Source organism: Gambusia affinis, linkage group LG11 (genome assembly GCF_019740435.1).
Source record: "Gambusia affinis linkage group LG11, SWU_Gaff_1.0, whole genome shotgun sequence".
Lineage (NCBI taxonomy): Eukaryota > Metazoa > Chordata > Actinopteri > Cyprinodontiformes > Poeciliidae > Gambusia > Gambusia affinis.
Genome location: NC_057878.1, coordinates 19171783 through 19291840, shown reverse-complemented (window position 1 = coordinate 19291840; position 120058 = coordinate 19171783). Strand labels below are relative to the sequence as shown.

Sequence of the window (120058 nt, the reverse complement as noted above, 5' to 3'; positions counted from 1 at the left end):
TCCCTGTTGTCCCTGATTCCATTCTTCCTCAGTGCCCCAATTCATGCTCCATCTGCCCTTGTAGCACATTCAGTAATTGCATGGTTGTTTTAGCTTTCTGCTTTCAACCATTTTCTCTGGATTTTCCCGGTTGTTTTTTCAGTGTCTGTGTTGTTTGAGATGATTTTGGCAGTTTATTTTCTGCCTATGGAGAATGGTGCTGAAATAAATAAGTTCAGTTTCTACCTTAAAGTTTCCTAAAGACACTTAATACAAGCAAAACGATCAGATCTTTGCCACAGTGTCATATACTTTTGTACCCATTGCTTTGGCTAGAAGACAGCGAACACATCTCACTACACTAAATCTGGGAAAGCATCAAAATAGTTTTACCTTTCTTTTTAGCTACTTTTTGTCTATGTGTGCAAGTTAATTTGATGAGCAAGCATCTTGAACATCGGCAGCAGTGTATAATCATTAGCGTGACAACCTCTTATTATGAGTTGATGCGATTATTTTCAACTGAGTAAACACAATCACGTGCAGTCTAAGAGGCACACAGTGGCTCACTTGCTCAAATCAGCAGTTCAGCTTTACACTTTTCTTGATCATTTTCTCTTGTGAGCTCCCTGACAGAGTCTTGCCTACTTATCCATGAACAACTTCAGTTTCTATAAATTTCTAAAGCTTCATAAGCTTCTTGTAAAATTGTGTTTATTGCTGCACTCATAGGTGTTCCCATTACAAAAAAAGTATCTTTAAATGAGGCTTTAGTTTATTCATACCAAAACATACAAATTACAGTTGTTTGGTAAATTTAAAAAAAAAGAAAAAAAAATCTTAATTGAGTCAGTGTAAAAATAATATAGAGGAAAACACTTCTGAGCATGGTTTTAAAGTTAAACTGCCTTGTGGCTGAACGCTTTGACTCCCGAAGTAACTAATGAATAGCTGCATTGCAAAAAATGCTTAGTTGTGTTTTCTGTGTGCTTGTAATTTTTGTAATTTGCATAGCAGCACCCTAAAGAGTGTTGCCACAAACAAAGCAGCATTCCAGTAAGAATGAAACTTCCTTCATGAGCTTTACCCCGACTGCGTGTTTCAATAGAGCGTTTTACTAAGGAACTGGTAGTAATACACCACACCCGTGGTTTTCTTTATTCAGCATGACTCCTGAACTGCTTGAAGCTTGCAAAAGCAGAACCTAAAGGCAATGACTGAACAATTCAAATCAACATATGGGAGCTTTAACAAATACATCAGTTTTTAATTTAGTATAAATTCAGATAACTTGATCTTTAAATAAGGTTGACAGAAAGCACAAGGGTGAAGACCAAAGCAGACTACCATCTTCAATAGCTTAACTCTCAATTTTTTTAAAGTTGATATAAAAACTATTTTATTAATCTTAAGCTATTATTAATTTGTATATAGGGGTTATTTTTGCAGAGGTCTCTTGTTATTTGATAAGAGACCTCCATTGATCTTTCAGTGAAATACACATGCTTAGAGCAAATCAAGGAAAGCAGGGGTGGGGAATCATTTTTCCAAAAGGACCACATAAGCAACCCTGACTGCTGCTAAGAGCCAAATCATTAGCTGAACACACATTTAGTATATAGGGCTGTCACTAATAATGCATGTGATTAATCTAAAAGGTTTAACTCGTTAAACATTAAAATTACATAACGCAAATTATTCGCATTACCCATTTTGACCTTAAAGCCTCTCTTCCTCAAAGGATCACCTACTTCACAGCAGAGTGCTACATCGTCATGTACTGCATTCAGCAATGTAGAGTCGCAATCGCAAGTGAGAAGATGAGCGAGGACAGAGGTATGTTCAGAGGTAAATTTTGCTTTAAAACACTGTAATGGATGTTTGGATAACACCAGGGTAGTACTGTATGTAGGCTACTTTTTGGAACAATGAATTATCCTTCCACTAAAGGGCAAAATGTTTGTTACATTTCTAAATTGTTTAAAGCAAAATGACTTAAAAAAATAAAAATAAAAAAACACCTGAATATGAAGACCTGCAAAACTGAAATGCTTGGTTTAAGACAATGAAACATTTTCTTTTTTACATTTCAAGATTACCAAGTGAAGCATAATCATGATTAATCACAGCACTAGAGTGTAAATAATCTAATAGATTTTTTTACTCAATTGACAGCACTGGTGTGTATTTGTATGAAGTACTGAATCTACTTGATAATAAATTATAAGTATAACTTTTAACTTCTTTCAACAGTAAACCATGTTACAAACATTACTTAAAAGCTGTATGAATGAACCTAAATAATTAGCTTTTAAAAAACAATTGCCAAAAGTTATCAATTGTATATATCTCACTGTATTTTTTTGTACTATATGTTTTTTGTTCAATTCAATTCAAGTTGTAATTGCTGAGAATATGTCTAATTTTGGTTTCCACAAATGTAGGACACCACTCTCACTTTTGTAAGTAAATATTTTGCTCTGTCTTGTTAAAAACCTCAACATTCTGTATCAGTTGTTCCAATGTAGCATGAGCTGACATTTCTCAGCCTGATAAAGACCAGTTTCTTGTTCTACACTTTGCTTCGTAGGAAGGAAATGGACCCTGTTGAGCTATTGAGAAGTGATTGCTTGCTGGAGGTGTGGGCTCAGCTGAAGTTTCAAATGATTTGATATGAATTTAGTCAAGTCGCTAAAGTTTGGCCGTGACAAAGTAAGTAATGTGGGAGTTTGATGAAGATAACAGAAAATTATGTGTGCAGTAAAGAACCCCGTGGGGAGTTAGCCCACAATATCTTTGACAGCAATAAAATGTCTGCTACATTCCTCTTGCTCTTACTTAAACTCCTCAATATTTGGAAGCCTTGGTCTACACTAACTGAATTCACTTCACTTCCTCTGCTGCCATTTCCAAACTACAATCCCCATTTAGGCGGACTTCAGTTCTAAAGAAGTGCAGGGAATTGATGTCATCATTCACAACTCCTGTTCACTGATTGGCCAGGTAGACATTGAGCTGGATTCAATAGAAAGAATAATATAATTACTAACCAGGTTGTCAATGCTGTTCTTTTGTCCTTGTTGTTCAAGAAAGATAAATGATCCACAGGTGACCAAAATCACTAAATCCTCCAAAACATGTGTAGAGGTTGTGTTTTCTTGCTCAAAAGTTTGACATCTTTCCAAGTAAATTCCAAACTAGCCATTACTGATAGAAAAGGAACATCTCATGCAGTACATTTAGAAAAGTTCAGGAAATGACTGCGTGTGTGTTTGTGTGCTTCCTGAACTCACAGCATCTTCTGTTTTGTGTCATCTTCCTCTCCTGCAAGACCAGAAGGAAAGACTTTGTTTATTTGGACGTGAATAGGAGCTGATTGTATACATACATCTGTATATATAGAATATGTGGCATAAATGTAGAGTGTGGAAATAAACATACATGCAGCTTTTCTGATTATATGCACTGATGTTAAGGAGCATGTGTAGATAAAAAGTACAGCAACAGTCAAGTCAGAACAGATGCTTCCAATGAGACTGACCGATCTAAGGAGCCTTTGACCAGTTGGCTGTTTATGTGAAAGCTCTGTGATATTAACACACTCTACTTCAGGGCTTGTACTCCATTACCTGAACAGTTATGGTGTGTTTCTTCTGAATATTTTAAGGTATTAACTTAAACACAATTAAGTTAAATGTGTTTGCAACAGCGTAGCAACTCACCCAGCTTCCTTCCCAAGCATGCATCCTGACGGATAAAAAAACAATAGAAAGTGCTATTATGTTTATGGTATTTTTGACAGCTAATACCACCTTATGGGTTTTTATATGGTTTTGTGCCAACAGTGTTTTATATCCAATTTTACAGAATAAATTCATATGCACCTCAGTCAGATACATTGCCTGAAAAATTTATGCACATCTTTTTGAACTTCACATTTTCTCATATACAGCCACAAATATTATTGTGTCTTAATAGGATTTTACTTGATGGAGCACAAAAACTACAAACTTTCCATAGTTTACAATATTTTTTCAAACAGATATCTGAAATGTGTGACATTCATTTGCATTGAACCCTCCTTATTCTGAACTACATCAAGAGATCAATTATTTCAAAGAATCTAACCAATGCGCAGTTCACATGTTCTGCTATGTGAAGGTCTCAGAGGTATGTTGGAGACCATTACTGAAAAAGATAGTAGATAAGGTTAAAGTAGGAATATGATCAAAATTAGTGCATCAATTTTAGTCACCTCACAGAGTTTTGTTTAATATGTCTCCTGAAAATGACAAATAGAATAAAACTGCATTTTTCAGAGAAGCAACCAAGTAGTCCATAATAACTCTGGAGGACCTGCAGAGATCAAGAAGACAATCTGTCAACAGGAGAAATATTAGTTTTGTATTTGGTCTTTATGGAAGCCTGGATAGAATAGAATAGAATAGAATAGAATAGAATAGAATAGAATAGAATAGAATAGAATAGAATAGAATAGAATAGAATAGAATAGAATAGAATAATCCTTTGTTGTTCCTGAGTGGGAAAATTAAAAGTTGTAGCAGCAGAAGCGTTACCGAAAAAAATCTAGAAGTCAAATGTTCATTTTGTACAAGCGATTTTTGGAGTGCTTGGCACTGTGTGTGACAGAAAATTAATACTTCACATTATTGTTAGCACACCACCCCCATATTCAAACGTGATGGTGGCAGCATCGTGGTGCGGGTATACTTTTGTTAACAAGTGCAGGGAAAGATTGAGTTTTTAAAAAAACATGCATGTTTTCTTGTGCTTCCAAGTTAAACACTATTTTGTGTTTAATCTGGACAAAAAGTCCAGATTAACCACATTGACATTTATGGTTTTAATGTAAAAAACTAATCTGAACATTTTAAGGGTTATGAAATTTTGCAAGAAATCCATTATGTTGAATCTAAAAAATAAATATATCTGTAATTGTTATCAAAAATCAAAAGGTTTTTTTTGTCTATGACAGATTGTTATTAGAGCGCAATCATACAGTTTTTGAAATGTGATTGGGTAAAAAAGTATCTAATTTCTTTTGTCAGATATTGTTCTGAAACCTGCGTGGACTGGATAACTTTAATCTTATTGCAGAAGGGATGCCTCCTGCTCAAGTCTGGAAACAGGAACAGCAGAGGAGGTTAACCTTCAAAAATGGATAGCAAGTGATTACACGTCAGTGTTTGAAGACAGAACGTCCTCACCACAACACAATGCCTTCATTCTACTGTTGCTGATTATCTCAGGCAGCACTTGGCCATGAGTCCCAAATCACAAATCTGTGAAATTACTAAACAAACGCAGGGAAACTAATGATCTTCCATTTGCTTCAAACAACGACATTTCTAGGCGAAAAAGAGCAATGTTTTACATTTCAAGACTCAAATTACTGGTTCATTCGGTTTCATTTAAAATAAAGTGAAAACAGCTTTGTGATTAAAGAGTAGAATGATGTTTGTGGTCATATTAATAACTAAACAAAAATTGTATAGCTTTATTAATTTACACAGAATTTGTTTATAAATTAATGTCTCAGAACTTTATTTTCCACTAATCAGTTGTGTGTGTTTGCATGTGCGAGGGTGACTGTACAAACGATAAAATATGACTTCCTTTTGAAATGCTTGTAGTTTTGCTTGTAGGTTTTGGCCACAATACCATCAAGGACACCCAATTGTGTCCCATTTCTCTAATTACCGGCTCTTATGATGGGATTGAGATTGGTTTGTTTACCACACTAAAAGAAACTTTTAGTCTGACTAACATTCAATTAATCCTTAGTTAAAGGCTTTGCTAACCTAATGTGTTCCCGGATTAACAAATTAGGTGTTTTCTTTATGTTGAGGAAATGTATTCGCTCTCTCCTTTTTGGCACCCTTAAATAAAAAGTGAGCAGAATTCATGACTGCTTTTCATCGAATCAAGTGTTCTAAGGAATAAAGGAGATTGTTTGTCAACTTGCTGGTCTGTTGGTTTGAATTGTAGGCTCACAAAGGCAAGAGAAGTCTGTCTCCCACTTGTTTAGTCACAATATTAAAAGCATCTGTCTGTTATTCGTAGAAAGCTGGTGGAGATTTTTAAAAGGGAAATTACACTAATGAAACACAATGCAATTTTTAAAAGATTTTTACTCATCTTTACCAGGATGACGGTTTGCATTTTCACCCTACGTAATTCAAAAGCAATAGATTTCGTAATGTGTCTTGCTTTTACTCCCATAGTTTGAAATACATAATTTCTCATTACAGCCCATGTGCCAAACTCAAGGCCTGCGGGCCAAATCCAGCACACCATAACTATTTATGCGGCTCTCGAGAGTCTAGAAAGCCACATAAAAAAACTTTAAGATAACTGTCATGTGCCTAAATATAAATTCACCATTCAAATCAAATCAGTTTTTATTTGTACAGTTCCAAATTGTGAAAAGCGTGAAAAGAATTTAAGTATTTAATTTTAAGAAGTACTTCAAACGGAGGGAAAGTTATGACATTTTAACAGTTTATTTAGGTAGTTTTATCAATGCATTCTGCCACAATCATACAGTTTTTGAAATGTGATTGGGTAAAAAAGTATCTAATTTCTTTTGTCAGATATTGTTCTGAAACCTGTGTGGACTGGATAACTTTAATCTTATTGCAGAAGGGATGCATCCTGCTCAAGTCTGGAAACAGGAACAGCAGAGGAGGTTAACCTTCAAAAATGGATAGCAAGTGATTACACGTCAGTGTTTGAAGACAGAACGTCCTCACCACAACACAATGCCTTCATTCTACTGTTGCTGATTATCTCAGGCAGCACTTGGCCATTTTCACCCTACGTAATTCAAAAGCAATAGATTTCGTAATGTGTCTTGCTCATGTGCCTAAATATAAATTCACCATTCAAATTGTACAGTTCATCATTTTGTATTATTCAAATTGTAGCTGTCAATTTAAGTATTAAAATTCCACAAAAGTACACCCAAAAAAATTCCAACTTTTCAAACTGAAGAGAAAAAAAAGCCTTTTTATGCTGTTGTTAACGTGACCGTTGCACATGTTTCAGAAATTCCACAACAGCTAAATTCAGATAGTCAAGGGACATTTTTTTTATTTGGATTTTATATATATATATATATATATATATATATATATATATATATATATATATATATATATATATATATATATATATATATATATATATACAGAAATCTATATATATGAAATTGGTTATGATAAATGTTAACCATGTATATAATTTATTATAACAAACAACAACTATATATAGATATATATATATTCTAAGTATATAGTCTTAACCTTCATGTAAAAATATAAAAAAAAGTAGCACCTAAATAAATAAAAACATTTTTACATGAAATAACACAGAAAAAAGACTTTGTTTACTTATGAGCCATATATATATTTATTTAATCTTAAATATATATATATATTTATTTAAGATTACACCGTAAAGTGATATTTAAAATAAATATTAACCTGTAAATAATTAAACAATATTAAACAAACAACAACAACAAAAAATAACTTCAGATAGCCAGAAATTCTAACATTTGGTTTTAAGTTATAGTCTTAAGGCTCCTTCATGTAATAAATACGTCGTGGAAAAAGTAGCACCTAAATAAATAAAAACATTTTTACATGAAATAACATTTGAGTGTGGTTTTGCAATGAGATAAGTTGAACATTTAACTAAGATAATCACTGTAGGCCATAGGATAAATCAGTCCAGTTCACTTAAATTACCATAAAGTGGTTTATGAACAGTGTCCAGCCCTGTTATGGCTTCAGTCAAAAGAGTGAGTTGGGGGGATTTGCTCATGAACCATAACCTAATTAATCACTGGTCCAAATACGGAAAACAGAGGGGCACTTAATAATATAAACGGTCACACTCGGTGCGGCTCATTTTGAATAAGATAAGTTGAACATTTTGTCATATGGAAGTAAACTTGTATTTTCATCTAACCAAAACATGTTCCCGTGAAATTACCCCATAAAGCATTATAACAGTTTTATTGTTTCAGTCCAAAATAGTGTAAGGCCTTCTACACTTTTGTTTAGATTTAGAATCTCCTATAGTGCTTTAAGGGAAAAAAAAAGATGAAAAATGGATGAAGAGTTGTAGCGCTGGCAAATATATGAAAGCGTTCCTAGTACGATGTTTGCTGTGGGGGGATAGTGTTACATGCCAGCAGCCTGCTGGCTTCTCCTCCTTCGCAACCCCGCAAGTATGGAGGAATGCACTGCCCTTAGAACCGCAGGGAGGAAGAGAGCACTGACAGCGAGCAGTAAACACACTCAGCTTATGTGTTTGTTTGTTTGTGCGTTACTGTGTAAGAGGGCCAGGACATGGCAGCTTCAAAGCTGCTTCTCAGCAACATCTGCTCCATGAGTCTGGAGCAGTATTCAGCCTTGTCGGGACACACTACGACTTCGAATTGTGGCTGTAAATCAATATTTTCCTCCTTTTTGTACTTGATTGTTCCACTGGCAGGAGATCAGGATGGACAAGCGTTCTTTGAGAAAAGTAGAAAAAGAAAATGTTGGAGTGAATGTAGATGGGAGGGACCCATCACATTCTTCCAATTCACCGCAATAAGAAACAGATTTTCAGCAATTAGTTGGGACTGACTTGGTTTATTGACTAAAAGCATTGACATAGCTCCTCAGACAACCAAAGAAAAACAATTACAATTTATTATCTTTGGCTGTCAGCTCAAAGTTCTTTCCAAACCAACGCCATACCATGTCACTTGTATTATCAGAAATGACTGGTTGTGATCTTTCCTAATGTGTCACAAAAAGATTTTCTACATTATTTTTCATCACAATTTAGAGTTAATTAACTACCTCAAATCTTTTTGTGATTCTAAACAGTAAAACTATCGTAACAAGACACTAAATATAAATTTAAAAAACATTGCAATACTAATCACACTTCTTAGAACAATGTTCACATTTTGACATAATAAAGCCACATAGCAATATACTTATGTACATTATTATGAACAAAACAGAAAGTAGTGCAACATTTTTATGTGACAATAAATGATGATTTTAAAAATGTTTTAAGAACAAAAACTGAAAAATTAAGAGTGTGTATTCGTATTCAGTCCACCTTTACTCTCATACCACTAAACAAAATCCAGTGCAGCCATCGGTCTACAGACAGAATCTCAAAGCCACAGGAAAAAATAATCATCTACATGCAATATAATCTAATTGTAATAACAACTAGTTGGTGAAAAACTTAAAGTGTGAAACTATTTACGAAGCACTATAGCTTTCTTTGCAACTGCATCAAGATCTGTTTACTGCTTTCATATATAATATATTTGTAAACCTAAATCATGGCACGTTCATTGCCAGAATGTCAATCTTCTGAATTGATTGTTAGCTGTGTGGCCCCTCATATTAATCTTTTTCTCTGTGTAATAAGTGAATTAGTAGGATGTAGAGGATGATGTATGACAAAGGCTGGCGTGTCTAAAACCTGCTGTAAATCCACATGTCATAGTCATTTAATAATGTAGCAAGGAGAGCACTTGCATCATTCTTCTCTGCATTCACCACAAGCTCAAGAGTTGTGAATCTTACAGTTGGTGCTCTTTGTTGGCCATTAAGGTAGCTGATCTAAAAGATTTACAATAAATACACTGTAAAAATTCAGCAGTTAAAGCTAAATGGTGCTTGAACATGTTGACCTCACAGGCTACACAGGGGATTATGAACAAACAACTGAAAATTTCAAAACATGGACTGTTAGCTTGAAATTGCGTAATTGTTTTAGCAATTGTCTTCAAGAAATTGTATGGTTTTTTTAACTTGTATAAAGCCTTAAATCATTTATAATATAATGGTTAGTTTAAGATTAGTAGAAGCATAATTAGATGTCTTGAGTAGTCTGCATCTATCACACAGTTATGCTACACATGTTCCAACATATTTCCATTGAGCACACTGTAAAACTCTGCAGTTGAATTCAAAGGGTTCTTGAACATCCCATCCCCCAATAGCATGCAGAGCATAACATGTGAAAACACCCTAAAAATCTGCATAGTTAGTACTGTCTTGAATTTACATCATTGTGTTATAGATTATGTTAAACATTTTCCAGTATTCCACAATGTGCGCATATACATTGAAATAATGACTTTAAAAAGCTGCAGCGTCATCAGTGCCAGATCATGAATAGTATAGCTAGATGTCATTCTAGTGGCATGATAATCCCAATTAAAAGGCAGACAGAAAATCATAATACAATACTTCTGTGTCAAGTTACATATAGTTACTTCTAGTTACTTAGAATATGCTTTATGTAACACTGGTTAATATATAGTTAAACTTGTGGTATTTGTCCATGTGCAAACTAATGAGATCATTTGAATTTTGGAGTGAGTTCTCAAAGTCCAAATGGCGCTATATTGTTGTGTTCACAGTGTGCTGTGTCCTTTAACTTTTCCCATATATCACATGCCTTGCCTTAACCTCCAGCGCCAACCCCCAACCACAACAGCTGGTGTCTCAGCAAGGGCCCTGACGTTATACTGCCACCCAAGCCTTTCAGGATACAACAAGCTTTGTGATGTTGGGGGCCCCTAATGGTCTTCTCAAAGAATTGTCCACAGTAGACCTGACCACATGCATATCACATGTCCTTCAACATAGCAATGAATAAAACATTGTCCCTTCATAAAATTAGTATGACAAGTAAAAAGATGTAATCTCGGTAGTATGAAAAATACATCCAATACAAAATTAAAATATCAACTTCACTTTGTTAATTTATTTTGGATCACAGATTCAACATAGCAAAACATCTCATGAAATGACATTGTAAATAAATATATTAAAAACCTTTTGGCATCACTTTTATTCTCATGCTGTTACTTTAACAACTATAACATAGTGGTTTTTCTATAAAAAGAGAAAAAAAAGTCCTAAAATTGGTTCTAAGTTTATTTATTTTTAACCTTGAACTGTATAGAAGTTAAAGTATTGGGTTGAAAAACTTAAAGCAAAAAGTTGGATTACTCTGCAAAAAACAAACCGTAAGATTTTGCCCCATGAATTCTGTTGTTGATGATGCAGGGACTGAAGTGCATCTTAGAATCAATACGTTTAACAGATAAAATACAGAAGTGAAGTAGCTGAATTTCAACTAAAAAAAGAGCATTACAGCAGCAATGTTGTTCATTGGCAGTTATGTGTTCTTTGAATGTTAAGTTCAGTTCTGTGATTGTGTTTATGTTTTTGCTGCTTTGCTGTGTCTTTAAATGGCCCCCAGACTTCAAAATATTCTTACTGACATAAAGGACTATGAATATCACCTGATTAGCCTGCTAGGAAGTTTAACTGTAACAGTAGCAGTACAACATGTTTAAGTTTTTTTTATTGCTGCCTTCTCTTGGTAAGTTACTTGAACTGAGAAAATAAAGACAAGTAAATGAATAAAAATAAGTTAATAACTATATAGCTCATAAAATGCTGTTCTCTCCTGTCAATTGAGAAAAAAATATACGGGACTGACTCTCCATGAAACATGCTTAATGTTTTGGGATTTAATCATTCTTGAACATTACATGCACAAACTAATATATTTGAGCAAAATCATTTTCATGGATTAAATTTTATTAATCAGATGTTGTTTACTGTGCAAACAATTACCTTTTTGACTGCACATTCCAAAGAAGGTCCCACAATTCAGATTTAATCTTTGATAAACTTAATTTATAAGTCAAAATCATTTCTAAATGTTTAATGTATTTGATGAGGCCAGACTAAAATATTGCTATATAAAAGCAAAAGATTCAGGGGTCCCTCCAGAAATTTTCCAAAGGGGTATTAAGACGGTAGCCACAAATAATCATGCAGAAATTCATTAAAATAAATAACCTAAATTTTAGGGGTTCAGTTATGCTTTTGACATTTATTATTAGAATTATCTTCTAAGTGATACATAGGACTGAACATTGCATTTTTAGAGAGATGCCTTTCTTATAATTCTCTGCAGTCCACCTCTGACTTTTGTTCTCACTTGTCACAAAATATTACAGCTTTAGCTGTCCATTAACCTTCTTAACCTCATTGAGCTATAATATAACATAAATGCATAGTTAGAATTACTAAATATTTCAGTAATCTTACCAAATTGTTGCTACAGTAAAACAAAACAGCATCATGCAGTCCCAATGTCACTCCATTTTTTTTTTAGCTCGTCCCTGAATCCCAGGTCGTATTTCTTATTAGGTCGATTCAAACATTTATTTATTTATTTTTCTAAACAATAATATGCAAAATAAAGGTAAAATGTAAAATAAAATCTGGAACTAGAAACGTTCCTGCAAGACTTCAGTTTCTGCTTGACCTGTGATGAACTTGAGCGCTGTGTTTTGCTGTTGGGATGACTCTGTAGGACCCAGCGGAAAACGGCTCTTGCTGAAGAGAGACCGAGCAGGAGAGAGGGGGGGAAAGCTGTGTGGAGAGAAGACGTTCCCAGACCAGTCAGTGGCTTCATGGAGTTCTGTACCTCTGATCCGCCGCCATGGATTGCAATCCGCGATCACTTCTTTTCATTTTACACCTTCTAATCTCCTGCGTTGTCCCTGCTTTCTTCATCATCTACCCCCCCAATGAAGGTAAGGCAACTCTGCGGACATTTGAATCAACGTGAGCGCTCGCTACTCTGTGTGTGTCAGTCAGTCTCTGACGGCGTGTGTGTGTGAGAGAGAGGGAGAGAGGGCGTGTGGGTGCGTGCGTGTGTGTTTAAATGGTGCGCTTCACTCGGCACTGATCTCAGCATGCCATGCGCCCGTCGCGGATCACTGTTCAAATAACTGCGACAACAATGGGAAGATGATCCAAAGCGCACGGATGTGACAGTGTGGCATCAACAGACACAAAACGTCATTTAACTAGCAAACTGTCTACGGACGTTCAAACTGAACATAGATCTCGAGAAGGGGGCGTGAAAGGCAGTTTTGAGACTGTTAGTTATTTAAATCTACATGAATTGAAGGTCAGTTTTGAAAGAGCTCTCAATGTGCACCTTGGGAGTTGTTACGGAGATACAAGGGAACTCTTCATGTCTAACTGTCGGTTACTGCCTACCCACTAATCCGTTTGGGGTAAACGCCCCAGTTACAGGGTAACTGTGAGCCGAACTTCATTTTAGGACAATAAGTGGAGGATGAGCACAGTCGCAGTGCGCGTAAAAACGCACAGGATTGTTCCTGGAAAAAAAAAAGATAGAAAGAAAGAAAGAAAACGCATATTTTGACCCCAAAATATACTTGCAAGCCACTGTGAACGTGCACATTATTACAGGTAAAAGGCTTTGCAACAATTTAAATGTTCACATAAATTTTACCTTCTCATCAAACTCGTTAATAGTCAGTTGTGTTCCCTGTGAAAGTTAAGGAGACTTTTTCGCCCGTTATGAGACGGGTCCTATTAGTCTACACTGTCACTTCCCCATATCTGTAAAAGGATAAGCAAAAATAAAGACTTTAAAAACGATAACTTGCTGAATTTTTACTTTATTGACAAGTTTTATGAAATTCTAAAAACTGTGTAACAAATGCTATAATTTTGTCCGATGTCTATCAGTTAGTGCCGAGCAGAGAAGCTAAAGTCAGAGGAGTGTTGAAGATGCTCATCTCGGAACACTATTAAAGTCGGAAAGCAATCTAAACAGAATAATGTATAATATAGTTGGTTAAGAGTTTGTAAATACAGTAATTAGGCACTGTATTTATACCTCTTTGTTTGGTTAGTCGGACACAAACTCACCAATATTTCAAAGGAGTGCAGAAAGCTTAATCTTTTCTAGGAAAGTGGTTGATCAAAAACAACAAAAAAAGCAAATATATTAGATATGCAAATCATATCTGGAGACATGATATATTAAAACAAATTATGTTTTATTTTTCTGTTCTCTGGAAACTCTCAAGTTTTAGGCCACACAGTGGTCTCCCTATTTGAGACTTCCCAAGTGAATGAACTTGAAAATGTACTTTTCCAGTGTTGGGCAAAGTGTCCTTTATGTACTCCGAGGTTAATTTGTAAGACAGATAAATCTAGCTGAAACTGATTTCGGTTTTGAACGCTTTGAAATGCTTGTTGAACGATATCATTTAACTTTTTTTTTCTTTCTTTCTTTCTTTATTTATTTATTTATATTTTTTAAAGAAAATACAGAAGAAAGTTGTCTGCTTTAGCCCCTGCAGTCAGGGGCGATCGGACTCTGGTTCGTTTATATAAAGCAGTGCAGGAGAGGAGAGAGCATTAGATGTAATTTATGGTCGCTCCTTGACGGCGTGAGTTAGGAGAATATGCTGCGTGACAAAATGGAATAAAAACCAAACGCTTACGCAGACCTACAGCAAACAGCTCAGACTCCGCGCGCGGAACTTTATTCAATGGTACAAGATATCAGTACTGAAATGTGTGAATGAGATATATTGCTGACGTACGTTAGTGAAACGGAAAGAGTTAACGCTCCACAAAATATAAGAAAAATATATAACAGTGGAGTGTGTGTGTGTGTGTGTGTTTGTTTAGGTGTGTGTGTCTGCTTGTGTTATTTATTTATTTATTTAGTTATTTTTTCCTGAGAAGACACTTTTAGCTTTCGGCAATCGTGAAAAAGGCATACACACAAACCCATCAAAACCAACTCCTTTAGAGTGTGGCTAGTTAAAAGCGAAACATGCCAGAAATTAGGCAATTAAGTCAATTAACAGTTTTCTATCTCATAGATCTGCCAGGGAGCGTCAGCGTGGAGCTGCTCCGTCCTTACAGAAATACATGCAGATATCAGGAGCTTATCTAGGTGAAAACATATTTTCAACACGAGAAGCAGCTCGCAAGAGTGAAAATGCACTGCAAAATATAAAACAGCGTCCATCATTAGGACGGATCTGGCTACTGCCCAACGATCGAAAACACGTAACAGAGCTGATGAACGCAGACCATTGATTTATAAAGCACACGATAAGCATTGATCTAACATTATTAATCACCATACTCATGTTCCAAAGTCACTACAAAACCACTACAAGCTGCTTTACCTTACTTATAGGTGTGTCCATATAGTATATAAGTGGAAAGTGCTCCTATAGCGCAGTTTTTATAAATCAAACACAGAACTAAATATAAATCTTGTTTATAAATACTTTGAATTATCTGATGAAGAAATTCTAAAATTTAACTTTTGCCATATCACAAAAGAAAGTTTTTATTTCTTCTTTTCTATTGTTACATGTGCCTCGGTGAGTAGGTGTTTTTGTTCATTTATATATTTGGTCAGTTAGTTATTAGTCGACGCCTCTGGTAATTACATATCTTGCCTGGAGTATATTGGATATTCATTTGAATATGCCTTCTATACAGCAATATTTCGGGATCTTTCAGTCACTGAGCAATTTAGCTGGTAGAGAATAATTTACAAAAAGGTCTACAAGGGATGGACCTTTTCTTTTTTCCTTTTTTTAAGAAAATGCCAATTTTTTCTTTTTTTTCTTTTCTTTTTTTTTTGCAGATTTTATGAGTGTTGCAGCATTTCTTCCAAATTAAATACAAATGTTTATGCAGGAAGCCACATGTAATCACAGGTTACGCAAACGAGAATGAAACCTTTTCTATTTATTTAGTTCTTCCTCATTGAGAGTAAATGTAAGGTTTTTCTCATTTCGTTCCCCATGTCCCGCTATGCCTCGACCGTTTCTTACTTTTTCTTTTATTGTTTCATGGACTCGTGTGGCCTTTAGTAGGTCACGACGATCTCGTCGAAACCTTTCGACGTAGTTGTAGGGTATTTATTTATCTATTTTTCGACAATGTAAGTTGTAGGCTACATTTGATTGTCGCGGTTCTTTCTTTCATCACTGATGGAAGAAAAAAAAAGTTGTGAATTGGCGCAGCTTGTCCTCTCAGGTGGTGTGAGGTACAGGCCCGCTGCGGGACGCCTGGAGGCCGCGGGTATTTTTAGCTGCTCGCCCCGAAGAGCCCAGAGCTGTGGTCCCTCTGGGACACATGAACGTTTGTGAGCTATGGTACCTTTCAGAACCGCAAGACATTTTAGTGCACTCACAAAATAATAATAATAAAAAAATATATATAAATAAATAAATCCCAGCTTCTCTGTATGTGCTGTAAGCCATTGTTTGCTCACCAAATGAGGAAGACTGGCAACGTCACTTTAACATGATTTCAACTAGTTTAGAGTGAAACTTAACGATTTTGTAGAAACTACATGTCCCCATGCTGTACACAGTATGCAGAGGAACATACTTATGGCAGTGCTAGTGTTTTTGTTTTTACTGTAAGGCTAAAATATAAGGTATAGTGTGAAAACTGATGGAATCAGAGAAAGAAAGAAAGAGAGAGAAAGATATAAAGAAAGAATATGAAATAAAGAAAGAATGGGGACAGAGGGGCTGGGCAAGTAGCAACAACATCAGACAGAGCGACTTTGCTCTTGAATAATTCATAATGGGAGGTGAACACTTCACCCTTTAACACAGACACAAGTCGCCTTGCTTTGCCTGCAGTGCGGCCTGCCAGCTCTCACATGCACAGAGGCATCCTACACAGAAACACTCTATTCTATTCTATTCTATTCTATTCTATTCTATTCTATTCTATTCTATTCTATTCTATTCTACTCCAATCTATGTGCCTGATCAACATCTTGATCCCAAAAGTCTGCCTCTACATGTTCATCAGCTGTGCACTAGTTGCAGGGGAAGCTCAAATTAAAATGTGTGCTGGAAAAATCAGCAGCTGTAAATTATGAGAACACAGACATCAAAATGAGCACTTCCTTTCCCCCTTTTCATGGCTGTGCTCCCCTGCTCAACATATGCTACGCTGGGCAATACCAGATATATGATTATACAGCATGCACAATCATCATATATCTATTGTCATTGACTGCCTTCATTTATCAGGTTCAGCTTACACATTGTGGGTTTTAGACGGTGGTCTTGGTTTGCTTTATATATATTGATTCACCTGTTTCCACCTCTGATGTTTTGCTCCCTCTCAGACAGGCTGGCTGAGTTTGCTATTAATACTCCCGTTTAGAAGCATTCCCTGATGGGGCAGGGGCCATATTCTTGGCTGACGTTAGCTTGCTAACTGACTCTGTGGGTCCGCGTGTGTGTGTGTGGAAGAGAGAAAACATAAAGACTGTCAGAAAATCTTTGTGTACAGTCTTATTTTGTGTTAGTTTGAGGGTTCATGCGCAGTAATAGCAGAAATCTTGTGGCAAAATTTATGCATATGTAGCTCTGGGCACAACTGCAAACGAGGGCATACGACATGTGCCTTATACATTTTGAACTTTATCTGGTACCTGGTTGCCAATGGTAACAATATACGCTCACATTTACATGTACATTGTGGTGTGTTTGAATATTTCTCAATGTTACGTTTATTAACAAATTCAAGCAGTGAAACTCATGTGTTTGACATGTTACGCATAGTGGTGTGTTTAAATTTGTGATGAAGCCCAAAAATCATGTTTATTAGGAAAACAGTAATAGTATATAAGTAAGAGAAATAAGAATGACACATTTTTTTAAAAAGAAATTCTGGCCTGCACAATCATACGAAAGACCACTGACTTGAGAGTTAGTCCTAAAGAATCACAGGTAGCTGCACCAAAACACGTCAATAAAAAGTTGAATGGAAGAAAGAAGTGGAGCAGAAAAATGTGCACAAGGGACAGGAATAACCACAGTCTTAAAACAATTTTAAAACTGTGAAGAGTTGTGGCGTTAATAATTATTGGTGGAGGAACATAATCTACTATGTTGGTTGTATCAAGTCTAAAGTAAGCTCAGCTACCAACCAGAACATTTTGAAGCATTTCCTGAGTACCTATGCTGACCAACGTTGATTTCAGATATTTATTTTTTAGAAGTACTTGACACGTGATGGCACTGTTAAAGTTTGGACATCGGCTTAAAGAACTATGGTGTAGCTTTATTTGAATGGCCTGAATGAATTTCACCTAAATCCTTAATCTGTTAAGTTTTGTGAAGAGGAAGATATGAGATACCAGAACCAGCAGTACAGAGGAGGTGAGATGATTTGAAAGTCACTATTAAAACAATCTGGGCTTTCTTAACATCACATCAGAGCCACAAGTTGATTGCCTCCATACCACCCCTCATGGAGGCGGACGGGTAGTGAGTGCATATATTATTTCCAGTAAGATTTGGGTTCCCCGAAAAGAGCTTCAAATACAGAATTTTGAGTGAGAAAAATGTATAAAATATGAGTGTTTCCATTCAAATTCACCTCATGAAATATATATTAATATTTAAATCCTTTCAACTTCATTTGACTCAGACATTTAAGTAAATCAAACAACATCAGAAATATCTCACTTTCATTCATTTTTGTTGAACAGACTCTAACTGACTGACACAGCAACGCAGGGCACACCCACAATAGCACAACAACGATGCAGCTGTGTGCATCATTTTATCTATTTGTATTTTTATTGTACTTTTGTAGTCGGTATCTGTGCATCTCTATTTGTGTATTCCCATTGTTTCCTTGATGGGAAAATTTATTCATGTTTATTTGTATATGCATCGGTGCTGGTTCCTCAAGCCAAGTACAGCTGAAGGGCCCTTTTTCCCTTCCTGCGATATGAGAGCTGTCTAATTTTCTGCACTCAAATTCCTTCGCTCAGCTCAATTTGAGATGTGGGCTTGGCTTGTTGAGAAATGTAAATTGGAAGCAATGGGCCTGGATGCGGAGCTGCTATTATCTGACATGAACAGATAGCTTCATTAGACTCTAATAGTAATGTGTATTCTGCCACTCAACTGCCTGAGTGCTGCTGCATTGCTGTGGCTCGACTTAGAAGCTCTGAAAATCCAGAAGAAGATACGTCTCTGTGTTTCTCTTTGTCGCCACATCTGCGATTATTTATAAAGAAAATTGTTATATTAGTCCATATTAGATTGTTGCCAGCTTTCCTGGGATAACATTTGGAAAAGAGTCATCACTGGATTCGGAATGCTAGTTTGACCAGGAGGATCCAGGGAGTATGCGTTTGCAGTGCTTGAGGTCACAGCTGTAGGGTCGAGTTGCACTGCTGCTTCACTCTGCTATGGGTGTGTGCAAGTTACTTGTTTGTACGTGCTGGGATCTAAATCACTTTCCTTTTGGAAGGAAATGAACTATAGAGATGAGTCAGTTTTATTGGAAGAGTAACCTTTCAGGGATTATTTTTGCTTTACTTTGTGGTCTTTTGTGGCTTTAGAAGAAAAGAAAGCTACTTTGGAAAGTCTTTTAGCTCACTAATAAAAACATTAAAATAATGAGCATTTTCTCAACCAAAAAATGGCAAACTGAGTTACAGCTTACAGTTCTGCAGGACACTTGCGGATTCAAATGAGGTACTCAGCTGTGCTTCTGAACAAATGAGGAAACCTTTTTGAAATAAATGTTGAAAAATATTGGCCAGTAGCTGCAGCATGTTGTACTACCGATTCACGACGTGGTGTTTTCAGCTCAGCGTCAGACTGGCATGACTCTCCAGCAGCATCAAACGGTGATCTGTGGCTTTTGCCTGGCAACGGATTCATTAAACACATTCTTTGTGTAATGAATTCTTATAAAATTAGTTTTTCTTTTGCATCAAACTCAGCGTAGATGTGATTCTGAGCTCAGGAGTGGAGCTGAATTGGCTCCTCTCTCTTGAAGGAGACAGCTAGCATTGGGTTATCAATGGCAATTTTGGGGAACTGGGAACAACTGGACAAGGTATCATAGATCTTTACAAAAGTGTACCATAGACCTTGACCGCACAGTTTTCTTCATAAAACTCCTCCTCTTCCTGTTGAATCTCAAAGTGGGTTGATGCCGTGCTTTGTGGGATTAATTTTCCTTCATGGCTGGATGTTCAACACTTGGATGTTTGATTTGCATCTCAAGTTTGTGTTTCTGCTTGTGACAGTTTGCCTGCTGAAGTAAGGCTTATGTTTAGCAAATAAGCTGTCTCAATATTCTTCTTTCTGTGTGATCCATACTGACAGCCTGCTTCAAGAGCAAGCTTTCACTCTGCGAGAATACAACAACAGAAAGTGCTCCAATTCAATTCAAAGCTCAAGGAATACATTGTATGTCAGAGTTAATTTGTTCAACATATCCGTCAGCAGGAATGACACTTTCCAATTGTACTATTTACCTGCACTGCTGGTCATAGAATTTCTATCAGCACTGCAGAATTTATAAAATAAAATAAAACTCTGTTTCTCTACTCCACTGACAAGGGTATGACTTCAGCTCACCACAGAAAACTGTTTTCCAGTGTCCCAGCTTGCATCATAGCACCACTGAGCTCCTTGTCTTATTTGTCCCATGTCATATATCCTCTATTAGACTTAGATTTACTCTATCTGCTGTTGTATGCCAGTTTAAAAAAAACAGCAGCTTCTTGACAGTAGCTTCTTGAGCAGGCAGACTCCCCTACACACACACACGCACACGCACGCATACAGGCTACATTTCCATTCTTTCTAAATGGATTCATATTTTGTTCATAGTGTGGCCAATGGAATTTTGGACTACCTCTGAAAGTGGTGATGCATTTAAATTTTGATTTGAAGCACTTTTGCTTTACCTGGTTACACTTCTGTCACCATGAATGAGTGTGTAGCAAGGTAGGCTGGTGCTTGATTGGGTCAAAAGCACGACTCTTTGAAACTAAGCTTGTCTCTTGGCTTTTTGAAATCCTGGCCGTATTTTTTGTTCACCACCTTCAAACCTGCAAGGAAAGATATGCTTTCTGTGTTCATCAGTGTCTTATGCAGGGTGTTTGTAGTTTTCCAGGCAATATAAACCTCTTTCACAGATGAGAAAACATATTCAGCTAATACAAACTAAAATGCAGCATTTGCCTTAGATGGAAAAAGGAGGGTTATTTTAGTTGTAAAACGTATCCATTGGCTTAAACTCCACTGAGACAGAAGCATATCTGAGTAGTGATGCTGAATTTTCAAAGTCTTATGCTCAGAGATGCATGATTTCATTATTTCATGCAAACCTTTTACTAAGGCTTACCATCAAACAGTCGAGATCATTAAGCTAGAACCTAATAGTTACTAAACATAAGCTTAAACAATCTTAACATCTCAGTAGCTCTGTCAGTATCCTGAAACATTCTGCAGGGTTGAAGCAGCTTCCCCCTTTTTTTTTTTTTTCTGTGGGGTTGATGTGTTGAAAAAATGTTAGAACATCATGCATGTAAGGCAAAAAGTTCAGTTTGATCTCGTCCTATCATCTTTCTATTTTCAGATGTTGGATTGAATTGACACAGCTTCTTCCAGCTTCCAGTCAACTCTGTTCAACCAGCTTTTGCTACTGAAAAAAAAAAATATTCAACAGCATCATACTGTCTTATCAATATAACATCACTTATCATTCTCGTTCAACAGTGACTTTCTTCTCACCACTGTTATATTTTATTAAGGAACACGAGATTTGTAAAAGATTTTGAAAGCTTTCCACTTCACATGAATTAGTCACTGACATAAAATAAAATACTTTAAAGTTTGTGATTTTTGGTCACATATCAGAAAGCAGAAATAGTTTAACAGGTATGACCACTTTTGCAAGCTGCTATAATGCGTAAGGACCAACAATGAGGATGTTGTTCCTTATGCATTATAAGGAACAATCTAAACTATTTTAGATTGTTGAAATCTAAATTAGTTTAGGTCTGATTGTAGTGTTAAGCTACAAGCCAGGTTAGAAACCTAACCTGGCTTGTAGGTTAGGTTACAAGAAAGGTTTAAAACAGAAACAGAGAGTCTTTATTTGAATCACTGTCTTCACAAAGTTAGCCATGGAGGCATTTAATGCCATCGTGTGAGTCACAGTGTGTGGCAGCTGAGTAAATAATCAGTCCTTGAGGTTGGAGATTTCTCCTTTGGGATTAAATGAAGGCTAATTGGGGCTAACAAGAACTGGTCACTCATATGCTGTCTGTTTTTCCTTTTTCTCTTACCACAGTTAACCTGTTAGACTCTAAAGCAAGCCAAGGGGAACTGGGATGGATTTCCTACCCATCACATGGGGTGAGTATCTTTAAGTATTTTACCTTCACCACTTTAATCATGCCTGAATTGCATGAAGACTTAAACCACAAAAAATTATGATGTTTAGATTCCATTGATCCTCTTATTGAACAACAGAATCAAGTGTAGATTAACCCACTTTCTCAGACGTTTTTGCCTGTTTTTCATCCTGCAGGTCTAAGGTTAAGTATTCAGTGTGCCATATGGTTGAGATACTTAAGGGAAACTGTACGGTATCCATGAGCTCTCGCTTGTGCATTTGAATATGTGTGTGTTTAAAGAGAGATTAAGGCATTAACGGGCTTCAGGTTCTTGGCCCCAAATGATCCTCGTAAGAGGAGATATAAAATTGACTACCTCTAATAAAATATTACAAGAACAACATTGACTGTGTTTATACAATGCATGCAAACTTAGCAGTCTCATTTGTTGAACATTATTTGAGTTACTACAAACAACAGCATTTTCTATTTTTATATCAAAAGTTTATTTTCTTTCATCACATTTGTATTTGTAGGAAAAGGTTTAGCACATCATTTAAAGCAAAATGTCTTCAAAAGTCATTATTCATAAGTTTTTACCATTTAAAAAAGTTTGTTTTTTATTGTGAATTGAACGAGTATTGCTTATTCTTAATCTACTCCTAATAAAATAATAATAAAAAAATATATATATATATGGACACCAATGTAAGGTACTTCCAATCAGTTAGGAGAAGAGATAAAATGTTTTCTTAATAATTTGGTTAATTTAAATGCAACATCCACAAAATAGTAACCACAATCTTATTTACTAAAAGACTTTCAGAATTCTGTGTGGTTCAAAATTTTTTTACATGCATTGTCACCCCTTGAAAATTTGAGTTCTGGTTTATGCTTGAATTAGAGTAAAATACAGTTTACATAGCATATGGCTCATTCTGCAGCTCGAACATGTGTTGAAAAATCTCAAACTGTCCTTTTTTCCTCCTAAATTCAAAACATATTACATTTTTGTAAATAGTACAACAATTTATGTAAATAAGTTCTCAGAAAAGCTGCAAAATAAAAAAGAAAATGCAGCCTTTATCATCTGCGAGTCTGTCTTTCTCCACCAAAGCCCTCCAGTGGGCTCTTGTTCAGTGTTTATTTGTCTAACTAGTTAGACTCCTGCGCCTCTGGGCTGGCCTCTTGTCACCCACCACCCCCACTTCTCTTTTACTCTCTCTCACACAGACTCACACAAACTTTCCCCCTCTCTCACACACACACATGCACAATTCCCTGTTTTTCCTTTATTAAGTGTTAGAATTACTCTTTGGCAGTAGCTTAAGGTAATCCCGTCATTTGTTCCATTGGACTGCCAAACCTAGTTTCCTTCGGCCGTATACAGCGCTGGCACTGTCGAAGTATGCCGAGCTTCTCCAATGTGGATCAACCGCAATGAAAAAAAAAAAAAAAAAAAAAAATCGCAGAAAAAACGGCATGCACTTTAAAATCCATTTGGTCTACAGACGATTGCAGTCTACACAATTGCAACTTTGAGACTAAATGACGGAAGAGATGGATGTTCTGCTGGCTAAAGTTCTTTGCGTGTGAGCAACTAGGAAAATGTGCACTGATACGGGTACTTGATACATCCCTGGCCATTTGAATGTGTGACAGAGGTTATGCAGTTTGCAGAGAAATGTCTGTTTTATTTCAGATTTTGTTCTTTGAACTAGTTTTAGATAAGAAGTTTGTGGTTATCCGATTTGTAAAAGTGCTGTGAGAATGACCGTTGATGTGATTCCCTACGGAGAACCTTTCCAAGCAGAATGAGCAGGGAATTAGCCAAGGGTTGAAAAGATGAGGAGAAAGAATACATGGAGGGGTGTTGAAAATGCAGAGAAAAGTGAGAGAAGGAGAAAATGACAGATGTAGAAAGATAAATGTTGGTAAAAATCAGGCTTATGTAGTAAAGTATTTGCCACTGCCATGATACGCACTAGATATCCTTGTTGAGGGAGATGTCCAGTGTGAGTTTTCCATCTTATATAGCACTTTGTATGCTGGATTAAAAACTTCAATTTTCATCTTATTAGAATAAAACCCTTTCTCCTTTCATGAGAAAGACTTCCCACAGCATGATGCTGCCTGTCCCATCTGACCAGAGAACCTTCATTTTTGAGAATGGAAGAGAAATGAGTGACAGGGAGGTCAAAAAGATGAGTAAGGAGGATGAATGGAAGGCTGTGAAGAAAGCAGGAAAAGCTCAGAAGGGAGAAAGTCAGGGACACAGACACAGATAAATATTGCTGATGATCAGGTCCTCAAGGTGAATCATCTGTAATTACTCACGTCATCCACTGACTTCGCTCTGATAAGCAGCATGCCCCTCGGAGACCGCTGCTCAGAAATGATTTCTCCAAATGTGTGGCTATGGTAGAGAACCCTTTCTACCTCCCTCACACATACACGCAGATACAAACTCATTCACACTGATAGAGAGGCTTCAACTATTGGCCTACGGAGACGCAACGTGCTCTGGTCAGAACAAATTAAGAGCTTAGCCTCCCCAGGATGTTCACTCGGGAGCCACCGAATGGACTGATGGCTGTGCGTCTGTGTGTTTGAGTGTGTTTGATCCAGATATACTGTTATCTGTCTGGGAGGCAGGCTGATTGCTTTGCAGTGTCCGGGGGGCTTAACCCATCACTAAAGACTGTTAAAGATTACATTCTCGCATGCTTTGAAAGCATTCTTCAGCAACAAACCAACACCCCAGACACCGGCTCTGCATGCAGAATAGAATTAATGGGTACATACAAAGTGAAGTACAGTCTTCAAAGCAACGGGGGATACAACGTGGCTGTCTTTGCCAGGAACTTGGCTTATTGCTGCAGTATTTCAAATCTTCATTCATGGCTACCAATATTAATTAATTTTAAACAAATTTAGGTAGCTACTTTCACACATGCAGTGCGGCGTATAAATGTGCTTTTACATTTGAGGAGCTTCACTTGATAGGGCATAAGGGGAGTATTAAATCAGAGGATTCTCTGGGATTCACATTGTTTTCATAATTTTATTGCATAGAGTCACAAGTAAGAAAAGTTAACATCTTCTGTGTTCTATATCTTAGATTCAAAATGGAAAGAGTCAGCTGTAGACTTCAGTTTAGATCTGAAATTGGATAATGTGAGTTTTAAACCAACAAAAAAAAATGACACTATAGCAAATGAATTTGTGACCATCTCAACAGTAAAGCCTGCCAGATCAACAATAGCTCTTCCTCTTCATAAACAGGTTGCAGCAAAAGGGCTGTCCTTAAATTAAAATTAATTTCATTGAAAAATATGTAGCCAACAACATGTTGGTTCAATACATTATTATTTGTGCAACAACTGCATGCATACTAAGACAAAGTCAACTACCTAATAAAGCAGGATGGGCAAGTTGGTGTGGAGGAGCTGCAACAAATCTTTTGTTGCAGTTTGCCACACTTAGGTTACCCATAAAACTTGTGGAAAAAGGATGCTCTAGTCAGATCAGATGAAAAATTACCCTTTTTTTCCCTTCAAATTGCCTGCACTGTAAACAACTGTCGTCCATGTCAAAAATAAAAGAGCCAATCTGGACTAGGCGGTTTCTGTAAATTCAATATTTAGAAGTGTGGCCATTTGAATGTCCATATTTAATTTAATTTAATTATCATTATTGCTAAAGTAAAGAGATGTGTTGCCTTTGGAAAATAGTCAATCTACAATAAATAAATAAAAATAATAGCATGATAATACTTATATTAATACTTCAAAAACTGTTTTAACACAAACATTTAGAGAGCTCCTATAAATTTAGCATCCCATAGCAATTTGTTTCATTTTCTTTAAAAACTAGAGACATTAACTAGGCTCACCAAATTAAGAGTCATCCACAGAAAGGTCTCAAGGCTTGGCTAATGAAAAGTCACGCAGGTGCCCTGCTGTCGTTCTTAGGTGCAGACCTATATTAAATATTTTACCTTTTAAGAGCAGTTGATACTTTAGTCAGGCAACATTGTTTGTTTTACTAATAATTACAATTCTGTTTTTTCTGAGCATAGTTAAAACTCCAGAAGAACTTTCCAGATGGTTCCGTGAAGCAGACCATCTGGCACATCAGGTTATGTTTTCTGAACTAGTGATATCATATATGATTGCGCAAATCTTGCATTGGAGCCAAGGCTGTGTCTTTGATGGAGCTGCCAAATGCATGCATGACTCAAGCTCTTTTTTAACCCTAAGCCATAAAAAGAACACCCTTTGTCAGATCATCCTCAAACCCAATACTATGTTGGTTCACGGCCAATTTAATCAAAATACATTCTAAACTCAGATCTGAAAGCACCAGTGTAGAATATGTTTCAATAATGAAGTTAATTCTGAAAAAAGATGTTTTAGATTCCCAGCAGGTGTTGATCTATATTACTTCCTCCAAAATCTGTCAATCACTGTTATGTCTAAGTGCTTTGTCACCCTATACAGCTCCCCTTTAATTACCAAAGACCCTAACATCTTTGAACTAGGTGAGTTAGATGCTGACTAGGTGCTTTTGAGGAGGTCCTGTTGCCATAGCTATGTGTTGATCAGCTCAAATTACCACATTTCATTACTGTCCGTTTTGCTGTTTCACCTACAGCACAGATCAGAGAACCCAGGCCAGCATCACACCAACCTGTGCCTCAGCTGTGACCATGAAGGGTCAGGGTCAGAGGTCATTGAGACTAGTGTAGGGTCACTATGTTGTTATATATCAATTAGAGCACAACAAGGAGGAGAGTTGTGCTGAAGAAATATAAGATGATGGCTTTCTTTTTCCTGATTAGCAAATAATCCATATTTAGTTTTCTAAATATATTGATGAGTGATTCACACAGTTAGAGAACATTCAGCTTGAAAACTTTTATAGAAATGTTCATATAGCTACAAGCGTGTGGAACACAATTTACCCTTGAAAAATATTAGAAAACAAAATATAGCATTTATTTTTTATGTCATAAATATATTGCAATAATATCTTACAAGTTTTAAAGGCTTCTGCAAACATTTGTGAATCAGAATAGGAGAAAGTTTAAAGGAGAAAGTCCATGTATCAGTCTGAACTCGCTTGGATATTTCACAATGAACATATTGAAATGTAGACTGTCTTAAAATGTGGGACTGATGCATGAAGCCATGCAAAGTGAAGTGAAATGTCAGAGTATGCTGTCAAAATGAAGTCCTTTATGTGGTCTTGAGGTCAAAGCTGTAGACTCAGCACACAGTTGTGATGCTTTACAAATGCACACATGCAGAGGAAGATAGAGTAGAAAATCCAGGGAGCATTTCAAACAGAAAAACAGATGCTCTGAATGTAGCAGAACAAGATAATTGCCTCAAAGTAGTGGTCAAATTTAACTCATCATGAATCTTTCTCTTTTGTGGAGGCAGTTTCAAACAAATTTGATCATGTTTGCAAATTGTAAAGTCTTGAAGTTAGTAACTATGGAAGAAGTTATGGTTTGATTCATGCAGTTATCTTAGAATTTCTTTGATTTTTATCAAAATAATCAGCTAGGACAGCCATGTCTTCCTTCAGCTGAAATATTGATTTATTAAATGACCATAATTAGTGAAAATCTATTTAAAGCAACGTTTTGCAATACCCATGAATATGAAGTGGTTCTCTTCAATATTAGTGAATATGTAGACTCAGGTTTGCATGCTATACAAAGTGATTCATGAATCAGAACCAACATATTTTAACAGGGGTGACATGCATCTAGAACAAACTATTCACAAATTTAACTTCAACAGATAAAATCAGAGTTAAAATAAATTAAAAATCCATTTGTAAAAATTTAAATATTTACATGTTCATGTACTGTTGTTTAAACTTTAATTAAGCACAGTTGTATTAATATATACTACATTGTTCACTTAGTATCAATATCTTTTTGACATAGTAAACATATTTTTGTGAATTGCTGGAAAAATTGGAAACCTGCAAAAAAATTCAACAAGATACGTAGACCTAAAAATGCAAACTAACACTGGAATCTTTAATGATAATGGGGAAACACATTTAAGCATGCACATTTGTCAGTGTGTTCACACAAGTAGATTTTCTTATCAAACACAATGTCAGCAGTCAGTAATCACTATGACAAAGCTGGTTCTCCCTTTGGTTTCTGCTCTGTTAAAGTCTGTCAGCAACCCTTTTTGGCTTGTCATCACATCATTTTGTGCTTGTATTTATAGTTGAGCATTTAAACCTGTGAGTACCGTCAGGTGAAATGTTAACTTTAGTTTCACCTCTAAATTTAACTCCTTTGAATTCTCCCATCATTTCCCTGTTATTGTAAAAGCTTCAGGGACCGTTCACTGCTCTCAGATGAATGAGGCGATGCCAAAGGAACCATGACGGGAGAGACTAAACACAAACGAAATCTCTCCCTCTGAGATTTCCTTTAATTATGTCCCTCTCTTTTACTACTTCTGCTTTTACTTTTTCAGGCTTTTACTTTTGTCTCCGGTTCCTTCCAAAAAACTTCATACCCCTTAATTTTATTTTATTTTGCCTGAAAAACGTCAGTGTATTTTACTGTGATTTTATGAGACGTGACCAACACAACGTTCAACTATGAAGTGCAAAGAAAAAGGATGCAAAGTTTTCAATGTTTTTTTTGTTGTTGTTGTTTTAACAGACAGTTTTGTAATTTTGTATTTCACCCTCTTTACTCTGATCACCTTTAGTTCAGTACAACCAATAGATTTCAGAGGTTACATAATTATTAACCATCCTGTTGTCCTCGGGTCAAAATGACCTGCCACTGTGTTAAAACTCCCCAAAGATCCATTACATGTTAGTGGATCTTTGGGGAGTTTCACTAAAAGATCCACAAAATGTTATTTTAGGACAACAGGAGGGTTAAATAGAGTCCCTGCGTATGTATTTTAATATCAATATGGATACGAGTGCTCAGAGTTGATGTAACATTTGATAAAGCTAAATTCAGGGAATGTGTACAGTAAGTATACAGCAAGATATACCATTTGAAATTATGTAAATGTAGGCATAGAGTTGAGATAGAATGGAGGTAGAATCCAGTGACTTGCAACATTTTTCTAAGAAATGTGGACAGAAATATCCGACTTAACCCCAAAACACATGCAGCCTTAGATGCATGTGGAATGGAGTTTTACATGATGATTAAGAGGAAATTAGATACACATGCAGAGTACAGTTCTGAATTGTTAATGTATAAAAATAGTTTCTCTTCATGTTGGTCTATTGCATAAAATCTTAAATGCACCAAAATGTGAAAAAGTTACATCAGTATTAATAATTTTCCAAGTCTTTGTGAATTAATGAAATCTTTCATATCTGAGCTCAACAGAGGAACTAAATATTTAGGCAAATTTCTATTAAAATTTTACTAAAGATAAAAAGGAAAACCATTTCCTCATTTACACCCATTATCTCATCTTAACCATAATAAGCCCACTGTTACAGGTGTCCATCCCTCATTGCTGTGACTCAATGTTGATTTGCCTAGACAGCAAAGCCGAAGACCATGATCAATGAGTCTTCCCGCTGTGTTGAATTCAAAAGGAATGACCCAGCTCTCTTTTTCTCCTCTCCTCTCTTTGCTTTCTCCCAGTGGAGGGAAAATGTAAGATAGACACGAACGTTCCTGGTATACACTCACATCTGTCTATACCTCGTAGCTTCGTTTTGTTTCATTTAGTGGATTCAGCACGTTTTCTTTTTTAAGTAGAAGTAGTTCTGTGATGCAAATAACAAAGACTACAGCTTGAAAGTCCTCACTATTAGAGAAATTAAAGAGATCATGTTAGTGTAAGGGTGGAAAAAAAACACTATGAGATTTTTGTTAATATTTAATATTAATTATGCAACTTCACACAGATTTACAGCAACTGAGACGGAAACATCACACTTCATGGCTTTTCTTAGAGATATTTTCACAGTATCCTAATAGAGAAAAATTGGCTATGGCAGCAAGTTTGTTTTGAATTAATTTGAATCATTTACAAAAGATCTGGTAGTGTGATTTTTTTTCACCCTTAAGTGTTTATTAGATGTTTAGTATTCAGAAAGAATGAATCTGGATCTAAATAATTCATCATTAAATGGTTACAGGGTGGAGATAACTATTTTTCTCTCTATCTCCCCTCCTTCCCTCTTTTTTCCTCTAATTCCAAACCCCTAATTGTCTTCAACATTATATGAAACTCTTGGCCTCTATTTTCTTCTATTTTCACCATCTTTACTCTCATTCTCACTTCCTAATTTTCTCATTACTTTCTTTATTCGCTGTATTTCTGTTCTTTTATTCCTTCCTGCTTCCCTCTGCTTCTCCTTTCGACCCCTCCCTCTTTTTGTTTGTTGCAGTGGGAGGAGATCAGTGGTGTGGACGAGCACTACACCCCCATCAGGACCTTCCAGGTCTGCAACGTGATGGAGTACAGCCAGAACAACTGGCTTCGCACCAACTGGATCACTCGCCAGTCGGCGCAGAAGATCTACGTGGAACTGAAGTTCACCTTGCGGGACTGCAACTCCATCCCACTGGTCCTTGGCACATGTAAGGAGACCTTTAACCTCCTCTACCTGGAGACAGACGATGACCAAGGAAGCCATTTCAGGGAGCATCAGTTTCTGAAGATTGACACCATTGCTGCTGATGAGAGCTTTACCCAAACAGACCTTGGAGATCGCATCCTGAAGCTCAACACTGAGGTGCGGGAGGTGGGCCCTTTGAGCAAGAAAGGTTTCTACCTGGCATTCCAGGACGTGGGTGCCTGTGTGGCTTTAGTCTCAGTCAGAGTTTACTTTAAAAAGTGTCCACAAACTGTGAAGAATTTGGCCTCCTTCCCTGACACTGTGCCCATGGACTCCCAGTCCCTGGTTGAGGTCAAAGGCTTGTGTGTCAATTACTCAAAAGAGGAGGAACCCCCACGAATGTACTGTAGCACAGAGGGGGAGTGGCTCGTGCCTATTGGGAAGTGTCTCTGTAACCCAGGATACGAGGAGAGAATCAGCACCTGCCAAAGTAAGAAACTTTTAAAAAATATTTTTTTCATTCTTTAATGTCCAACGTCTCATCTCTTCCTGTGTGTGGAACCTCTCTGATCTAAATAAGCCAAAGACCTTTCAGAGGCTGTGAAAAAACACAGATTGATGTAAAGACTTCTACACTTCATATCTGTCAGTTTAAGAGCTTTAATGTGCAATACTTGGTCTTTGTGTGCACATTATGTATTTGACTGTGGATGCATTCTGTTTGGGAAACCTTCAAACTAATCCAAGGCTCCCAAGGTGTCTCTAGATAGGTCGTCCAGCTGTACACATGTATCTCTCTATATGTAGACGATGTGTTATCCAGGTCCGTCAGCAGGCGGGTGCAGCCGGCAGTAATTTGGTTGTAACCTTTTCTTTGACACATCATTAGCTTTGGAAGATTTTAGCTAGAACTGCAAAGACAGGGCAGACAAAGGGAGTAGACTGGAGTGGATTACAAAGGAATAGCTGTGGTGATGATTGTGGGTGTGGGTGAAAGTATGGCAGGAGGTTAAACTGAGATTGTTGAAAAATATCTTTGTATATCATTGCCGGTCATCATGACTGTTCTGCTGGTTGCACAATCTTCACACATGTTTTGAAAGGGAACTGGTTTCTGTTGTAGTTCTTGGAAAAATTTCTTACAGATCAACACAAACTAGAATGTAGTTGTGAAGTGGGAGAACATAGTTTATCAATTTTAAATGTTTTACACTCTGGAACAGTGGCAAATATCCATCTGTCATTAAATGTGGATCACAATCAGGCCTTTATAGATCAGATAATAAGAAGCCATGTATGAAAGAAAGCCATAAAGTAAGTTTTGTTTGCAGTTTGTCACAATCCGTGGGGGATACCCAAGAAACCTGGAAGAAACGTGTAGAGGTCACAGCCACATAGCTCAATGTCTTTCCTAGTTTAGTGATCTAAGCATATTTGTTTGGCATTTACGCCACATGCTATGTAGAGTGTGAAACAAACCACACAGAACTCTAATTACACCATCCTCAGGGAGAAGAATGGTAGTTGCAATGTTATGCTGTGGGGATTTTTCATTTGGGACAGGGAAACTGGTCAGAGTTGATGGGAAGAAATGGAGCTAAAAGCAGGGCAATTGTGAGAGAAAACTTGTTCGAAGCTGCAAAAGACTTGAGAAAACGTAATCTTACTGATCTTGAGCTTTTTGCAATATGTCTGTCTCTAGATTTGGAAAGACAGTAAATACTTCCTACAATGGCTTTAAAGCAGAAACAATACTGAGGATTACAGCAAAGAATATTCCATTTTGCATTCTCAGCTTTTGTAGCTTGTCCCAAATGGTTCCTTGTTCATCAGTGCTTTTCTCTCCAGAGACATGCCCGGTGTTAATTAAAGATCAAAGGCAGTCTACTAGGTCAAGCCCCTGCTGTCAGGGCCAGGGGACGCTCTTTTTCTGGAACGCTGGACTCCAGACAAGCATTTTCACATCGCCCAGATGCAAGGATAATTTTAGTCAGCATGGCTGGATAAAGTCAGAAAAAAACAATATAATAAATAAGAGACCAGGAATAAAATGTATATAGAATTAATATATTTTTTAGTAGCTAGACAAAGTACATAATCGGTCATTTTTTTTGTTGTATTTTTCTAACTGTTGTTCAGGCTTTTTTCAAAAAGGTTCCAGAAGAACAAGTTTGATAGACATAATGGAATGATGTTATGGAAATATATGCTGGACTCCCATCAACACAAACACACATGCACACGCACACACAAGCCTTCACCCCTCCCACTTCGCTGTCACCCTCCATTCGCTTCCTGCATCTCTGTGAATTGTGTGAATGTTTGGATGTATTTGACAATCTCTTATTAGTTTCAGAGTGCTCTAATGGACTCTAATAAGGTCTTGTGTTACTACGGAGTGGGACAGCTGCACCAAGAGGCCCCTGCAGCCCCCTGCAAGCAGCCGTCAGGGGCCCCCATCATGCCGCACGCTCACCAGGCCCTCTGTGTTAACAGATAGATGGCCAAATGGCGTTAGGTCACCATATATGCTGGTACCATAAAGAGGAGGAAAACATATTTACAAGGCTGCACACATGGAGAAAAAGGATAGAAACAGATGCGTGAGGGATGGTTTATCAAGTATACACATGTTGCAGATGCTCAAGCCGGCACATGTTGAGAAGTTTTATCGCATTAGTCTGTGATCTACTTTAAATTTTATTGTAGATGGATATGAAAACCTTCAATTGTATTTGTACAATCCACTGTGATTTTACATTGAGAAATCTGTTAAAAAGGTCTATCATTTCTGAGCTAAAACCGCAAAATCAGCTGTGAAAAATTAACTGCATCTTTACCATTAGATTTCAGTTTTTTGTTTGTTTTTATTATGTAAGTTTTCAAATTACATTTTTATTGCTAAGAGAAAAAAAACCTGTCCACCCAAGTTCTACAAAAAATAAAATTTTCCCCCATTTTAAATTGCGAATTAACTTTTCTCTCTTGGACGCCTATGTTCAACTTTACTAGCCACACGCAGATCTGATTACTATTTGTGGTGAAGAATCACTCAAAACTATCTCCCTGACAACATAAAGCAGGCTAAATGATATTAAAAAGCCACGCGTCATGCATTTTCTAAAGCTTTGGGAGTCCAAAGAAATACAGTGAGAGCCATCATATACAATTGGAAAAAACATGAACCGGTGAAAAATCTCTACATATTGACCTTCCAAAACTACTACGAGATTTTTTTGGTTCATCAAAAATGTCCCAAATTTATTCAAATGCATGTCTTTTAGGTTTATGGTGCATTCATATTTTCACAAAATGCCATGCTGGTTTGAAAAAAATGTTCCCCTAGATTAAATGAAATCATAATTTAAAAACTGTTTTTGTACTTACTCAGGGTGTTGTCTTTGATTTTTTTTTCTATAAACTGGAAACAAAGAAGCATCGATTGAAAAAATCTGGAAAGAGCTAAATGCTTTTTCACATCACTGTGTATTTTCAATTGAAAGAAGAGAGGAGAAAGATTTACTAAAGAGTGGTGAAATTATTAAAATAAACATTTTTTTTTTTTTCAGCAATACTTTAATATAGTTTCCTCTATTTCAGTAAAAATATTTTATCCGTGGAATTGTGGGAGTGTGGGAATAGTTGTTTTGTTTCCAGAGACTCTGAAGTATGTTTAACTTATTTTTTTGAGTACACACTACTAATAGACGATCAGTACGTTGTTGGGCTGTAATTTCGTGTCCGTGTTTGTTTGCTTGTGCGCAAGGCCAGAGTCACTGGTTAAATGTCAGGCTGTTTTTTCAGTGGCGCCGTTGAAAGAAAACACACACTATGCATGCGTGAGCCCGTGAGAGTACATGTCCAAGCTGCAGATATATGAGAGTACATGTACTTTTTTTGTTTTGTTTTTTGTGGAAGACTGAATGCATTACTGAAACGACTCAATGAGTATTTATGTGAACATATTTTAGTTATTTGATCCTTATCAGAGCAGCTGGTGTCAATTGATTTATTCATCATGTAGAAATTCAGCGCTGATGCAGGGTAATCAGAAATGTCCAACATGTATAGTGGTGTCACTCGTCTGGATTACTGTATATCTTGCAAGAAGCCTTCAGCTTTTCCACACAAATGTGAAGCCAGATCTAATCTCGCTAAGTCCATCTTTCATCCGTCAATACAACAAAATGGAGCAGGTGAACCTACTCGTATCTACCATCAGTGTGAAATTCCTGCAACCTTAATTTGATCCTAAAACAGCTAACGGCGGCCTGTTTGTGAAAACTGTGTGTGCGTGTGTGTGTTAAGAGGATTGTGTGTCAGCTTGTGTGTCTATGTGTTGCATGGGCAAGCAGCTGTTCTGCTGTACGGTGAGAGGAGATCCAGGTTTACATTCTTGCTGGATTTATCAAGAAACAAAGCCCTGAAACTAGCCAGCTCCACAATATTCATTGTACTGCAGAAAAAAAAAATCTTTGTACAAAGACACACTATCAAATCTACTTTAAACTCATATGCATCACCTGGAATTGTCCATTCATTTATTTGAAGTGAAGGGTCTAGTTTATACACAAACGTCTTGTTTTGTCAGTTTCCCGCTTTCAATATTGTTCCTACTTTTCTTAGTCCTTTTAGACTTAAACAATATATCTCTATGACCTAGATTTGATATATTACATCAACCAAGACTAGATCAGTCTTGAAAAAAAAATATTTTAATTTCAACAAGACTTTTACCTTGGAAATTGAGTAATATAATTAGTATTCAGTTAAAAGCAATTTATTTATATAGTGTTAATTCATAATAAATGTCTTCTTGAGGCACTTTACCAATAACTTTCTTTAAATTCGTTCAGTCATAAATTACAATTCATCCTTCTGACTAAACTGTAATAAATTTGAAATGTTCAGATTAAAACTTTTTTCCTCTCAGCAATAAAAAAAGAAACCTAATTAAAAAATAATTAATAAAGTTAAATTAAATATTATATATACAAAGTACTTTACTATATATCCCTTTTTTCCCTTCAAAAGTAACAGAACTATAAATAAATAAACATTCTAATTTATTAGTAATATTAATATTAATTTATAAAATTTTCCGGTTCACATTTTAGCTATATATCGTCCATAAAACATAAATACAAAACACAAATAATAAATTAATACTCAGATTTTATTATTATTATTATTCTTTTGTGTGTGTGTGTTTATAGCGGTCCAAAATCAAACAAAAATGTCTGGTGATTGCTCCTTCTCTTTCGTCCCACATGTTCTTCTCATCCCACTGCCTGATGGTCTTGGCTGCCGAGTTCAAAGCACTTGGTCCATATCACGTCAAATGTTTTATATCACTCTTCACTCTCTGGCTTAAGTGATTTAGCGGCTGCCCTTGTGCACAGAATTGCTTCGCTCTCAAGCAGATATTTTGAACTCGCATTATACATCTTCCACTGAGGCTGTCACGCGAGCCTCCATCAACTTGACCAATCATATACTTAGGCTGGGCCTGAGCTGATTTATTTTTGCTTTTAATAATAACCAAAGCTCTGTTCAGCAATATTGTGCGCTCACGCAATGAATTAAATGATTTTCTGTAATGACATTGTGGCTGCCTCTACGTAGAACCTGGTGAGAGCACACAGATAGATTTTTGCAGATGTTTCAAAAAAGATTTGGTCTTGAGTCTGAAGTAATCAAATTTATATAATTCAACTTTTATTTCATGATTCAATAAAAATTTCTTTATTACTGTACTCACTGTTTTTTTTTAGAGATCTAAAGTATAGTACATTTAACAATAATGGATAAAATATAAAAATATCATCATTATAATGCTGTGTGTTTTTTACTCAAATTAATAAATGAAAATGATGCGTCACTGCAGAGCTCCCACATTTGTGCTGACTCTTTCCTCATGATTTTCATCAAACACATTGCTCTTTGAACTACATTTTTTTGTATATTTTTCTGCCAGACTGTTGAGATTGAGTGCTGTGAATACATGGAGCTGCTGGCTCTCCTCTTGTCCCCTTGGAAGGACTCTGTTTGTTTTTGTTGGCCATTATATAACCACCCGGCTCTCACAAAAACACGTCAGTTCCACACACACTCACAAACCCCTTTGAAATCCACACACACAGCAGTGGTGCTGTCTGTCCCCCATGAGTTGCAGCATGCGCAGTGTCTTCCTCTTGTCCAGGACTGAAGAAAAATACTCAGTTACGTGGGATCTATACCCTAGCATGTGTTTGCATACTGTATATTTATATGTGTGAGCTGTTACCCTTTTCATTGCATTGTCTGTACCGCCGTACACTCACAGTGGGTGAAAGACAGGCACTACAGAGTCCTGTTCCTAGTGGAAATTCCCTGTTAAAGGGCACCTTCACTCTTTATGGTTGAGTATCATACACTTCCGCTACAAATTTCTAAACCGAATCCAGGCAGTCCGATCAATTCAATCTTTCCTGTGCGTGCTTGTTTGGGTGAACCAAGGATACAGTACAGAGCTCTGTTGTAACACTGGTGTTCTGTTGCTTAAGTCTCCTCTCCTCTTCTCTTGTCAGTTTAGCTTAGAGTGGAGGCTTTTGCTGCTGCAGCTCTTTGGCTGTGTGCTCCCTGGCATTTAGCCCTCTTGGACCTGAAAAGAAGAACAGAGGCGGGAAAAAAAGGACAAGCCCTGAATTGAGTGTTCTCATAGGAAAGGTCTTGAACCAGATTGTTAACAGTATATTTGCCAGATTCAAATCTACACCCGAGCCCTCTCCCCATAATAGAGTGGTGATCTGTCCAGGGTGGGCTCCACTACTCTCATATTGACCGCTGGAAGGCTTCAGAACCCCCTGTGACCCTGAACAAGATTAGATTGATATAGAAAATGGATGAATGGAAAACTTGAGCTATTTGCCCCTTGGAAACTATGTGCAAATATCTACATTAAAATACAACATCCTTTAATCAATAATAATACAATCGTAATACAAATGTAAAAAATTACCTACAGTACTTCCTGGCCTCCAGCTGCCTAAAAGCTTCTGTAAATTTTACAGAAATGGTTTTACAGTGTCCTCCATTTGTAGCTCACTCTGGAGATTTTTTCTATAGTCTTAGAGCATTGGGCAGATATTTCATAAATTAAAAGTCACTTTTATGATCACATAAGGAATCATGGTACTGTATCTAAAGTTGAATAGGTTACCTGGGGATCTATTTACACTCTAAAGCCTCCTGGTTTGAAAACAACTGGGATATTGGGTTAGATCAGCAACCAAGCACTGTTTCAAAGCTTAAAGTTTGTCACAGAAAAAGAACGATTCACGATTTGTCTAAACATTCTTGAATCTGAATAAAAGATTAAGATGCAGTCCTGATTCTGAAAGTACTAGAAAAATGTCATGCTTGGACCCTTTAGAATAATTGTTTCATAAATATGTTGGGATGGTTGACATGGTTGCATCATTAGTCTGTATGAATCAATATTAACATGATCTACGTAAATTTTTCATTAGTTTATGTCCTAAAGAAACCTATTTTACATTAACTCCCGGTAATAATTAGTTTAACTTTTACTGATATTCACACTTCCTTCGATTTACATTCAAAAATATCCTTCTCTTCCTGTCATTCTAAGCTATGTAACAGAGTTAATTTATTTACTTTGTGTATTTCCCTACATTGCATTGTATTTGTCATTTCGATTTATTTGACTATAATGTGACAGAAAAGTAGGAAAATTTAACTTCCATAATGTATAAAGTTAAATGAAGCAGATTAAAGTCATGATTCTACAAGCCCAAAGCTGGTGAAAGCAAGTAAACAAATGGTCATTTAAGTCTAAGCATATATTTTGATAATGCTTTCATTTCATGGTTGTAGTGGTCTGAACTTGTCAGGAAGCACCAATTGATTGGCCTAAAATCAGTGTTGATCAATATAAAGCTTGTGGAATTCCATTGGCCTAAAGACAAAAAGGAAAACATCACTCGATGGCACAGACCAATATTGTGTAGTGTGTCCTGGATCAACTTTACCCTAAAACTAACAGAATTTGTTAGATTTGTATATATATATATATTAGGAAGATTTTTTTTTCTCCATTATTTTTCCCTTAAATTAAGCGTTTGAGTTTTTTTTAAGTAAAGTTAACTTTTTTATGTGAAGCAAGTAATACACTTTTCTAAGACTGAGTTTTCTGGTAATTTTCAAAATAATTGAAAATTGGACATAATCAATACTAAAAAGAAGGTAAGAGAGTGTTTATGTATAGGCTTTACAGACATTCCTATAACGGTGTTCTGTCTGTCTGAGACGCACTTCCTTGGTGTGAATTTCAGAACCATGTTCAATTCAAATCACACAGTGCTTTGTTCTACTGTGATACAAATTAATGGTACTATATCAATCCTAAGTGTAGTTGTAGAGCCTTAGGAGACTACCTTAATCTGTTTAATTAATACAGCCAAATGGTAGACTGAAATTAGTCATAAAACATAAAGAATCCTATCTCTTAAAAATAATTCCCTACTGCATTTGAAATCATATTGAGCATAATTTTTCTTAGTGTCATTTGCAATTTTTGTGATTTGACAAACTTAGTTTGCAGTTTATTTAAATGTGGCTAAAGAAGCTTACAGATCTATGTTGGTATTTTTTATAACATATTTTTTGTTCATTTTCCATTGCAATACAAGAAGGATTTTGTGGATACTGGTTGTAAATTATTAACATCAGCCCTAACTTTTTCTACTGCATCCTTATTGTGGAAATAAAATAAAATTGGAGCTAGGGCTGTCATGCTGAGAACATAACAGTAATCATATTTACTCTCTCCGTAAAGCAGCAGCAGAGTTATGTGTTCTAAAGGAAAGAACTCCCAATAACCGAAACATGGAGTATGATTATATACTATTTTCAAATTCAATCTAAATTAGTACAGTACACATCAAACAAGGATACTTTTCAATAATTTAATATGTTTTTAAAGCAAATATAATACATTAGTAAGTGAAAATTTAAATTTACCAATCACAAATTGAGCCACCAATGTATTATATGTTTTCTGATACAATGCATGTCAACCCTATTTAACTTACTAGGTTCTTCTTTATTTGTGTTTGCACACATAAAGTGGCTCATATCAGTGGATTTTGTGAGTGCTTCTGAGTGTGTGTGAATGTGTTTCTGGCATGGGATCGCAAAGGAGCTGTAGCCAGGGACCCAGAAAAGGTTTGTTCATTCTGGGTATTATTGCCTGTTTGCTTTTCTCTTTTGTGGGCCTTCCAACGCAGGCTGGGGGCAGCGGGTAAAGCCTGTCACCCCGGGGCCCTGGTGCTGCTGGGACTTCAAAGCTGTTGGTAACCACAGGCTCAGGAATTCAACTTAACTCTGAGGCTCACACATACACACAAACACACACCCGCACACGCATATACACCAATGCATAGAAACAGAATGATGCCAGTAGACTGATGGAGGTCTGAATGCATGGGGCGTTTGTTTGTTTGAGAGGCCCTGCTAGCTGACTGAACATCTTTACAGTAGATAATTTATAGGTTTATGTGTGTATGTGTGGTGTGTCATTGCATGTATAACTTAAGTAGATTCTTTAAATGTATCATGAATTGATAGATACAAACAATTGTATTGGCACCCATTTTATAGTTTTTTTATAAACACTTGCAAGAAATAGTTCCATAACTGCACACAGACAAATTTAGAGAAATCCAACCTTTAATGTGTGTCTGTTTATTTGATGTGGGAAAAACATAAACTCTAATGAAACGACTTGTTTTTAACTAAATTCCCAGTGGTACAATTATTGGGACCCGTAACCACTCAAATCCTTTTAAAACAAATGTAACAGACGCATTATTTTAATGTATACTAGAAACTTATTAGTAATGCAAAGCTTTCTGTTTCCCTGGGGTAAAAATACAACATTACAGAGGCATATTTCACGTAGCTGCTTGTTGCTAGAAAGGACAAGGACCCACATTTATCTTGCCACCACACACAGTGAGACTGGTGGTGAAGAAGGTAAAACGAAATCTTTAACACTCACTGTTGGGGTCACCAAGTCTCCATCACAACCATGCAATACTTTTCACAAACAGTTGCTTGGGGGTAATAGCAGGAAGAAAAACTGTTTTGTCTTACTATTGAAATTTTACACTTGTGAAGATGGCTAAACTTGAGTGTGTCATTAACTGAACACATATCACTTTTCATCAACAAACACTACATTAAGATCTAGTGTATTACAGCATAAATATGTGTAAAATTTTTCATGCCGATTGTTAAACATGCTGGAGGATCCGTGATGCTCAACAACACAACACACAAAAATGGTTCCCCAGACACAAAATCAACCTACTTCCTCAGTTCCCAGAACAAAATACTATTGAAAACCTACAGGGTGCGCAGAAGTAAGCATAAGAGGACCTCTGGATTTGAGAAAATATGAGAAATAATAGAAGAAGGAAAAGTCAATCCATCCCTTTCCATGCTTCAGCCTTTGTGAAATATGTCAGAAGACTAGGTGCTGCCCTTTTTGCAATAGAGCTGTGAAAATAATTACCAGGTTTCCAAAACTTGGGGCATTGGTGATTAGGTTTCAGCAAGTATTTCTTAACATAATTTCCCCCGCCCCACAAAAAAATGAATACATTAACTAGGTTTTCTAGATTTTCTTCCAGAAACTTTGGAAAAAAGTTAGGTTTGTGCTTTTAAAATTATTTCCCATGGGGACATCTCAGTGTGTGCATGGAAGCTCTACATGACCAGTCTGTGGTTCGGGTTTAATGAGGGAGAAGGAGGGCATTATGTAAAATACCGCCCTTCAAAAACATATCTGGAGTGTTGTTTTGATTCCTTCATGCACGTTTGAGGAATTCTTGAATCTCCTGTGGAAACACTGCCTATTTCCAAAAAGCTCCTCCTTGGAGCTGCAGTCCTCAGTTGAATTCCTGCCTCTAAAAACACAGTCTTCTCCACTCAGCCCCCCCAGACTAGTGGCAGCAGCAATTAGCACACTGTGAGTCTGCTGAGCTCATCATATGGGCTCCTTCAGTCCATTGCCACGAAGAACCACTGTAAACAGCATCAGGAAGGAGCATTGTGGTGATGACGTGCTGAAATAGCTATAAAAATTATATTTTTACAGCTATATATATATATATATATATATATATATATATATATATATATATATATATATATATATATAGATATATATATATATATATATATATATATATATATATATATATACAGCATTTTTACAACTGAAGATAACATAGCTGCTTTATTGTGTTATAAAATATGTAGTATGTGTCTGGAAAATACACATAAATACCCCTTAAAATACCCTTATTTTAAGGGGTATTTTTCCCCCTTCTTTTTCATTCATAAGTTTGCTGTTGCTGATATAACTCATTTGTGCTTCAAGATGCATGTTTCTGTCTGAAACAGGTGATAGCCACATTGGTCCACTTGTAAAACACACAAAAACCTCAATGTTTCTTGCCACATTTCTACATTCTCAGGGATCTGCCACTAGAGTATGTCCATCACAGCATTAGCATCTGACAGTGTTGCACCTTTTCTGTTGGGACTGGGCTCTTCACGCTCTGCGACAGTCAGGGACAGGAGAATGAAAACGGTAGGAAACGTCTCGCTTGTCACAAAATGAATGTTTGGATACACATGTAATGTAAGAGCCAGCGAAGGAGAAACGTAGGAGCAGAATATGGGAGTTAGTTTGTCATTTGTGATAAATGAGAGGAGGTAAGCGGGATAGACGAAGGGAAAAGTTGACATGATCTGAGCAAGGAACAAAACAAATGTCTGTCTTTTAGCTCATGCTGAAATCCAGGTACTTTGTGCAGGGTTTTTTTTTTTTTGGCAACTTTATTGATATATTAATACTGGGATTCCTTTGACTTATTTCACATATTATAACTGTTAGACAAAAAATATGTACATATTTTTACCTTGCAAATGTCCTTTGATTCGAAGAAGATTTGGCCTGTCAGATGTGGTCAGTGGAGTATCTTTGGAAATCATTCCAAATTTACTCTCCTGACAGATTTTTTTAACTTTGATGAGATTTGCATCTGTTTGCCAGGACACACACTTCATCATTTCTACTCAAACCAAATGACTCAACTCAAGAAACTCTTCATCCTGGTTTTGTTCTCTTTGTATGCTGAGATTTGAGAATCAAAAGGCTTCTTTGTCTCTCTGCTGCTTTGATTTTTCCTTGCTAATACTTATTTGATTACTGGTATTATTTGTCTGCTATGCTTTAATACACCATAAAATATTGTCAGAAAATCCACCTCTAATCACGACTGTTTCATTGAATAATGGCGTTTGTCGTTTTTAGCTAGTGTGGATCTCTGTGATCTCTTCTCTCAGAGGAAGTGCCAGCACACAAAGACAATTGAATATCATCCTAATAATTCTGGACTAAAATGTTTGTGTGTCATTTTTAGTGTAAATTAGTGTCGTATTCATAAGCAACAATGCATTTAAGATGTAATACTTTTATTATGAACTACAATATGCTGTAAAATACAAGGTACAAAACTTGGTTGCACCCCAAGCTGTAACCTTAGGCGCTTCTAGGGGCTGCTGCTATCAAGTGTCTCAGTTAATCTAAACACACCCTACAATAATGCATATAGTTGTCAGAATCATTATGGACTCACTGTGAAAAGAGACCTTGCAGAATCATGAAAAGTCATTGTGTCACCATCTAAATGTCTCTTAAAATGCTTGTCTCCATCACAGATGTTAGTGTTTCACAATCATTTCATTTCAAAAGCAAAATCAATTTTTTTTTTTTTTTTTTTCAGTTGAAAAAATTAGAACACAATTATAACACAAACAGGCTTCCACTGGTCTTTTCGCAATTTAGAGGTTACAAAGCTCTGACTATTAAAGCCAGATGGAAGCTCACTAAAAGGAGACTGAATGTAAAATATATGGTGGGGGTAAAAAAGTGAAATAACATTTATAATGTTTAACATAATGTTTTATGTCACTTGTTTAAATCAACATGTGACATGTAAAAGCAGTGATAAAATAAATACAGGAACATTTAAATATACTTCTTTAATCATTAAATACTCAAATCTATAGATTGGCCACAGAACCGTAAAACCAATTATTTTACTTTTAGATGTTAAATAAACATTGCCTGTTCACTTCTGCCCTGTTTTATTTATTGGACGAATGCTGATATATTAAAAATGGTCAATGTCCATTTTAATTGTTTCACTGAAGTATTTTAGGACTTGGCCAAGTATGCTCTTTTTTGTAAATCAAAATAAGGTCACTCAAATTCAGGCTTGATTTAGTCTTGTCCTTTAGGGACTTGAGACTTGACTTAAACTCCTGGTCTGAGGTTCAAGTTTTACTCAGAGATTTACCTCATGTGATGATTAGAGAAAGGAGATCGGTGTCTGCGATTCAGCTAATGTTTTATTGTGAAAGTATGGATGTGTCATTGCAGGGAAACATCCAGCTGAAAATATCACAATAAAATCACATCATCTTTGGTTCACTCAGAAGTTGTACATGCATTTATTTATGTTTCAATAACTTAAGCATTGACTTGGATTTGGCTCTAACACCTAGACTTGACTTGTACTTAAAAAATATAATCTCTGCAATTGCAAATGTGTTCATTTCATTGATGGCTTATTTGTTGATCTTGCTGTAGAGACACTGTTTGAATACGATGTATTACACTTTATTTGTTTGGTGTTCTTGGCTCCTTGTTGACTTTCGAGGAGTGGAAAAGATAGGCATACTGTAGTTATTGCATGTTTTGATACTGAAATTTTAAAACATTTGCTTTGACATTTAACAGAAATGTAATTTTAATACTTATAGATTTTGCTTACTTATTGCTATGTGACTAGGTCTTGTCAAGCCCAACACTTCTCTGGACCCAAAGAAGCAAGAAGTACCAAAGAAACTGAAAGTGAGCTTTTAAATATACACTTCCAGAACTGAAATATCTTAAAAATGCAAATACCCGTTTTGCAGTTTCTGATTTGTCATATTGCTTTCACAATCAACAATGTATTTTATTGCTGTAACTTTATGTGAAAGGCCAACACAAAGTAGAACATAAGTGTGAACTGAAAGGAAAGGGAGGTATATGGTTTTTAGCATTATTTTGAAAACAATAATTTCTGTGGTACCTATTTGAGTCTTTTGGTGTTTCTACATCCTTTCTATATGTAGAGACTTAAATTTTTACTTTTTCTTCTTTAAAAATAAGTTCAAGTTGTGTTACAACTGTCTGGTAATAGAAATATTAAAATCTGTCCAAGTGTTCTCAGTTTAATTTAGCTAAAGACTTTGTCTAAGACTTTCTAAAACCAATTTTTTCTTTGATCTCAACTATTCTGTCACAACTCTAGCTTTTTGTTTGCCTTCCCTCTCATTCTCAAGTATTTTGCAGCTGAGGTAAGACTCAGCTTAGGCTACTAATTAAGAGACTTCAAGCCACATTAGAACTACTGGTTTTGTTACACTGGACTAACAAGGGTAGAATGCAAAGGCACATCATATTTGTCAGATTTTTGTTTACTAAAAAATAAAGATAAATGTTTTTTGGTTTTTTTTCCTTTCACTTCACAACCATCCAGTGCTTTGTGTTTGTGTCACATAAAATCCAAACACTTTGTGGGTGTGAGAAAATTTTAACAAAGAAAAAGTAAAGCTTTTACAAGCCACTTTTAGACAACTGATTTTCTCAGACTTTCAGGTCCATAAATACACTGTATACAATAGTGTGCATATCCATGCACACTACAAAAGCAGTTTTGGGTAAGAGCCAATGTTAGTAAATATGCCTGCTGTAACAAGCATTTTATCACCTAATAAAAGGATGGCAAAATAGTCTGACCTCGTCTCAAAGATGATGGCTTGATAACTGGCTTTGAAAACTTTAATCTGATTTGAACTATACTTAATGTGCATCAGATGGGAAATTTATCTCTGTTTTCTTGGCAGTGAGAGAATCCAGAAGAAGAAAAAAAATTTAAACTTTAAAACGGGTCAATTTGACCTGCAACATAACAAGAGGGTTAAGACACACAATCCATTCCCTTTTCTAATGTCACGCTGTATTTTACTTACGGTATTACCCCTTAAAACATCTGTGATTTCCCAGATCTTAACCGGTCCTTCTAAGATGATCTATAGTCTCTGACTCCATGCATCTGTGATCCTGTCTGCTGCCACAGTTGATAGAGATGAAGTAAAAGGTCTCTGCACTCATATGTGGAGTAGTTGAGCGATCCTTATCCACCCACAAGGAGCCAAGTGGTGACATTTTACCTTCATCTGTGTTGGTTGACTTTGAAATGATGTCAGATGGAACAAAATGCGGTTTGGTGTGTCTGCGTGTGTACAATCTGTGAGTGCGTGTACACACGCGTGTGATTTGCATGTGATAAATGTTCTGCTGGGAGTGGACACGTATGTGTGTATCAGTTTGCAAGTGCTGATTAAACGCAGTCAGGCCTCAGTGGTCAAACCTTTAGTGTTCCCTGCACGGTACATTCTTCAACTGTTCACATTCTCAGTAGAGCCAAATACGGACATTCCAGCCTAAGACCACAGAGGACCACCAAAAAGTCCTGCAGATGTGTTTGTACATGCATATTTTCCTATTCTGATATTTCCTTTGTGTTCGTCTAAGGTGACAACTACTTTCCTGGTTTAAAAACATTAAAAACATGTTTAAATGATTATCAAATGTTGCCATTATATTCATGTTCTAAGAATTGCAAAAATAAAATAATTTTTCTTGACAGGCTTTTATATCTGACACAGGTTAGTAGTTTTAGTTACCTCATCAGCCCTTGAGGTCAATTTTCATTAATAGCAGCCTTTGTAGCAGCAAGCATTTGCACTGACAAAATTGCTTCTTCTGTCAAACTGAAGCCCTCAATATCAGTCTTTGTCTCAGCCTCTCCTCTTACAACAGCTTGAATGAAGTGTCATTTCCACCAGGACAAAGGACTCAACCTTTAAAGGTTGAAGGATGCTTCAGAGATGAGCACTGACCTTTCTTGTGGATTACACACACACATTCACATATTCATCCCACAAATATGCATGGCAGGTTAGAGGCAGTGAGAAGATTAGCCGGGCAAAATGGCAGACAGCAGTGTCCGACATGATTACTGTACTCATCATCCACAGATTTCCCACCTTCGCTTATTCATTTCCCTCCTCCCCTATCTGTTCAAATGGGTGGCAGGAGACATTTTTCAAGGTGAAGGTAGCATGGCCCATGCCCTTTGATACTACACACTGTTTTTTTTTTCCATTCATTCTGCTCTGCTGGTCTTTCACTCTTAGGGTTCAATTTCAGAGGCTGAAGGTGATGTTAAAAAAAGTGCAAATTCTTAAGAAATGCTTGAGAAAACTGATTAAAGCAATTCCACGACTACCCATTTTTTTTGTTTTTCAAGGTCACTTTAGATGGGTTTGTCTTATAGATGAGGGGATCAATAGATCTGTTTGTGTAACTAATATCGGGTAAATGTTTTTTCCTAAGTTGCATTTAAAGTTGCATTAAAAGTGTCACCTTTGCATTATCCGGTAAATAATTACACTTTTGAGAAAGATTGTGCTAAAACTTGTATTATAAATCCATTAAACGTGTCAACTTTCCATTAAAAGTTTTGTTATTTACTGAATGACAGTTCAGTAATTTGTGTCACTTGTGGGTGCATTAACAAAGAGGATTGTAACTTATAAAGAGTCTATGTGTATTTTCAAAACATCAATATTAAGTTTACCATTAAATATCTACATTGTGGTTTCTCTGTCATAAATTCTACTTGGCATTGCTTGCCTGTGTTTGTGTGTGTGTTTGGGCAGGTGGGAATTACAGTTCAAAGTCTGGGTTAATTGAGCTGTAAGGTATTGATGAGAGCTCAACTCTAATGAGCTTTAGCCAATTAATCCATCGATTTACATGTAAATTGCTCCTGAAAGGTTACTGGTTGAGGTTTGGATCTGCATGTACTTACCATGCTAATGCTGTTCTGAGTGACAAATCAAGACATAAAGATTTTAAGGGGGTGTGATGAATTGTGTGGCAAATAAAGCTCCAGTCTGCTTGATTGTTGGTTGATAGATTGCACTGCATTGCATTATCAGTTAAGGGTGTAAATTACTACACCACAACTCAACCACAGGTGAACACATCTAATTATGATCCTAATGTCTTTCATCAGTGTTTCTTTCTTGTTTTGTTGTTTTTGCAGTGCTGCATTTTATTCATATGTTTTTTTATTTCATTGTCATTAAAGGCTCTTATAATGATTTGTTGTGGAAAGCTGCTGGAAATCCTGTAAAAATAACAACAATCCACAGATTTGTAATTTCTCATGAGGAGGAATTGTGAGTTTATAAACTCAGCTGTTTCTGGTCACCAATCAATTTTTTGCTACAGTCTCTTTAGTTGTCAAGTTATATCTGAACACTCTGCACTGAGAAATTTTAGGTGAAAAGAGCAGTTTTCCCATTTCAAACTGTCATCAGTAAATTATGGTCGAAGAGACGTTGAAGTAAAAACAATAAAAAATTTGGAAAGTTTTCTTAGAGTTCATTAAAAAAGGCAAAACATTATAATAATTCAAGCAGTTTTTCTTCGTTAGTTCAAAGTGGCACAGAAATGTTTTGACTCCAATGTGAAGCCAATCATATTAAGTGTATTTTACTTTTTATTCTATGCTAATTTAGTTTTCTACAAAGCTTGAGGATGCTTTAGTTAAGAATAGTTCATTGTTGTATTCACAAAAGGGCTGTGTGGTTTTTAAGTAAAACAAGTTGGTGTGGTGAGCAATCTGCTGTCAGCTAAGTGAAGTTTAGTGTTAATTACAGCTGCTCTTAGCCTAAACGAGATACTCAATAATTTGTCCACAGGTGGGACAAATTTATTATTTTTATTTCTTGTACCTGCAGGTGAAGTTGCATCCAAAACTAAGCAGGATTTGAGCCGGATTTTTTGTCTTGCACTTGAGTTAGCTTTTGTGTTCATGTGTGAATGCATATTTAAGTTTCACCAAGGCGATGTGATGCTATGAAAAACATAGTCAGTCTTTGTGTTTGTGTGTTTATAATTGCATACATTTTGAGACTGAAACTAGCACATGCTGAACCATGCAACTTCCAAAACTAACAGTTACTGTTAAGTAAGATATGCTGCATTATAATGATGCAATCTATCATTTCTTTCATGTCTTCATTCCTTTATCCCCTCAGTCCTCCATCACTGTCTCTGTGGCCTCATTAATTTAGGCTGGACTATTTATGGTCCCATAAAAACAATAGGGGAAAAAGAAGAAGGGTTTCACTGGCACAATACTTCCAATGCATGGGAGACTTCAGGATTTGTTGAACTAGAGGGAGAGCACCACATCGCTTTCAGTTAATTGCACTCAACCCCCAGACATCTGTTTATCATTGGCGAACAGTTTCATGTACAGTCATGAAAAGATTCAGGAGGCTCTCCCTCCACTCTTACATTTAATAAATCAGGTCATAGTAAAAATAAAAATAAAAAAAAAAAAACGAAAAAATGTATTTCTCTCCAAATTCTAAAATCAGGTACATTTGACGTCATATTAAAAACCCACACATAATACACTGGCTAATTTTCAATTAATCCAAAATTCTGCAGTATAAGTAAAAACAATCTCTTCATCAATAAGTGAACAGAAATGCTCTAAAAGAGCTTCACAACATCTAAGTTAGTCTAATTTTTGACTGTGTCAGTGAAATTAATAGATTATTTCTATTATTGTTTCTTTTTTTATCACTTTTTTTTGTTTGCCAAACAACAGGCTTTAATAATTTTATAGGTGACTCAGTTACTGACAGCTCTCATAGCAATAAGCATCTGATATGCCAGTATGATATGCCAGACTCCCGGTAAAACCATAGCTTTCTTAAATCTTTAGTGAGGAGACATCCTTTTTTCTTCATCCATTCTGAAATAATATACACAATGCTAAATCTGAGATCTGATTGCAGTTACATGAAGCTATCTAAGACCAAAAGAAAACATCCATTTGATGTCAACATGACATGGCATCTTGATACTTTTTCTTTTCCAAATGTACCAGGTGTAAGAAAGCATATTTAAAAAATACTGCTGAGTAGTTTTGTCTATTGTTGACTTTTAAAGGCAGTGCAGCATGTCAGGTATACAGCTTCAGCATAGTGACAGCAGTGATTATTGACTGGGTTGGTAATAGTTCTTAGTTTCTCTTTGAATGTCATGGTACACACTTATCCTGTCTGTATTTCTGAAGGAATCAACTTGTTGTTTTTAAATTTCAGCTAATTTGAGCACTTGCAAGCTGCTTCTAACTAACTGTAAGGTCAGATGTTCTCCTCCAGTGTCACTCCTGATGGTACTGTCAGAAAATGTTAGGGTGTATTCAAAATATTTATAATTTGTCGATATTCTTAAAAAATTTGAAAATAGCATGCAACAATATAGTCGTTTTCAAGATACAAGCATTTTTTATGTTTGGCAAGAGCAGTACAGTCTTATGTAACTTTTTATGGCCATTTCTGTTCTTCAGACTCACAGTGTCAAGTGGCACTTGCTGAGTTTTAAATACATCTTCTGGATGTGTTTGTTTCTCTGTGATTTGAGTTGAAAAAATGCCTGAAGCTATATGCTGTTATGGTGTTTCCTCACTTTCAAAGCTCTGCCACTCTGTGTAAAGGCTCACCTTACTGTTTTCACTGACTGGCAATTCTCATCACTTCATATTTTCTGCTGAGGCAGTATTAGTAAAAAAAAACAAACAAAAAAAAAACATTTGTTTTCAGTTGCCATTGTATTCAGCAGCAGCAGAAACTCTGCTGTGAACTGGCAGTGTAGACACATGGCACACAGGTGTCAATGCCTACATATGCTCTGAGTTTATCAAACAAAGAGCTACAAACCAATCTCAAAGCCTTCTTTGGAGCAGCTGAGCTCATGTCCTCAGTCAAAAAAGCAGGATATACATGTATTTTCTTCAGTGATGTTCTTTAATTTAATTAAATTCAAGTAGATTATATAGGGCATTAGTTACATGCTACGCATTTGGTCACAGATTCCTGCTTATGGCAATCAAGTTCTAATGAGATTTGTTATATTTCTGCCTTACTGTTGTCTCTGATTAGCAGTGATAAAATGTATCTCATTTATGCTGCTGAGATTCTAAGAATCATAAACCGTGACACTTATTTGTGCACAGTGTAAACATTATTTATGCTGTGACTGGACTTTGAATTGGAGGCCAGTTGCAAACTATGTTTCACTGGCTGCAACTTCCACTGTTTCATTGATTGCTAACCACTCAAAAAACTCAAAGGAAAGCTGTAGATTTAAATCTTTGGACCGTGTCAGAGTTATTTCTAATTGTACAATAATCATTACAAAATCATATATGGTTATGAACATTTGAAGAAATAAAAAACAAAGACGCGCTAGCACAACCAAGAGTCTGCATTCTATGGATACGTGTCCATCTAAAAGTTTGATGAGCACAAAGGTCGTGAACTTTCCGACACTTGTGTGTTTGTTTACATGTAACCATGACACGTCCTACATCTGCCTGCAATGACAGCTCTTCACCAGGTTTCTTTTTGATGATGGACTACTCTTTGTTGGGAGAGTGAGGGTTATCGCCCTGCTGCAGAGTGCAATACCATGTGTTTGCTCAGCAGGGGAACATTCCTGCTGGCCCCATGATTTCCTCAGGTCATTCATTCAGCTCTCTTCCCACTGTAATGGCATTGTGCTGGGGCTCAGCTACCCCACCAGGCCCCCCACGCTTCAGCCTTTGGCCTCCCTGACAGCGCTGCCCTTCAGCTGCCTGTCAACCACACCAAGGCTCCAGAGGGTGATTGGAGAGTGGGAGGAATGGGGGAAATGGGGCCAAGGATGAAGCAAACACTCTTAAGTGGTCACTTGCAACTGCTATTTACACACATGCTATTTTACAGTGAATATTTCTAATGAAACATTGGTTGCTACTGAAAGATAATTTGTACATTCTGGATTAAAGGGTATCCAGGTTAATAGATGCTTTAGAATCTGCTTGAAGAGAAAATATTTACTAATCATTTATCATAAAATAGTTGGTATCTTCATTAATAACTGGTTTGTCTGCTAGCTTGTATTTGCCATTGAGAGGTTTAACAGGACATAAATAGATTTTGGCATCAAAACAACTTTGGAAAAGCAATGTACCCTGTCCTGGTCAAGTTAAATGTTGTGATTTTATCCCAGTACACTTACACTTTTAGAACTGCATATTATTCAGAGAGAACAAGATGTGGGGTTCCCAAAAATTCACTCCAAGGTTTTAGTGGGGTCCGTTACTGCCTGAGATTTAATGCCTGGCACCACCCTCAATAAATCATGTGACTTTTGAGTTGGTTTATCTTTTTAATTCCTGACCAGCTTTGTGGTCCAAACTTGTGAAACTACACTACAAAAATTGCACATTAATTTGTTAATCTAACAAGTAACTTTATTTTCTAAAAGCTAAATTCTACTTGTACACATCATTAACTTGAAAAAGTTGTAAAAGATTGCCTTACTTCAAACCTACTGATCTTTTTATTGGACACAGTCAAAGTGGGCTTTGTGGGGAAGAAAAAAACAATCCTGGTCGGTACATCACTAGTAAATCTGTGATGTGACAAATTCTTGTGTGAGGTTCCAAAGGAGAAGAACATAGTAACCACAAAACAGAGGAGAACGGCATCTGCCACTGGTCATGAATCCAATAAAATATACACAATACACATCTCGTCTCAAAGCTTTTCTTTCTTTCTTCATTATGCGTGTATAAAAAGGGCTGTTCATCATTATTCAGGGATAGAGCTGATTAAAGGTGATTAAGCCCTGCCCATCCATCACTCTCGCCTTTCAGCTTGACACTGGCTCCAGTGTTGGGGAGAAACTCCAACGTATCTATAAGTGATACAAAGAAAAAGAGACTGTCCATGGAGCTATATGATTTTCCAAATATCACATTTACTTTAATTGCAAATAATTTCCCAAATAGGAAAAAAATGATACACTTGGGTCTTAATAATTGATGCCTAATACTAAAATAATACACAAAGGATTTCAAATTGTGGTTTTAATCTAAATGGGCCATGGCAGCTCATTCTTTACAAGATGCATTGGCAGCCCTCATGATGAATGTCTACTTTCTCCTGCGATGAATGACGACAGTGAAAGCCTTTCTCGCTCTTGCCATTCCTCGTAACAACAACCTAAATTAATGCTAACCAGTGTTTCCAAAGAGGACAGAGTTTCCTTGAGTGAGACTTAATTGATTGGATGTTTTGGTGTCTGGTTCTTATAGACAGTTTCACAGTTAATAACAGTGACAGTGTCAACAAACTATGTGAACTTGGACAAAAAGGAGCTTGACTAATTGTTCTGTTTTTTTATATCTAGCCCAGGGAGGCTTGGGCATAGTGGTTCTTTACTAGCATGCCAGAACCTATAAGATTTCTTACAATTTAATAAAGATGTTTTATACACCTGTAAAGAAAAAAAAAATCTCCAACGACTCTACCTAGGGCAGAGAAAGAAATGTTGTAAAAGTGTTTTTAGACCATTGTGGGACAATAACACTCTTTTTATAATAGAGTGGTGGAGGTTTCATTGCAGTTTTTACAGAGTATCAAGTTTGGTTTTACTCACTGCTGTTGAGAAAGAATAAGACCAGATCAAGGCCAGATTCTTATTTATAAGTCAGAGATTTTGCTTCAAAGTATGTGAAAATGCGGTGCGTACAATTTAATTATTATAAAAACAAAACACAACTAAATTAATATTGCAGCTCTTACACCATGTACAGTGCCTGTTACATTTATTGGAACCCTTGGTTAAAATATGGAAACGGCCATGAGATATTATTACTACAATTTGAAAAGAAGGCTTGTTTAAAAAACAAAACGATTATTTGGTTTATACACAATTAATTGGTGATGAAAAGTGTGATTAGTAAACAGAATTTTTGAAAAAAAACCATTTGTGCCAAAATTTTTAACAATTTCTTTTAGCAACTCTGAAATGGGAGAGACAAAAGGACCAGGAATAAAGGTGATACAGAACACAGAAAATGAATGAAAAAAGTCTTTCTGCTACATTTGTCCTTTGCTAATGTCAAAGCAATAAAATTTGTCATAAAAAAGTTTAAAGCTCTTAAAAATGGACACACGGGCACAAGTCCATCTTGCCACACAAAGAGTAAGAAATTCAAGCATATTTTAGGACACAAAGCAGAGAACAACAATTTGTGATATAAACTGTCTTTTGTGGTGACATGCTTGCTCAAATTGAGGGATGGCTTTTAATTGTGCTACATGTAATTGGACCCTAAAATAAATTGATGACTCGTTTGCATTGCATTTTAATTAAGTTTGGACCAAATTAATTGTGACTGTGTTGGGAGAATCAGTCTGTCCATCTGTTTAATTGGTTCTTTTGCCAGCAGAACAATGTGTGGTTGCTCTTGGAACAAGTTTAAGTGGAATCTGTGAGTGGTACTTCTCAAGGACAAGAAGAAACCATATAATTTAACATCTTTGTTCCACCACAATGAGCTGTGACGTTTCGGACATGACTACACTAGCATTAGCTCTGCGGGGTTCTACTCTGGAAATAAACTTCTGCTGAACATGTGCTTTTCTAGGTGTCCCAAACACCCAGTCATTGAAAAAACATGTTTCTCTGCAAGGTCATGGACCGTGAAAGGTTTTATTGCTGATAAAATGCTGTGCATCGGTGTCTTTTTTTATAAATATTCTTCAATTTGAGATTTTGGTAAAATATTAGTTGTTTATACTGCTCTCGTTCACTTTATACATTTTAGTAGTTCTTATTTCTCAAAATTTAAGTATGAAATTTATGTATAATCTAAAGATAAAATAGTAATAGTCCCTAAGTAATCAGTGCCATTACGCCACATAATTGAGGATTTTTTTTGTGTTCTATTAAACCATAATAAAGTGATTTGAATGTATAGGTTAACTTTTCATATATATTTACATGTCATTTATCTCTGTTTCAATTATTTTATATGCATGTAGTAATTTTAGTCATCTGATTTTATATTATTTTACTTCTTTTGTTGTTTCACCAAGCTATAATGGATCTCTGTAGATTGGGCATTTTCTAAAATTAGTTCAGGGAGTTTATGTTGAATGGACCCATGTGAATAGTATCTATGATTCTGTCATCAGTGATGAGTTATTACACAACAGAGGATAGACAGACTACATGTTGTAAATGCATCCTAAAGGAATCCTTGGTTTTTATCTGAAGTCATTCTTTGTGTTATTTTTATTATTATTATTTTTTGTGAGCAATGCCTTATATGGATTACTTGCTCAACATGAATTATAAATGATAAATGCATACAATAATTTAATGCCTATTAATCAGTAACTTAATTGTCTAAGCACCTCTGTGTGCGCGTCTGCTGCTGTGGGCAATCTCAGTCTCAGGAGGAGGAGCAAGCAAGAAGGTAGGGAGCATGGCGTAAGGCGAGAGTCTTGATGTGTATTTGGATCGTGCCAGGATGTCTGGCCCTGTCTGTGGTTCACCTGCGCCAGTCTGTCATCCATACACACACATAAACATATGTGCACACATACATTTACAAATAAACTGAGAGAAATGTGCACTCACTTGCATTCAGCAAGGGCAAAGGTAGCATATATTCATACATAATCTGTGTCTGTCACCAGAATCACAAAGTGCTGATTTATAGAGAGTTTCATATCCCTCAGTCGTTGCATGAAACAGTAACTCTCTGGGTTTTTTTCTTAGCAGCAACACATGGTAGGACACCCGTGGAGAGGTGTGTCATTTGAGGAGTGATTTAGTGCTGTTTTGCCCTAACCACTGCTGAGACACCTGCCCTAGGAATCCTGCAGCTCACTCTCCTATAGACACCCGCTCGCACGCGCACACATACATTGCTCATCAAGTACGCACCCATATGATGGACACATTTGCACAAAGTAGTTTAGCACTACTATTACCACCTCATGCATCACTCCCCTGCAGATGAGACTCCATTTATCTGTTTCAGCAAAGCATTGCAGCTCATCGTTTAAAGCCTTTACATAGAAATTCCAGAAGTTTCATGAGCCACTTAATCCTTTTTAAAGCAAATACGCTTCATCATTTACTTTTTTGAGGACTGATATCAGAGCTTGTCCTTCTATTCAGGGATAATGGTTCTTGCGGTGTTTCTACTCTATCAGCTAAGTGTCAAAGTAATTTCTAAAATAGTCGAGAAACAACATTTATTTTAATCTAGCCAATGAAATTATGTGTCATCATTCAATCAGTAGAGATGTTGCCTTGCAGCAAGAAGGTCCTGGGTTCGATTCCCGGCCCGGGGTCTTTCTGAATGGCGTTTGCCTGTTCTCCCTGTGCATGCGTGGATTCGCTCCGGGTTCTCCGGCTTCCTCCCACAGTCCAAAAACATGACTGTCAGCTTAATTGGTCTCTTTAAATTCTCCCTAGGTGTGAGTGTGTGTGTGAATGGTTGTGTGTCCTGTATGTCTCTGTGTTGCCCTGTGACAGACTGGCGACCTGTCTAGGGTGAACCCCGCCTCTCGCCCGGAACGCAGCTGGAGATGGGCACAGGCAGCCCTCCTGACCCCATTAGGGACAAGGGTCAACAGAAAATGGATGGATGGATTCAATCAGTCTAAAACTTTGTACAAAATCTGCTCTTCAGTGTTCTTTAAAGATGTTTTTCAGTCTTCAATAAATTATAATTCTAAGCCACTTGGAAAAATAGAAGTTAATTCATTTTCAAAATGGGATTTTTTGTACACGAGGCCAAGTCACCCAAAAAATCAACATCAATTGCTTTCTGTTTGTCCTTTTTTTTCCTTTGCTGAACATGAGACAATGGAAAAAGGTATTTGATCTGACTGAGCTGAGTAGGAAACTACAAACTGGCATGAAGCTGTGAACTTTATTAATATTATTTAGTTACATGGGACCATGATCAAATTGCCTCTCATTGTATTCCCAGCAGCGTGTAAGAAAATCCACTTAGCCATCTAAGTTGTGTGCCACTCAAAAACATTCTGACCTTCAGTCCCAAGTCAGAGATCCATTTGTTCTCTTCTAAGATGAGAACCAAAATGATAAATAAATCCCAAAAAGTTGCAATGTTATATTTAAGAACACTGTGATAGTTTAATGTATTTTAAACATGGCGGTAATATTTTTAGCCATTGAAAAATATTTTAGGAAAATGTATCATTTACACAGCAACAAAACCTGGAACTTTAAAATTTGCCTTCAAATGCACTTTTGAAAGTTCAAAAAACTTTATTTGTTTCTAAGCATTTTTCATTTCTGTACAAATGCTAAAATATATGAAAAGTATTACAGATATGAGTGTGCTGTGGTGGCGTAGGGAATAGCGCAACCCACATTGAGTCCTCAACGCGGCCGTCGCGGGTTCGATTCCCGGACCCGGCCGACATTTGCCGCATGTTGGCCGGGTCCGGGAATCCCCCCTTTCTGTCAGCCTACTGTCATATAAGGGACACTAGAGCCCACAAAAAGAGCCCCCCCCCCAAAAAAAAAAAAAAATAAAAATATTACAGATAGAGCAATAATATCCTAATTTTTTACGATATGATGAAGGAATAAACATGAAGGAATGCATTGCCATGTCATAGAGCAAAGTGACATATGCCACATCCTTATGGCATGGAATGTGGTTTAGCAATGTTCTAAATAATATTCACATATCTCCTCTGACACTGGCTAACCTTTTTCATCTTTATTACAAATAAGCAGATGTACACATGTAAAAGAAATATTTAGGTAAGTATCTAAATCAAAACGGGTTCCTTATTAGTTTTCTCATATCAGCATGATATGATGGTTGCCTTTGGATACTTTTGTCATACATGGGATTATGGGACAATGGTCTGGCCTGTTAAATCACCAATTTGAAGGCAGCTAATGTCCTTGTGTGAAAAGGCATCTGGTGTACATGACTGGTTATCTGTTGTGTAAAGAGAAAGATAAAAGATGTGTAAAGGACTGACAGAGGCAAAGAGGCTTAAAGTCGGTTTGGATTGTGTGGTGTTTCCTGGGATTCAAATTCAGGAATGTGGTTGTTCTAGTAGATGTCAGGGTCCATTAATAGGTCAGTGACTTCTTCACAAAGCTAAGTAAAATCACAATACAATATGTGTTTTCAACACAGACAATGCTGCTGGTAGTGGGTTGGTGCAGAGATGCAAAGATTGACACATCTTCGTACGAAACAGATTCATGAACATCTATATGTACAACGTGAGTGTACCAGCTGTGACCAGATAAAGACCTGAAAGAATTCTTCAATGATAAAATAAATTCCATTCAGATGAAAATTATGTCTATGAATGAACTTCTTGTTTTCTGCTGACATTCCTGCTGTGGTTTGGGAAGAGAACTGAAGTGGTTAGTAAAGCAAACATTGACAAATATTTGATGACCGCATCAAACCAGTTTAGGTCACCATTAATCAACTTACTCCATTATCACCATATGGCATGGAATGTGGTTTAGATGTAGTGCTTGAAGCTTTTATGCTGACTTGTCACAGGGTTCTAATGTGTTTAGAATATCCATCCATCCATCCATCCATCCATCCATTTTCTAACACCCTTGTCCCTAGTTGGGTCAGGAGAGGTGCTGGTGCCTATCTCCAGCTAATGTTCCGGGTTAGAGGCAGGGTACACCCTGGAAAGGTCGCTAGTCTGTATGTTCAGAATATCTTAGTGTCTTTTTTAAAGGCGCAGTGTTATGTAAATCATCTATTTTGAGTTTTACATAATGTAATAATGTTATTCCCCCGTCAAAAACATACCTGGAGTGTTGCCTTGATTCTTTCATGCATGCTTGAGAAATCCTTTATTCTTCTCTGGCAACCATTCAGCTGTGCAAAACGCCTGAGTAGACCTAGCAATACCTTCGAGGCACAGCTCCTCCTCGGAGCTGCAGTTTCTAAACTTCCGAGCTTCTGCTGAAAACATTATTGAAGGGTTGATAGACGAGAGAACTTACTGACTTCCTGAAGATGGACTTTCAGAAATAGCAGGAGTTTGTGAAGAGACAAAAGCCCAGTTTCAAGGTATTAAATATTGTTCCACATGTGTGTACTTCTGCTCATGTATGTTGAATGTATCAGATCAGTGGCATGCAAAGATATCTTTGGAGCGCCGACTGCCTTAGTAGTGTGAGATTTCTACAGGCACAGTTTGAACATCATGTATATATGCTGATTGCAGATCAATAGCCATATGTATGATGTAGATGTTTTGTAATGTTCAACCTTTCATAGGTTGTTTTCTCTAACAATCTAATATGCACAAAGCAAAGCATTACAGTGCCATATTAGTGTTTTTTAAATATCAACCAAAAACATGAAAAACTTGGGGTGGAAAATTCCAGTGGTCTGTAGACAACAGATTGTGAATCAGAGACAGAGACAGATAACAATGCATTTAATCAAGTAATGAGCTTCCAATTTACCTAGCATGTTTCTGGATTCTGGGGCAAAGCTGTTGCACCCCAAGGAATCCCAGGATTTCGTAAAGAAGACATGACAACTTTACATTGAAAGCCATTTGTGGATATATAAACCAATGGCCTTATCTCTATTTGGCAATAGTGTTATTCATCAGATTTCCTTCCCTAGTCTTTATAATTTAGACCCATATACTTTGATGTCTTCCATATAAAATTAAATATATGCCAGCTCCTGTGTGTGTTTGCCAAAAGTGAATTTGGACTAGTGTGCTGGATGCCCTGGATATTAGTGACCTGGCTAATCTCTGGAGTGTGAAGTGTTTAGGAAATAGTAATTGCATCCTTAATGTGTACAACAGGGAGTTGATCCATGCTTCTCTGTGAAATGTGCTTGCACAGTTCTTGCCATGTTTTGTCCCAATTTATTGTCCTCCACAGCAGCTTTACACATACTCACAGATGCCCACATGCATTTGCATGCTGTTTTACTGCTTTTGCCTTTCCATTATCTGTTAATTTTGTGTTAAGAGCAGGACCCACAACAGTTTTTTTTTCTATAAGGATAGTCAATTAGGGAAATAAAGAAATTGGTGTTGCATTTAATTTATTTATTGTTTTATTGATTTTTTTAATTTTTTTTTAAGTAGTAGAGACCAGGTAAGCAAAAATACAAGGTCTTGGGTGTTTGTTATAGGACATCAGTGAAAAAACAGCATTAGGAAGACTAATGTGTCCACCAGACAGTTAAGGAGTGTTATGGACTTCACAAAACATGTCAACCCGTCATCTAAAAATGGAACCCGGCATATTTATGTTTATACATTTGGCAGGCATTTTAATTTAAAGTGATTTATAAATGAGGATACAACAATGCAGGGAGCTCTTTCAGAGGTAACAGGGAATGACAATGTGGAAATAAAGAGTAGGCATATGGCATGCAGTAGAAGAGTTAGAGACATACAAGTGGTAGGGTAGGCAATGCTCACTCAAGGGCAAAGGGTTTCTTAAGGATAGATAGGAGAAAGTGTTCTGATAGAAATTAGTAAGTTATCGCATTGTGGAGCAACTTGCAAAAAGAGTCTGAATTGTATTAATATTTATGTCATAATCTCTGATGACCAGAGTGACCGAGTCATGTCAAAATCATTTCCAGTAGTTTGTTTCATGAAATACTCTGTCAGCCAACATTAATAGATTTGTTACTAGTGCCCAAAAGTAGCTGGTAGAACTCGGTGGTGGAAGCTAGAAGAGTGTCCCGGTATACAAGGAATAAGATGACTATAGATTACACCAGATGCAGGGTGGCATGTTAGCTTTGTTACAACCTGATCTTTCTTATGCTTAGTAATAAGAAGCTGCACAATCAAGTGATGAAAGCAACAAAAGGATGTTTGACTAAGTAGCAGCTGATAATTTGAGGCTGTCACTATAGTTTATCTTAAGGGTTCTGTCTCAGCCAACAGAGTGGGAACAGGCCTTTTTAAAACCCAGATATTGGGCTTTAAAACCCAAAATCTGGTGATTTGGGTTAGATGGTGAATGATGTTCTGTAACCTGCCTGAAGTGCACTTTCAAGTATGAAAAAAATTCAAAGGAGATTTGAAGGAGAGAGATTTGATAGTTTACCACATGAGTATGTTGGAGGGAAGGTTTCTTGAGCGGCGATGTTACCCAAGCATGTTTGAGTTTGGTAGCAAGTGTACCTGATCTCAGTGAAGCATTAATCACACGTTTGCCTGTTACAGCTACCATAAGAAAGATGGATTAAAGTGGATAAGTGGGTTGCTCTCCACATAAACTGATGTACCGGGTCAAGAGATAGTTAATCAGAGAAGCAGCGAAGCAGCCCATAATAACTCAGGAGAAGTTACAGAACTCAGGTGGAGGGAATCTACTGACAAGAAAATTTTTAGTTTTGCACGCCACCAATCTAGCCAATATGAAAGAATGGCAAAAACAAAACGATTCTGAAAACAGCCCACAAAAGTTATGTTTTTTTTTTGTTTTGTTTCCAGATTGTCACAGTCCTTGCAGGGGACACAAACTTATGGAAAAAAGTTTCAGAACTTTTATGGTAGTGACAATTGTATGCTTAATTCAGCGCAGGTAGCAAAGCTGATGTACTAACTCCTGATTCTCTACTAGCACCTGATTCTCATTTGAATTCACACTTTCATTCTCTCTCTTTTCATCTTTGTCAGCTTAGTACATACATATTGCTGATGGACAAAAAAGGACAGAAGCAAAAGGATGTGATGCCATGCATAGATCCAAAGAAAATAACAAAACAAAATACAAAACAAAATAAAAGAAGTTTGATGCATTCAGAAGCAAAAATTTTCAATGCTTAGAGAGAAAAGAAATATGTTTGGGTTTGAAACACCTCATGCAAACATGTCAGATTTAAAGTTTGTTTAATCCTTCTCATAATTGGAAAGATGCCAAGTGCTGTAGCACATCTTTTCAGCCAGTCAGTTTTCTTATAAGGATCAGCTGTGTTGATTCTGGTAATTTCCTCTTAAGCTCATGAGAGCTTTGATAAAAAGGAAAGAAGAAAAATTGAAGGTCTGCCTCCTCATCCAGTGGTACTCCATATGCAAATTAGATGTTCATATGACGGTCAATATTTGCCGTTATCTAAAATTATTTCTTGTATCATCATTTTTTACTGAAAATATACCCTTTGTTAACAGTTCAAGTGGATTTGGAAAGCCTGGCCACACCACTTAAACAGTATTCTTGAAGAAATGTGAAAACAGTATTGCGTTTGTTGTTATTTCATATTAACTGCCACAACACTCATAGCTCTTGCTTTCATGTCTCTATAGTGTCAGTGATGATGTCCCTACTTAATTCTTCCGCCTTTCCTACTTCCCTTCTCTTTCAGCATTCCCACTTCTTCTCTAGCTCTTTTCATCTCTCTCTCCCTCCTTTTAGGCTCCTCTTTCTGCAGCATGCTCCTCATCAGGCTGCTTTATTATGCAAATCAGAAGTGGATCTGACCACTTAATTAAGCTTTACTGTGCCAGTCTGTGTGTACGATCACACACACAGATGCACAAGGAACGCAGACTACTCACATAATCATGGAAAGTTTTTTTTTTTTCCCCACCTGGGCAGAAACAGTGGTGACAATTAGCAAATGGAGGTCTGCATTGCGGGCCCACATTAAGACAAACTAGGCATTTAGGGAACAGAAGCATTTCTTTAAACCAGTTAAGATAAACAAACTCAATTAGATAGATTGCTAGTCTGCAGATAGCTAAAGAGCCCAGTGTGGTTTAGCCAACATGCTGTATTTAATTTGCATTACTACATTTACTTGATGAAAATCGTATAATTTTGTTCTCAAATGCTTGTCGTCCACCTCTTCTTATCACAACTCTTCTGGCATACACTTTGCCTCCCTCTGCATGCGAAACTGTTATGGGATTGGCCAGAATTATATGGATGTTTATTTATGCAGGACAGCGCTCAGCAGTGATATTTCCCTAAGTTTTAGCTCGCAGCTTCAGCAGTTTGTCAGCTCCCAGAAGCTAACAAACGGAGTGTGGCTGCCAGCCTCCCGGGTACAGAGACAAGCATGCTGTGTGTTGGTGTGAGTTGGATGAATGGGGCAATCTAATGAATTAAGGTCATTAAAACTCATGTCAGTCACCCAAAAGTAGATGATGTACTTCTCTCAATCCATCTGCTGCAACTTTTGGACCACAACACCAAGCTTCCCCAGCTCAGTTCTAGCTCAATGCAGCGGAATAACATCCAGCCTACAGATCTTTTTACTGACTTCTGATAAAATTGAAAGAAAAAAAGATCACCTTATCAATTATTATTTTCTCCATTTTTTGATCTTGTGAACTCATTAATGTTGTTCCTATTTGCCATGATGACTGTGTTTACTATACCTTTATAAACCACAGTTATTTTTGCCAAAACATCAATATCTTCTAGATATTGTTACACTTTTGGAGGTATTTTTAGATATTCTAGATATAAGCTTCTGTACTATGAGAAAAGTAGCCCCAGAGCATAATGCTGCCACCTCTAAGTTCCATCACAGTGTCTTGGACACACTAAATAATTTTATGACTTGATGACTGTCTTCTTACCACTCTTCTAAGGATTTGTGGAATGCATGACCAATAGTTCTTCTGCTAAAAAACGTTTTCTCCCACCTGAGATGTGGATCTCTGCTGGTCCTCCAAGGTTTAAAAAAGCCTCTCAGCTGGTCCTCCGGTCAATGCTTTACTTGGCCTTTCACAGGTTTGGTACACTGTCATGTCTTGCTTGGACAGCCAGTTGTGCCTCAGTCATCATGCTGGATTAAACAGCATGATTTAATCCAGCATTAGATCATGCTGGATTAAATCAACTCTCAATATCTCAAGCTGTTTAAAGCAGACCTTTCTTGTGTTTTTTGGTCTTCATAATACTTGTTTATAAATGAGTTGCACTTGATTTTTTAGTAGTATCAGAAGAAATGAGACTGAATACAAATATATTATGAGCCACAGTTTTCAAGTTTTTATTTGTAAGATATTTTTTCACTTCTCAATGCACTTTTTATTGGTCTTTCATATGAAAATCCAGTAGAATGTGCTGATGTTTGTGGTTCTAACATGCCAAAGTATTTAAAAGTGAGTGAGTATGCATATATTTTTATAGTGTCAGTATGAATTGAAGTTTGTGCTATGACATTCAAAAGTTTGCAATAAGTTTTTATCTCCATAAATACAAAGTGAAACCAGTGTGCTTATATGAAAAAAGCTTTACTCGTGGGAAGCAAAAATGTATTGAATTGATTATATAGCAAAATAAAAGATTGTTTAACACTTTCCATTATAAGATTCTCAAAAGTGGGATTTTTTTTTTTTTTTACCATACAATGCCAAGGCACTATTTTGTATCGTTATTTTACAATTTGCTTCTCTGGCTGTCATAATATTCATCAAAAGAAACTTGAGGGTTGAGTTTGGACATTTTAATGTTTTCTCCAGGAGATGAATTTAAGACTTGGAGGGTACTTAAGGATAACTTTTCTCCTGTGAGTGGCAGGCATGAGCACACTGGTCTGCTTTGGTTAGTACTGGCACATGGGTTTACTGGGTTTCCAGCTTGATTGTCATGGAAAATGACATAGTAATCGAAATTAACTCAGATGGAAACATGGTATTTGCCCCAAGACACAATCCAGCTAGTCTGATTATTGGTTTCATTTATACTTCTGACAAATCAAAAATTATTTTATTGGGTTGTCGACATATTAGCTTCACCAAATTGATTGTAATTCAGCATAATGGATGTTGGTGTCACTTTGTGTGTAGAGTCCTGTCATCATGAATCAGTTGCCAGTATTTCATTGTGACAATATTTTTTTTTTTTTTTCAATGATACCTTCGCCTCTTGTTATGGGAGTAGATATTCTTGTTCTTGTTTAATTTTTTAACAAATTAACTTTGTTAATTTGCTCAAATTATATGTGAGAGAGATTGTGATAACATACATATTATAAGATAAACAGAAATCATACAATTATGTGTATTTTTAGATTTCTTTTACTGGCAGTCCCCAACAGAGATTTCATTGCAGGGGGTGTGATGTTTACTGTTGCCATGTTTCCAGCACCGTTACAAGTGGCTCCGGATAAGACTGCCAGAAAAAAGACTGAGTTGTCAAAGCACATAAGTTTTCCATTTCAAAGAGAATGATTTCAATTAGGAAAAGAAGGACGGAGCAACATAAAGAGAAGGGGGAGTCAAACAGAAAAGAAGTGGAAGTGGGATAGCAGGATAAGGAGGAGGTGGGTACGGAGTGAAATAGAAGGGGCGGAGAAGGAAAGTGAAAAAGTCAACGCAAGCTTGTTAGTTTGAAAGAGAAAACAGGCAGGGGGAGGAATGGAAGCAGGAAATTAGTCTTACTCTAGCACAGTTTTTTTATGAGACTGAACCTTCTTGCATTTTAAGAAAATCAGGACAAAGCCTGACTCTGTGACTCAAGCAGATACAAACAAGGTCAGGAGCAGAGGAGACGTGTTTTTGCATCATCAGTTTGTCAGTAAGTGATGAGGTCATATGAACAAGAGTCGCATGAGAGTTAATGGGCTGATATGACCCTTATTACTAGTTATGCTTAAAAAATAAAAAATTATATAGTTTTGTAATTATATTGTGATTCAGTGATTATAATCTGGTGGTTGCTGGGTCATATGTAGTCTGCAAGATTTTTCCATTTAGCTGGCAAATTCTAACATTTATGTTACCTTGTTTTGACCGGGTCATGCTTGACCCAATCAGAACGCGAATGCCCTGAGACGGTCAACATGACTGGCTGCTGAGTGGCTTAGCAAAAAGTGCAGAAAAGCAGATAGGTTAAATTGTGAAAAAAAGAAAAAGTTTGTCTTTTTTTTTGCAGCATTCAAATAGCAATGCTGATGTTTGAACAGCAATGCAAGCATTTTTGTATTTTTTATCATTAATATTTTCCAGAAAAATATAGTGAATTTTAATGTGTCCACCTACAACTTTGGTGATTTTCAAAAGCAAGCATTTGGAACACAAGTTTCAATTATATCTCATTGCGGGATAAAAAAATAGGCATACATGGGTAATGTGTACACACAGCTATTCACCAAATAATGTTATGGAAACGTTAATTTATTCCAGCAGCTCAATTCACTAAGTGAAATATATGTGGATTAACTACTCACAGACTGATGTTTTTAAGATTTTCTTTTTGTTTGTTATGATGTTATCATTTTTTCCCCTTTCAGCTGACATCACCGTTTGCTTCCAGTTACAATAGAAAACCTTTTTCTTTTTAAATAGAAATGTGAGATTATATTATTTTCAACAAATACTTTTAATCTCACAGTCCCAGAAAGACTCATTGGAACACATAATCTAATTAATTGAATATGTATATGCATACATTATACACAGGCTACCAACAGGATCTTCTCGACAGTCTTTTTTCTCAGTAAGTGGTGGATCATACAGGGTGGACAACATAATGAAGAAGGTGGACTACCTCCAAATTCATCAACTTTTCCTCATATCAACATTTAGATGATTGAAACATGGGTTCAGATCAGTTTTCAGTTAAGCATAATTATCCCAAATACATCAAAACAGGTTTTATAATACATAAAACTGGCTTCCTTCTGGAATGGTTTCTTCCTCAACCCTATTAAAAATTTAAAGATTATGCAGAAAGCCAAGTCCATATCAGGAAAATAACCAATTAACACGGGCCTTACTGTTTCTTATGCGATAAATGATTAAATATCCAGCCAGGATTATTTCAGAAGCCGTTGATGGCTACAAAAAGTATGTACATAAATTAAACCAAATACAAAATATATTGAAACACTTAATGTTGTTGCTTTTAAAATCGTTGAATATCAGTCACCCTCAAAATGGTTCAAATTAGAAAGAAGTTTTAAATTAATTTGAGATTCATGCAGATTCTGAATACCCGTAATTTCCGGACTATAGAGCGCACCTGATTATAAGCCGCACCCCCTACATTTTTAAAGGAAACACATTTTGTACATACATAAGCCACACCGGTGTATAAGCCACATGTGCCTACATTGAAACATGAGATATTTACAAAGAAAGACGGTACACAGAAAGTGTTTTTAAAGTTTTAATAATACGCCGTAGCTTTTCTTTCTGAACAGCAGCAATATAGCAAAACAACGCTAACAGGGCTGGTTTAAATAACATACTGTTAAAAGTCACAGAGAGCCGTCATCCTTTTCCTCCTGTGCACTGAAACCATGGAAGTCTTCTTCCTCGGTGTCTGTTTCCTTCTTTATCGGCCAGCTCGATTGCTTTTAACTTGAAAGCTGCATCATATGCATTTCTTCTTGCATTCTCCATGATGAGGGTCTGTTCAAGCTAATTTTATTCATGCAAAAAGCACATGTTACATTAGTCTTCCTCTACAGATATATTCCAGCTGTCTCACGCTTACCTTTTCTGCTCCAGCGCCCCTACTGGCTGTTAGAAAAAAAATCATAAATAAGCCACATCGTTGTATAAGCCGCAGGGTCGAAAGCGTGAGACAAAAGTCGCGGCTTATAGTCCGGAAATTACGGTATATATATAAGCTTATGATCAAGCCTGTTGGAAGAATTGCAACCTAGACACACAATGTACTTTGTGTATCATGCATTAGATTAGGTCATCACTTATATGTCTTGAAAAGAGAGACATCATGTTACCACTAAAGCACCCAGCAGCAATGTTAATTATTGATAGGGTGTTCTATGTCCCAAGTCATTGATTGAGCAAATTGCAACCCCAGTTATATTACAACCCCATATCATGTGTTCAGATATGTTTGTACATCACACATTCAAGTGAAACGATCATGTTACATGTCATATTGTACGCTTGGTAACAGATCACTGTGTTATAGGCTTCCTGGACCTGCAGAGGCAGTGAGACAGTCTACATGTGTAATTTGGGCTTTCGCTTTCTTTTATTTTTCTGTTTGTTCATGACATTAAGACTGAAAATAATTTTGCATAAAAGACTAGTTCCCATATTGTGACTGTTTAGATCAAATGGTTTGACTAAAAGAAAAAAAAGAAACAGATTTTAAATTGTCACACTTAATGATGAAGAGGGCCACACACAAAACAAAAATTTTCTGCAAATGGTATTATACTCTCAGTTCAGATTCCCCCACACTGCTATGTTACAGCAAAGTATCTTGATTTTCCACAAGATGAAGAGTAAACCTTATGCAAGCAAAATCTGATTTTACCATCAGCATAAGTCAGAATCTTTTTATTCTGACAAACCTGGCTGTTTTAAATTGAGCAATAATATCCATTTCCAACAGTTGTAAAATAAAAAAAGTTCCAGGTCTGTGGTAACAAAAATCCAAATATACCATAATAATGTCACAAAAAACACCAGTTTTGGTTGTCAGTTTTATAATTAATCTGAATGCTCAAACAATATATTTTTTCCTGCTATGCTTTATGCTATTTTAATTTCCATGCAGTAATCAATTTGACTAAAGATAAGCCTTCTTCTAAGTTACTTTATTGCACAGTCGATCAGTCTGTGAGGATGTCCTGATCTTGCTAGATTTATGCCTGGGAGTTCACTTCATGCTCAGTGCCCTAGAGATTTTTTTGTATCCATTCCCTAGCTTCTACTTTCCAATAACCTTTTCTTTGATGTGCTTGGTGTGTTCTTTTGTCTCTATGCTGTAATAGAAGCCAGGAATACTGATTAACTAGTGAATGGAGCTACCAGACACAGGTGACTTTATGCTAAAATCACTTGAAATCTACACTCAGGTGAACTCATTGTGGGATCAGTAGCGCTGGACCTTAGTTAAATTAGGTAAGTCACTTTACAAGGGGTGAATACTTATGAAATTACTTGTTTCATGTTATATATAATTTTTGTAGAAATCAGTTTTCAGTCAAAAAGCCAAACATTTGTTGATTATGAATGATTTGTAAAAGCAATACAAAAGGTAAAATCGTCAGGGTGGTGAATACTTTTCATTGCTAAAGCTTGTCAAATAGCTAAAGCTCTGAAAGATCGGACAGGACATGGATAAATGGTAATTTTCAAGTTCAGGTTTGCACTAAATATTATGTTTCCAATTTTACAATTGGAACCCTAAAAGCATACTGATTATTATTATTATTATTATTATTATTATTATTATTATTATTATTATTATTATTATTATTATTATTATTATTATTATTATTATTATTATTATTATCCAGTTCCTCTTTGTCAATACTTGATAGATTTACTTTTTCTGTCACTCTACCACCTTTACAAATCAATAAATGGACCTCCCATTAAGGCTGAATTTGTGCAATGCACAACTAATAGTCTGGTAAACAGAGTTGTGGATCTCCGCAGCTCCTCCTGATTGACCACAGATGTGGACTTGATTTAATAGATGGATGAATTGTAAAGGCACTGGATTTGATTAAAATATCAGAGTAAAGCAAATTCAAATTCATGCCAAACTTTTCCAATTCCTGTTATATAAAATTTCAAAACCAGATATTTTCCATCTACTTCATGGCTATGGATGACTTTGTGTTGGCCTGTCACATAAAATCCTAATAAAATAAGGAAAAGCCTGGAGTTGTAATGTAACAAAAGAACTGGTAGTGTGAATACTTCTTCTAGGCACTGTTCACTAAGAAAAAAAAAAGAAAATCTTGTTTTCTTTTCAGTTTTATTATATTTCCAAAAGAAAACTAGGAGTATAAAAATAACAACTGAAAAGTGCAAATTATGTGTGAGTTTGGCATGTTTGAAGTGTTAGGGGAGGAGGTGTTCTTGGAACAAATCACACTTCTATGAACTATTGATGGGAGAAAGGGACATCCCTCTATTCCCAATGTTTAGCATTGAGAAAAAGCAACAATCTGGTGTATAGATACATTTTAGGTATTTTTAGCCAAATACATTTATATCCTCCAAAAGTGTAACAAGTTAGCAGAGAAAACAGCATCATATTTCTGTCTGGGATGTCTTTCCATATGCTAACATTTCTGTTTTAGATATGTTTCCATTTAGATTGGAGCCAGTAAATTTGGCTTCAGAGCTAAAACCAGATGGCTGAAGTCCAGACAGCTGAAGTGAAAAAATTTACATTTATTTAGGCCATTACCATATGGGTTTGAAAGTAAAACATTTTAAAACACAAATTTGAATTACTTTTTTTTTTTTTTTTATCAACATCAATATCTAAATCTTAATGTTTCCATTTGAGTGGCTTATCATTTTTTTTTTAATTAAAAAAAGTTAAAATTATTAGTTGATAGTGTAAGATAATTTATTTTTCCCTTTCAATAGATGTTGTAAGATACAAGATGTGTTTCTTACTAAAATTGATCCATAGCTAAGGAATTGTGCTGTGCCTTTAAGAGGAGCTTTCTTTCTTCTTCAATGGTATTTTTAGGAGGGGCCAAGACGAATGGACCTTACCACAGGGGCCGCTTTTCATTGGCGGATGCCCATTCTATGTAGTACTACTACATGCATGGCCGTCTCACAAACACGCGCTTCCCGTTAGCTAACTTCAGCATAATGAGTGTACAGTAAGTGGTGTAGAAGTCATGGCAGTACTGACACGACTTCTACAGCTTGAAGCCTGTCTGCTACACAGTCTTACGTTAGCTAAACAGATGAATCTGCAATGTGTACTGTATCTGACATAGACTAAAAATTTATTTTTGCAGAAAAGGTTTTGGACTAAACTGTTACTTGTGTTAGCCACTCTAGCACCAAGTATCGTGTATCAGGCCTTGGCACACCGAAACATTTGCCAACAAACAACAGGAATCACCCACTGATTTCAAAAGTAACCTACAAAACGATGAATGCCCGACTTACGCAGCCTTGCAAGAACAATAGGCATCAGTGATCTTGTCCACAGCTATATTGATGTAGAGGGTGTGTGGATCTGCTATTTTCCTCATCGAGCGAAAACATTTTCCTGTGACGTGCACAATGTTGGAGGCATCACGTGGCTCAAACACCTTGATCTCATCCAAAAAAGATGACATGAACTTGTTAGTTTCTCTGTCCATTGTAGTAGCTGATATATTGTGAAGATCCGGTAGAAATGATGCACTAATGGAGTCAGAAATACACTGCAGAAGTGGAAGACGCATGTTTACATAGAAACAATGCATCGCGTGAGGCTTTGTTTGTGAGACTTGCGGCCATGTGGGATTTTCTAGGTTGGTTGTAGGCAGAGCTTGGTAAAGTCCATTCTGTTAATGTAGAGGTTGAATAAAACGTCTGGAAAGCTACGCTATTCCCTCTCAGTGTTCTGCTCTTTCTCCATCCACAACCTCCTATTTCATGGTAACACAGATTTACCTCACATCGTAGTGTTACAATATGTTTAGTTGGAGCTTAATCCAGTGGTTTATGGTTCATTAAAATAGCTTTGGCAATTTTGATTAGTGATATGCAGCGATGAAATGCTTGGGCTGGACATGTTATGTCAGATTTTGTTTCTGAATATTTGTTACATTGAGCTTATCCATTTTGCCTTCTTCTTTTGATGTACTTTTCATATCCCAGCATCCACTACAGTTTCTACAACCTGATTGGCCAGGAATGCTGGCTGTCATTTTTAATTTCACACTGTATTTTCCAATCACGGTGGTCTGTCCTGCATTTGTCAGGGAGCTTTGTTGTTGCTGGAGCGCACAGAGCTATTTAAACTCCACTCCTCCTCCTGTTACCCTGCACACACAGTGGAGCATACCTGCTGCCACGCAGTCGTGCACATGTATGCGTTGTTGAGTATTTAGTGCAGCGCGGGGACCTTGGCGTGGCAGTGTCAGTGATGGATATGGGAGTGTTGGCTTTTGCAGAACTGGGCTGTCTACCACTGGGATCTTTCAGGCCTGTTCTGCTGAGCCCACACATTCTGCTGGCTTGCTGCTTTTGCTCTTAGCCATTTATTTAATATTGTGTGCAGGTACACGAGGATGTGTTCGAGAAAGACAGAAAGAATACATGCTTGTTTGTCAACATACGTCACTGTTAAGTACTTGGGATTGAATCACTTCAATTTTATTAAATTATTAAGTGATTTAACATGGTTTTATTATAAAAGATTGAGTGCCTGCTTTTAGTTTTTAGAGACAGTGATCTTGAGGTTAACATAACGGAGCAGCTTAGGTATGTCAGTAAGAAGAATTTTGCTGGTTCAGATGTTCTTCATCTAAGAGTGAGACGACACAGAATAATAGGGATTTAAATTTTTTGAGAAGAAGAAAGAAGCAGAGAAGAAGAAGAAGTGAAACCAAGCTGGAGAAGAATTTACAGGGGGAAAAAAAAATAAAACATCCAATTTCTTTTTTCCCCTTCTCCTTGATTTCTCCCTCCTACCGTCACCCATATAATTTCAAATTCAATATAGGTTGGTGAAATGTCACCCCAGTTGGGCGGATTGCAACATATTTTTGTTGAGTAGGAGTTAAAAGAGCTGCTGAGTGCAAATTTAATACCACAGATATTTAAAGAGAACATCCTTTTCATCTAAGGGGACAATTTGCATTATTCATGTTATGCCTTCTGAGCTACCGAGACAAAGATGTTTCGGAAAAATATTGTTTTACAAGGATTCAGCAGGTTCCTGGTACAATAACTGCAGATTTACAGTACATTCAGTGTTTTTTCCCACACTTTGTTTGTGTGCGTGTGCGTGTGTGACAGACAAACTGTATTAAACACTCCCCATCTTTCATTTTGCGCTTGCTATTGTTGTAGTTGCCCCGAAGAAGAATCAGGCTATTATATAGCTGTCGATGTGCTGGTTCAGCATGATGCTCACGTATCTGTCTGTGTTCTTTTGTTTCCAGTGTGCAGGGCTGGATTCTACAAATCTACCCACGGCAACATGGAGTGTTCAAAGTGTCCGCCTCATAGCTTCTCCCACCATGAGGGGTCATTGCACTGTGGCTGTGAGAAAAATTATTTTCGGGCTGAAGGAGATCCTGCCTCCATGGCATGTACACGTAAGTGTGTGTTCAGACTCTTCTTAGCATAAACATTTTTGGTTGATGTAAAACACATCAAAATGTGTGGAGTTTCCAGAACAAGCCACTTTTTACTTTAGAAGTACATAGATATCAAAAGTTTTTTGCATGAATTTTTGTATTACCTCCTTCAAATTCAGAGTTTCACGTACTCTAAGATTTTTATTCCTTTAATCATTTTGGAAACCCCAGATGATTATGTTATGGGTTTGAAAACTTCTTAGAGATAAATTGCAATATTTGAGTTCATTGGAGGCCCAGCTGTGGATGTATTTCACGACAATAATGGAAGTGAGAGTATAAGAGCCATTGTAAATAAAAATAGAAATAATGTGGCCACAGAAAAGTACACTTCTACCTATAAACCTCAGAAATTTCTAGATTAATTTTGCATAATTACAACACAAAACTTTGATATTTTCTGGTGTGAAAAAGTCATAAATGTGATTTAAAAAAAGCTGATTTCCATGATTAAAGCATGCACTTATCATATTAAAAGTTAATTAAAATGAATTCTCTGACATTGAAAAATCTGAAATTAAAACAGTCTATTGAAAGTAGAAAGTAAGACATTTGTGATAAATAATCCCAAATGTCATGTAACATTGAATTGGTAAAATTATGAAATGCACACCTGGATATCTTCTACATGTGAGTGGTCCATTTGGGCTCTTTTCCTGTGTCAGAAAAACATTTGCCACGAACGCCTCGAACAGGATCCAAAATATCTTGGACAGAGAGGGAGACTTGACAATATTAAACTATATCCTAAGTTTTTTAATTAATATCAATATTTTTATCATAAATCTGTGTCTTTCATCATGGAAAATCTAAGTTTTTTTTCTTGCATATTTAAGAATGTGTGATATCATAGAACATCCACGTATTTTCAAGGTAAGTGAGAAATTAATATAGAAATTTCTGAGGTTGGCTTGCAGATGCAGGTGCCTCCTGCAGGCATTCCAAAATGCTTTCACTTCAAAACTATAAATCACCCCATTCCCTGATGGTAGATTATGTATGCATCCGTTACAAAATGGGCTGCACGGAGAACAGTAGAAAGTATAAATCAGAGGCTACAGTCAGAGACAGAATCTTAATTAGAAAGACAGTCACGCAAGGTCCCTGTTGTGATTATCTCAACATCATCTTGTCAACTACGCAAATTTCACCTCACTGGGACAGTTGGAGCAACGCAAGAGATGAAAATGAATTGATGAGTTGTTAGGAGATAATGATCATGATTATCTCAGGAGAGGAAATTTACTGTTAGCAGCCTTCTAGAGGTTGTTTCAAGTTGACTAGGAAAATTTAATTCACATCCTTGGAATAAAAAAACAGGGGCAGAGGGAAAATGTAACTTAACGCAGACAGTTGAGGAGAAATACTGTAGTGTATCATTCTTCATTATTTAATATCAAACATATTAGGCATGTCAGTCTTAGCAGCTTTGCTACCCAAAGTAATTCGTTTTTGCATTACTTTAAATATGCATGTTTGTGTCGAACTAAACTGTATATATTGTGCTCTGACTTTATGGCCTCTTTTTAATAGTGTTTGCTTATTTCCATGTTTGGAATCTGCCTTTAAATTTATTTTCTTTGTTAATGTTGGACTTCCTGTAACACCTGCACCACAAATTATTGTTTTTTCTTGCGAATACTGAAAAGACTCACTTTAACCTTTTATAGGTTTTTATTAAAGTAGTCTATCAGAAAAAATCTGATACTAAATTTAGCCAGAGAATTTATGTAAACCATTCAAACAAAGGATTTTATTTTAAGTCACAATCCAAACGTTTCATTTCCTTCTCCTTTCTTCCCCTGCCTGGACATTATTTAACTGAGTTATATGTCAATTTAGTTTTGTCTTCTGTGCATTGTTCACAGATTTGATCTGAGGATCTGGAAATATGTTTAAAATAGCACATTGTACTTGTATATGTCAGTCAAAATTTGATTCAAGAATGGGAAGAAAGCTGGCACAAACTGAAATAATACACTGACCAGTATTAAGTCAAAAGACAAAATGTAAAACACCTTTGTGCATTTATTTAATGCACAATGTTTCTGAGACAAAATACATATTTGATTTAATGTTCAAAGATGTATTTTGTCACATTGGAAGCATAGCGGTTGCATTCCAAAAATCTTTTTAAAATGTCTGCTAATTTAAATCCAGACTTAAAGCATAAATTTAAAGCTAAAAGTCTGGGTCCTGTCTAGTCCTTGGTCTTGTGTGAAAGTACCAGTTAGCAGATGTGAACTGCTGTGGACGGGTCTCTAGGGAATTTTAAATAGAACTGACCACATTGACCTCCTTCCAAGGCTTCAATACCTTTCACATCAGGTTTGCACCGATTGAGTAATTTATTGTAAGGCACTTGGAGGCTCAGCTTGTTTGAGCATTGCTTCCCACCACTGCTCCCACTGAAATGACAAAAGGATTTTATCCAAATTCAAATCCAAGTTCACTCTCCATGACAATAAACACAGTGCCACCTTCAGGCATCTTGCACAGAGAGATAAGCTGGGTTCCCTGTTGAATAGGGCTCACAACTCCAGATTGCGCATAGGTCAAACTGAAGGAAGATATGAGTTATTTTCTGTTGTATTCATACTTTTAGCTGAAGTATGAATGCAAACTGTATTTGTCAGGCTTTCAAAGTGGAAACTTGAAATGACTGTACACTAATTGTACACATATGAATCATTTTATTAGAGAGACATAATGTGTCTTAAAGCAAAACCTTAAAAGAGAATAATAATGTCAAGACATGCAAATATAAACAAAACATTGGCATCACATGCATTGGCAAAGTATTTGTCAGAAATCTAATTACTATTGTTTAAATGAATTTGCTAGTGAAGCATTATTTTATATAGCTAGACTGCTGGTATATACTAAACAATTTCACTCCCCTCATGTTGTTGTAATATATATATTTTTTTTACCAAAAAACTCTCTTCCCTTCTGTAAATCGAATTGACACCTCCACCTTGCCTCAACCTCTTCCTTTATCCTGCCACCAGGACCTCCTTCTGCTCCCCGGAATGTGATCTCCTCCATCAACGAGACCTCAGTTATCCTGGACTGGAGCTGGCCGGAGGACACAGGAGGACGTAGGGATATCACTTTTAATGTCCTCTGCAAACGCTGCCGGGGTGCTGCTGCCAATGGGAGCACCAGTGGGACTCTGAATTGTGAGCCTTGTCGAAGCAACGTCCGCTTTCTGCCAAGAGCGACTGGTCTCCATAACACCACCGTGACAGTGGGTGACCTGTTGGCTCATACTAATTACACCTTCGAGATTGAAGCACAGAATGGCGTATCATCACTGGCACCCAAAATGAGACAATATGCTGCTGTCACCATTACCACCAATCAAGCAGGTAGGAATGATTTAAACAGTTAGACTAATTTCTTTAAACCACTCTTCAGTCAATGTATTAAGGACACTTTGCTAGTACCTCATTGGATTTTTGTTGCCATTAGAACTGCATCCATTTTGAAAAAGAAATGTCTTAATCCTCTAAGGTAAAACAAAACAAAATTCTAGAAAAAACAAAGGAATGTTTAACAGCTGCAGGACATCATATACGAACAGAAGAACATTTCACTGTATATCCTATGATGCCTATCATATAATAACAACCTAAATTTGATACGCTCCAAACATATGTACTCAAGCCATCAGATCTGGACATTTACAAGCCGATTCCCAACTGCAATTCTCTTGTTTAACGACTAGCATCATGTAACCTCCTTCCTTTCTAAAGAACTGTCTTTTCTCTTTAAAAACTCTAATACCATAAGGATGACCTCCTAAATCTCCCATCAATCTTTTTATGCAAACATCTTTCTCTATCCACATTCTTTGAAGAACAAGGAGGCAAAGAGAACCATTGTTGTGAAATTCCACGGATGAAATAAATCTAGTGCCAAACCTCAGAAATCCTTGACTCGAGCAAGGAATGCATAAAGATCTAGCTCTAGTTCGCTACGTTGTATTTCCTTTTTACTTCCTCTTCCCTCTTTCTGTACAGACAGTCCTTAAATGTGCTGCCAGGAGTTTGATAGTTTCTTCTCCCACATCCCTGGTCCTTCTTGGTGAAGTTCCTCCCTTGTTCCAAGTCATTTTTCTTTCTAACTGTCCCTTTGCACAGCCAAACCACATCTAACAAAATTTTTCTTAATTTGACTTTTTTTTTTTTTTTTTTTTTTGAGACATGTTAAAGACATTTCTTTCACAAAGGAATTCTTTGTGAAACAATCAGCAGGTGATCGAGTATGCGCAGACATTAAACTCGTCATAATAAAAATTATTGGTAAAAGGCAAGATCTTTGCTAGAAAACTGTATGTACAGAGTAAGGTTAAATTGAAGCTGAATACTAGTTTTGTCTTGCTTTTGTTTCAATCTTTAGTTTCTTTTTCAATGTGTGTGAACCATCTGTAGAACAGCTTGATTGTAGATAATGAAAACACCCATGGGCTGATCAGAACATTTATCAGAATTTCTGCTGTGATTTATTTTAAGACTGAAAGTATTCAGAACAGAATGCAGAATATTCTGCTTTATCATCATCTCATGAGTTCTGACTGGCATTTTTCCTTGTTCTTTAAAAACTCAGAATCAACTTGGTTTTACACTATTATAAACTGTGGTAATTACATTGATTGATTGGAACTTGAAACTTAAATTTATTTTTCTGTTTTTTATATTTGGGTCCTCTTAAAGCTTGATACACTGAAGACCCTTAGAGTTCTTCATTGCAATTTAGGACATGCCTGCATTTTTTATTTTTTTTTAATTACATGATAACAAGATTTAAAAGCAAACTTCTGTTGCCCCTCTCTTCATTTTCATATAAAAACAATAACAAACTATATTCCTAGTAGCAGACATTGAGTAAAAGTGTATATTCATCATTTTTTGCTGCAAGTGGATTTATAACATCTTCCATTAGCTGTTTTTTTGTGTTAAAGAAAAAAAAAGTGTTTTCAGTGTGTAGTAGTGTTAGAGAAGATGAGTTCAAAGAAATGACAAACTATTTACTGGTATGAGGATAAAGGTCAGTTGGGTTTAAAAATCAAGTATCAAAAAAACAATGCAACTGAGAACGATGAGGTCATTTAGTAAAGCTTTAAAACCTTCTTTAGCAACCTTCATAATCCGTGTTGTTAGTCAGGGTATTCTCCGCTTATGTGAATATATATTAGATTTGAATAAGGCTTATCACTACTAAGAGGCCTGCATGTGCTAGGAATTTTAAACACCAACCCAATGTTTGAGCAATCAGCTCCTTTATCAGTACTTAGCAAACACAGAGTTAAATTACATGGCAGCACATACATAAAAACACAAAGCGCACACCTTAGCATTGTGCCCACGGTTCATAACAGACACACACAGACCTCTTGCTCTCTAACAAATATCTCAGACTGCAGCTGCACACCTTCCATCAACCCTGAGAGTTTACAAGGATTAGGTATGTCAGGGCACCAGCCCCATCCGTCTGCTAGTTTTTCTCAAATACACACGCACGCACACGCCCACACACTCACAACTATAGATGCCAAAGCTGTTAAAAGCTGGATTAAGTGTTTCCCTGGGAAGGAGCAGTGTGTCCTGGCTGGCCTGTCAAGGTGCTGTCAGATAGCTTTCCTCCTCTCTCCTCCATTGCCCTCCACTTGCAGTCATAACTATGCTAACAACACAGTAACTGTGATCCACACATGAATAAAGTTGGTGAGATGTAACTGCAGTTGAACTTTGCCACAGAGGGTTGTTACACGGAAGCATGGGAGCATTATATTTGGACTGATACATGTCGAAAACTCATTTGAACTACTATATTAATGTAACATGGCAGTTTGTGTCACAATATTTGTATTGATTACTTTAAACACTTGAAATACCTTCACAAGTCAAATTCCTTCAAAGTTTTCTCATCTTGCGACCACAATTTTAAATTTGTTGGAAAATACCATCAAAAAGTATAATAAAAGGTGAATCATTTCCTAAGCTTCATGACTTTTCCTGTCTCTATCAGGTATTCCAGTATTGCCAAGTATTTGTCTCCTTTTATCACTCCAAGAAACATGACAAGCTTTCATGTTCATTGAGTTGAATAACATTCCAACAACATCACTCTACCACTAGCATGTTTCAGTGTAGCTCTAGGGTGTTTGGAGCAATGTTTAGCATTACCCTTTCTTAACACATAGCTTGTTGCATCATGGACAAAAACTTTGAAATTGATCTCATGTTGCCAAAGCACCTTTCTTACATGTTTCTGTCACTGATGCTTCCTAAAGCTATCCCTCAACATTGTCTTTCTGCTTGTCACTCACCCTCGAAGATCACATTTATGGAGTGAAAATCCCTCAGACATATTCTCTTACCAGAGTTGTGGTTTTCAGAAGTCCCTCTAGAGTTACTATGGGCCTGCCGACCTCTTTTCTGATTGATGCTCTCCTCACCCAGCAAGTCAGTTTAGGTAGACGGCCATGTCTTGATATGTTTGCAGATGTGCTGTACCTCCTTCTTCAGATGATGGATTGTGCAGTTGAATGCTGGGGGTATCATTGCATAACCAAACACTGAGCTGTCTTGTATGTTCTTTGAGTTTGAAAAAGCTGTATACTTTTTTTTTCCCCTCTGAGGCTTTTAAATAACAGCAATTTTTAAATACTGAGATATAAATTGCACACATGAACTCTAGTTGCTCATTTGGTTACACATGCATAGGATTACCACGGTAAACAGAGGCCAAACAAAATGACCATTCCACTTTCCAGGTGTTTATTTGTAAAAAGGAAGTTCATTTAATTTCACATGTATGAGGTACATACCCTGCACTGCCTACTTTTCCATGGTATCATTATGAGAAAATATGTAAAAGTTAAAATGGTAAAAACACTTATAAAAGTTACAGTACCCACAATCAACTAACATTATCCACTGCCCCCAATTTTTGTGTGTCATTTCCTTACGTGAATTACACCAATTGTCAGTTTTGAAAGCCGTTATATGCATTCTGTGCTGTGTCACTTTTACAGTTTTGCCTTAGACAGAAAAAGAGAGTGACAGGAATTTAAGTGCTTGGTGATAGACATTAAGGGAGAGATAGAAGAGGGGTGTGGAAAAAAAAAAACAAGGAGGAGAGGAACTTGAAGCTGCCTTCAAGCAACCCAGACTCAGTAAATCATTACCACCATAAACCACAGAGCCAATAAAAAGCACAGCCTCACCCCGCTGTCGGAGCCAAAGGGAGAGGAGTAGTAAAGGAGGCGCATGGGGGTATAGAAACAGATTCTACCCATCTGGATTCATTACAGGAGAAAAAATAACTTCCCACAGAAATACACACAAGCATACATATGCACACTCAGACGCATTCTGTGGCCACATAATCATAATCAAGAGAGGCTTGAACATTTCAAAGACAAACATGTTTTTTCCTGTGGTCTAATAAAATTAAAAGTCGATGCCTCAGATGCTGAGTTGGGCCCGAAGCTGCCTGGCAATTAGAGAGCAGTAAAAAGGGAAATAAGAGAGGGAGTGAGAAGACAGAGGGAGAGAGAGAAAGAAAGCAAAAGAGAGAGATAGAACTAGAGTAGCAGAATGAGGGAGGAAAGCAATGCTTGATAAAGGGAGAGATGTGTAGAATCACTAGATTGGGACCATGTGAACTCCCTGAGGCAAGGCGATGCATGGGTGAAGGATTGGCAAGGAAAATTGGCAAGGAGAAGAGCTCAACAAACCAAAAGAGGCGAGGACAGTGGAGGGAGACAATGAAGTAAAAGGTTCCCAATGTGTCCACAGAAAAGTATCACAAGCCCTCCAAAAATGTGGTGGAAGAATAGAAACTGCGGTAAAATCTGACAGACAAATTATGACATTTGGGCTAAAGTTTGATCTATGAGACAGTGAATATTTTTTACTATACTTTATAATACAATGAGCGACTTATTTAGATAGCTAGTTCCTGGATCTGTATTATTTATTTGTTTCTTGTTTTTTCTGAAATGTTTGGAAGGAGATTTGAGTCTTTAAAGCCTTGTTCATTTTATCATATATTATTGAAGCTCCCTCAGTTGAAAGAATATTAATATAAACAAGGGTACTGGTAAGGGTACTAGGAAAAAAACTATAGGTAGAGCTATGGGTTATATTCTTTGTTTTTCAAACTAGAATAACTTTAATCTATCTATCTATCTATCTATCTATCTATCTATCTATCTATCTATCTATCTATCTATCTATCTATCTATCTATCTATCTATCTATCTATCTATCTATCTATCTATCTATCTATCTATCTATCTATCTATCTATCTATCTATCTATCTATCTATCTATCTATCTATCTATCTATCTATCTATCTATCTATCTATCTATCTATCTATCTATCTAATCTATCTGTCTTGATTCTGCCCATGTTTCACCCTCACAATTCAGCAAACTAAATTAGGCTAATAGGAGCTACAGACAGTTTACAGTTTTTGGCACCAGGGCCTGAACTTCCATTGAACCTTACAGTAACAGAACCTTCTCTCTCCCTTCTACACCTTGTGTCTATCTATGTCTCTGGCCCAGCTCCCTCTCCAGTAACAGTGATCCGAAAAGAGAAGACATCTCGAAACAGCGTCTCATTGTCCTGGCAGGAACCAGACAGACCCAATGGCATCATCCTGGACTATGAGATTAAATACTACGAAAAGGTTGGTGGAGAAAATAGTTAAAGGGTCTTAATGACATAAACCTTTAGTCCATGTTTCTTCAAAGTCGGAAGGGTGATCTATAGACCCTCTTTTGAGCTAGATTTCATTTTCAAAAATATGTTAAATGATTTTTCTTACTCAGAACTGATGGAAGCAATTAAATGCATGTAGCACATACTAGTATGCTTTAAGAAAAAGACTTTCCACTGTTTATGAGTTTGTTTATTCTACTGCATTGACTCAAGTTTTCAGTATACACCTGGAAGCTCTGTTTGACTGAGGTCAGATCCCATTCACACCACAAACAAACTTCTCTAAACTTTGGAACTGAACTTAGATCACCTCATCCAAACAATCTTGCATGGTTGTTTTTCTCCATAGTCTGGTGTTATTGCTGTGGTCATTTCTATATAAATGAACTTTACCAAAGAGGGAAACTAACTATGGTTTGTTTAAAAGAGCCTGAACGCCTCAGGTATGAAAACACTCATATATGGCATTTCCCATAAAATAATGCCGACCAATTAGCTGCAAGAAGAAATAGTGTGTTGACCAGTTTTAAGCCTGTATGTGTTGTTTTTGTGTACATTGCTTTAAAAATTATGCTTAGAAATCAAGAGTTCTCAAACACAATAACATAGCCATGAAGCACCATGAGACTTGATCATACCCCAGACACATCGCATGACCATGTGCACACAGTAAATACTCATAACATCACTGGAAAAAGAGAATGAAGCTCCAACTATAAGAAATGGAGCTAATTTGTTACATCTAATTGAATTACATTTGTCAGACTTACTTTATATAGGTTTGACTGACTTTGATTAATTGTAGCAAATTAGCTAAATTTTTTCGAGTTGGACTCCTTTTTCAGGGCATATGGTGTGCCTTAACTTTGACTCAGTATCATATCAAATAGCAATACAAAAAAATTGAGATACAAATGTTATGTGGGTTTTTTTTTAGTGTTTCTACTGATAGAAAGGTGTTCTGTCCACTTGATTCCAGCTGACAGAGATGAGATACTGGTCAAAAGGCGACTATGTCTTTGTCCATCCATTGGTACACAACAGTCTTTAACAGGATGCAATGACATAATATAATTAAAACGACAGAGAGCTTCCCGAATGTAATCTTTTTGACAACAAGAGTGACTCACTGAGGAAGTGGATGAAAGTGAAGCAGACAACACTGCAGACACAGCACAATTAGAGCAGGAAGTTATTCTTGAACAGTACTAGCTTTATTTAATGGAAGTATTTTAAGCTCTGACCTTAGGGAGATTGTTGTCTCAGTGTTTTAATTTTTTTTAATATAGTGATTTTTATTATTAATGTCTGAAAAAGGTTTAATGCTCAGCATTTTCCATCCCCCTAAGTTTAACTAAATTCATAAAACACATGTCAAGGAATGTGTTTTTTCTTTTTTCTTTTTTTTTTTTTTATTAAATATTAAGCTGAAACTGTACTCATACTTTTCTAGGTCTTGTATCAGCACTTGAGCTTGGAAATATATTTGGCGCACTTTGGCAGTCTCACTACCCAGCCAAATGGCTTTCAGCTCAAAGAGAGAGCCTTCATTTTAATTCAAACTTTAAAGCAACCATTTTATTACCATATTTGGTATAGTTTTCTTGTGTCCTCCTTTATTTATTTATTTTTATGTTTTATCCTCATTCCCCTTACATTGAACACATTTTTATTTTTGATCCTTCATTTCTGTCTTTTCCTTAATCTCTCATGCTGTTCTCCTCTGCAGTTAGCTCCTTAATGGAGACAAGTTTTATGGCAGACAGTAAATGCATCTGTGGGGCCCCTCATTTCTCTGTGAGGGAAATTAGTGCAGAACGAATTACACTGGCTTTCAGCGCCGATGCTGTGCTAGGTTGACATTTGATGGTGTAATTAGCCGTGGATGCAAGTTTAATCAGTCTGGCCTATTCTCTGTGTATTAGTGCATGTGTATGTGTGAGCATCAGTGCAACTCAGATCATATTGCTTAAATGCCAATGGTGGCCCTTTATGTTTTGATTAGTAAGCTGACAGAAGCTCTTTGCTTCCTGAACTCCGTTCTCTTCTTTGATATATTTTTCTTAGATGTTAAAACAAGAAAAGTTAACAACAAAGGGTCAAATCTCTTTGCATGTCTAATTGTAAACTGTGATTGCTGAAATTCTAGCATACGCACTGCCATGGCAAACGCTTGATAATTAAAAACAGAACTGTTATGGAGTTCAGACGATAGACGGAATGGAGAATCTTGACGTTTTTGCACCGAGTCCCAGTATTTGAAAACCTTCAAGAAAAATAAATATTCAACCCAAGGATTTTAATCCCTTGTCAAAAGGCTCTCCCTTCCAGAAACCAGAACTTAACCAACTAGACAAGACTCCTCCTAGATCACTGAAAGAGAGAGGCCCCTTTGTGTAACATGCAGATTCTCACTGAGCATACCAGCTATTAGGGCCCATGGTGCATAAATCTTAACACAAAGTTTTCTTTGTAAAAATCATACTTCAATTTAGTGTTGAAGTTTATAGAAAAGCAGAGTTGAAAAACATATGTTTACATGTAATAAAAAGCAGAGTCTTTCGTTTCCTTATATTTAACATTAAATTAAGCTAAACGTAATAAGAAAGATCACTTTTTTGGCTATAACAATCTTCAAATTCAGAAGAATATATTAATTTTCTTCTAGAATTGCCTTTTAAACTGTGTGATTGAGTCAAACCTGCTAGGTATCCTTCAACAAGCTTCCTCTGATTGTTGACTTGCATTTTTGCCCTTCCTTATTGCAGTTGGTACTGTTTTATTTTTGAAGTCATGTAACATGATACTTAACTTGTGTTAAGTCATGTTAAGTTTATTGTTTTCTCTCATACCATCTAAAGTTACTCTCAAACATTATTTAAGATGGAGATCAGGACTTTTTGACTGTCTCTCTAAAATGTTGCCTTTGTTGTGGCGGCACCACTTTTACATTGTGATCAGTATCATTGTTCAATCGGAATACATGCTTGCATCCAAATTGCAACTTCCTGGCTATCTTGAGATGTTGCTTTAACATTTCCTCATAATGTTATTTTTCAGTGTCGCCATGTAGTTTGGGAAAGTCAAGATTCCCGTTCCTCCTGGAGCAAAACACTCAAATAATATGGTGCTGTCCCCATCAGACTTTACAGATGGGCTTGTGTTATCAGACTTTAAAGCATCCGTCTTGTTCACTTTAAATGTAATGATGGTTATTATGGCCAAACTCTTCACTTTTTGTTTCATCAGACTACAGGATCTTTCTCCATAAGTTAAGGTCTCTCAGAACATGTGCAAACTGTGAGCTGGCTTTCCATGTTGCTTCTGGAGTAATAGCTTCTTGCAATATAAATGGCCTTTTATTCCATGTCAGTTCAGGACATATTACACTGTAGATAATGACACTCTCTTTCCAGTGTAAGGCAGCATCTGCACATAGTCTTCTGTTGATTTCCTAAGGCTGATGTACACCTTTCCACCAAAAAAAAAGAATCCAGCTCCTTTCTGAGCGCTATAATGGATACTTCGACTTGTGTAGAATTGGGAAACAAATGAATATGGCACCTGTATAAATCAGGAAATTGTGCACAAGAATGAAACATATTATATTGTGTGATTTCTTTTGATTGTATCATGATGTCTCATGATGAAGGTTAAAGTTTATCCAAAGTCGTGCCCCCAATTAAATCACATACTTTCAATTAACCTATCAGAAGCTTGCAAAGCCAGAACATCATCATCTGGGCATTTCTAGAGGATTTAAAAACATATTACTTAAGGTAGCGGGATGTTAGATAATTTTGTGATGTGATAATATTGGTAAATATTGTGATGTTATTTCCTGCCTATTTTCTTTATTTCCTCTCTATTTTTTCTGTGCCCCAATCACTCTTTGACATTTAGCATTTTGAGCAATGTCATGTGTCTGGTAAGAGCACCTGCTTCCGCCAGACTCTGCCCACCTGGCTAAATATTTAATCAGCATATAAAATGCAAACTCATAACGCTGGGACTGTTTTTGCCAGTGCTTATTTCACTCTAAGCTGTCCTTTGAGATAAGAATATTGCAATGATGATTGCTCTGTATCTCTTTGGATTATTTCAGCATTTAACAATAAATTTGATTATCGTAGCTGACCTAAAACCTGAAAGGTTTTGTCTAAATTAATGTTATATTGTGAAAAAAGTTGAAATGTCTCTTTTTTTTAATCTACACAAATATATAGTTTTACCTGTGTATATATAGTCTTTAGAAAAAAATAAACATAAGGTAATATGCATACGCAATAAGTTTTTTTAACCAAAATATCTTAACATTATAACCACATATTTCATGATAAACCAACACAAAGCAGAACTAATACAGATACCATAATTTTCAGATCTTCATTTGAATTCAAATTTGTAAGCCGTTTATCATTGCCTTTCCATTACATGATGTTGCAATGTTAATGACTTCTAAATCCCAGTACATTGCATTTAAAATTGTGACACTAACGTGGTAAAATGTGGAAAAGTTAATGAAGTAGCAGTAGTTCAGGAGAAAAATTTACAAAATGCTCATTAAAGTGACTGATCATTAATGGAACACCTGGCACAGCAAAGGACATAAATAAAACATTTTATGGGGATTTTTTTTAGAGATGATCTATTTAACGCATTTGCATTCTTGGTCTGCAGTCACTTAATCAGGAATTTCTGGCGTCAAACTTTAAAGCAGTATCCTTCTGGCCAAGCATCACTCTGTGACATGTTTTAATTTCTAAAATAACTTCCAACCCTACATGTCTTACTTATATGTTACACAGTTATGAAACTACCAGCTCAAATGTCCTACATATTAGAGCCCTCGTCTTGTTCATTTCCTATCCCATACGTAGCAAGATCTACACAGCTTTGGTGATATTCTTGGGAATTCCCAACCAGAAAGCTTCCCAGAAGAAAAGATGTGTTTCATCTTCAGTAGACCTGTATGATCTATATGATCTGTCAGTCGCTTCCACTGGCGAAAAGGGGCGCTCTGCAGCTACTAAGACACTCACAAGGGCACTTTGTGAAAGCATAATTTGTGGGAGTAGACTTTGCTGACTGCTTCTGCACTTTTTATCATTCTAATCTAAAAAGCTGAGAGATAGCTTAAAAACCAATAGAGTTGAAGCTGTTTATTTAGTCTTAAGACTCCTTAAACAAAAGGAATGCCTGTTGAAACAGGTATTTACAAGACTTTTGTTGTGCATCCATGACTGCATATGCACACATAAGAGCTGTAATTAGCTGCAGCTTTGTTTGGACTATCAAGGCAAAGCTGAACACAGGGGCCTTGTTTAAACCTAACAGGATTTTAGTGAAACGTCTATATTGTGTGATGAAAATAGTCTCCCGCCCTCGCTTGTTGTTTCATCACACCTGTGTTTTATTTTCAGGGGATCACATGTTGTCTCAATCACTGCCCTGTGACAGGCTGCCTAAGATTTATAGTCGTGATGAAAAGTTGTTCCAGCTCAGGTCTGGTGTATCAGTTTCCTCCTCAGACACGTACATGTTTGAAAAGCTTTGCGTACCATTAAAGCTCTTCCCCATGAAGAAGCGTGAAGCTTCCTCTGGACACTGACTACACAGGCCTGTGTGTGTTCATGTCTGTGTGTGTTGAAGACCCTATGATGACTGCCTGTTCAAATAAACATCTGGCATTAAATTGGGTCAATAAAAAGAGTCTTTGACATGTTCTGGTCTTGACTGACTTTTACGAGTTTGTCAACATTTCCAAACATAACTCAGTTTTGGGATTGATGATGAAGTCATCTGCAATAGATTTTTATTAGGGTTAAAGTCAGGCTTGTGCTGTTTTTTATCTGTAAAGCCATGTTTCATTGCTTAGAACTGGGTGAACAATAGTGTGTTTGCAATTTTGTGTTGGCCATGGACTGACAACATAATCTAAGACATAAAGAAAGTTAAAGAATTTGAACCTTTGGGGCATTACGAACTTTTGGTTTTTTGTTATCGTTATAAATAGTTTTGGTCTAAAGTGATTTTCTTTATCTAACAACTAAATTGAGTCTTGTCTTGTCCTTAAGAAAACTCTTTAAAATATACACATGGATATGTTGTATATCCTCTCTTTCTCATCCAACCTTTGCTCTGTTCTCTTTTTTTCCACCGTCCTTTCTTCCATTTCACATCTGGAAACAATGAATTGAATGCAGACCTGGTGTGTAAATCTACCTGTTGTCCTATCACTAGAGATCAGTAGGAAAGAAGTCATAAAATATAAAAAGGATAATTCATCAACCTGAGAAGGAAGCTGTCAAATCCTCTACCCTCCCTTTTCCGGTATACATGTGCATGTATTCAAAAATGGGTATGCATATGGTGTGTACAATACTAAACATTGTGTATTAAGTGAACTATATTCCATATTGGCACCAACATAAAGAGAGTATAGAACATTATTATTACAAATACAGAATTTCCAACCGTTTTCTACTGCCTTTCAGGAAGAACAGGAGACCAGCTATACCATTCTTCGAGCTCGGGGTTGTAATGTGACTCTGAATGGTCTGAAGCCCAACACAGCCTACCTGCTCCAGATCAGAGCTCGCACTGCCGCTGGATATGGAGCCAGCAGCCCCAGCTTCCAGTTTGAAACCAGCCCTGACTGTAAGCTTAGCATGCGGAGGATTTTTTTCTAACCGAAAATCTGTTGTACGGTGCAATACTTTTTCTTTCATTTGTGTTGCGTCACTACCACTAACAACATATAATTTTAAGTTCCAGACTAAATAAAGTAGTGTGTAATTTTGAGGTGAAAGCAAATAGGTTAGTTGCTTTTTATTTATTTATTTTTGTACAAATAAAAGTCTGAAAAGTTTGGCAGACACATTTATATAATCTAATTTACTTTGATACACCTAAGTAAGATCCAGTGAAACCAATTGGACATTGGAGAACAAGCAACATCATGAAGACCAAACATGAAGTTTATTAAGTTGTGGAAAATTAGAACCAAGGCTAGGTTCTCAGACAATACCAATCCAATCCACAATGCAACTTAAAGTCTAGAAAATATTTACAAACCCAAGTAAAAAAGAAACCTAGTGGTCACATGCTCCATAAATCTGCCTTTTATGGAAGAAAGACAACAGAATAGCATTGTTGCAGGTGAGCCCTGGGAAGCTCTGCTTGCACTTTGACACAAGCCATGCAGGGGACAGAGCAAACATGTTGAAGGAATAGCTATAAACAGGTTGTGCATCTTGGTTTCAACCCAAAATACAATATGAGGTGAAAAACTAAAACTAGAGATTGTCTTGAACGCACAATCTCTACAGTCAACCATGGTGATGCAGCATCATGCTTTAGGCATCTGTAAGTCAGAGAAACTAAATTAAACAGACAGAACTAAATGTAGGGCAGTTTCAGAAAAACAAGACAAACTTGCTAGAAGCTGAAAAAGACTTAAAACTTTGGTGGAGGTTCACCTTCCAACAAGAAAATAATACTGAACGTACTTCTGGAACTGGAATGAGGTTTAGATAAAATCACACTGATGTGTTTGCCAGGTCATTGGATGTCAGTAGACATTACTGAAAATCTGTGGTAAGATTTCTACCCAAATTTAAAAAAAAAAGGCAGATTGAGTGGTTTTGCATAGAATGGGCAACAATTTCAGTTTCTATATGTGTGATGCTTGAACCACTGTATTCAAGAAAGTTACACCAAAAATAACTAATGGAAGCTAGATAAAATGAATAGCAAACCTTTAAATTTTTTATTTGTAAACAAATTAAATCCAAATATAATTTTCTTTCACTGCATAACTGTTAGCTGGTGTGGGTCTCTAACAAACAGGAAAATTCCAAATAAGAATACATCGATGTTTATAGTTGTGGTGCAACAAAATATGAAAAACTCTTCCACAATGCACTGTTTATGTTACTTCTTTTCAGATGATATATGTGTTTTGATATTCCTAAACACGTGCTTGACTCTCTTTCAGCAGCCTTTTCAATCTCCAGTGAGAACAGCCAGGTTGTCTTAATTGCCATTTCCTGTGCGGTGGCCATCATACTGCTCACCGTGCTGCTCTACATCCTGATTGGAAGGTCTGTCCCCAATCAGTCATCTGGATTTTAAATTGTAGCCTCCTTCAATCACATCAGTTTGTTTACTCTCTGCTTTCAGTTGGAAATTATTACTAATTGAATAACTGTTTTTAAAACAATTTATTTACCTTATGCATCACACACTACAGATTTATATTCAAAACATCTGCGCTTGAGCTATCCATATATTGGGTGTATTTGTGTGCGTGGTGGTTGCAAGCAGATGTGTGGCTCAAGTTGGCTGACAGGAGTCTTCAGACAGACCACACTGTAAATCCATGGCACATTACAAGACTTACTTATCCTCACTAGGCTTATAAGAGCTGATTTCTCACACACACAAAGCTCTCACCAGCCTCTAGGCTGAGCCATTGGGTGAAGTCTTCCTGGAAATTGTGGCTCTAGTTTGGATTTTTCTCTCTGAATTGGCAGGTTTTGTTGCCGCAGCAAATCCAAACATCCTGATGAGAAAAGACTTCACTTTGGCAATGGCCACTGTAAGTATGCTGTGCACTGTCTTTTTCGTGTCGGTTTCTGTCATTTCATGAACTTGAAAATGTAGCAGCAGGATTACATCTTGGACAATGCTGGCTTAAGGCCAGATGTTGCTAAGCTCAACTTTATTCCATGTGAACTATTTTAAAATTTTAACAAAAACTGGGCCATGTTGAAAAGGATGTGTTTATGTTATTATGAAAATATTATGAAAAGTATTTGTGTCCAAAAACAGCACAAGTTTAAGAATCTATTAGTTTTCTCTTTTTCCACAAGAATTAGCTTAGAGTTAAGGATTTTAGCTTTTAATAAAGTTATGTTAAATACCATTTGATAATAACTAAAATTAACTTTTTCTAATTTTTTTTTTTTTTTTTTTTTTTTTTTTTTTTTTTTTTTTTTTTACAGTTTGCTTCTTGTTCTTCTCAAAGCATTTTGAAGCAACAATGTTTATTTGACATTATTGTACCTTTAACCTTCGTCCAGGCATCAGCCCCTAACTTCCCAGGCACCAAACAGACTCTGCTACATTGTGAATAATTTGTGTGGGTCAGTTACTAAACATACATTTCATCGTGACAAGACTACTAAAACACAATACAAACACTGCCGGGTCACGGGGGCGGCTGGTGCCTATCTCCAGCAGTCAATGGGCATGTGGTGGGGATACATATATATATATATATATATTTATAGCTCTGGGAAACATTAAGGTACCATTAAGGTACCACTTAAAAATGGAACGTTTCTCTGATTTTACTTTTTATAGGTGTATGTTTGAGTAAAATGAACATTGTTCTTTCATTATTCTATAAACTACTGACATTATGTCTCTGAAAGTTCAAAAATGTTGTATTTATTTGCAGAAAAGGAGAAATTGTCAAAATAATGAAGTTCATATTTAGAAACAACAATACCAATGTGTTAACTTAGGAAGAGTTCAGAAGTTAATATTTGGTGGAATAACCAGTGGGGTTCAGTGAGGTGGTTTCTTTATTTTTTCCAGAGTTTACATATGGCGACCCTCTTCTAAAGTTTAAGACTTCTCATTAAGTTACCTTTTTATATTTAACTGATCCCTGATCCCTCCTTCTTATTTTTCTCCAGTGCGCCTGCCGGGAATCAGGACTTATGTGGATCCCCACACATATGAAGACCCGAGCCAGGCTGTTCATGAGTTTGCCAAGGAACTTGACGCCTCCTGCATTGCTATTGATAAAGTCGTGGGAGCAGGTAGGATGGAGGGAACACACTGTTGCAATAGTCGCACATGCAAGATGTGGGTTGTTTTGGACAGGTTTTTAGTAATACCAGACTATGTTGAAGAATGAATATAATCATCTCCTAGGTTATAATTAGACTTCCTTTGTACTCACCAATATTTTTAATTGTAGCAATGTGTAATTTATGAAATTTCCTCATGACCCTGATTTCAGAATGACCTAATGAACCAATTAAATTAAGATTAATAATGCAGAAAAAGTTCTCCTTATTACATCACCATTAATGCCATTTGTTTTCTTACTTCTTTATAATTAATCTACATGGCACAAGAGTACTTTATGAGGAATAAATTAAATTCTACATGTATCAACATTTTCAAAGCACTGTCTGGATGAGTTATATTTAATCTTTATACAACAATAAGAAACATATTACGTTTTGGTTTAACTTTCATCTATCTTTCTACTTGTTACTTATAGTACAGGAAAACAGAAAGTAATGTGAGGCAACCGTCAACTACTCATAAGCAAATACCATAAACCTTATTCTGGAAATAAAACAAAATTCCTCTCTTGTTATTTTTACCCCATCAGTTCCCATATGGTAAAGCTGATAACTTGAGCAGGAGTGAAGACTGGACAGTGATCAATTATGATTCATGTCGAGTTCAGTCAGAATTGATATATTCAGCCTCTAGCACACAAGTTCAGACTACTTTATAGAGTCCCATCAGACCTTCACACTGCAAACCTGATGGGATGACCTGGGAAAATAGTACCTGATGAGACGCTGGACCATAATCAGGAAAGCTGCTTTTATTTTAGAGGGGTGGTTAGAATTTTAATGCTTTTAAAGAATTAAATCAATAACCTACTTAATACTTTTCTCAATAAGTTAAACTTTACAGTCTCCAATAAATATGTGATGCAACTGTCAAATCTTCCCTTTTATGTTTTAAAAAAAAAGTAAGTGGAGCCTGATTTTGGTATTTATTTTTGGGAACTTAAAATGTGAACTGAACCCCTACATTTACCAAAAGCAAACATTGCTGTCTATTATCTGTATCCTGCCTACTTTCCAAATTTGAAACTTTAATGAGGACACAAAACCAAAACTCTTTAAACCTCCTATTTCTTCGACTCTGCCTCACTCTGATTGTTAAGTCGACTTTGATCTTGTTGGCAACTTGTGAACTTGTGTTATAAAGCAAGTACACAGTTTGCCAGTCCTCATAGATAAGTCAAACCTGAGCATCAAATCTAAACACCATGGTTCTCCTAAAACAGGAAAGGAGTGAGTGTTCCTAATTAAGCCTTATTAGAGCAGGATCCCCTTTCTGAGAGTGACCACATGAAGAAAGTGCCTCTGCCTGTTTTTTTTTTTTTTTTTGCGTTTTTTTTTTTTTTTTTTTTTTTTCTGTGCGTAGCGGAAGGCCAGGGGAATGAAGCAAACCAGGAAAGACCAGGAACACTTTTTGGTATTTAGACAGGTTGTAATTATTCTGGTTTAAGTCATTCCAGACTGTTGCTTCATGTCCACTGTTTGACCCACACTCTCTGATCCAGAGCTGCTTTTGGATATAAGTGTATTGGATTAAGAAAAAGATATGTACGTCTCAGCTCTGACATCACTTCACCAAAACTTATTTAGGGTGTGCATGCATTTAGGTTCAACACACATTCTGACCCAACACAAAGAGGTATGACCAGACTACAGTTGCTGTATAGTCTAGCCAGAAGTCTGTCACATGGGCCTGTGAAGTGGCTAGAATACCTCAAAAGCTTTCACTCCCTAACAAAAACATACACATTCTCCCCAGACTTTCTCAGTTTATCTTAGCATGGACAAAACACAGCCATCTCCTCAAGATCAAGTAAAGCTCCACGAGCTCTTGAATATTGATAACACAAAAATCATATTATTGAAAAGACAGACAGAAAGAAGTTAAATGTATATGACGATTGAAATCAAAAGTTATATGCATTCAAACAAGTGATTTGTGTTGTGTGTATGTCATCTTAACTGTAGGTGAGTTTGGAGAAGTGTGCAGTGGTCGCCTAAAGCTGCCCAGCAAGAAGGAAATCTGTGTGGCCATCAAGACTCTTAAAGGAGGTTACACAGACAAGCAGAGGCGGGACTTCCTTGCAGAAGCATCAATCATGGGACAGTTTGATCACCCCAATATCATCAGGCTGGAGGGTGTAGTGACACGCAGTAAGTGCATTCATAATCTATTTAAACATTTATAGACACAGAAAGATTTATTTTCTCTGTCAATGGAGCAAAATAATTTTGTTCAATGAGGAACTAAAGTGTCAGTCTTTAGTCATGCTGTTACACAAATTTAAAGCAAACTTTTGACATGTTTCAAAAAGGTGGGAAAAAAAACAAAGGCATGCTATCACTTGCTGGTTTGGAGCAAATAACCCAGGCTAGACACAGAATAATTTTCTTAGATGTTGACGTTACGCATGGCTGTAGTAAACAAGAAGTAACGGTTGCAAACTAGTGTGGATCTCATGTGTTAGAGAAACAGAGAAAGTTCTCACCTCTGAGCTTTAGGTTTGGACCCCACTCTGGAGGGGAAACTTTCCTACGTCACAACATATTCAGTAAATAGGCTTCCACCTCCCTCTTTTGTGCATTAGCTCTTTTTCAGAAAAGCCAAAGACCACCACAAGTGAACAAAAAAAACCTTTTTGAGAAACTGAGTAAATTATTTCAAATTATACTGTTTTCATAAATCTTTTCTAATGCAATACTCCATGATGCACATAAAAAAAGCATTGATGGAAACATGCAAAGTAATGTATAACCCTGATACATTTCACTTTAGCACATGCAACTGCTATGAATATTTATAATATATTATGTAATAAACAAAAATCACAGTAGAGGGAAAATAATACATATAAAAGTTGTAAACTGAGTCTGCAACTATTAGGTGACAGCTATTAGACAACTATTAGAAATCATTTTCATGTTCTACCGTTCTACTTTATTTTTTATCACTTTACAATCACTAACTGCAGTGTTTGTTACCAGAATTTTATATAATAGACCAAACAATGTTTTCCAAATTTCCAAAGTAAAAGCAAAAATATAAAAGGATAATTTTATTTTATTTAGTTTCTTTTCAAACAGGATAGTAGTATAAAATCACACACGTGAACAAGGAGTGCAAAAAACACATATTAAAAAAATGTTTTTCAGTGTGAATTGTTCCACAAATTACCGTAAAATAATATATGGCTGTGCATTTGCTTTTCATTCAAGTGGGGCACACAGCAAACACGTAGAAGAAGATCCATTGGTCCATTTACATTCAAAAGTTCTGGCCGCATGCAAAATGTTGCTTGGAAGAAAGTTTACTCTGTACATTTCCCTGAATAAATCATCCCCACCATGAATCATGGTGGTGGCAGCATCATGATATGGAGGAGCTGGTCAGAGCTGACAGAACATTGGAAAGAAATTATGTTTGTGGTGGCATTGTTACAAAATTTACAAATATTCCAGGTTACAAATATTTTTGTAAGGTATAGTATGTTGGATTAACCAGAATTCAGGTCAATTAAATATTTTGTTTATTATTTGAAGAAACATTTTGCAAACAGAAAACACATTGACCAGAAAATGACGTGGTTTCTATATTTTCCTTACGAGGATAGGATTATTGTTTTTTGGTCTGTTATTTTTTAGACCAATTGTGGATTTGCAATTGTCTATGACAAATGGTTCCACAAATCCCCGACACTTCTGTGTAAAAAGCAATGACTTTTACTGAGCTGCTGTGGTATAAATCTCTGCAGATCAATGTGCTCTGATCAAAGTCTGTGTCAGGCACAAGCATTAAATCCATAAATCCATATCTCTGACTTGCACCCCTCTGGGCCTCTTTATAAGACCATCATTAGCACACACAAGACCTCTTTAAAAGGAAACGACTGAAGAAAGAGGAAAATAATGAGTCTGAACTTTGCCGCTAAGAAAAAGACCTGGCCTCTTACTATCCCTGCGGCACTTGCCTAGTTAAGTAGTTCAACCGCTACAGTTTTTCTTAAAATACCTGAGGAAATTTCTCTGACTTTACTTTCTCAGATTTTTTTATCTAACGTTTATTTCTTTTTCTTACTTTCCCTGATTTTCCCTATCTAAACAAAACTTGGTTCCTTAGCTGATTCTTGAAATTGATTTCACATACTTGACTCTTATCACCGTCTGCATTTAATTTTTGCAAGAATAACACAGAAATAAAACTTCATGCAAAACTTTGAGCATGGTGTGAAACCTTCTTGATACCAGAGCTAACTGAACCACTCTGGAGTCTAGATTCAAACTCTGTAAGCAGAGTACTTACACATAGAGTGATATGTCAAGTGTTTAATTCTGTTAATTTTGGTTAAAACTCCCACATTAAAGAAAAATAACATCTTTAGAAAAATGTAATATCAGGCCAGTGAAAAGGGTTTTTAAATACAGAAATGCACTCTCTTCAATGTGGTTTGAGATAAAGATGAAAACCTTATGAGGCTACCGTGGTCGGCTTTTGCTCATCTGGATTTTGATAAACCGTCGGCTCATGAACTGCCCCCGAAATCTTGAATAGGCTTTGCTTTAGAATCATGGATGGGAAATTGCTTTTTTCCACTCAACTTTCCATAAACATTTTAAGATACCGCACACTGTGAACAACCAGATTCTCAAACCACAACTTTTTGTGGCTTATCCTGCTATTGGTGGGTATCACTGACTGTCTGCTGGAAAATGATCAAGTCAACTGTCTCCTCGAGGATTGTGTAGGCAATATCACAACATTTTTGTTGTGTAGTTTTCATATTTGGGAAAAAGAAATACTCATAACCACCACATTTTTTCAACTGAATTGTTGAAACAGATAGATTTTTCACTGATTTCTAATTAATTGACACACACCTTTATGTTTGATGATCTTTTTATATTAAATTGTAACCGAATGTATGATGAGAATGATGTCTCTCTTTCTGCTGTTAATGAACCAGCATTGAATTCTGTCACAACTAGTTTCAGTTATTACATTAAGACTGGAAGACACATCGGGTGCATGTGTGTGTGCATATGACATTTGTAGAGATGTTCTGAACACATGTGCATAAGTCAGAGCAGCACAAGCGCAGGGCCTACTTTTAGAGGGTCCATTTGATATGCTTCCCCACGCAGACACACACCTAAATGCCCAAACACACACAGCTGGAGGGTGATTTATTAAGCTGCTCCTGTTAATTCTTAATAATCCTGAGACTTTCACACCCCATTTACCTTGCTGCTGCTTTTGGCTGATCCATGGGCTGCATGTTTGCAGGATCAGACACACACACACGCGCTTACGCACACATGTTCACATGTGCTTTCTTCTCTTTCAAACCGCTATACACACATCTGCATTTGCCCACATACTCTCGCACTTTAGCTGACGGAACAAAGGGGCCTTGGGGCCTTTATCTTTACTGCCAAAGTTGAGAATAGAGAGAAAAAGGGAAGGGAAGAGGGCGGAGGACAAGTAGGAGGATAGTATGCGTGTGAGTGTGTGTTCCTGTCGGCCACTATAAAAGTCATTTGTTGGTAAAGGGAACAATCCATCACAGCCTTTTAGGAAGTGGGTGTGGGCGGAGGTTGTTTTACACCAGCTCTAGTTGAATGATGAGATGTTTTACTATAATTGTTATTGAAAGTTTTGAAATTTCTGGCAAAATCCATGCTTCTCAATTAAATAGTCACAGAAACAAAAATATACAAATGTAATGTCTAAATTAAAAGGGTTTAATAGGAAATAAATAAAACTACATTTTAGTAATTCCACAGTAATTTGTAGACATAGGTCAATTTTACTACAATAAATTTAATCTGGATAATATTTTTTCAATAGAATATTAATTTATTCAAAGTATGATGTTTTTGCTTTATTTGGATTAAATAATATTATTACTACATTATTACTGCATTTGTAGTATTAAAAAGAATTCTGACTTTAAAGTCAGAATTCTTTTTTTTTTTTTTGGTGGCCCTAATCCTCTTCCGTATACTACAGCTATTTTCTTTTATTCTTATTTTAGTTAAATTTTGTAACAAATGACACAAAAGACTCGACTTTTGTCCTTTAAAAAAAGATATTCTCAGTAATATAGAAAAGAGGGTTAGAGAAGAGATCGAGGGATAGGGTAAGAAAGGAAAGGTAGGTCAGAAATAAAAAGGGGGAAGGAGGGCACATAAATCAGAATCAAACTGGAGAAGAAGCACAAACCACAGTTAAGTCAAGAGTGACGTACAGAGAACGTATCTGGGACACAAAAAAGTCCTTACTCTGACTCTCTTCAGTCAACATCTGGGTAATCTGAAGATTTTTTTATGTTTTTACATTCCCTGCAATTTCCTAACATTCCCTGGCCAATGACTGATCAAATACAGATGGCACAAGGAAGCATGGTTTTACAATCAGATGACCCAAAGAAATAAACATGTTTCACTTTAACATCTGACCTATAGGAAACCTGTGACAAGATGTAACCGAGACTTGTATTAAAAAAAATATTGGGCATCTTCAGTCTAGTTCCCATAATGGGCTTTTAGTTTTACTTTACTTTAACTCACCACACTGTTGAATAAATTCAACTTTTCCCATTTCTGCTAATAAATCTTTGCCACAAATGTTATGGTAGTGTGACAATCTGTGTTTGTATAAATTATAACCATTAACAGAAGTTTTCAATTTCCAGGTAAGCCCGTTATGATTGTCACTGAGTACATGGAGAATGGATCCCTCGATAGCTTCCTAAGAGTAAGTAATTACACAAACACATGGTCCAATGGAGTACAGGACGACTTATTTTACATGTTAAAAGGACAAATCATAAAACTACTGAAAATTAAGAAACAATATCTTTGTTCAAAAGGTACAACAGTTTGTTGTCTGCATCTGCATTCTTTTAAAAATCCCAATCTAGTGTGCCAGATGACAAGCTAAGCCAGGCTCTGTCGGAGGTCTCTTCCTGTTGAAAGGAAATTGTTTCTTCCCACTGTTACCACATGCTTCCTTATTATGTGGTAGTGCTGTAAAGTCATTGACCTGATTCAATCAGCTGGGGATCTTTTTATCTAAACTTTATAAATTGAATTTGCCTTAGAATCAAATTAGAATGAATGTAACTTAATGTGAATTTGAGTGGCTAAATCAAGTTTTATATGTAGGTTAATTATTTAGCTTTTGTAAAGTGCCTGGAGATGACATTTTTCCTAAATTTGCACAATTAACTAAACTGAAATAATAATGCAACACGTCACATCCTGTCTGTATTTTATCTAACCGGACAAGTTAAGAGACAAAGCGATAGAGCAATGTTGGTAACCTAAGATGGCATTTTAAAAAATTGTTTTTGATATACAAGACCATTGTTTGAACTATGGTTTGTGTTTCTAACAACATTCTAAATAACTTCCAGTGCTATTCCAAAAATGAAACCATCATTCTTTTGAATGACGGCAACGCAGCAGCTGTAATTGAAGTTGATGGACGGAACAGTTGTTGAGAAAGAACAGACAGGCTGGCAAATTCTTTTATGTTTCCTTTTTTTTTCGTGGAAGAAAATAGTATATATCTACGTAATCGGTATGTTTAATTGAAACAATTGATTTTCCATTGAAAATAATTTTAGTTTTTTTTTTTTTCTATGGCACTTTCTGATCTGTTTTGTTTTTCTATGAAAGAAGAAAAAAAATCTATCCATGGCTAAACTCATGGAAGTGGAATGATTGCATACGCCATACAATCCAGCCATAGTTAACATTTTCATACAAAAACCTATTATTGGACGTTTGTGAAATCTTTCTAAAAATTAAAATAGAGTCATATGCCAGTGGAGAATACTTTGGTTGGATTTTGGTGTTCTTTTTTTCTTCAATGAATTTGTTGCTGGATCAGGAGTAGGGAGTATCCAGTTAGAAATTCAGTATTTATGTTTATTTTATTTATTTATTTATTTTAATTACCAAATCACAAAGAATACAAAATGTTTACCTACATAATAATTTAATGTACAAAATATGTTTAAACCTACTTATAAACTCAGAATCCCTTCAGTTTATTTCCGATCTCATGTTTTTTTGTAGTGTTTTTTTTTTTTTCAACTTTTAGCTCCACTCTGTCTGATGAGGTTCATACATTATATACCACAAGTTCTACTTTGTAGTGCAAACTACATAAGGAATTGTTTTTCCTTTCTGCTACAAAGCTGTTTTCCTTTCTGAAATTTGGAACGTCACATTCCAAATAGATATTGTGTATTTTGTCATACACAATTATAAGGTTCATGTCCATATTTCACAAACATTGACTATAAATTGTTAACACACGTTAAGAAAAGAAAAAAAATCCTTGGAAATATCTTTTTTTTTATCAGTCTCATAAAATATTAGTATTTGTTCAGTTGTATTCTCATTGCTTTTCCAGTTCAGCTGGAATTTTATTGTTGCATGGTTCAGTTGTTTGCTGAAGAATTGATCCACTCACTGAAATTAGTCAAAGTGCATCAGCCAAGTTACATTTCTGGCTTGAAAGCATGAGTGCCAATGCCTGTTTTACACATTTTTTCCATGTCTGTACTGTATCCAAACATACCCACGGCGGCTATAACTGTTATTTCCTCATGTTTTCCCGGAGGCCTGTTCTTCATCACCAAGAACGGGGGCGCACATACAAATACACGGACATTCATGTTCTCTGTGTTATGCATCGCAGCTTATGTCAGCATACTGCATTCACCGAAACTTTGAAGTGACTAAACCAGGTGGCCTGGCCTATAAAGGGTCCGGATGAAATAAGAGAAGAAGTGGGTCTGATTGGTTTTCAAAGAAAAACACGCTCATCAAACAAACTCATCTTACTCTTAGTTCTCCTTGTGGTGTTTGACAAGCAGAGGGTAAAGCAGAGCAAGAAGAAACCCGCAGATGACCACTGATACAAAACAGAGACATACAAGAAATGTTGGACACTTTTGGTCCTCTAGTAAATTCTTTGGTCATTTCTTTGTACTAGCTACAGGATACCAAGAATGGAGGACCATTGGTTCATTATCTGTAATCCGAATAATGGCTGTGGTTGTATTGTGCCAAACAAGTTTAGGGGGTATGAATACTTATCAAGTTCTTAGATTTTCTTTTGCGTAACTTTCATCCGGTAATTTTTATAGCCCTGGAATTCAGTTAAGCTTAAGATTGAGTACAGGAATATCAGTGGTGCCTTTTAAAGGTTAATGAAAATTTTTCAAATGCTAATGAGAAAAGGTCAGACTCTACATGTCTTATTTATATTCAAAAAGTATAGCATTTGCAGTTTTGTACGTTTATTTCCCATAACTCTTTTTCCCTTGCCTGTTTTTCCTTTCTTTTAGAAACATGATGCCCAGTTTACAGGAATCCAGCTGGTCGGCATGCTGCGTGGTATCGCCTCGGGCATGAAATATTTGTCAGACATGGGCTATGTTCACAGAGACCTGGCAGCCCGAAACATTCTGGTCAACAGCAATCTGGTGTGCAAAGTGTCAGACTTTGGCTTGTCCAGAGTACTGGAGGACGACCCGGAGGCTGCGTACACCACCAGGGTAAGCTGGGCCACAAAGGCAAATCCAGAACACAATGAACTATATAAATTATTGCACTGAGAAAGGTCCTGTGGCTCATTATTCTTCTTTGTTATATGCCTATTAAAATAAAAACAACTTTGCCAAGATCATTGCAAGATACACTGCTTAAGTTTTTATTTTTCCATGTCATAATATGGTCAGATATCATGGAGTGTTTTAATTTGTCACAAAACTGCACACTAAGTTTTAACATAATTTTCTTCTCTTAAAGCAGATTTATTTCTTTCGAAGTATATTGTTTAGAAAGTGTGAAACATTATGTGAAGATATATTTTTTTCTATGTTCAGTTTTCTTCAAAGTACAATGAGTTTTAAGATTATTCTGGAAATGTGTACGTAGATTGAATATAAAACCCAAAATTTATTTTTCCAGTTGACAGATTAATTTTTTTTATATAATTACAAACATTATGTAGGTTAATCCAGAAAAGCAACATAAAAGAGGATTTTTGATTAAAATAATGTCTTAATCTCATTAGCATTTTTGTGTTTTTTGTGCTTGATTTACTTCTGCAGTAGATGCTCTTGTCAAAAACTGAAACGTAGCAGGAGCCGTGTCATGTTCCAGACATTCATCTGTCTTTTTTTCTCCTGTGTATGTGCATAAGTGGTCAGCATAGCGTCTTCTGGTCTAAACAATGCATGCAACCCTTTAAAACAGGGTTTAATTTGCTGGTTGAGAATTGCTTTTCAAATAAACAGTCTGTGTGGCATTTGCCTTTCTCACTGAAAATGAATAAAAGGGAATAATAACACAGATTCACAACTCCAACATCCATGAGACTCAAAGGCTTGTTAGAAGTGTTTTATTATTTCTTGTCTCTGCTTGAATAAACTTTTGATTTTCGTATATGCATCTTTAGACTTTTTTTTTTTTTTTTTACCACCGCTTGAGAGTTTAATAGAGCATAAGTATAGGAAAATGTCATATTTCTGAGATTTATAAGTTTATTCGTGCAACCATTTGTCTGTGTTTTCACTGTCATGCATTTTCCAGTGTTTCCTTCAGCAGTAGACAGGATAACATTTTAGATCTTTTTAGATAACAGTCTGTATAACTGTGCATTCCAAAGGAAAGGCTAACTGACTTGGCTGTCTCTGTTACGATTGGCCAATGTCAACATCCTTTCCATAGCACTATTTTCTTCATTTGTCTTGCTTTTCAGGAAGAAAAACAAATTTTGTTGCACAAAGGAAACATTGGAATATAATTTGGTTCATATTTTCCTACCTTTATTTAATGTTGATGTGAATTAATCTTGATTAAAACTAAATCTGTGCAAATATTTTTGTTACAATTTAATTCTGTGAGTCAATACTTTTACTTCAAGTTTTCATAAACCAGATGGCTTATTTTGGTTTAGCTTCTCTTAATTAATCATGAATTTAGATCCAGACATCTTATACTTTTAACTGGTTTGAGTACACTTGTATTAATAAAAAGTAATTTTTGAAATCTCAAAAGTTCTCTAATTTGCCATTTACCATTGTATATTGGAAAACTTTTACCCCTGGTCTGTACTGTATGTGAGGGACAAAAGGTAGATTTTTTGGAATGTTGAGTTTCTAAGTATATGTATTTTTTTTTCATGTGCTTCAGGTTTAAATTGCGAGTGCGTATCACTATTATGATACGTTAACACATAAATGTTTCCATACTTGGAAGTAAATTTCAGTACTCTCTGAGTACCTCTAAGTTTTTAGGTAATAGTCTGAATGAATCAGACAGTCATCCTTTTAGTTTCACTTTTAGTTTTAAGGATCTGGGATGCTAAGACAACGGAATCTTCATTGCTGCAAACGTCTGTACGCTGTTGCATGACATAAAGAAATGTTGTTGTTGGGCAATTTCCACCATATTTGAGTTGCAGTTAAGTAAATGCCATAGCTGTGGTTCATGTGTGCTATATACATATAGAACTCATGCTGTCTAACTTTTTAATATGTCCAACAATGTGTAGGAAGGCAGTGATGGAGCTTTTTGAACTAATACAGCATATCTTCCTACACCATTGAAGACACAGTAGTGTTAGGGAGATAATAGGGTGGCAAAGGGGAGGCATAAGACTCCTGCCTAGGATGGATAATTCACTCCTATACTTTATGCTATCAAGTAATTTATCTTTGCACATGAAACAAGTGTTGTTTCACAAATTACATTAAACAACACATGACTAGCACTTTTCATCGCACCAGATTTGATCCCATGACTCCCCCAAGAACCAGCAATGTCTGCAATGCACTTTTTTTTTTTTTTTTGTCTTACATATTTTCTGAGTTATGTTTATAGGATTCATCCACAAAAAAAAATATTAAGGTAAAATCATATCAAATGCTAATTTTTTCTCTTACTTATCACAGGGAGGAAAAATCCCCATACGGTGGACAGCCCCAGAGGCAATTGCCTACAGGAAGTTTACATCAGCCAGCGATGCTTGGAGTTATGGCATCGTTCTCTGGGAAGTGATGTCATATGGAGAACGGCCATACTGGGAGATGTCCAATCAGGATGCAAGTGTTGCCAATTTTCTATTCTTTTTTAAGAAGGGGAGACAACTAAACCTCTTATTAGTGTGGTGTGGGGCAACCACAACGCCAAAAGGGTTGGCAGCTTCGCTCAAGCTTCATCCAGATTCTCTCGCATCCTTTTCACAACCTTTGCAAAAACTAAATGATTCAAAACCAACTTCCTCTGTTGAAAGATTAAGATTAGTTTTGTGAAACAAACTGAATGATCTACATTCCCACAGTTGGAGAGGTTTATACAAAATGAAAAACAACAAAACAACCTAAATTCTAAGCAAATATTTGTATTAAAACATAAACCAGTTATTGACAAGCAAGAATACACACGTTTTGTTTTTGTTTGTTTTTTTTACCTGGTCTACTGTTGCTGTTTTTATATGTGCTATAAGAATATATTTGACTTTGATCCTTATAACTCAACCCTCTCTAGTCCAAAACAATTGAAAACAAAATTTTTAAAGAAACTTTATCTAAATTTATTTCAATCCAGTGTGTTCTTGCCTGCAGGTAATAAAAGCTGTAGATGAGGGTTACCGCTTGCCACCACCCATGGATTGCCCTGCCACACTCTATCAACTGATGTTGGACTGCTGGCAGAAGGAGCGGAATAACCGTCCGAAGTTTGACCAAATTGTCAGCATCCTTGACAAACTCATTCGCAACCCCTGCAGCCTCAAAATCACAGCCAACACTACGTCCAGGTATCAGCAGTATACTGAATCTTTGATTTTCTTCATATAGGATTTTGCACATAGAGAGTGTAGCACAGAAAAACAAACAATGAAGGATATACCATCATTTGCTAAGCCTGATCTCCCAAAATAAACAATAATCATCTAAGGGAGTACATTCTGGGAATTTTGAAAGTCGTAGTTTGAACAAAGGAAATATTTCTTCATTTTTTTCTTCAACTTTGATTTGCAATCAAACTTGTTTATAAGCTCTAGTGTTGTTATTTCTTGCTACAGCCTAAATGTACAGAATCATATATTTTTCTCTACTCATACATTATGACCCCATGTCATCAGCCCCCTGCCTTTCAGAAAGACTCAAAGGCATTGAAATGATAGTTGTAATGGTAACTGTAAGCTTACTATGTGTGAATAAAGGTTCAATTAATCAGTATAAACATACAAAAGAAAGTATTACAATCAGTGAAAGTAAAATCATTTCTATATAGTTTATTTCAGCTTGACAGCGCATAATGCAAAACTTCAACTAAAGAACTGCTCTCCTGGCAAAAATGAAAAACAACAAAACAACCTAAATTCTAAGCAAATATTTGTATTAAAACATAAACCAGTTATTGACAAGCAAGAATACACATGTTTTGTTTTTGTTTGGTTTTTTTTACCTGGTCTACTGTTCAACTAAAGAACTGCTCTCCTGGCAAAACTTTAAAAAAAATACAAAAACACTGTTTTTTGTTTTTGTTTAACTTCAACAGCACTTTATTTCTTCCTCCTCCTGCCCCCTTTTGTTGTTCTCATTGTATTTTTTTTCCTTCTTATTTTCTTCTTCCACTGGGCTTGTCTCTATTGTTTGGGTGACAATTCTCCCAGGGGGCCGTGGGGAAGCAGGGCAGCACATGTACAGTTGTCAGTTCTGAGCGCGGAGAGAGACGGGCGTTGGGTCTACAGCAGACGGCAGTGGTATTATGGAGATGTCAGAGCTCATAACATTGACTAATGATTTCTTAAGAAAGTGAAAATAGGTCCCTTGGAGTTTGCATGTAATTTTCTTGATTGGCTTTTAACACTGGGTGAGCGCGGCCTGGCCAACTGAGTCCTGCCTGGTGATTTATTAGAACTGCTAGTGTGGATATGTTTGTGTGTATGTGGAAGCGAGGGAGAGAATGTGTGGTGGCAGCGGCAGTTGCACAGCAGGAGCAGCTGCTCTCAGCTCAACACACCTCGTTTGTCTCAGGGCTGTCCTGGCAGGCTAATGTACTGCCCCCCTCCTTCTCAACCTCGGACCGAAGCCTGCGACCAGAGTCGAGCATCTGGAGACGTGGGAGGTGGAAGTTGGTTAGAGTTTACTGTCTCTGCATGCGGATGGAAAAAGAGTGGGGGTCACTGGGCCAAGGTTGGCTGTCAGAGACAAATTATAGGCCAACAGGAGTCCAATCAGGGTTGGAGGTCACTGTCAAAATTGCTTTTCAAGGTGTTTAAAACATGAAACTGTAGGTTTTTGTGTTTTCTGAGAAAAGACGTTGTTCATTTTAATCCAAAAAGTGTGGCACTGGCAAAAAAATCTAGCTTAGTGATACACTTGGTTGAAAGGTTGTAGTGCAATATGTCTACTGCCTGATAGGAAAATAATATGTTCAAATCTCATTTTATGTAGGCTGGCATGCTGCCCTCATGCATTTATATATGTTCTGCAGGTGCTTTTTTTTTTTCAATTCGAATATTGCATGACGTTAACCAACCTGAGGCTTTGTTTGCACAAAAGCACTTCTGGAAACAGCTGGTATTTTCAGATGTTGATTTTGGAAAAGTTCAGCATTTAAATGGCTCTGCATCACTGTTTAGGAGAGGCCGCCAAGACACCTTGAATCTGCTGTAGTTTTCCCATAAAGCATACATAAAAGTAATGATCGGAGAAGGCAAGAAGTGATTACTTAATGAAAACTTATTTATTTTAGAGTGCTTCACTAAAGAATGATGGAAGGGGTCAAACAGAAGGCAATAAAGAAAATTAAGAAAGAAAGCAAAAAACTCAAGTTTTTTTTAATTTCACATCATGTTATAATGCTATAGCCTAATCAAAAACATACCTGGAGAATTGCTTTTTTTCTTGCATGTTTGAGAAATTCTTGAATGTCCCATGGGAGCCATTTAAGGGTGCCTACACGCTGGTTCACACAAAGTGCCGCCTATTTCCACAAAGCTCTTCACAGAGGAGCCCTCTTTCCACCTATCAGCTCTTCCAGACCAGCACGACCAGCAGCATTTGTCAAACACCTGGGGGAACTGTGCTGAGCTTATCATCCAAAGTACTTCTCAGTCAAAGTACTTCTCAGTCAAAGCTCCATTATGTTGCTCCTTGGTAGCAACACAATGGAGCTACCAAGGGTTTAACCCAGAACATAGCAATCTGTTTGTGCAAGGGAATAAACATGGCTCTGTAAATATATAGTGGGTATGGTTGATTGTCTATTCCATTGCCTGGATATCTTGTTGGACACCAAAGCAACATGCATAGCAGCTACACCAATCTATGTATTACAAGAAATACTTCATTGCCACCATGCTGGTGTGGTTGTAAGATGACTGAAGTCTGGTCATGCAGCCAGGCTGATTGTTTCAGATTCTCGTAAATAGAATGTTCTGGTTGCACATCACTGATAAATAACTTCTGATTCTCCCACATGTCTTCCTTCAGGAAACAGAGTGTGAGCTCTCAGTCTCTCACACATAAATGGGAGAAAGACTCAAGAAATCTATCTGCAGACTGTCCAAATTCTAGCAAAGTGGGCTAAAGAGGAATCAGCATAGTTCTGACTTATTGTCCTACTTCACAGTTTTTAAACAGATATGCAGCCTGATTAAAAATGTCAGTTAAGCTGAATCTCTGAACTTTCAGATTTCCTTCCGCTGCTACCCATTGTGAGGTCATTTCTCCCTTCATTGCCCTTTCCACATATACTTTTTCTGTTAAAAGTTTCCCCCATCCAGGTATTCTCTTTCTTCTGTGAGTTCCATAAAATTCTACATAACCATGGTATTTGAAAGCCTGAAAAATTGAAAGATAGACTACAAAGCACAAAAACTGACACCAATAAAGGGGCCAGACTAATTCTCTGCAGTGTTTTTATGCTTACTTCTGCTCAAACAGGGGATTTTTCTGCATTTCTATATGCTGTTAAATCCACAAGAGGCTTTAAAAACATCCTATGGCATCAAACAGATGCTCTCTTTTCCTTTTTCTTTGTTTATCCCCTTGCATCACATCATTCTCTTTCCTCACCAATAATCTTGTCTCTTGAGTTGCCGCAAGAAATGTAACAACATAGGAAACAAAGAAAATGATAAGAGGGAGGAAACAAGGTCATTTGCAGTTTACTTCCCAGTGGACACAGTGGAGGGGGAAATGTAAGCAGAATATAGAAGGAGAAGAAAGGAACACGAAGGCAATCGGTACAGGAGGAAGATCAATAATCTTGCAAGAAAGATGAAGCTCCATACTTTATTTATACCAGTATAATTTGGTGGAATTTTATATATAATTTGTAACTGAGTCGCTTTTTACACAGTATAAAACAACATAAAATCAATCTATTTAAATAAAATTAAACAAGAAAAGTAAAGGAACAACAAACAAATGCACTTTTTTAAATTAAATATTCACATTTTTGTCTTTTCCCCTCTCAAGCAAACCACCCCCTCTATCCAGCTACAAATTCCCTCCCTTTCAGACAAGCCAGTGTTTCCAGAGAGTCCTGGGGGGCCCTCAGCACTTTGACAGGCCTCTGATCTGGCAGGAAAAGACTCAATCATTGTAAAAACACCCACTCCACCACCTCAAGAGCATCTTTTTTTTCCTCCACCTTTTTCTTCTCTCCTACTGTCTCCGTTAGAGATCCCATGTCGCTTTTCTTCTCTCAGTATACTGCCTTGCCTCAGTGTGGTGCTTTTGATGGCGTTGTCTAATAGCAGACTGGTAAATTTCTCTTCACTATATTTTGAATCTCCTGAAACCGTCCTTACTTCAGCATCATGCATGCTGCAGAGAACATGCCTAATTGTTGAGAGTTCTTGTTGAAAATGAACGAAAACTAAAACACAAGATTTTGGTAAAGGCCTACTATTTAAAATATGCTAAACTTCTTAATTTTTTCAAACATTTCTATTATGATCTCTATTCTTGGATTTATCTCTGAGTTGTATCTCCCCAGATCACACAAACTACCACCTCAAACCCCTCAGCGGTATTATGTCTGCCAGAAAGAGGTGGACTTCCTGGTATTCTAATGAGTTTGTTTACATTGCTATGAATAGCATCCCCCCAGGGAACTCTACCTCTTTCTCTGGTGCTGTACTTTCCTGCTTTCCATTATTCTCTTTTGTCCTGTCTCGGTACAGGTGCCTTTTTGGAAAGACAGGTGGAACATGTCCTTAAAAAGTAAGAAAGGACACAAAGTGTTCTGCTGTTATCGTTAGTTCCACTTTGATCTCTAGATAGATTGACCTGGTTTCATATTCACTGCGTTGATGTGATCCAGTTTCCCCAACTTCGAATGAAGCCAGACTGCTTTAGCATCATGAGTGACATTGAAAACGTAATGTCTTGTCAACTTGTGTTCATTTTCATCTTCAGCTTCCTCTCCTCTTTCCATATCTTTGTTAGTTGGCTGTTTTACGAGCACCAGCTAACATGGTACATTTCATTTGATCTAATTTGAACCATCCAATGTAATAACATCCAATTTTGCATTCTGCTACAGAGTACATGCTCAGCAGGAAGTGGTAACGAAATTAAACAGAAACGGATGCTGGTTTTGATGGCAATCTTGGCTCTAAATATATATAATGAAAATAATTGACTCCCACACATACACACAGACACACATGCGCAACAGTTTATTTATCATGGAAGGTTTTTTTTTAGCTATAATGTAAATCTGTGTAAAAGTGACCATCAGTGATGGAAAATGTAAAACTGCTTGGTTAACTTCCATGAAAAAACTTGCATTTCATGTTTTATACTAGGTGTCATATAGGGATCGTACATTTTTGTTTCAAGAACTTTGTACCATTAAAGGGTTTCTGAAAGCATTGTCATTGTTACTATACCATGCTCTTGCAACACACATTTAGATGAACTCTGAAAACTTTAAACAAACATAAACTAAGTAGAATTAAAAACAAAGCATTTACTCAGTCAATATTTATCAAATATCTGTATCTGTCTACCTTCTACAGTAGCTTTGTGATAATATATGATAGGTGTCAGTAAGATTTTTGGAGATCACATTTGAGAGAAACCCTTAAAGGAGCCCCCATTATGTTCACCTTTGAACTTTAACTTCCCTTTGGGGAAATATTTTTAAACCACACCCCACTCAAATATTTGCTTGCATGGCACATGCTTTACAGGACAAGCTTGGAGCCTAGACAGCAATATAAACTATGTACACTCTTAAATCACATAGCAAAAGCTGCTTTGCACAAGTTATGGTTGAATGGTAGCCAGACAGCACCTGTCAGGCAGTATATCAGTTTGTCAGCTGATGACCAAGGTGATGCTTATCCACCTGTTTTCCTGAAACGATGCTCTGAATTCTTATGTTATTAAATATTATGAAAACTTACAGATCATGTGGCACTTTTGTACATTTGTTTCTCAATTGATCATCTGCCTTTGTCTCTTCTGTCCCTTAGACCAGCGAACTTGTTGTTGGACAGGAGCAGTGCAGAAGTTCCCTCAGTGGGGACGATGGGTGACTGGATGGATGCCATGAGGACCTTGCCTTGCAAGGAGGCCTTCTCAGGGGTCAGCTACAGCTCCTGTGACACCCTGGCCAAGACCTCTACAGAGTAAGATCCCAACAAACAGATAAACTATCTGGATAGATTCATCTTCATAGTTCATCACCAAAATATTTTGAACTAGGTTCACAGCTTGATCTTGAGCTAGCTCTTGTCCATTTAGGGTCTAAAATGTATAGGTCATAACATCATTTACAAATGCAATTACTCAGTCCTTCACTCTTTTTGTTTCTTTGGGTTTCTTTTTTTCTTTAGAGATTCACAGGTGTCACTACAAATATCTGTTTGACGGTGTGTGTGTGTGTGTACTATTATAATACAGAACCTGATACCAGCGTAATGGGAGCTTTGTTTCCCTTTAACAGACAGTTTTAGTTTGCATATACTTTTTCTAACCCAGCAAACGACAGCAATGCACCATCAACTGAATGTGAGTCATAACAAGAAGACGACAATGTATGGATGCAATTGACTTTATCTATTGATGAGAATTTGGGATTTTGACGCCTTTTGTGTATGCTGACATGTGAGATTCCTTATTATCTCCACACTACAGACAAAACATTGCATAAAGCTGAAGTGGGCCTGTGACTGTAGCTTGTGAGTTGGGAAATGCCTAAAGGGCAAATACATCTAATTTTTCACAACATTCAGTATCTTTAATCAAACTAAAATACTTGAAAAGCTGTATTAGACCATTCTACATTAGTAGCAGAATATTTAAAACAAAGTCTGTGATTTAAGAAACCTTTAATTATACATAGAAAAATTAATAATAAATTACATACATACATGCATGTATGTATGTATGTAAGTACTTGTACTCAAACTGGGTTTTAAAGAATCTGGTATCAGTGCAGCTTCTCAAAACGGGCAGTCATTAGTCTTGAACTAAACATGTTAGATGGAAGAAGTTTGTAACAAATTAGATAATGCTGGTTTGTGGAGCTGATATCACCAGTTGGCCAACATATTCTGAAGAATATGCCAATGTTGTATCTGTCTTTTGTCTTCTGTATCTGTCTTTTGTCTCCTCTATTATTTTTATCCTTTCCAATGGATTGTAAAAACACATTGGTTAACTATCTCTAGCCATGTTTCATCCACTTACTCAATGGATTTTGTTAAAATATTGAAAGTATTTTTGTTTTATTTGTCCAATCATCTTGTTTGGGAGTGAGTGGAAATAATAATCTCACACAGAAAAAAATGCATTGGTCCTCAGTGATTTTCCTGTTGGAAAATGTCTGATTGGATCAGTGTGGTGTTAATCCACTGAAGACTCCATCTAAGACTCCAAGCTCAGGTACAAGGCTAAGAGCCTTGGCTGAGATTATATATTGCTCAATATAGATTGCTCTATTGATTTGTACAGTTTTAATCTAGTCCTTGACATTCAGCACAAGGCTTGGCAATGCTCTGACCTTAGATGAACAGTCATACTCCTGCACACTGTGCTGACTCATCTGCTGGAGTAATTGATCAACCCTTTTTTGAAAATGGGATGGACCAATGAGAAAATACTGACCGCTTTGGAATAGCATATTTTCCATCTGCAAACGTCAGTGTGAGAAAATGTCTACCTAAACTGCACAGCACATGGAATAGCATACTGATGTGTAAAAATTTATTTAGCACCACTGAACTAAAGTTCTAAAATAAATTGCTTGCCATAAATGGGATAACTTCAGACATCATAAAATCAACTCTTTAATTAATTTGGGTTACTCTATTAAGTAGGGAAGAAATCATGCATTATGAAAAGAATTAGTGATGGCACTCAGTACTTTTCAACCCCATTTTGCCAATAGAACAGCAATTGACTATGCTTCTCCAATAACAATTCACAGAACGAGTGATTTCTTTATTTTTTTTATTTGCAGAAGTTGAAAGAGTCATCTAAGAAGGTTGAGACTTTTTTGGAGAAACCATATCTGTGTTGAGTCCAGCATATATTTTGTAATTTTATCCTGTAGCAACAACTTATCATCTGTTTTATGTCAGAGACTAATGGACATGAGAAATTTCCAAAGAGTTCATGATGCCATGCTCTCTGTTAAGGTTCCCAGGCCATTAGAAGGAAAAATGGGCCCATGAATTCATAAACCTCAACCCACCCAAAGTGTTTGGTTCCAGAAATGTCAGTCTTAGTCTAGTTTGAGTAATTCACAGTTCCAATTAAAGTTTCAGAAAATAAAATTTTTACTTCTTCACCACCCTGCTTTCTGTGCCTGATGGCAATCTAAATATGGGTTCTGGAGAAGATCTAAAAATAAAAAATCCCCTTTTGTGTCAGGTCAAGATCATGTTCATATGTTGGGAAGATAGAAAGTCACAAATTAGCTCTGATATAGTTGAAAATAGTAAACCTAAATTGGTTTTATGCTTCAGTAAAAAGTATGTTATGAAGATTGTTAGACAGATCAACAGCCAGTAATTAGCTTACAATTTATTAGTTTTTAAATATCTTCATACTATTTAAAATGCAATCAAGTTAAATGTTTGAATTTTTGCCACATTTCAAATGTGAGATCATCCAGCCACAAGAAAAAAAAAATTCATTTTAAGTCTTTTACACACCTTTAAACAGGGTGCCTTAAATTTAAAATACTGTAAAATGTCATGTGAGTTAATCCAACAACGCTAACAAAAGGAATTCGTGAAATGGACAAATCATCTAATAGCAATCAACTCATTTCAAGTTCAAATGAATCTCTTGCAAAATCTGTCAAAATACATTAAGTGTTGGATTTTATCCTGGACATACCAACTCTTATTGATATCTTGTATAACATGTTGATGGGCCTGGCTATTTTTCAGTAGAGTGGTTCTGACGGAGGTCCACATCACACCAGCTACATGCCCAGAATGGGAGCCATCAATGGGAATCACCACCCTCTAACGCCCAGCTCCTCTCCACTCTAAAAAGGCTCTGGATGGTGGGTTAAGGACTAAGGCTCTGAGAGCAAAGCTTTACCTCCAGAGCTGCTGCTGGGCTTCCACTCACAACTTGCAATCTAATAATGGCAAAGTTTGTTTTGTAGTACTTCAATAATTTTGTATGCAACTCCACTGATTCTTCTAATCTGGAAAACATAACACAAAAATCACTTTTTTGACATGCAGCAGTGCCTTGTGTGTATCGTAGTCACATTCATGGTTTTGTTTGTGTAGTTTTAGTAATTTGTGTATTTCAAAAATGTTGCCAGTCACTACAGAGTTTGTTAACAATTAATTGTGTTTCTTTTCTTCAGGTTTATGCCACTTAACGCTCCTAACAATTATAATCTAAGTGGCCCAAGCATTTTTTTTTAATAATTGCTCTTTTTCTGAATGCATGTGCAACAAAAGATTGCTTGTGAGAGTATTAACCAAACGTCTCTGCTATGTTATCAAATTTAACAACTACTGCAATCACAATCTCTTACATATTATTACAAGTCATACCCTTTGCAAATTTTACATTTTGTTTTGCTGCAACCTCAAATGTTTATGTATTTATCATACATAAAATCAATAATTAAGATCAATAATTAGAAGTACATACTGTATATGTAAAGAAAGAAGAAACTTAGTTGTGGGGACGCTTTTCTTGAGGACGGATGGCGCTAAATATGATGCAACAGACAAAAACAACCTCTTAGAAAGTCAGATAAAATGTGAAAGGTTTGAAGGGTATGACTATGTTTTCAAGGCACTCTACACATAAATCTTTATCTCCTGTCTTCTCTTTATCTGATTGTTTTCTTTTTTTTTCTTAATGTTCTTCCAACACCAGGGATCTGAAAAAGGTTGGAGTGACTATTGCAGGACCGCAAAAGAAGATTGTGAGCAGCCTGAAAGCCCTAGAATCCCATACCAAGAATGGTCCAGTACCTGTTTAAAAACAATAACAAGAAATGAAAACCACCAGAGACCTTTCTGTTGGTCTGTGTTTACACACACTAACACAGTGGCTACATATCTAAATAATATGAAGATGCAAATGGATGGAAAAAAAAAAAGAAATGTCTCATGTGATGTCTTTCATGCATTGTTGAAAGCTTTCTAACAGAGAAGTGGGAAAGGGTTCAGAACTGACCTGCTACCTTGTAAGCTGACTGGCTCACCCCTCTCCCTACAAGCCCACATTGAGATGCCTTACTGACTAATAGAGGGGGGAGAGAGAAAACAAAAGGTAAGGAGGTCAGAAAGACATTATGAGGAACGCAAGTCTGGTCGTTAATGGAAAACAAAGCAGGGAGAGACAAAATGCTGGAGCTGTCCTTGGCTAATGCCGGCGTCTTCCAAAGGGAGGAGAACAGCTGATATGCCATGTGTAGAAGAACATGGCAGACATCCACAGCTGACTTATATCATCTGAATTGATGAAGTCTGAGGCTGGGATAAGAGTTGCAGCTACCTACATTCAGTACTCAGTCCAAGACATGGCCAAACTCATATGGACTCACCTACTGTTTGACTCTGTAGCTCTAACATAAAGCATTTGCATTCAGTAGACATGCCACTAAAAGCAATAAGGTTGTAATCCATCAAATCCATTCATCGTGGTGAAGCCCTGGGTATGTTACATGTGTTATGTATTAAATGCCGTGGTTTGAAGACCGAGTGGCCATAATACTGCACACCCAGAATTTTCATTATTGTGACATCTTTGTTCCATGTGCTAATGTTACGTACTATTACCCACCACCTTCATGTGGAATCTCAGGATGAGTATATCCTGTTTTTTTTTCTACAACAGGAAACCAGTGGAAAGCTGAGATGGAAGGAATTTAATGACATGAAGGTAAAGAGGAAATACTTAGAGCAAAGCAAATGCAAGGAGCCCAAAACAGAAAAAGTGATCTGTTGGTTGCTGGTCATTTCACCCTGTTTCATTTCATACCTTTGTAATTGTGGTTGTTCAAAACCTAGTTGTTCTGGGTTCACAATGGTATTATCTGTTGTTTGACTCTTTGCACCTATCATCCATTAAGTAATACTCACTTTTTTATTTTAAAGTGATCCCTTATGACTTCACTTTATAATGGCACCCAACAGGAGATTAGTCAGAGCTACTGTAGCTTGATCAGGGGTTCATCCGTATGATAAATAAATGGGAACGTGGTGTAGTACCAATATTTTTCTTAAAATATAAAGTTAAGATGAATTATTCTGTAGATTTCTACAGTTCTTGAGAAAGAGTTCTGTTACTCATAAAAATATTACTAAAAATACTGATAAGCAATATTTTAATTTTATGGATAAGAAATGGTTTGTTTACAAGTATGAACTGGAAGTAGAAAGAACTAAGTAGCATTGCATAGGAAAGATATGGGGTACAGAATGGCAAAGGGGTGAACAGACCCGGAACCCAATTGTCTCTATGAAATGTTTTTGTGATGCAGAGTTGTTTTTAAACATTACTTTGAGATTAGGTTTCCTCTTTGGGAAAGACAAGTTTGGGCCAAGACTTCAAAACAGCTGATATTTTTTTTATTTTTTTGGATGGGCAAAGTAAGTAAGTAAACAAGGTGGTCAATCTGAAGATTTTACACAATAACTCACTAAATAAAGCCATGTGAAAAGCTCTCTCTTTTTTAAATTTTGGTTTCAAATAATTTGAACTACACTTAAAAAAAAATATAGAAAACTAACTTCGAACTAATGAATCTTGTTGTTTTCCGAGCAAAAAAATAGAGTGCCTCCTGTAGTTGGTCTTGATCATGGTGGATTCACCAAGAAAACATTTATTTTAGTTTAATATAATAAAGTGTTTCTTGTGTTTTCTTTAGAATATAGCTCAATCATCAATCGCCCCAGTCTGACTCAATATTAAAATGTTCTGATAACATTGCAATACATCCAATAAATTATTGCTTTCTGAAATAGTAACTTGATATGCCACGTCCATCATGGGATTTCCTAAAGGCACCTTAAAATATCTATGTAAATGGAGTACATATTAAACGATGCTAGTCTTCTGCTTTGATGTCACCCAGCTGGTCCCTCAGTGCAACACTTACCCAGTATTTTTGAACTGGCACTTTGGTACTTTGTGCTCTTGAACGCGTGATATTTACAATGAAGATGCTGTCTTTATGCCTCTTTAAGCACTTGGTACACATTACTGTAGCACTTTGAATGACAACGTTTTTGCCTTGGCTGTAGACTAAGCTTGATTAAAGCACAGGGGTGCTGTTGGTGCTTTTGGGAAACCCAGCCCTGTTCAGTGTGTCAATTCTGTCTTCCTTTACTTGGTCTACCTGTGGATGCTGCTGTTGCTGATATGTGTTTGAAATTAGCATGTACATAATGTAAAACCATCATAAAGAAAGCAACTAGCACTCCAGATCTCACTATATACATGGCCATCCATTTTTTTGTACAAATGTTTGTATGTATAAATGATTGAATAAAAATTGTGCAACATTTTTAATTAAAATTGAGGAAAAAAAATCATCTGTATTATATTTTATCTTACTTTGAATCATACTTGTTAGTTTTTTTCTACAATAAAAAGGCAATTATGATTACATTATTTATTTGTTAACATTATACAATGCATTGATGATTTTTGAGCATAGATTAAATTATGTGTCTGTGATGTCTTGATATGATTTTAACACAAACTTCATATACCTGAGACATCTGAGAGAGCAATATTGTTACGGACCCTATACAAATCCCTAATTTTATGTCTAAAGACTGACATGTGTGTCTGTGTGAGTTTGTCTGCAAATGTAGATGGCCTTGTCTACTAATGTAAAATGGTTTGTAGTGAAAACATTTATATTTTTATAATAAATAATTCACAAAATATTTTCAAAAAAAAAAGAATGATTACACAAATGCTCCTGTGCTTTATTTCACATACTCTAAAAAAAAAAAAAAAAGCAAATTAAAATAGAAAAAAAAATCGTCTTCTTTTCTAGAATGCTATTCTTAACAACTGATGATTACTATAAAACTCACAAAATTCAGGCCCTGTCTCATTGGGCTAAGGCATCAATATCTGTTAGAATGTGATCCTCTGGGGTGTATTATAAATGGAGCACTTTCCCCATGTCCCATAATTAAACCAGAGAGTACCCCAACTGCTTTGAGGATGTATAAAACTTTTGTAAGGAAGTAACTGTGGTAGTTCATTTATGTGATGTCAGCATTTTAGGTCCTGAGAATGTTACACTCCAGGTGTCAATGTAGCAGCTTATGGCATCTAGCCCACATTCAACCAAACATGAATTGGTCATCAGAAAATTGGAAGCAGGACTGTCCATACTGGATCAATGCCATGACCAGGGGCGCCTGTCGGATATTATGGGGCACACACAAAACTATCTCTGAACCTGACCCACATGAGCACATCCCCACCCCCAACACGCATCATGTGCATGGCGCACAAAACCACACAAATAAGCCACAGCAACAAAAACAGTGTAAGGTCCAACGCACATAATGCAACACATACACACACACAGACTCATTAGCCTGCACAGTCTACTTTTTTTTTTTTCCTTTTTTAAACATATTACACTAAATGCTAAAGTCAGGAAAGCAAAGCGTACCCGTGTGATATGCAGAGGGAGGAGGATGGAGATTTCTAGACTCAGGTGGTGTGTCTGAGACTTCCAGAGGAGGAGGTGAAGCAACAATGTTTGCTTGTTATGGTCGGTCTATGGAGAAGTACAGTGGCCCTGAGGTGCAAACCAGTGCAACATTAAAGGAACTACTACAAAATTAACAAAGCACAATAACAAATTACAAAAGGACTACAACATTAACAAAGCACAATTATAAATTACAAAAGGACTACAACATTAATGAAAGCACTACAACCCAGAAACCTACATACATACCTTAAGTAATCTTACAGATTTTGCAGAAACATCCTGGCCCAGAAATAATACTTGTGGTGGCAGAATTGCAGTTGGATAACTGAGACAAAATGAGACTTTGACTGCTTTTCACTGTGAAATTAGAGTGTGGAGGGTGGGGGATCATGATGAATATTTACACTAACAAGTTCCTCTTAGGAATTAACAGAGCAAAAAAGAAAACCTGAATATGCTTAAATGTAGAACCTTATAAGTATCTCACTTATAGAATGGTTCAACATGTATGATGTTACCTTAGGAAAAATATTTTTTTCCAGACTAACTTTTAGAAGGCTCCATAAAATTAAGTCTCATTTGTTTACATTTCTTCAGTTTCATTTACATTCATCTTCCACTATATAGAACAAAAACAATAATGCACCAAGAATAAAAGTATTAATTTGCTAACTTCAAATGGATTTTATATATCAACTTCCTCATTCACAACATGGGAAAGAATGGCTTTGATCATTCTCTTTTGACTTTGTTCTTGAATTTGATGTACAAGAATGTAAACGCCAACAGCACTGGCTGTTCGACATGTATTTATGTTTTTATTCCTTGCAAACAACGATGGTGGGCTTGCATATGCTTCCTCTTGAAGATCTGAGTGAGGTATCCATTAAACAGGTCTCCTGATACACAGATTCTACTCTTCCATATACTTATTTAAAGACCCTTGTGCCAACGTTAGTGTTTTATTCCAGTGTTGATAGGAAAGTCTCTCACAGATTTTGCATTGAACATACCAAGAACTCAAACAAAGCTTTTGACTGGTACAGTGCATCTGGAAAGTATTCACAGTGCTTCACATTTTTCCACATTTTACGATGTTAAAGCCTTATTTCTAATTGCATTAAACTAATATTTCCCTTAAATTCTACACGCAAATACCCCATTATGACGATGTAAAAAATGTTTGAGATTTTTCAAATTTATAAAAAATGGAAAACCCTGAAATCACATCTACATAATTTGTCATGAAGCTCAAATTTAAGCTTCTTCCACTAATCTTCCTTGAGATGTTTCTGCAGCTTAAATTTTAGACAGATTCTTATAAGTGTGTCTTGCAAGATAAATATGCTTTCACAACAAATGATTGATTATGATGTGAAGAACAACCATATTGAAATGCAAAGTTGGGCTAATAAATTCTGACTGGGGATTGACTGAGTTTCTCCCACAGTGGGAAGTCAAATTCCTATTGATTTTTTGGAGTAGGAGGTCAGAACTTTTGAGTCCCAACTCCAAACCCAGCTCACTTGTGCCTAATTATCTCCACCTGCGCTCTTCAGTATATAAGCCTCTCCCAGTCACAGCACTAGTGGCAAATTATCAGAACTGACATGTAGATGCACTAAGCCTTTTCAAGCCAAGTTAAAAGTAAGTCAACCTTTTTTTCTGTCATCTGGACTCCTGCATCTTTGCTGGCTTCTTGTCTGGTTAGGTTTTGCTATTTCATTTTGAACCTCATCTGATTTTTGACTCTTCTCTTTGTGCTGGATTTTTAAGCCTGTTGAAGAGTGGTGGCCATGTTACCAAACATGGATGATTACTTCAATCACATCTCCTTTGGGATTTCTCCTTCCCTTATGCAATAATCTCAACAGGTCGGTCATTCTCATTCTGGGCAAGATTTTGCTAAACTGTCATGCCTTAGTCACTCACCTCGCTGTTCCAGATCTCTAAACGGTTCCAGCAATCCAATGTCTAAAACTGCAATAATCTTTTTAAATAAAGACTGTTAAACAGGCAATTATGTGTGTTGGCTGTATTTTTGGATCCAAAGTATCCCAGCTCGTTATAGTTAAAATTATATTTTTCAGTGCCAATACTTCTTTTCAGTTTCACTTTAAGCTGACATAATTTTACTCAATATAAATTGGTTTTCACTCTACTACTGCAGAATTGTTTCAATTGGCAGTTTAGAAAATAAACTGCCAAATCTACACTTTAAGCAAACAAGCAAAACACCAATGAGGATAATGAAACCCGTCACATATTCTGCTAATGTTGACTCTGATGTATATGTGTGTGTGTGTGTGTATATATATATATAA

At 36.5% G+C, this 120058-nt stretch overlaps 1 protein-coding gene across 5 annotated transcripts; it reads left to right on the top strand.

Annotated features, from left to right (window-relative positions):
- Positions 1 to 12445: 12445 nt before the first annotated feature.
- epha3 (eph receptor A3) lies at positions 12446 to 119751 on the top strand. 5 transcript variants are annotated; one of them, XM_044130808.1, is made up of 19 exons: positions 12483 to 12646; positions 22047 to 22111; positions 29753 to 29764; positions 30505 to 31165; positions 72684 to 72839; positions 75893 to 76252; positions 81465 to 81589; positions 88119 to 88281; positions 89621 to 89726; positions 90159 to 90223; positions 91329 to 91454; positions 93474 to 93659; positions 98198 to 98259; positions 100868 to 101077; positions 103481 to 103630; positions 104153 to 104346; positions 110032 to 110187; positions 112960 to 113078; positions 113918 to 114053. In XM_044130808.1, exons 1-18 carry the CDS (start codon positions 12553 to 12555, stop codon positions 113039 to 113041), a joined length of 2973 nt encoding a protein of 990 aa, XP_043986743.1. In that variant the 5' UTR covers positions 12483 to 12552; the 3' UTR covers positions 113042 to 113078; positions 113918 to 114053. The 5 variants fall into 5 exon arrangements, with proteins under 5 accessions (XP_043986740.1, XP_043986743.1, XP_043986739.1 ...); XM_044130804.1 differs by lacking the exon at positions 112960 to 113078 and having other exon boundaries at positions 89624 to 89726; positions 113918 to 119751; XM_044130803.1 differs by lacking the exon at positions 112960 to 113078 and having other exon boundaries at positions 113918 to 119751.
- Positions 119752 to 120058: the final 307 nt, after the last annotated feature.

Excerpts from the sequence above, each read along its gene's own strand:
- epha3 (XM_044130803.1), top strand. The coding sequence starts at position 12,553 with ATGGATTGCAATCCGCGATCACTTCTTTTCATTTTACACCTTCTAATC. Across the intron at positions 31,166-72,683 it reads GAGAATCAGCACCTGCCAAA|TGTGCAGGGCTGGATTCTAC; the intron begins GTAAGAAACTTT and ends TTTTGTTTCCAG. Across the intron at positions 88,282-89,620 it reads GTTTGAAACCAGCCCTGACT|CAGCCTTTTCAATCTCCAGT; the intron begins GTAAGCTTAGCA and ends ACTCTCTTTCAG.